The sequence below is a fragment of the Callithrix jacchus genome, chromosome 18 (genome assembly GCF_049354715.1).
Source record: "Callithrix jacchus isolate 240 chromosome 18, calJac240_pri, whole genome shotgun sequence".
In the NCBI taxonomy this organism is placed as follows: domain Eukaryota; kingdom Metazoa; phylum Chordata; class Mammalia; order Primates; family Cebidae; genus Callithrix; species Callithrix jacchus.
The window spans coordinates 11,245,513-11,372,327 of record NC_133519.1 but is presented as its reverse complement, the minus strand read 5'-3'; the positions used below and the strand labels follow the sequence as shown (position 1 = coordinate 11,372,327).

Sequence of the window (126,815 nt, the reverse complement as noted above, 5' to 3'; positions counted from 1 at the left end):
TTCACCATGTTGGTTAGGATGGTCTCGATCTCTTGACCTCATGATCCACCTGCCTCAGCCTCCCAAATTGCTGGGATTACAGGCGTGAGCCACTGCGCCCGACCGATACACAGCACTTATACACAGCTACATTTACGTGCACACTGAGAAATGAGAATTATTTTCTGGATGAATGAAAGCTAAATCATTTTCGTCCTACAACATGATTTAACTGGTGAATCGTGGCATTCTTACATTGTCAGATTTTATTACCTTTATGTTTCAGGTAACAGAAAAGGCACTAAAAATGCACCTTTGGCTGCCATGGGAGATGGTCCCCATTCTACCTCTAACTCCTATTGTACATATTCAATAATAAGAGAAGACCCAAAAGGATCTGACTTCATAAATCTTTAAAAAATTTAATTCTGAATGATACATCAGTCTTCTCATCTGTAAAACAATGATAGTAATTCTCATGTGCTTCAAAAAATGAATTGGAAAGCTATTTACTGTCCGCAACTGCAAACCGAAAATTATTCATGACTATAATAAAATGCAAACACTGGCCGAGCGCTGTGGCTCACGCCTGTAATCCCAGCACTTTGTGAGGCCGAGGCGGGAGGATCACAAGGTCAAGAGGTTGAGATCATCCTGGCCAACATGGAGAAACCCCGTCTCTACTAAAAATACAAAAATTAGCTGGATGTGGTGGCGTGTGCCTATAGTCTCAGCTACTTGGGAGGTGGAGGCAGGAGAATTGCTCGAACCTGGGAAGAGGTTGCAGTGAACAGAGATCACGCCACTGCTCTCCAGCCTGGTGATAGAGCTAGACTCCGTCTCAAAAAAGAAAAAAATAAAATAAATTACAATGCAAACACTACGAAATTTAAAAATAATGTATGTATGCGAGAGGAAAAGGAACTTTTTATTACATTTTACTCTGCAATCCATTATCATGAACAACTCATATATCAAGCTTGTCTATAAAATCATCCAATTTATTTTGCCGTGAAGCTCTATGGAGTCAATTTAATTACTTGATAATCATTCCTGGTCAACTCCATAGAAATAATCTACATTGGACAAGTATAGCTTTGCTTCTGGGGATCTCTTAAAAATATTAATTTAATTCAAAGTTAAACTAAATCATTACCTCCTATGAGACCATGCAGCAACTCACAGTGAGGTCTTGATAATGATGACGTTGCTGCTCATGCATTCCTTATGAAATATATTTTGAAGACAGAGACCTTAATTGCTTCTTAGTGAAAGCTAATGAGGAATTATTCTTCCTTTAAAAACCCAGTCTGAGAACTTCCTCAGACTTTTTCTCACCTCCTGTGTCTCTAGGAAAGTCCTCAGCTCTTCTAAACATAAGAAGGTAGCAAATAACATTCCTAAATAAAATCTGGCCACAGCTGTTAAATTGCCCACTTTTTTTTTTTTTTTTTTTTTTTGAGACGAAGTTTCGCTCTTGTTACCCAGGCCAGAGTGCAATGGCGCGATCTCGGCTCACTTCTAACCTCCGCCTCCTGGGTTCAAGCAATTCTCCTGCCTCAGCCTTTCAAGTAGCTGGGACTACAGGCACGCGCCACCATGCCCAGCTAATTTCTGTATTTTTAGTAGAGACGGGGTTTCACCTTGTTGACCAGGATGGTCTCGATCTCTTGACCTCATGATCCACCCGCCTCAGCCTCCCAAAGTGCTGGGATTACAGGCGTGAGCCACCGTGACCGGCCGACTTCCCGAATTTTTATTGAACATTGGTCAAATGCACATCTCCACTTGCCCTTTATTTCATGCCAATTTGCCTGTCAAGTTAAGCACTTCAGTGTTCTCCTTTCTGCCGCACATGCTGACTTACACACATGCTGAATCCCAGCATCAGTGCAATCAGCTGTCCATCTTTTCCATCTGGGAGCTGCTCAGATGGTAAAAATGTCTCCACTGTTTTTCTCTTAACATTTTTTGAAATGAGTAGCTCTCTTTGAGTTCCCAGCTTTGACAACCCTGAGTGTATGTTATAGAGAGTGGGATACCCATTTCTTCAACAAATCTGGCGTCATCCCCCACGAAGCTGATTTCTGCCTGTACTAACCTCCCCATCTGAGCCTCCCTACGCCCCACCCCAACACATACGAGTGAACCTCACACTGAACCTGAACAATAAGTGATTAGGTTTGCATATTAGCAAAATGATGCCACGGAGGGTTTTGACAAGCTGAAATCACTTGTCTCTCTTCTCTGACATTCTGCAAGTTACAGGTAGTTCCAGTTTTCTTTCTTTTCTTTTTTTTTTTTTTTTTTCTTTTTGGGTTGGAGTTTCACTCTTCTTGCCCAGGCTGGAGTGCAATGGTGCAATCCCAGCTCACTACAACCTCCACCTCCCGGGTTCAGGTGATTCTCCTGCCTCAGCCTCCCAAGTAGCTGGGGTTACAGGCGCTGGCCACCACGCCCAGCTAATTTTTGTAATTTTAGTAGAGATGGGGTTTTGCCATCTGTACTATAGATCTTTGGAGGCTGGTCTCAAACTCCTGGCTCAGGTGATCTGCCCGCTTTGGCCTCCCAAAGTGCTGAGATGACAGACATGAGCCACGGCACCCGGCCCCAATTTTCGACTCATAGCAGAAACCATAAGTCAAGGAAGCAAACAAGTATTTCCATCAACTGTAGAAAAGAAACACCCTCCAGCTACCAAACTGTGAAGAGCTCAGCTTGGGACATGCCTTAACCTTTGACTTTCTTTCTTAGAACAAGTTTCTAAGTTGGCTACTGAAAACTGGGATAGTTTTTAGGAGTCCCACCATTAGGATCCTAGGTCTTCAACATATCAGACTGGATTGGCTTTCAGACTCCTCCCCACTATGTTACAGAGGCACATATGCGTTGATTTCTAAGGATTTTATTCGGGTTATTTGTCCTACTGGTTGGGTTTCCCATCATTATCAAGATGGTTCAAACCATTATCCAGATGGTCCAAAAGAGAGACCAAAGCTATCAGTTCTGTTACTTCACTCTTGAAACCTGTGTTTTCGCTGAAGACAGCAAAATGTTCCAACACAGTCCAAACTAATATGGGCATTCCCTCTTTAGAAAATGGAATACGTTTCTAGAAGTGTTAACTGTGTAGTCTCTTTCGAAGTGCTGCACCAGTGTTGTAAGGTGGCAGTTTCCTTGAAATCCTCTGAAGTTATAAAATGTCTTTGCCCACCAGGCGCGGTGGCTCACCTGTGTAATCCTAGCACTTTGGGAGGCTGGAGTGGGCGGATCACCTGAGGGCAAAGACCAGCCTGACCAACATGGAGAAACCCCATCTCTACTAAAAATACAAAATTAGCCAAGCATGGTGACGCATGCCTGTAATCCCAGCTCAAAAAAAAAGGCTTTACCGATCATATCTTCCAGCTATCAGTTCATCAGTTTTCTCCTCTGTAGCACAGTTAAGATCCTCCCTTTTTTTTCTTTGAGACGGAGTCTTGCCCTGTTGCCCAGGCTGGAGTGCAGTGGTGCAATCTTGGCTCACTGCAACCTCTGCCTCCTGGGTTCAAGCGATTTTCTCCTGCCTCAGCATCCTGAGTAGCTGGGATTATAGGCGTCCACCACCTCGCAAGGCTAATGTTTTGTATTTTTAGTAGACACAGTGGTTTCACCATGTTGGCTAGGCTGGTCTCGAACTCCTGACCTTATGATCCTCCAGCCTTGGCTTCCCAAAGTGTTGGGATTACAGTTGTGAGCTACCAGGCCCGGCTAGGACACATTTTACAACATCAAAAGACACTCCATTCCCTAATTGCTTGTTGATCTTTACTCTCTGTCTCCTCACCCATGTCCTCAAAGATGCCTCCAGAACCTGCAAAACTCCCACTTTTACACTTAGCATGATCGTCGTTCTCTAGTTCTTGGTGGCAGGCACAGCACCATCACTCATTTTGTTAGCCGTTATGGGGCAAAACTCTCCCAGGGCACAAACTAAATGACAGAAAAATAGGTTACAGAGGAGTAAATAACACACCACAGAACTCACTCAGCGGAAGGAGCAGCTTCACCACCCCCATCCTGGTCCCAGCCACCATCATCTCTCGCCTGGATTACTGCAGTAGGCTCCTATCTGGTCTCCCTGCATCTGCCCTTGCCTCTGCTAGTTATTCTTCACAAGCAGCCACAGTGATGCTTTAAAAACGTCACGTCGCTGCCTGGTTTGAGATCCTCCAGCAGCTTCATTTTTCCTACAAGTAAACTAAACTTTGCTTCACTTTCCTCAAGTTTTTGCCCAATTGCCACCTTAATAATGAGTACTTCTCCAACCACCTCCTCTGCCCCCATCTCTGCATCACACTCCTCATTCCCCTATCCTGCCCTTTCCCCTCCATAGCGCCTGTCAGCATTTCATATATTACATGTTTATTTACATAATGTGTAGCAGATTGCATTTTCCAAGGTGGCTGCAACAAAAGTTCTCATTCCACACACTTTCTTACAATGTTAGCATTTCCACTATTCCAGCTGAGAGATGAGGATCTAGGTTCTCCCTCTGAAACTATAACAGGAATTGTAATGGAAGTGATACTCTATGACCTCTGAGACTAGGTCCCGATCTCTGCCTGGTCCTCTTGGGGCACTCAGTCTTCAAACTCAGCCACTATATGAGGAAGCCCAGGCTACACAGAGAGGCCACTTGTAAATGTTCTGCCAACAACCCCAGCTGTGGTCCAAGCCATGGTCAACCTCAATTTCCAGGCATGTAAGGAAGCTTTTGAGATTACTTCAGCCTGAGCCACTGCATACGAAATTCCAAGTGAGAACTGTTTAGCTCAGCCGAATTACCTCCCAGAACCATGAGAGAGAATGATATTGTTGTTTTAAGCCACTAAGTTTTGGGGTCATTTGTTACTTAACAATAGGTAATAGAACAATTTGTTTATGTGTATGTTTTTTGTTTTGTTTTTTTTTTGAGACGGAGTTTCGCTCTTGTTACCCAGGCTGGAGTGCAATGGCGCGATCTCGGCTCACCGCAATCTCCGCCTCCTGGGTTCAGGCAATTCTCCTGCCTCAGCCTCCCGAGCAGCTGGGATTACAGGCACGCACCACTGTGCCCAGCTAATTTCTTTGTAATTTTAGTAGAGACGGGGTTTCACCATGTTGACCAAGATGGTCTCGATCTGTTGACCTCGTGATCCACCCGCCTCGGCCTCCCAATATGTGTATGTTTTATGTGTCTTTCCCTCTAGAGTGTAAATCCCACAAATTCAGGGATTTTTGTTGTGTTGCTGCTGCTGCTGTATTCCCAGCACCTAAAACAGTGACTAGCACATGTACTCAATAATTTTTTCTGGGGGGGAGGGACAGGATCTTGCTCTGTTTCCCTCAGGCTAGAGTGCAGTGGTGTCATCATAGCTCACTGAAGTCTCAAACTCCTGGCCTCAAGTGATCCTCCCAAGTCTTCCAAGTAGCTAGGAACACCACAACCAACCAATTAAAAACAGTTTTTTGGTAGAGACGGGGTGTTGCTACATTGCCCAGGCTGGTCTCAGACTCCTGTGATCCTTCTGCCTTGGCCTTCCAAAGTGTTGGGACGACAGGTGTGAGCCACCATGCCCAGCCCCTGATATTTATTGAATGAATGAATGGATGCATGATGCACTTTCTCTTTTGGTTTTTGTCTGTTTGTTTTTGAAAGGGAGTCTCGCTGTCACCCAGGCTGGAGTACAGTGGCAAGATCTCGGCTTACTGCAGCCTCTGCCTCCCAGGTTCAAGCAGTTCTTCTGTCTCAACCTCCCTAGAATCTGGGATTACAGGCACATGCCACCACACCAGGCTAATTTTTTGTATTTTGAGTAGAGACAGGGTTTCACTATGTTGACCAGGCTGGTGTTGAACTCCTGACCTCAAGTGATCTGCTCGCCTCAGCCTCCCAAAGTGCTGGGATTACAGGTATGAGCTACTATGCCCAGCTGATCCATTTTCAATAAAGCATCCTAACGGTTATTGGTCAACAGTATATGGCATAGTCTGTGCTTGATCTTATTGGCTGACTAAATTGGCACACAGAGCATGGGAAAATATGTTGGAATATTTCAAAGATAAGTAACATATGTAATATACACAAATATAACATATGTAATGAATTATATTAATTACACAACAGCATAAAATAGGATTTGAGTTTTATGTAGTTTGTCTTTTGGTGATTGATCCCATAATCCTACCTTGAGCTTCTCCAGATCAGGTCTGGAAAGTCTTCAGAAGGATTTTCAGGATTAGTGATTCTTCTCAAATAATGAAGTCCTTCTTAAGCATCCCGCACTAGTGGAAATCACTCACATGGTTTTGGTATGAAATGGAATGAAGCTGGGTGATGGCAATGTGAGTGTGTGTGTGTGCGCGCGCGCGCAAACGTGCACGTGCACACACACACACACACACACGCAGATGCATACAATTTGGAATGCCTACTTCCACTGCCTATTTTCACAGTCCGTGGTTTGGAGTATGTATATAAAGAGAACGAACAAATATAGTTCTGTATCTCCCCTTTCTGCACCAAGTGCCTTGATTTTACATTTGGAGCACATATTTGTGTACTGCTTAAAGAGCAAACATTTTCAAATATTCAAGGAAAATATTAAATTTTTATCATCTCAGAAGGCAACGAAGGACAACATTTCTTAGCTATATGAGAAGCGGTTAGTTTATTCTGGGGAAGAATAAACAGTTGGATGACCACGAGTGGACTCGCCAATTTCTTTGAGCCAACCCATCTCAGCCTTGACTGGAGCAAAAAGCTTATGGATGTGGATTGTGCGTGGTTTCTTAGAACTGGGGATCTCTGCTGAATCCACTACAATGGGAGCAAAGCAGTTTCCCTCACAATAATTGCCTTGGTTAACAATTGTGTGCCACTTCTTTCCAAGATCCAGATGGCCTTGAGAGTCAAAATGGCTTTTAAAAGTTCTTCACTTAAACAAGGCCACAGCCACAAGGCTACTTGGCCGTGTCTCTTGAGGAAGAGTGAGTGCCATTTCATTCTTTGTTCCAATGACAGTTGTTGGTGCCACTGGGCCTCACCACCTGGCCTGTGTCATGAAGTCCCCTCTTGACTGGGTCTAAGCCTTGAGTGGCAATGGGGAGCCTCCCAACACTTCCTTGGGAAGTCTAGGCAAGTATATTGGAGATTATTTTCTTTGGGAGCCTCATTTTTCTCGCCAAAATTTAGATAGAGCTTCTGAAGTTAATTGTTCTTTTTTCATTATAAAAAATGTTTTTATTTATTTATTTGCAGGCCCAGCCAAACTTGACTAGAAAAGAAGCCCGGGCAGGGGTTTGGATGAGCCCATGACGTATTGCGCGCTCCGACCAATTGGGAGGCCGTGAAAGGGGGAGGGCGGAAGTGACGAGCCGTATCACTCCGCGGGGCGAGAGGGTCGGTGGGGGGAGTCGGCGTCTCTCTCCCCCGCGCCAGCTCCCGTACACGGAGCCGCATTCCTTGGCCCCCCCACCCCCCTCCCTCGGGGCCCCCCCGCCCCCCTCGGGAAAAAAATCCACCCCAAATCACTCGAACCCGAGGGAGGCTTCCTTTCACCCTTGGGGAGACGAGCTTTCAACGGTTCCCTCTTCGTCTCCCCCCAAGCCCCCGTCCCCTCCCCTGCTCCCACCCCCTTCTCCCGGCGCCGGGTGCAAGGTCCCTTTAAGGCGACGGCGCCTTCCTCGGGTCAGACTACCGGCGGCGACGACCACGGGAGGTGAGTGAGCAAGCGAGCCTTCTCTCTCCCCACCCCCTGCTCCCGGGGGTTCCGTTATCTTTTCGCTCGGCGAAGCGTTCGGAGGCCAGACAATGAGAGGGGGATGGGCCGGTACGCGCGGGGGTGGGGGCGGGGGGCCGGCGGCGCGCGCCCCCGCCCACCGCCAGCGGCGGCGCGGTCCGCGGCAGGGGCGGCCGTGGGGTGCGACGCGCGAGCGCGAGTGTGTGTGCGTGCGCCCCGGGCCGCGAGAGCCGCGCGAAGGGCCGGCGGCGGAGGCCCCTGCCTGCCGGCTGGCCAGCCGCCCCCGCCCCCCGGCGCCCGCCGTGGCGCGCGCGCGCGCACTCGCGCCCCACGGCCCCGCACACAGCCCGACGTCCACACGCACGCCAGGCGCGAGGCGTCTCGGAGGAGTGGGCGGCGCGGGCGCGGCTGGCGGCCCGCGGCCCGCTGGGGAAGGGGCGGGGGCGCGGGCGGCGGCGAGACGGCGGAGCGCGGCGGGAGGGGCGGGCGAGGGGGCGAGGCCGCGCGGCGGAGGGGGCGGGCGGCGGCGGAGCGGCCCCTGGGGATGGGGGTGCGCGCCCCTTCCCGCCCTGCCCCCGCTCCGAGAGGGAGTGGGACGCTCATTTTGAGCGGGAGGAGGAAAATGAGTGATTGCTGAGCCCATCCCTTGTGTTATGTAATCTCTGCTTGGTCTAATAGTACATCCTAAGCTTTAGTGCACTGTAGCTAGTTTACGAAGTCTCCTCCCTGGGCCCCCAAATTTCTTTCGGGATGGCGCCGTGATTTATAAAATGAGATGGGGCGGGGAATCTTTATTTTCTGGTGATTATGTCCTGCCGCGGTGGGCGCCATGTTTATCCCGGGGACTATTTTCTCTAGATTCTTGGCACCTTTTGCAGAGGAGTACTGTCATTGATCCACTTGCTTTACCTCTTTCTGCGTGTTGTTCTGATTTCCTTCCTCTGCAGTTGTGGGATTCCCTCAAACTACCAGTAGTACTGAACGTTTCTCGGCTTACTTGTGTTAGACATTCTTAGTTCAGAGAAAGGTAGTGAGTGCTGAAGAGTCCTCAGAGTCATTTGGTGGCCAGTCTCATTTTCCAAATGGAAATTAAGATACAGTTTTACCATCTCAGAGTAGCTGCTGTTTTGGTGCAGGGGGTAGCCGGTCCCTCCATGCTCGTAGACACATCTCACCACAGCTCAAAACTCCACACAAATGGGGTTTTGCTTTTTTTTTTTTTTAAACGGAGTTTCACTCTTGTCGCCCAGGCTGGAGTGCAGTTGCTCGATCTCTGCCCACTGCACTCTCCGCCTCCCGGGTTCAAGTGATTCTCCTGCCTGAGCCTCCCAAGTAGCTGGAATTACAGGCATGTGCCACCACGCCCGGCTAGTTTTTGTATTTTTAGTAGAGACAGGGTTTCACCACGTAGGCCGGGCTGGTCTCGAACTCCTGACCTCAGGTGATCCACCCGCCTTGGCCTCCCAAAGTTCTGGGATTACAAGCGTGACCCACTGCGCCTGGCTGGGATTTTACTTCTATAGTAGTTTACCCTACTAGATGAAAGGGAAACAGCGGGGGCAGGATGAATTTCGAGACCTCGTTGCTCAGGGTCTGAGAGCTTGAACTCTGAATTTGAACTGTTAGCACACTCGTTCTCAAGTTCGGGGTGCATAAAAAGTACCTTGAACATTGTTAAATGTACAGATTGGAGGGGCCTCATCCCCCAAGTTTATTTGAATGGGGCAGAGTGGGGAATGTCATCTCTACATTTTAAAATGAGTAGTCGTACAGTGGAGGCTGATTAACCGCTACTTTGAGAATTACTGGTCTAACATAAAAGTGTTCAAAATGTTGAAACAATTAAAAGACACCTGTGCCCTTGATTTCCTTCCCTTTTCCAGAGCTACGTTGGTGGAGTATGTCAAACTAAAGGAGGTAACAGAATAGACTCGGGACGAATGTGATTTTGTTAGAGTTTCCACTCCCATCTTGAACTAGTGGTATAATCTAGGAAAGCAGTTCTCAAAATGTGGACAGACGACCCGTGGTGATCTCCTCGTACGCTTTCAGGGGAGCCTCAAGGTCATAACTATTTTTAAAATGATAGTAAGATGATTTTTTTTCAGACACACTGATGGTTCAAAAGCAATGCTGGATAAAACTCTTGGTAGTACCTTAGCACAAAGCAAGTCAGTGGCACCAAACTACATAGTTGAGAATGCCCTTGAAGCAGTAAAGATTATTATTATTTTATTTTATTCAATCTCCACTCACTGCAACCTCTGCCTACCGGGTGGTATTTTTTGTTTTTTTGTTTTTTTGTTTTTTTAAGACGGCGTTTAGGCCGGGCGCGGTGGCTCACGCCTGTAATCCCAGCACTTTGGGAGGCCGAGGCAAGTGGATCACGAGGTCAAGAGATCGAGACCATCCTGGTCAACATGGTGAAACCCCGTCTCTACTAAAAATACAAAAAATTAGCTGGGCATAGTGGCGCGTGCCTGTAATCCCAGCTACTCAGGAGGCTGAGGCAGGAGAATTGCCTGAACCCAGGAGGCGGAGGTTGCGGTGAGCCGAGATCGCGCCATCGCACTCCAGCCTGGGTAACAAGAGCGAAACTCCATCTCAATTAAAAAAAAAAAAAAAGACGGCGTTTCACCATATTGGTCAGGCTGGTCTCTAACTCTTGGCTTCAGGTGATCTACCCACCTCGGCCTCCCAAAGTGCTGGGATTACAAGTATGAGCTACCGTGCCTGGCCTACTATTATTAAATCTTAGTTTGTGACTGCATGTCTTTTCAATTTTTAAGAATTTGTGATGAAATAAGAAACATGGATAAGGCATTTGTGCTGCCTATGGAGGTGTGATTGTTGTCACGAGAGAGGCATTTGTGAGATTGGGTTGTGAGTGGCTTATTTCATGGAGTAGCATTTTTAGTTGAAAGAATGGCAAACTGGTTTTTCACACTTCGTATTTGGCAGATATTTCTTGAAAATGAAGTGAGCTTGTCACTGTTAAGAAAGCAATTGACAGTATTTGTTACCAGTGATCAAATTTGGATGAAAATTAGAATGTTTAAAAAGTTCACAGCTGGAGTTTGACAGCTTCCTAGTACTTAAAAGACTTTTCTTATGCTTTCAGTGGTTAAGGACTGTAATTTTTTAAAATCTTGTATAATGAAATGTGTCATTTGGAAGATGGGCATAACTCTGTAACCCTGTATTTTGCAAATGACCAATGCATGATGTTTCAAAATTATGCGAAGGTAAAAGATCCTTTAAAATTACCAGATACAGCAATGGATTTTTAACAGTAAACAAGTAGATTGATATGGTTTCCGATTACGAAATTTTACCATCCTTTAAGAAACTACTATTTGACCCAGCGTGGGTGGCTCCCTACTGTAATCCCAGCACTCTGGAAGGCGGAGATAGAAGGATCATTTGAGCCCAGGAGTTTGAGCCCAGCTTGGTAAACATAGTGAGACCCTGTCTGTATTTATTTAAAAAAAAAAAGAAAGAGACTACCATTTATTGACTTTTAGTATTTACCACTATCCACAGTTATCTGAAAAGGTTATTAAAATGCCTCTCCCTTTTTTGACTAGATTTTCATTATATTCTTAAGCAAAACAACATACAGTAACAGACTGAATGTGGAAGTAGCAGTGAGGATCTAACCATCTTCTATTAAGTTAGACATAAAAGAGATCTGCAAAGATTCAGAACAACTTTACTTTTCTCACTTTTTGGAAGGGAGGTATTATTTTGTTGAAAATGTTTATATTAACTTGTAGTGGGGCTTGTATTAAAATACATTGATAAATAATAAAATTTAAAAATTTTGAATGTGGTGAATGTGGAAAGATAAAATTCATGTAAACAAAAGATCTTTGGTGTCTTCAGTAATTTTAAGAGTCCAAAAAATGAGAATCATTCGGTCAGTCCTGTGTTTCTTCTTTTTAGATCATTCAAATCTAACTCCCTTTGGGAATTTTGGGGAAATTTATAAGTAGTCAAAGTTGATGGAAGAAGCAGTGACTTGGGGAAGAGTTCTAGAGCAAAAAAAGCTTAATTTCAGGCCGGGCGCTGTGGCTCACGCCTGTAATCCTAGCACTTTGGGAGGCCAAGGTGGGTGGATCACCTGAGGTCAGGAGTTTAAGACCAGCCTGGCCATCATGGTGAAACTCCATCCTAAAACGAAACAATACAAAACAAAAAAGCTTAATTTCAATCCTAACTGGTATATTTACTAACTGTAGCCTTGAGGAAGTTCTCTCTAAACCGGTGTTTTGACCGTATCTGTAAATCACAAATTTTAGAGCTGGTTGTTTACAAACCCTAGAGCTGGTGGATGCCTTTGTCATAATATCAATATGGTAACATTTTGATAGATTCTTTGGTATTCTTTTTATAATATTAAGCTATATCCATAAATACATATATATATTTTTTGGGGGGGGCGGGGTGGAGTCTCACTCTGTCACTTAGGCTGGAGTATAGTGGTGTGATCTCGGCTCACTGCAACCTCTGCCTCCCAGGTTCAAGCAATTCTCCTGCCTCAGCCTCTCAGTTAGCTGGGATTACAGGCGTGTGCCACCATGCCTGGCTAATTTTTGTATTTTTAATAGAGACGGGGTTTTACCATGTTGGTCAGCCTCATCTTGAACTCCAGACCTCAGGTAATCCACGTGCCTTGGCCCCCCAAAGTGCTGGGATTACAGGTGTCAGCCACTGCTCCTGGCTGAAAACATATATATATTAATATATATATACACACACACACATATATATTTATACACATACACACACACATATATTTTGTGTGTGTGTGTGTGTGTGTGTGATAGAGTCTTGCTCTGTTGCCCAGGCTGGAGTGCAGTGGTGGCAATCTTGGCTCACTGCACCCTCCGCCTCCCAGGTTCAAGGGATTCTCCTGCGTCGGCCTCCTGAGTAGCTGAGATTATGCTACCACACCTGGATAATTTTTGTATTTTTTTAGAGACAGGGTTTCACCATGTTGGTCGGGTTGGTCTTGAACTCCTGACCTCTTGATCCACCCACCTCGGCTTCCCAAAGTGTTGGGATTGCAGGCGTGAGACACTGTGCCTGGCTGAAAAACATTTTTATATGTAACCAAGGGGAGGAGAGCAGAAGGGAGACACTAACCTATTGCTAGGTTTTAGCAGAGTTAAAAGAAATTGAGAGCATAGAATTGGAATTTAGACAACACACAACTGTCATTGAAGAAAAGTTTTCCATTACAGTAGGCACTTTTCTTGGGAAAGGGCCACCTGAATATTGAACCCTTTTAAAAGAGAGAACTTGTTGCTTGCTTTAGTTGTTTTAGTAAAGAGCACAGAACGAATATTTGGGTGCTTTCTGATAACAGGATTTGTTGCCAAACAAGAGGAAAATATTTTGAGTTTGGAAATGGTAGGTTATTAAGACTATTTAAAACCCATATGATTTTTTTTTTGTTTTGAGACAGAGTCTCGCTCCGTCGCCAGGCTGAAGTGCAGTGGTGCGACCTTGGCTCACTGCAACCTCTGCCTCCCGGGTTCAAGCAGTTCTCCTGCCTCAGCCTCCCTAGTAGCTGGGACTACAGGCTTGCATCGCCATGCCCAGCTAATTTTTGTATTTTTAGTAGAGACGGGGTTTCATCATGTTGACCAGGATGGTCTCGATCTCTTGACCTCATGATCCACCTGCCTCGGCCTCCCTTTCTTTTATTTAAAAAAGTTTTTTAGAGAGATTGGTTCTTACTGTTTCCCAGACTGTTCTCGAACTCCTGACTTTTTAAGGAATCCTACCATGTTGGTCTACCAGAGCTGGGATTACAGGTGTGAGCCACCAAGCCTGGCCAACAGTGACTTTTTTTTTTTTTGAGACGGAGTTTCGCTCTTATAACCCAGGCTGGAGTGCAATGGCGCGATCTCGGCTCACTGCAACCTCCACCTCCTGGGTTCCGGCAATTCTGCCTCAGCCTCCTGAGCAGCTGGGATTACAGGCACATGCCACCATGCCCAGCTAATTTTTTTTTTTTTGTATTTTTAGTAGAGACAGGGTTTCACCATGTTGACCAGGATGGTCTTGATCTCTTGACCTCGTGATCCACCCACCTCGGCCTCCCAAAGTGCTGGGATTACAGGTGTGAGCCACAGCGCCCGGCCCTAATTTTTATGTATTTTTTAGTAGAGACGGGGTTTCACCCTTTTAGCCAGACTGGTCTCAAATTTCTAACCTCAAGTGATGCACCCACCTCGGCCTCCCAAAGTGCTGAGGTTACAAGCATGAGCCGTTGCACCCAGCCTGGACTATTTTTTTTTTTATTTAAACATATTACGATCATAACTGGCTTTTGAGATATAGAGGTACTGCTGTAACTTTTAAGTTCAAGCATAAATAAGATTTTGAGGAAGAATATAGAAATAGGTTTGCATTTTGTCATTATGATTCACTGCCCTCTGCAAAAATGACTTTGAAGTTGAAGAAGGAAGAAGAGTTTATGTAGCAAAGGTAACCTGTAGGGGAATTGTAAAGGGGCCACCACTAGAAAAACTTAGAACTGGAGAGACTGGGCACAGTTGCCCATGCGTGTAAATCCCAGCACTTTGAGAGGCCAAGGCAAGCAGATCGCTTGAGTCTGGGAGTTCAAGACCAGCCCGGGCAGTATGGCAAACTTTATTATCTCTGTAGAAAATACAAAAATTAACCAGGTGTGGTCGCATATACCTGTAGTCCCAGCTACTTGGGAGACTGCGGCAGGAGGATTGCTTGAGCCCAGGAGGTCGAGGCTGCAGTGAGCTGAGATCATGCCACTGCACTCCAGCCCAGGTGACAGAAAGACCCTGTTGGGGAAAAAAAAAATTTTTTTTCTTTTTTAACTTAGAACTGGGGATTAGACAATTATTTTCACAAAAATTATTCACCAGCCAATACAGATACTGGCAAACAACCATAAAACCATAATTTTACAGAGTAAACATCATGATGCTCTTGTTTTATGTACTGGGGTAAGAACAAGAGTGGTCTAAAAGTTGTTGGATGAATAAGAAGATAAAATCAAGTTTCTGGCTGGGTGAGATGGCTCACACCTATAATCCTAGCACTTTGGGAGGCCGAGGGAGATGGATCACCTGAGGTCAGGAGTTCGAGATCAGCCTGACCAATGTGGTGAAACCCCTTCTTTACTAAAAATGCAAAAATTAGCTGAGTGTGGTGGCAGGTGCCTGTAATCCCAGGTACTCGGGAGCCTGAGGCAGGAGAATGGCTTGAACCCAGGAGGCTGAGATTTCGGTGAGCTGAGATCGTGCCATTGCACTGTAGCCTGGGTGACAGAGCGGACAGCAAGACTCTGTCTACAAAAAAAAAAAAAAAAAAGGCCAGGAGTAGTGGCTCATGCCTGTAATCCAAGCACTTTGGAGGCCAAGGTGGGTGGATCACCTGAGGTTGGGAGTTTGAGACCAGCCTGACCAACATGATGAAACCCTGTTTAAAAATAAATAAATACACACACACACAGAGAGAGAGAGAGGGAGAGAAAATTAGCTGGGTGTAGTGCGCATGTCTGTAATCCCAGCTATTTGGGAAGCTGAGGCAGGAGAATTGGTTGAACCAAAGAGACAGAGGTTTCAGTGAGCCGAGGTTGTGCCATTGCACTCCAGCCTGGGCAACAAGAGCAAAACTCCGTCTCAAAAAAAACCAATATAACCATTTGTATAATTCATAAGGGCCTTGTTCTGTTCTGTTGCAGAGAGGACAAATATTTTTAAAAAGAAATTATAGTTCTTTATAGAATGTAGGAAGATTTTTTTTTTTAAATTGTCCTCGTTTTCAGAACATGTATTCAGTTTGATTAGTGATTTTCAGTCTTGGCACTATTGACATAGGGTAGGATAGTCTCCAGGCTATTCTGTGCATTGTAAGATTTTTTTTTTTTTTTTTTTTTGAGACGGAGTTTCACTCTTGTTACCCAGGCTGGAGTGCAATGGCGCGATCTCAGCTCACCGCAACCTCCACCTCCTGGGTTCAGGCAATTCTCCTGTCTCAGCCTCCTGAGTAGCTGCGATTACAGGCACACGCCACCATGCCCAGCTAATCTTTTATATTTTTAGTAGAGACAGGGTTTCACCTTGTTGACCAGGATGGTCTCGATCTCTTGAACTCGTGATCCACCCACCTCGGCCTCCCAAATTGCTGGGATTACAGGCTTGAGCCACCGCGCCCAGCCGATTTTTTTTTTTTTTTTTTTGAGACAGAGTCTCACAGTGTTGCCCAGGCTGGAGTGCAGTGGCACCATCTCGGCTCACTGCAACCTCTGCCTCCCAGGTTCGAGCAATTCTCCTTGCCTCAGCCTCCCAAGTAGTTGGGATTACAGGTGCCCACCACTACTCGCAGCTAATTTTTGTATTTTTAGTAGAGACAGGGTTTCACCACGTTGGCCAGGCTGGTTTTGAACTCCTGATCTCATGATCCACCTGCCTCGGCCTTCCAGAGTCCTGGGATTACAGGGTGAGCCACTGCACCCAGCCTGTAGGATGTTTTGTAGCACTCCTGGCCACTACCCACTAGATACTCCAGTAGCACCCTTCCTCACTCCCACCCCAATTGTGACTACCAAAAATGTTTCTAGACATTGCCAAAGGCCCTCCGGGGAAGGGGGCAAGCTTGACCCTTGATGAAATTAATTATCATGTATGAAGACTCTTTTATTATTTATTTATGTCTTTTATTAACTGTATTTCCTTTTATGTAAGCTATGTACAGCAATTGAAGGAGTCTCTTCTGCAGGTGTAGTGCATAGCTTGGGCTGTGCCTGATACATGTTGGAGAACACTGGAAAGTGATGAAATATTTTAGCAGTACTGGGAATTTTATTGAAGGCTAGAAATGAGCTCATTTTAAAAGTAACAGTAAAGGTGTAGGCTTTCTGCTGTATCTAAATCTGTTTCCCCCCTCTGCTGCCCCCCATGTACATTTGCTTGAAAAAGATCCTTACTAGCTTAGGAATAGTTGAGAATTTTGTTTAATATATTTGACATGATCTGCCTGTATCCTGTGTTCAAGAAAAGATAGTTTTGTTTTTGAGACAGTGTCTTGCCCTAATGCCCAGGCTGGAGTGCAGTGGCACAATCACAGCTCACTTCAGCCTCCACCTCCCAGACTCAAGAGATTCTCCCACCTCAGCCTGTTGAGTGGCTGGATCTACAGATGTACATGCCACCAACACCCTGCTAATTTTTATATTTTTTGTAGAGGTGGGATGTTACCAAGTTGCCCAGGCTGGTCTTGAACCTCTCAGCTCAAGCAGTTTGGGCTCAAGCAGTTCTCCCACCTTAGCTTCCTGACGTGCTGGAATTATAGGCAAAGAAAAGATAGTCTTGAAAAGTTACTTGTTAAAAGGCTTGTTTGGATGTGTTCTCTTTGTTAACCTTAGATTATATTGTTCTTAAATTTTATCTTTTTACAGTAATTTTTTTAAAATTGTAATAGAAACAAGGTTTCTCTGTGTTGTACAAGCCGGTCTCGAACTCCTGAACTCAGGTGATCCTCTAGCCTCAGCCTCCCAAAGTACTAGGATTACAGGTATGAGCTACCACACCCAGTCAAAACTTCTTAACTGCATTTAAATTCTCTTGATGATCTAGGTGTTTTGTTGAGGGAATACATACAGTTGGGGTAGGATAAGAGTGGAAGTAATGAATTGTTTAATAAATATAAGACTGAAACATTTCAAATAAAAATTTCAGAAGAAAGAGTTTTTTTAACTTTCTAAGAAATATATTTGTGGATATGAAATTTTTCTGTCAGATGACATAAGAGCAAAGTTGAAGATAATTAATAGTTAGGGATTTGTATTGAGGTAATCTTTTCTTTAAAATGAGCAAGAAGGACCCTAGCCTTTTATTGTGGACTTGGAAATTCATTTCCCACCAATATCATCATTCCTTGAAAAATGGCTGATTCTAGGTCTGGAGCAGGAAATGTATGAGATGAGCTGGAACATCTTGATTATCAGCAAAGATTTTATCAAATGATACTAGGGTTGTGTCAGAAGGACTCAGAAGCCAACTGAAGAAGTTCCCCTGGCCAAAATAGGACGCTTTGAGTATCTATAAAGATAACTGCATGGATCAAAACATTTCAGAGGCTGGGCACAGTGGCTTATTCCTGTAATCCCAGCACTTTGGGAGTCTGAGGCAGGTGGGTTGCTTGAGTCCAGGAGTTTGAGACCAGCCTGGGCAACATGGTAAGACCCTGTTCTCTACAAAAATATATATATATATATATATATAAAAAATTAACCAGACATAGTGGCTCTAGCCTATCCCAAGAGTTAGTTAGCTCTCTGTCCCAAGAGCTGCTCAGGAGGTTGAGGTAGGAAGATTGCTTGAGCCTGGGAGGCGGAGGTTGCAGTGAGCTGAGATTATGCCACTGCACTCCAGCCTGACTCCAGCCTGGATGAGACTGCTTCTCAAAAAAGAGAGAGAGAGAGAAAGAAATTTGAATAGTGACTAGATATTTGATATTAAGGGATTATCAATTTTTTAGGCATGTAATGGTAATACAATTTTTTTGTAAGATGGAGTCTTTCTCTGTTGCCCAGGCTGGAGTGCTATCTCAGCTCACTGCAACCTTCCACTCCTTGGTTCAAGCGATTCTCCTGTGTCAGCCTCCCAAGTAGCTGGGATTACAGGTACAAGCCACCACTCCTGGCTCATTTTTGTATTTTTAGTATTGGTTTCACCATGTTGGCCAGGCTGGTCTCGAACTCCTGACCTCAGGTGATCTGCCCTCCTCTACCTCCCTAAGTGCTGGGATTACAGGTGTGAACCACTGGCCCAACCATATGATTTTTTAAAAACTATAATCTTTTAAAGTTCTTATCTTTTAGAGGTACATACCAAAATATTTATGACTATGATGTTTTATTAGAGATGTGGTTCAAAATAATATGGGGAAGTGGGAGCATAAATGAAAAAATCAGTTTTGAGTTGATAATTTTTGAAACTGAGTGATGGATTCATGTCTTAACTTTTGTATTTAATTAAAATTTGTATCTCATTAAAATTAGCAGAAAAGGAACCACTCCAGTTTTGATTCAGAGACTCATAGTTGTAGTATGAAAATTTGCCACTTCACTTGATGACAGTGTGGTTCCCAAATTTACTACCCATCCAAGTGTTCTTCTCTTTTGAGACAGAGCCTCCTCTGTCGCCCAGGCTATAGTGCAGTGGCGCAATCTCGGGTCACTGCAACCTCAGCCTCTCGGGTTCAAGCAGTTCTCCTACCTCAGCCTCCTGCGTAGTTGGGATTACAGGCATGTGCCACCATGCCCAGCTAATTTTTGTATTTTTGTTAGAGATGGGGTTTCACTATATTGGCCAGGCTAGTCTGGAACTCCCGACCTTAGGTGATCCGTCCGCTTTGACCTCCCAAAGTGTTGGGATTACAGGTGTGAGCCACCACGCCTGTCCATTTTCCTCTTGATGAGGCACTGTATTCACTATGGGCTGGCCTTTAATATCTGAAATTGGCATTTCTGTTTAGCAGTTTTGAAATAAAAAATGAGAAATTAAAATGCCCTTAATTAAGGATTACACTTCAACATAATTTTTTTTTTAGTGTGATAAGTATCCAGTTCTTCATGGAAGAAAATTGGGAAGAGGGGAAAAAATTTGGTTTTTTTCTTTCCATATGAGAAATTAAAGATTTGGTATGGAAGGAGGTTAAATATGTGGAATGGTAGTTTGGGAAGATCTATTTTTTTTTTCCAGGCAGATTTTCAGAATCTGGATGTACATGTTAACACTGCATATTTGGTAATTCCTGTCTTCTTTGTTCAAAAATAGTTGGAAGGGTGTCCTTGCCATGATCAGGGCTAAAAAAAAAAGTCGAAAGGATTTGTACGCCATGGATCTCTGGAAAGACCACAGAGAATGTTGGTGTTTCTTGAGAATCTTGGTAGAAATACTATATACTGCATTTTATTATGTTAGGAAAGGTTTCTTTTTGATAACTAGAAAACTACAAGAAGGATCTAAATTTTCATTTTCTATTTTTGGTTTTCCGAGTATTTATGTTAGGTTGATATCTCTATTGTATCATGTTTTTGACCCTGAGTTACAGAGGCTGAAAGTGAAAGGAATTGATCACACCCTGAGATAACAGAGTATAGGTCAGACTCAAGGACTAAGTGTTTTGAAAAACTTGGTTTCAGTGTCTTTCAGAGATGTTTTGTGTATAAGTCTGTGAAATATGTTCAGTGAGCAGAACTAATATTTTCTGAGTTGACAAACCTTCTTTATTAACTCCATCTTGTATGTTGTTAAAAAACATGAAAAATATTTCCCTGTAAGTTGGATTTTCTTTTTCGTTCTTTCCTTCTTTCTTTCTCTCTTTCTCTCTTTCTCTCTCTCTCTCTCTCTCTCTCTCTCTCTCTCTCTCTCTCCTTCTTTTCTTTCTTCTTTTTGAAACGGAGTGTGGCTTCTGTTGCCCAGGATGGAGTGCAGTGGTGCAATCTTGGCTCACTGTAACTTCTGTCTCCCAGGTTCAAGCGATTGATTCTCTTGCCTCAGCCCATTTGTTTTTTATTATTTTATCTTATAGAGATGGGGTTTTGCCCTCTAGCTCTCCAGCGTAGGCTAGAGTATGGTGGTATCATTGCATTTACCGTAACCTCAAGCTCACTGTAACCTCGATGAACTCCTGGGTTCGAGTGATCCTCCCAGCTTAGCCTCCCGAGTAGCTGGGACCACCAGCATGTGCAGCACTCCTGACTAATTTTTTTAAAAATGTGTAGATATGTAGTCTTGTTCTATTACCCAGGCTGGATTTCTTTCCATTTCTCTTAGAAGACCTTTTTCGTGTGAGGAATAACAACTAGATTTTGATGGTCAAATGGAAGAAATTTTCAGTATTCTTACTAAAATTCATTGCTTTATAAAAGATATAACTGAAACTCGTAAGATATAGTAAATACTTAAGATAAAAGAACACCCTTTTGGATATGCTATTAAAATAACCACAGGCATGACATTGAAACCACAATTTGTATTCTGATTGCTCTTCATATTCCAAAGGAAAGTGTTCTACAGATTGCTTAGCATGTGTGTGGAGAGTGTGCTTGTAACTGGTCGGGACAGAAGTAAAATCATCAGCAGAGGTTATTGTGCACAGTTTATATTCATTCTGCTGAGTCTTGGCTATTTACACATTAATTATCTGTTGACTGTAAGCTCTAGGAAAGTTTTACAGCAAAGAACAACGGAATAAAATTGTTTAAGGAAAAAGTTGTTTAAAATATATTTTGTAGTGGAATGAGACTGGAAAACAAAGGCATGTGTTGTTTTTGTCTCAAAGAATACCTGTGATACGGATTTGATTTATTTGTAATTCAGTTTCTGGCTAGTGTTGTCTTTATATAATTAAGCATGAAAAGAAGAATTTAAGTTGATCCCTTAAATCTTTTTTTTTCCTCACCCCCTCTGTGACTTTGGTTTAGAAAGACAGAAATAATTAAAATAGAAGATTAAAGACCGGTTAGAATCCAGTTAAGCACTTTACCCATTAAAACCCAAACTGCCCTTGGCTATAGCTAACTCACTGGGGCATTGCAAGATACTTTCAATTTTTAAGGGAAACAGTGTCATCTGTTGGGTGTCTTGTAAACTGCTGCTGTCAAGTTGTATGGCCCTAACCAGATGCTTAATAAACAGAAAGGTTAGTTTGGTTTTGGTTCTGGCTTATGGATATAGCAGCAGGAATTACTGAGACACTAAGGACACTGAGAGCCTTTGCAGTAGAGACTTTGTTTGAATATTGAGTGGTAATGGTACTCTGATTCCAAGACAAGGAAACTGACCTTAAGTAAACTTACTGGGGGCAGAATAGCAGTAACTCTTTGTTTGCAGTGCAGAGATCCAGACTTTAATTGTTAAAGGGGGCATCGAATTTAGGCAGTGTTTTCAAATTAAGGATCGACTCCAAAATCACAGTGGAGTAGCCTCCAGAATTTCCTAGACTAGAAGTACAAGGTAGTAGTAAGACTGGGACTAGTATGACAAGTGAGGTTCTCATCTTAGGTGCAAGATTTAAAGGAGTACAGAGAAGTTCAGTAATCACAATACATGCATCATTTTTAAAAGATGAATTTTAATGCAGACAACTCATAATAAACAAAATATCTTTTAAATAAAGACTGGATTGGATCCTGCACTTGTTTGGCTCACCTCACTGTCCTCATCCTAACCCTGGCCCTGGGTATTACACATTAAACTTTTATAATCCTTTTTTTCTTTCTGAAAGAGAGAGCCTCACTCTGTCCCCCAGGCTGGAGTGCAGTGGTATGATCTCAACTCCCTGCAACCTCTGCCTCCTGGGTTCAGGCGATTCTCATGCCTCAGCCTCCCAAGTAGCTGGAATTACAGGTGTGCACCAACACGCCTGGCTAATTTTTGTATTTTGAGTAGAGATGGGGTTTTGCCATGTTGGCCAGGCTGGTTCTCTAACTCCCAACTTCAGGTGATCCACCTGTGTTGGCCTCCCAAAGTGCTGGGATTACAGGCGGGAGCCACCATCCCGGCCTCTAATCATAATTATCAAAGAATTTGCTGTGGATTGGATTCTAATATTCAACCATAAAAGTTGTAACTCTGAACTCTGGGAAATGGAGGAAGGCTAGGGGATATGGTAAAGGAGCCCAAGGAGGTAGGTTACCAATGGAATTAAAGTTCTGATTTCATATTTGATATAAAGCAATGTCTCCTGTTCCTAGGCCCATATCTTATTTGAATGCTTTTCTTGTAGCATGGCGGACACCGATCTGTTCATGGAATGTGAGGAGGAGGAGTTGGAGCCATGGCAGAAAATCAGTGATGTCATTGAGGACTCTGTAGTTGAAGATTATAATTCAGTGGATAAAACTACCACAGGTAACGAAAGCTCTTCTCATCTTAGATGGTTGTTTGATTAAATTGAATGGCATTTTGGTTCAAAAAGTGTGAGATGGAAAAGAACTTTAAGAATCCAGGAAGACCTCATTGTGGCACTGGTGCTACCTTTTTTTCCAAGATCTAGTCTGTGAAAAACCTCAGTTTCCTCATCCATATAGCAGAAACTATATATTTAATTCATCAAAAACATTGGAAGGTTGGATTGACCAGTGTTTATCAAATATCTAGTAGCAGTCTTCTTACTAAAAGATGTATGACCAAGAATTCAAAGTGGTGGTGTGTGTATGTGTCAGTGCTTATTTATGTACCCAGTGAAAAATAGGTTCCCAGGGTCTTGATTTTTTTGTTTTGTTTTGTTTTTCTTGAACTTGGTTTTCTTTTTGAGCTGAGTGGAAATTGCTTTGTGTCTGCCTTCATGGACAGTTTACAAATTTAGGTTTGTTAGCTTTTCTTTCATAAAGGTAATACTGCTGGGTCAAATTCTAGATGGCCCTGAATTCAGAAAATGGGTGATAGTTCTTTTTTCCCCTAAATTGTACCCGTTGTTGTTTACTTTTATCTTCCCTGCCTTGAGAGCTGCAGATGGCGTTGGTTCAGGCTGACCTAGGCCGCAGGGCAGGGTCTTTGGATGGCTTAATACGCATGGTTATGAATACCACCAGTGGCAAGAATAATCCTGTGAGCCCTAGAGGTTTGCTAGCGCTGTGTAAGCAAAACATTAACATCCCAGCTCAGTGGGCTCCGCGATGTAACTTAATTAACCAGGAGATGTGAGACAAAGAAGGAATTGTGTCTAAATGGTGGACTGAGGGATAAGTAGGAGGAGGAATCACATGAACAATTAGATGTATGAAACCGGAAACTTTGGCAATAGCTCACAAGATGGAAAGGGAAGATTAGAGCAGTATCCTTTAGTGTCATCTGTCCCTGTCTCCAAGTGACTGTGCCTCCCCTTCCCCACAGTTTCTGTGAGCCAGCAGCCAGTCTCGGCTCCAGTGCCCATCGCTGCCCATGCTTCTGTTGCTGGGCACCTCTCTACATCCACCACCGTTAGTAGCAGCGGGGCACAGAACAGCGACAGTACAAAGAAGACTCTTGTCACACTAATTGCCAACAACAATGGTAAGTGGGATTATTGGGAAATAATAATCCTGGGCTAGAGGGATGAAAGAATAAAAAAGGTCTTAGGGACAGCCATACCTGTTTAGTTAGGTACAGATGTGGTTCTACTCGTTGGAAAGTGAATTTAGTAATGATACGGAAGTGATTCTGTAGATTGTACAGTCCTTCTGAGTTAGTGCTGACTTGATACTGGCGTCTCAAGTGACAGAGCAGTAGGTTCTTGCTACTGATGATTTCTAGGGCAGAAAATGTCAACTCAAAATTCTTAACTGTTAAAGAGATCTGGGGCTTTTTTGGTTTGGTTGGTTTGTTGCTTGTTTTGTTTCTGAATTAGAAGAATTCTGTTAGTTTGGTAGGAATTTTCCCAGGGCAGTTTTTCTCTGGCAGATTCATTTGTTTCTTGGTTCCTGAGTATGGAAGATAGGATAGGGTTGTGGTCTACGTGAAAGAAATGTTGAAAGACTAGTGTTTATAATGCTTTTTTTTCTAGAGAGGCTATACAGTAATTGGTTTCTGTTTAATTTCTGATGTCTATTTCTGTTCTCTCAAGATGAGTTACTGACCAGTTATGTCTCAAGATTTACAACTGAAATAGGGACTTTCATAGAATCATTGCATTGCTACAAAAGACTTTATTTTTAAATTATTTTATTTCCTTTAAAACTAAATAGCTTTATTACTACAAAAATAATATATTCAGCTGGGCACGGTGGCTTATGCCTGTAATCCCAGCAATTTGGGAGGCCCAGGCGGGCAGATCACTGGAGGGCAGGAGTTCGAGACCAGCCTGGCTAGTATGGTGAAATCCCTACTAAAAATACTAAAATCTCTACTAAAAATACAAAAATTAGGTGGGTGTGATGGTAGATGACTGTAATCCCATCTACCTGGGAGGCTGAAGCAGGAGAATTCCTTGAACCTGGGAGGCAGAGGCGGAGGTTGCAGTGAAGTGAGCTGAGATCATGCCACTGCACTCTAGCCTGGGCAACAAGAGCAAAACTCCATCACACACACACACACACACACACACGCGCACACACACACTGTATGTATATGTGTGTGTGTGTGTGTGTGTATGCATTGTAGAAAAACTATTAAAAAAATCAAAAAGAAGAAAAAACATTTTTTCACCATGATCCCACCACCTGGAGATAACTGATTGTTACTTTTATTCTGTATGTATATTTATTTTTATATATCTCTATGTTATATGTAGTGATTTTCCTTTTACCAAAAAAGATTATACAGATGGTACATTACTCTTTGCCCACTTTTTCCCCTTAATAGTGAATATCTTATTTTAATAGTCATCTATAACATTTTTGATGACTATGTTTTCCATTATTTGATTAACTTATTAACAGTAGGTTGTAAGAGGTACACTGCTATTTTAAAAAGCTTCAGTGAACATTTCTATCTCCATCTTTTCTCATATCATTAACTAGTTCTGCGGATATATTTCTAAAAGTGAAATTGTTGGCTCAGAGTTCATCACAGTTTATAAGAATTGGGATCAGTATTGTTCCTGGATTGGCCATCTGATAGTGTTATATCAGTTTATATTTCTGTTAGAAAAGTGTATGATTTTTAATTTGGGATGTATCCATTTATGTATGCATTCCCCTATTCTTGGACGTTTATCAGGGTCCCATCTTTTGTGATTACAAACTATACTGTGGTGAACATTCTCAGGCATGTGTCTTTGCCCACTGTGAAAGCGTATCTTCAGTATAAAGTCTTAGAGGTGAGATTTGCTGGCTCAAGTGTTTATAATTAAATAGATGTTGTCAAGTTGTCCTAATAGGTTGCTCTACATAGGTGTCCACCAGTAGCTCTTTTTCCATTTTGTTATCAACTTTAGATATTATCAGACTTTTAAAACTTTATAATTTCCAAAGATTTTCAGTATTTGGGTACTCAAAATATTATCAGGTTATGAGAAATCTCTTGACTTCCAAACAGTTTATAAATAGGGACCCTTGTATATATAAAGATGGGGAACCATTTATGTAGAGAATTCTCTTATTTTACAGATGTGGAAACTGAGGCCTGGAGAGTCTAAATAATTTGCTTTAGTTATAAATAATAATTTAATAGTTGCTAAGTGACTAAACTGGATTTGAATTCTCTGGACTTAAAAGCTTTCGGGATTTCCACTGCATTATATTGCTTTTCTGTGTGTGTGTGTGTGTGTGTGTATGTGCGCCTGCACGTGCGCGCTTTTTTTTTTAAAATTAAGCCAGTCAAATTTAGCAGTAGGGGGTTGTATACCAACTTCTGGTGACACTAATGTTTATAAGTTCTGATAAACCACTACCATTGAACTAGTCCGGTGTGTCTCTTAAACTGTTAAAATCCTGTTAGCAACCAGCGTACCTAACCTTTTCTTTGATCCCAGGGTTCCAAGGCCCACTCTGAGATGGCTATGCAACTGTTTTTTTTCCTGAGACAGGATCTCGCTTTGTCACCCAGGTTGGAGTACAGTGGCGTGAACACAGCTCACTGCAGCCTCAACCTCCCTAGCTCAGCAGTCCTCCCACCTCAGCCCTCCAAGTAGCGAGTACAGGCACATGCCACCGTGCGGGGTAATTTTTGTAATTTTTATGGAGACAGGGTTTTACCATGTTACCCAGGCTGGTCTCAGGCTCCTGAGCTCAAGTGATCCTCCTCAGCTTCCCAAAGTGAACATTCTATCACCACGCCTGGCCATAGGGATATGGCTTCAGAATGAAGTGAGTAAGAAATATTGCTTCTTACAATCCAGTTTCCCTTTAAGCTTTCAGTTTATTGGTATTGGTATATTATCCACTTACTACATTAGTAACATAGCAAATGAGAAGAACTTTTTTTTTTTTTGAGACAGAGTCTCAGTCCATCACCTAGGCTGGAGTGCAGTGGCACAGTCTCATTTTAGTAGAGGCAGGGTTTCACCATGTTGTCCAGGCTGGTCTCAATTTCCTGACCTCAAGTGATCCATCCGCCTTGGCTTCCCAAAGTACTGAGATTACAGATGTGGGCCTCTGTTCCCAGCCAGCAAATGAGAATAACTTTTTAACAGTTTGGTATTGTTTCATTTAGTGTACTCGATTTTTTAGAAGGTTTAGAAATTTAGGCCAGGCGCAGTGGCTCTTGCCTGTAATCCCAGCACTTTGGGAGGCCAAGGTGGGAGGATCACTTGAGGTTAGGAGTTCAAGACCAGCTTGGCCAACGTGGTGAAACCCCATCTCTGCTAAAATACAAAAATTAGCCAGGTGTGGTGGTGCCTGCCTGTAATCCCAACTACTTGCAGGACTGAGGCAGGAGAATCGCTTGAACCCGGGAGGTGGAGGTTACATTGAGCCGAGACCATGCCATTGCACTCCAGCCTGGGTGAATTAAAAAGAAAAAAAAAATCAGAAAGTTTAGAAATTTAAGTTTAAAAAAAATTTGTGGTCTCAGAGGAGGGAAAGATTTCTTAAACCAAATTTTTAAAAGCTAACTATAAAGGGTAAACTGATAAATAGAACCACACTAAAGATGTGATTTAAAAATAAAACCCGAGAAAAAAGTATCCAGAGCCGCTGAGTAGCGGCCGAGTTCTGGGTTGTTCTGCAACTTGCCCAGATCGGAACCTTCTCGCCCTCTTTGCGGAGAATCGAGACCATGATGTGGAACAGTGGATTCGAAAGCTTTGGCAGCTCCAGCTACGGGGGAGCTGGCGGCTACACGCAGTCCCCGGGGGGCTTTGGATCGCCCGGACCTTCTCAGGCCGAAAAGAAATCAAGAGCCCGAGCCCAGCACATTGTGCCCTGCACTATATCTCAGCTGCTTTCTGCCACTTTGGTTGATGAAGTGTTCAGAATTGGGAATGTTGAGATTTCACAGGTCACTATTGTGGGGATCATCAGACATACAGAGAAGGCCCCAACCAACATAGTTTACAAAATAGATGACATGACAGCTCCACCCATGGATGTTCGCCAGTGGGTTGACACAGATGACGCCAGCAGTGAAAACACTGTGGTTCCTCCAGAAACATATTGGAAAGTGGCAGGCCACCTGAGATCTTTTCAGAACAAAAAGAGCCTGGTAGCCTTTAAGATCATGCCCCTGGAGGATATGAATGAGTTCACTGCACATATTCTAGAAGTGATTAATGCACACATGATATTAAGCAAAGCCAGTGGTCAGCCCTCAGCAGGGAAAGCACCCATCAGCAATCCAGGAATGAGTGAAGCAGGGAACTTTGGTGGGAATAGCTTTATGCCAGCAAATGGCCTCACTGTGGCCCAAAATCAGGTGCTGAATTTGATTAAGGCTTGTCCAAGACCTGAAGGGTTGAACTTTCAAGAGCTCAGGAACCAGCTGAAACACATGTCTGTACCCTCAATCAAGCAAGCTGTGGATTTTCTGAGCAATGAGGGGCACATCTATTCTACTGTGGATGATGATCATTTTAAATCCACAGATGCAGAATAACTGGATCTAATTGGGTACCTGAGATATTTTACAACTGGACCTAGTTTCACAGTCTCTTGTCTCCAGCTCTGCATACGTTTGGCCAGATGGCTTCTAGGAAGTAGGTTTCACGTCTAAAAGGTCTCTACTGACATCCTTTTGAAACATACTGCTCTTCTGTTTTATTTTGTTTTGTTTGAAGCTGAAAGGGAGATGGACAATTGACAGGGATGCAATCCAGGGTGGCATTTCTTGAGGAAGTTACAAATAAGCTTGTTACAACATCAAGATAGGTGGAATTGGAAGGACGCTACCAGGAGAGTACTTACATAGTGCTTGGGAGTTTCTCTTTTTAAAATTTTTCCTGCTGAAAGAAGATAAGCAGGACCAGGGCCTTGTAGGCAGAGCCCTAACCGAGTAACCTGCTGGCCTCTGCCTGTTTCTGTCCCATTTGGTTGTGTGGCATTACTTTCAGAATTGCACTTTCCTGCTTGTCGTGACTGCTGCTTGTCATGACGGTATATTTCTGTGAACATGAAGTTCTGTGGTGGTGCCTCCAGGGGCAGAGGAAAGGAAGTGTTATTGCGTTTTGTACAAAGTAAGTACATTCATGTGTTTAATAAAACAGTTCGATTGTAGTAACTTGTAAAAAAAATAAATAAATAAAATAAATAAATAAAACCCACTGAGAAGAGAAACCACAAACTGGAAGGTGTTTGCAGCATCTGTTACTCTTTTTTTTTTTTTTTTTTTTTTTTTTTTGAGACAGTCTCATTTTGTTGTCCATCCAGGCTGGAGTGCAGTGGTGCAATCTTGGCTCACTGCATTGTCCAGCTCCCAAGTCCAAGTTCAAACAATTCTTGTGCCTCAGTCTCCCAAGTAGCTGTAACTACAGGCGCCGTCCACTGTGCCCAGCTAACTTTCGTATTTTTAGTAAAGGCAGTGTTTCACCATGTTGGCCAGGCTGGTCTTGAACCCCTGACCTCAAGTAATCTGCCTACCTTGGCCTCCCAAAGTACTGTGATTACAGACGTGAGCCACACCTGGCCCTCAAAAGGTTAAACATAGAATTACCATATGACCCAGCAGTTGTACTCCTAGCTGTATACTCAAGAGAATGGAAAACATATGTTCACATATAAAAACTTGTGCACAAATGTTCATAGCAGTATTGTTTGTTACAGCCAAAAGTAAAAACAACCTGTGTCCATCAATTAATGGATAAACAAAATGTATTATGTGTATACAATGGAATATTATTAGCCCATAAAAAGGAATGAAATACTGATCCATTCTGTGACATAGATGAACCTTGAAAACATAATGCTGAGGAGCAGACATACAAAATGAGCTGGGCGTGATGACACATGCCTCCAATCCCACCTACTAGGGAAGCTGAGGCAGGAGACTTGCTTGAACCGAGGAGGAGGAGGTTACAGTGAGTCAAGATCCTGTCCCTGCACTCCAGTCTGGGCAACAAGAGTGAAACTCTGTCTCAAAAAAAAAAGAAAAGCTAAACACAAAAGGTCACATATTATATGATTCCATCTATATGAAATGTCTTGAATAGGCAAGTCCAGAGAGACAGAAATTAGATTCTTGGTTGCCAGGTGCTGGGAGGAGAAAAGAATGGGGAATAACTCCTAGGGGAAATGAGGTTTCTGTTGAGGGTGATGAAAATATACTGGAACTAGGCTGGGCACAGTGGCTCGCGCTTGTAATCCCAGCTCTTCGGGAGGCCAAGACAGAGTCTTGCTCTGTCACCCAGGCTGGAATGCAGTGGATCACCAGAGGTCAGGTGTTGTAGACTCCTGAGGTTTAACATGGTGAAACCTCATTTCTACTAAAAATACAATTAGCTGGGCATGGTGGTGAGTGCCTGTGATCCCAGCACCTCCGGAGGCTGAGGGGAGAATTGCTTGAACCTGGGAGTGAACAAGGTTGCAGTGAGCCGAGATTGCACCATTGCACTCCAGCTTTGGCAACAAGAATGAAACTTTGTCTCAAAAAAAAAATGTTTTGGAAATGATGATGGTTGCACAACCTTGTGAATATACTAAAAATCACTCAATTGTTTACTTTAAATGGGTAATATGTAGATTATACTCAAAGCTGGGTTTGGTTTGTGTGTGTGTGTTTTGTTTTTAAGAAAATATTAGGTCCAGATGCGGTGGCTCATACCTTTAATCCTAGCACTTTGGAAGTCTGAGGTGGGCAGATCATTTGAGGTCAGGAGTTCAAGACCAGCCTGATCAACATGGTGAAACCTTGTCTCTACTAAAAATACAAAAAACTTAGCCCGGCATGGTGGCACTTGCCTGTTGTCCTAGCTACTTGGGAGGCTGAGGCAGGAGAATCGCTTGACCCTGGGAGGTGGAGGTTGCAGTGAGCTGAGATCATACCACTGCACTCCAGCCTGGGTGACAGAGCAAGACTCTGTCTCAAAAGAAGGAAAGTATCAGGAATAAAATTTTGGAATTTTTTTTTTTTTTTTGACAGAGTCTCAACTCTGTTGCCTGGGTTGGAGGGCAGTGGCATGCTCAGCTCACTGCATGGTGGAATATTTTTACTATTCTCTTTCCTGTTCTTTAGAATTAATTACTCAGTATCTCATTTCATGTTTCTTTCCTGTGCAAACATAAATTCTGACTGATCTTATGTTTGCACAGGAAGAAAACATTATGAAATGAAATAAACTATTGCTTAATTCTTTAGAGTTCTGAAGGATATGAATTTAATGTTACACATTTCTTGCAATGTAACTGATTACGGTTTTCAATTCCTATTTTATTTAGCCCTCTATTTCTGGGCTTTAAGGGTGTGTAAGTAAACATAAAGAACGAAGGAAGGTCGGGCTTAGTGGCTCCTGCCTAAAATCCCAGCACTTCGGGAAGCCGAAGTAGGTGGATCACCTGAAGTGAGAAGTTCGAGACCAGCCTGGCCAAATAGTGAAACCCCGTCTCTACTAAAAAAATTAGCCAGGCATGGTGGCAAGGTGCCTGTAATCCCAGCTACTTGGGAGGCTGAGGTAGGAGAATCACTTGAATCTGGGAGGTGGAGGTTGCAGTGGACCGAGATCATGCCATCGCACTCCAGCTTGGGTGACAGCGCAGAACTCCATCTGGAAATAAAAAAAAGAAGGAAAAAAAAATCAATCAAAATAACTTAGAGGGAGAAACTTAGTTGCATACTTCCTTGATTTGTTGTTCTTAAATTCATAATGTGCTCGGTGCTATATGATGTCTGAAGAGCAGAAGAAAACTCATGGAATTCATTTTCAATGAGGTGGGTTGTTTTGTTTCATTTGTTTGTTTGTTTGTTTGTTGGGTTTGCTTTGCTTTGTTTGAGATAGGGTCTCACTCTCTTACCCAGGCAGGAGTGTAGTAGTGGCACGAACATGGCTGGCTCACTGTATCCTCCACCTCCCAAGCTCAAACGATCCTCCCGCCTCAGGCCCCCAAGTAGCTGGAACTACAGGCACACATCACCACACCTGGCTGTTTTTTGTTTTTTATTTTGAGTCTTTCTCACACTGCTGCCCAGGCTGGAGTGCAGTAGCAGGATCTTGGCTCACTGCAGCCTCCGCTGCCTGGATTTGAATGATTGTTGTGCCTCAGTCACCCAAATAGCTGGGGTTACAGGCATGTGCCACCATGCCCAGCTAACTTTTGTATTTTTAGTGGAGGTGAGCTTTCACCATGTTGGCCAGGCTGGTTTCAACCTCAAGTGATCCGCCTGCCTCAGCCTCCCAAAGTGCTGATATTATAGACGTGAGCCTTGTTTTGTTTTTGTGTTGGGGTCTCACTGTGTTGCCCAGGTTGGACTCAAACTCCTGGGCCCAAGTGATCCTCCTGCTTCAGCCTCTTGAATAGCTGGGACTACTGGTGCCTACCACTGCTCCAGGCTGGATAATCCTTTTAAAGGCTTTTTTTTAAAGTACCAGAATTCTAATTGCCTTTTCATCCTCTGGAAAGAGAACCTTGTAAGACACTTGAATTGTCAGAATTCCTTTGAGCTAAGGTTTAAAAGATTGCAGAAATTATTTAAAATGCTTCTAAATAAGCAGGTATAATTTACCCAGTGTGACTTTCCATAGTCTGGCTTTTGCTTTCCATTGAATCGTGAATCTAATCTGGTCTTTGAAAACCACTATTTTCTTTGTCCCATATTTTTGGAAAAATTCTAACATTCCACCAGAATTTAGACTTGACCCTGATATAAGGGAAAATATTTGGAGAAAATGCTGTTAACATTTTTTATAATGGTATTTATGGGTTTCATGGAAACCTGGTCTGTCTGTAAGAGACTTGGGAATGCTGATTGATTTCACATAAATGCAAAAAACCTCCATCTTTCCCTTCTTGTATTTAATTGGGATGTTGAGCCAGGAATTATCTTTTTTTTTTTTATCTTCCCAAACTGGATATGATAGCCGGGAATTATCTAAATGTTTTTTAGGATTAGGATAAACGAGATAATTTATTTTCTTTTGTCCTAGCAGTTAAAACAATGACTAGAAAATCCAGACTTCTGCTTAGTCAATGTTTTTCAACTATAAATTTCAAAAGGATAGAAAGAGATGGTTGGGGAACCTGTGGATTAAAAGACTTGAGTGTTGTTCATCCATTGCACTTTGCCAACATTTTGTAACTGGATTCAGACAAACGCTTTAAAAAATGCAAATAAGTAAATTTGAATTTTGACTGGGTATTTGATATTAAATGTTCGGGAGTTATGTTGGTATGATTCTTTATCTTTTTTTGAAATCCTTATGTAGGAGGTACATTTTGAAATATTTGTAGATGATATGATCTAGAACTCGTTTTAAAGTAATATGGGAACTAGTACATGTATAGGAGGTATAGATGAACTAAGACTTGCCGTGCGTTAATAATTAACGAAGCAGGGTGGTGTATAGGGAGGGGTTCACCGTAGTGTTCTGTTTCTTTGTATGTTTTAACTTCTCCATAATAAAGCATTTAAAAGATTTTAAAAACCCACCATCAATACATTGCCAGTATAATTTAACATGGATAGAACTTGCTGGAATTCTCTGTTTTATTTGTCTAGCTGCCTCTACAATCACTAGTCTTCTGGCTCAGTAACTGAGGGTCTAGTCTACTGATGAGCTCTCAGTTTCTGAGAGAGTGTGAGATGAGCCACTGCTGGCCCATTAGTAGCCACCTACATACCTATTCCTTTGGTGGTGTAGCTTTGTAGTTAACTGTGGTGATGGACCTGCCAAGTGGAATGTACATTTCAGAGGGGCCTGTCCTATTCTGGTGATTTTGGGTAAAAAGTTGAGACAATATTTTGCTTAACTCTTTGGTTTTTTGTTTTTTGAGACAGAGTCTTGCTCTGTTTCCCGGGCTGGAGTGCAGTGGCACAATCTTGGCTCACTGCAACCTCCACCTCCCTGGTTCAAGCAATTCTGCCTCAACTTCCCAAGTAGCTGGAATTACAGGTATGCACCATCATGCTCAGCTAATTTTTGTATTTTTAGCAGAGACGGGGTTTTGTCATGTTGGCCAGGCTGGTCTTGAACTCCTGGCCCCAAGTGATTCACCTGCCTCACTCTCCCAAATGCTGGGATTACAGGTGTGAGCCACTGTGCCTAGCCTGCTTGACTCTTTCGCCTAGGTATATTGGCTCTCTGAAATTCTCTATCTGGTTTTGAGTATTCTTTGTATATCAGGAAACTTAGTGTTGATTTTTGTTTTCACCAAATGTCATGAAATAGGGGACTTAAAAATATTTATGAAATTATTTTCTCACAAATGAAGAGTTGAAGATATTTCAGTAATAGCCCTGTTTATTCATATTTTTATTCATGAATGAATGATTATCTTCTGAAATCATGTCATTTTTACTTGGTGTGGGTTAGTTTTTGTCTGGGTCTTCTGTTTATCAGCCCTGATGACATGCAGAGAAAGGTGGTAGGTAGCCTGTCAGTCTCTGGGTCCCCTTCTAAAAGACAGTGGTTGCTTAAAGAATCTTGCATTTCTCAGATTTAACTTACTAGGAAGAGAAACCATTCTTCAGATTCTGTGTACTTGCTGAATTAATGTTTGTTGATGAATATTGTTTTTAAAGAATTAAGGGGGATTAGCTAACAAATTATATTCTAATAAAATAGGTTTTACCTAGTTAAAATATGGAAAAAGACTTAACATATTTTGTTCTGTGCTGATTTGGTGGGGGAGATTATGTGTGGTCACCTTAAATCATGAGAGTCAAGGTGATAGTCACATAGAATTCTAATGTGTCTTTCATCCCCAGTTAAGACATATGGGTGAAATGTTAGTGAACCTCCCCTACCCATCTGTTTTTCTGTTAGTTGTAGATTTGGGTGAAGCTTAAATTTTTGGCGAGTTTGGTCACATTAAACATGGTGAGTGTCAGTCTTGGATATTTTGGCGTCTGGGACATCATTTCTGTTTCTTACAAAATGTGGATTTGTACTTGGGAGGCTGAGGTGGAAATATGGCTCAAGCCCAGGAAGTTGAGGCTGCAGGGACCCATGACTGTGCCACTGCACTCCAGCCTGGGTGACAGAGCGATATCCTGTCTCAAATAAATAAAATAAAATGTAGGTTTAACATTCATTGTTTTTAACGTTCCTTTTTTTTCCCCCCGCTTAACCTTTTAGCTGGCAACCCTCTGGTCCAGCAAGGTGGACAGCCGCTCATCCTGACCCAGAATCCAGCCCCAGGTCTGGGCACAATGGTTACTCAACCAGTATTGAGACCTGTTCAGGTCATGCAGAATGCCAATCATGTGACTAGTTCCCCTGTGGCTTCACAACCAATATTTATCACTACGCAGGTGAGTAGGACTCTGAATTTCAAGGTTTCTAGAGGAGAGAAAGAATATGAACCTCTGAAAGCTCTGACTTAGGGTCTTTAGCACCATTAGTAGTAGTTCTAAGTCTTGTCTTTTGACCTTACTTTCTCATTTACCGTTCTGTAATTTGATGCTGACTGTGGAATGCCTGGTATAGCATGGTTGGGTAATATCCTCTTTAAACCCCTTAGAAGTTTATTAAGAAATTTGATTAAAGTCTAGGCAGAAATTAGTGGGAAAGCTTGGATTAGGAAGCCTTAACCCTTGGCTCTCGAGACTTTTCACCCTTTGCATGGACTGCTCCACTTCACATGGGATGAATTAGTTAACTTTTGGAGATGTATATATGTCATTGGTGGAGTTCATGGAGACCTTTGGAAGACAGGGAAGATGACTTATTTGATATATAATGTATCGAATTGAAGTTCAAAGTCTAATTTTGAATATGGATTCTAAAGGCAAATGCATTTCTTTGCCTGTGTCTTCCTGAGTTATAAATGCTTTTGAATTTGCCAAAGGTTTATGGTCTTCGAAGCAGACTTTGGGAACAATATCTTAGGATTGTTTGTATGTTGACTCACTCCAGTGAACACTGTTCTTCTCCCCCCAACACCCCGCACCCCACCCTCCCCCTTGTATTCATTTAGCACTTTAGGGAGCCAGTCTGTTGATGAGGTTTTTTTTAAACCTGATGCTCTCTTAAGTCAGGAAATAGGTTTTCATTTTTGCTCATGTGTACCAAAGCTTGTTCTCTAGTTTTGATACTTTGTCACTCAAAAGTTTGCCAAAATTTCCTAAATTTTTTCATCTCAGTCATTTGAAAACTCTAATTCTAGAGAGAACCATTAAGAGTATGGGCATTTTTTTGGATGTAGGTCATACTGCAATCTGTTAGTGTTAGTTGGTCTCCATGTTAAAGATCATTTTGCTTTTTAATACAGGGATTTCCTGTAAGGAATGTCCGGCCTGTACAAAATGCAATGAATCAGGTTGGGATTGTGCTGAACGTACAGCAAGGCCAAACGGTTAGACCAATTACACTAGTCCCAGGTAAGGAAAAATGTCTATCCATTGGAATAAACCGGCATCCAGAAGATTTGTTTTTATTGTTCTAAGTACCCTAAGTCATTTTATAAGTATGTTTAAAGAAAATCTAAAAATATAAAAATCTTAATGAATTAAGCCCAATTTAAAAAAATCTATTTCTAACCTTTGGCCAGGGTGGTGGTTTTATTTATTTCTGTTTAGCTTTTCACCACCCTTCATGAGGTAGTAAAACGGCTTATAGTCATTTTTCTGTGACTGGTATTTAGTCAGCTATTAAGTTTGTTATCCTGGAGGAATGTTATTAATGCAGACTCCCAAATTCTATACTCCTTATACATCTACTCATTTGCACAGTGGGATTATAAACTTTGTTGTAATTTTATAGCATCGATTTTAGATATAACCAAATGACATTCCCTTTATGGATAAATACTAGATGGGGTTTTTTTCTAATGATTCTGAGAAGGATAATTTTTTAAACCTTAGAAATTTTCATTTTCATTTTTCATTTCTTGATTTAGTATGTATAAGTTTACTATAGTTCAGACCAAAAAAAAAATCTTAATTTAGCTATTTGTAAGGTTACCTCTGTAGCTTGTCTTCCTAAGGTTTTCTTTTTTGTTCTCATAGCCCACAGGAGTTTTTGGCCCTCAGTCTGATCAGCTTGCCCTGATATTTCTTTATTTTTCTCAGTTAATTTTCTACATTTGAGCCAGGAGACATTCTCCTTTGGGACATCCTAGTAGAATGGTGTAGTCTGTCTTCTGAGTTTATAGAAGAGAATGGAAGACTCCTTTAGTACTATGAGAAAAACTGATTTCTTTTTTCAGGACCTGGTCTGCCATTTGGCCTGTATACACCTGTATTGCCCCCTACTCTTTTTTTCCAGTACCGAGGTCAAGCTACTGATTATATTCTTAGAATTAAAAAGGCAGTGTGGTAAGGTGTTTTGGGAGGATTTGATGGGAGTCTAATTTAACAGAATGTTTTTAGGCTACCCAGGCTAATTTCTTTTGTCATCGTGGACACCTCCTGTTTTCTTAGTCTTTAGAATCTATACTGCTCTTAGTAACCTCTGATGATCACCCATCAGATTGGGGAAATAATCTTTCCAGTAAAGGCAGGGAGAATGTGTTATAGGTGAGCTCATTGACCAAGATCTGGTACTTTGTCTCTCTTTTAAAGCCCCAGGTACCCAGTTTGTTAAGCCGACAGTTGGAGTTCCACAAGTGTTCTCTCAGATGACCCCTGTGAGGCCAGGCTCCACATTACCTGTGAGGCCCACCACCAACACCTTCACCACCGTCATCCCGGCCACTCTCACCATTCGAAGCACCGTTCCACAGTCCCAGTCCCAGCAGACCAAGTCCACTCCCAGCACTTCCACCACTCCCACTGCCACACAGCCAACCTCACTGGGGCAACTAGCTGTTCAGTCTCCAGGCCAGTCAAACCAGACCACGAATCCCAAGCTAGGTAAGGCTTGGGAAGAGGAGATGGCAGAGCTAGGATGGGATGGTGGGTGGAGAACAGATGATTTTCACTTGGTCACCATAGCTCCCTCCTTCCCCTCTCCACCTGCAGTGAGCATTGCCAGCTTTGTCACTGTGAAGCGACCTGGTGTTACAGGTGAAAATAGCAATGAAGTGGCCAAATTGGTGAATACCCTTAACACCATCCCTTCCTTGGGCCAGAGTCCTGGGCCAGTGGTGGTATCCAACAACAGCTCTGCTCATGGCTCTCAAAGAACCAGCGGACCTGAATCTTCAATGAAAGGTACAGTAACCTGAAAGACCCTGAGCAGCCAGTCATTGAAAAACATTAATAAAGTGTTATATCAGAGCTCTATACTCAGAAATAGAGAAATAAAATAGAATATAGCTGCTGTAGTTTGTTCTTACAGAAACTTTAGTAAGGGGTAAGCCACTTGTAAAAAGTGTAACTGAATCAGCTCCAAGAAATTCTGTGTGTAATTGTGCTTTGGGGATTAGTGAAATTGATTGATCAGAGATGTATGAGATAATAAAAGAGAACTTAATGGAAGAGATGGATTTCTGAACAAGGTTTTAAAGCTGGGATTTGGTAGAGAGATCTTCAGGTTGAGAATGATACAAGCATGAGGGTTTTCAGGGGTCTAGAGCAGGGGTCGGCAAATGTTTTCCATAAAGGGCCCAGTAGTAAATTTGCAGGCTTTCTGCATAGTATAGCCTCTGTTGCAGCTATTCAGCTGTGCTGTTGTGGTGTGGAAGCAGCCACAGATACATAAATGAATGAGCGTGGCTGTGTTCCACTAAAAACATTTATGGACCCTGAAATTTAAGTTTCATAAAATTTTCAGGTATCAGGAAATATCATTCTTTTAATTTTAAACACTTAAAAATAAAAACTGCAAGATGCGGTGACTCACACCTATAATCCTAGCATTATGGGAGGCCAAGTTGGGAGGGTCACTTGAGCCTAGGAGTTTGAGACCAGCCTGGGCAACATGGTGAGATCTTGTCTCTACAAAAAAAAAAAAAAATTAGAGCAGGTATGATGCTGCATGTCTGCAGTCCTTAGCTACTCAGGAATCTGAAGTGAGAGGATGGCTTGAACCCTGAAGGTTGAGCCTGCAATGAGCCATGATCATGTCACTGCAACAGAAAGAGACCCTATCTCAAAAAAAAAAAAATAGAAACTTTTAAAAAATGGTATTGGGAAAACTAGATATCCATGTTCAAAAAAAATGAAGTTGGAGCTCACCTGACCTGCAACAGAAAGAGACCCTGTCTCAAAAAAAGTAGAAACCTTTAAAAAATAGTATTGGGAAAACTAGATATCCATGTCCAAAAAAATGAAGTTAGAACTCACCTTATACTAAATACAAAAATTTACTCAAAATGGATCAAAGACCTAAATGAACTAAAACTATAAGACTCTTGGAAAAATTGTAGGACAGAAAACTTCATGATACTGGATTTGACAATGATTATTATTTCTTTTATATGACACCAAAAGCATGGGCAAGAGGAGGAAAAAAGTGGGTGAATTGAATTACATCAAAATTTAAAACTTTTACGCATCAAAGGACACTATCAACATAGTGAAAAGGGAAGCCACAGAACAGGAGAAAATACTTGCAAATTATATCTCTAATAAGGGGTTAAAATCCAGAATATATAAAGAACTCCTACAGTTCAACATCAAAAAAACCCAAACAACCTTTTTTAAAAATAGGCAAAGGATTGGCTGGGCGAGGTGGCTCACGCCTGTAATCCCAGCACTTTGGGAGGCCAAGGCAGGTGGATCACCTGAGGTCAGAAGTTCAAGACCAGCCTGACCAATATGGTAAAACGCCTGTCTCTACTAAAAATACATAAATTAGCCAGGTGCCTGTAGTCTCAGCTACTAGGGAGGCTGAGACAGAATTGCTTGAACCTGGAAGGCACAGGTTGTGGTAAGCCAAGATCGCGCCACTGCATTCCAACCTGGTCAACAGAGTGAGAGACTGTTTAAAAAAAAAAAAAAAATGTAGGCAAAGGACTAAATAGATGTTTCTCCAAATAAAATTCTAAAATAGCCAATAAGCTCACGAAAAGATGCTCAGTGTTATTAATCATTATGGAAATGCACATCAAAACCACAATGAGGTACCGTCTCACACCCATTAGGACGGCCACTATGAAAGAACCAGAAAATAACAAATATTGCTGAGGATGTGGAGAAAGCAGAACCCTTACGCACTGTTGGTGGAAATGTAAAATGATGCAGCCGCTTTGGAAAACAGTATGGTAGTTCCTCAAAAAATTAGAAGTGATAGAATTACTGCTCCAGCAAGTCCACTTTTGGGGCTATACCCAAAAGAATTGAAAGCAGGGGGCAGGGCACGGTGGCTTATGCCTATAATCCCAGTACTTTGGGAGGCGGAGGTGGGTGGATCACCTGAGGTCGGGAGTTCAAGACCAGCCTGACCAACATGGAGAAACCCCTTTTCTACTCAAAACACAAAGTTAGCTGGGTGTGGTGGCAGGCACCTGTAATCCCAGCTACTTGGGAGGCTGAGGCAGGAGAATTGCTTGAATCCACGAGGTGGAGGTTGTGGTTGCAGTGAGCCGAGATTTCGCCATTGTACTCCAGCCTGGGCAACAAGAGTGAAACTCTGTCTCAAAAAAAAAAAAAGAAGAAGAAAACAGGGACTAGAACAAGTATTTGTATACCAATATTCATTGCAACATTATTCACAATAGTTCTGAAAGGTGAAAGGAACACAGAGGTCCATCAACGGATAAAGGGATAAATAAAACATATTTACATGCAAATGGTATATTATTCAGGCTTAAGGAAGGAAATTCTGCTACAACATGGTTTAACCTTGAAGACATTATGGTAAAGTGAAATAGGCTAGTCACAAAAGGACAAGTACTATGCGTTTCCACTTACTTGAAGTACCTAGAGTAGTCAAATTCATAGAGACAGAAAGTTGGATGGTGGTTGCCAAGGGCAGAGGCAAGGGTAAAATGGAGAGGAGTTTTTTATTGGATATAGTTTCCATTCTCCAAGACTAAAAAAAAACAAAAGCCTTACGTGACCAAAAAACTCACGTAAAAATGATTTTTAGCTTATGGGCCAAACAAACTGGCAGCTGGGCTGGATTTGATCTGTGAGCTGTGGTTTGCTGACCCCTGGCCTAGAGTTAGAACAGTAAAAGGATGTGCCTCAAACATAGTGTTCTTGAGCCCAGGGAGGTCAAGGCTGCAGTGAGCTGTGGTCGTGCCACTGCACTCCAGCCTGGGCAACAGACTGAGATACCCTCTCTCAAAAAAAAAAAAGAAAAAACCATAGTGATCTCATGCTTGCTTACCCTTTTATATACTTCTCAGGGAGTATTTGACCTTTTCCCAGAAGGTTAGTAATCTTTTTCCAGTGTCATTGTATTAATCTTATCAATTCTTCTCACTTCTTTCAGTGACCTCTTCCATACCAGTATTTGACCTCCAGGATGGTGGACGGAAAATATGTCCACGATGTAATGCTCAATTTCGTGTTACTGAAGCTTTGAGAGGTCACATGTGTGTAAGTGATATCACCTGTGATCCAGCTTAAGTGGCTTCTGCCATTTACCTTCATTAATATTGGAAGCTTGTGAAGCAGGGGCTCTAAAATGACTGAAGCTTTTTAAAGGATTACTGTTTCTCTTGGTCTGTTTTTTTTTAGAAGAGCTATGTACTTTGGAATGAGATGGGATACATTTAAAGACCCTCAGATAGATCAGAACATACGTGATCTTACTTTCTTAGCATGGTAGATTTTGAAATCACATGGGAAAACAGGTTTATAGATAATAAGAACTCAGATCTTGTTGGCCTCAGTTTGTTTTCTGTTAATTGTGTCATTGGATGAATTGGGAGCTCTTATTTTCTTTTTTTTAGCATTTTCGTGTTTTGGTATTCATCCAGATATAAAAGTTGGCACTTCTTTTTGCCAGGGAGCTCAGAGCCAAATTATACTAATGATTAAGGGACCTCAGACAGGCAGGAGGGAGAAGTACAGAGTATGGTGCTTGGGTGGCTATGGCTATACTCTAGAAAAAGAGTGACACTTGGAAACACTGTGGAAAACTGAAGGGTGAAAGCTGAGTAAGAACGCCTAAAACCAAACCGTTAACAAGGAATGGCAGGCCACGTGCAGTGGCTCACGCCTGTAATTCCAGCACTTTGGGAGGCCAAGGTGGGTGGATCACTAGGCCATGAGATCGAGACCATCCTGGCTAACACAGTGAAACCCTGTCTCCATAAAAAATAAACAAACAAGGAATGCTAGTGAAGTTAAGGAGGTAGCACATTCTAGCCCCCAGGATAACCAGAATGATCAGATGTCTTTCTTTATAGTACTGTTGCCCAGAAATGGTTGAATACCAGAAGAAAGGAAAGTCCCTGGATTCAGAACCCAGTGTCCCATCAGCAGCAAAGCCCCCATCCCCTGAGAAAACAGCTCCTGTTGCTTCCACACCCTCTTCTACACCTATTCCTGCTCTGTCACCACCTACCAAAGTACCAGAGCCAAATGAGAACGTGGGTGATGCCGTCCAGACCAAACTCATTATGCTTGTAGATGACTTCTACTATGGACGGGATGGTGGCAAAGTAGCCCAGCTCACAAATTTCCCTAAGGTCGCCACATCTTTCCGATGCCCACATTGTACCAAAAGACTAAAAAACAATATTCGGTAAGTGTTGAAGAGCCTTGGAGGTTACCTTGGACAAGAGAAGACTTACATTTTCTTATATATTTTAAGTCTTTCTCTTTGGAGAATGGACCTAACTACTATGCAGTCTTGCTGGGGTTATCATTAAATCTGTAACTAGGACTATAGCAGGAGATACTGTGGTAATAATCAAAAGGTGACTGGGTTAAGTAAGGGAAACCAGTACATCTCCTTTCACAGAATTCCCTTAGTTTTGAGAACTCAGCTGTCTGGGCTCAGAAAAGGATATCCCAAACAGGAAGTTTGGGGAATGGAGGGGAGCAGATAGTGTTGTTCTGTGATTTTACCTTTACATTTCTAAAAAGCTACTGATTTTTTATGTTTTCTGTACTTTCTCTTTGTGCTTTATTATAGATTCATGAACCATATGAAACACCACGTAGAACTCGATCAGCAGAACGGCGAGGTAGATGGTCACACTATCTGCCAGCACTGTTACCGCCAGTTTTCCACTCCCTTCCAGCTTCAGTGCCACTTGGAAAATGTTCATAGTCCCTATGAATCTACTAGTAAGTTTGGAAACTCTTAGTCTAGGGGAATACTGTTCACTAATTGAATGGCGCTGGGGGGGAGCCCATTATATTTATTTACATGTGGGTAACAGTGTAGAGGAAGTGCTTTTCATGTTTGTAGCCAGTTCTTTATTTCATTCACCTTGTTTTTTTTACAAGCTGACTTTTATTTTGTTTAAGTATAGACTGAGTTGAGTATTAGATCCTGAATTATTAGGGGCGTTGATTCAGGACCACTATGGAAAAACAAATTTAATGAATTTATTTCCTGGGTCTCTTAATAGAAGGAACACTCATCTGTATTTGCACCTCCTCTTAGTTAATACCCTGATAGGCTTTATGTAGGATAAAAGATAGTATTATGAAGTACTTTATCATTAAGGTACTGCTTTCAATGAAAGATGAGCAGGAGTGTTTTCTACACTGTACATTCTATAGATACAGGCTGAACATAAACTCAAAAGAAATTAAATAGGATAAAATATAATATGAAGTACTTTATCATTAGGACAGGCCGGGCGCGGTGGCTCACACCTATAATCTCAGCACTTTGGGAGGCCGATGCGGGTGGATCACGAGGTCAAGAGATCGAGACCATCCTGGTCAACAAGGCGAAACCCCGTCTCTACTAAAAATACAAAAATTAGCTGGGCATGGTGGTGCGCGTCTGTAGTCCCAGCTGCTTGGGAGGCTGAAGCAGGAGAATTGCTTGAACCCAGAAGGCGGAGGTTGCAGTGAGCCGAGATAGTGCCATTGCACTCCAGTCTGGGTAACAAGCAAAACTCCATCTCAAAAAAAAAAAAAAGACATTGTTTTCAATGAAATATAAGGTGTGCTGGAGTGTTTTCTATACTGGACATTTTAAGATGTAGGCTGAACAAAAGCTCAAAGAAATTAAGTCATTTGCTTGTAAGTCTATATACCTCTGCTAAGGAGACATAGGATTTAAGCCCAGTATTTAGAATACTTCTGATGTCCTTTACGGGGTTTCCAGTTTTGTTGTAAAGATAAAAATTATGTAAATACAGAAAAATGTGAGAACAAGGTAGTATATTAAACATACCCATTTTAAGATACCAGTGATAGGTGAAATAGTTCAAAGAAGGAAAAAAATCCTTGTGGCTAGGTTTCCAAGAAAGTCATGCTTAAACTTAAGAAAGGTTTCGATGGAGAGTAATAAGAAAAGCTTTCAGGTGATTGAAAACAGCATGATCAAAAGCATAAAAGACATGCATATTATCTGGATGCAGATAATATTTTGATTTAACTGAAAATCCTTAACTAAAAGTGAATTAAACAACAAGGACTGGGTGAAGTGGCTCATGCGTGTAATTCCAGCACTTTTGGAGGTTTAGGTGGGTAGATCAGTTGAGGGCAGGAGTTCAAGACCAGCCTGGCCAACATGGCAAAACCCCATCTCTACTAAAAATACAAAAATTCGCCTGGTGTGGTGGTACACGCCTGTAATCCAAGCTACTCGGGAGGCTGAGGCACAAGAATCATTTGATCCCAGGAGGTGGAGATTGTAGTAAGCTGAGATTGTACCACTGCACTCCAGCCTAGGTGACAGAGCAAGACTCTGTCTCAAAACAAAACAGTAAGAACATCTGTTATATCATTTAATTGAGAGATACAGAAATGGATGCTTCAGCCTAGAACTTGACTGCCTTGCTGTTTTTCAACACTTCTCTTGTCTCTGGCTCATAGCAGGGCGGCTATGTGTCAGGCACTATGTCCAGATAAAAGATTGTCTAGGCAAAGAAGAGACCTTATCTTCCCATCTTTCTTTCCTGAATCTGTGTTCTTATAAGTGAGAATTGCTTTCCTTTTACATCTCTTTGACTGAACATAATTGGGTCATAAGTGTATTACTAAACCATTTATTGGCAATGGAAATGGGATTGACATGAATGGTTTACACTAACACTAGGCAATAGAAATATGCAAGCTTCATGGGTAATTTTAATTTTTTCACTTTAAATACAGTAGTGCTCCCTTATCCTCAGTTTCAGTTAGTCTCAGTCAGTTACAGTCCAAAAATAGGTGAGTGCAGTACAATAACATTATTGAGAGAGATGCCACATTCACATAACTTTTATTACAGTATGTTGTTATAATTGTCCTTTTATATATAATAATTTTTATTGCTGTTAATCTCTTACTTGCCTACTTTATAAATTAAAGTTTATCATAGATATGTATATATAGGGGAAAAACATGGTATGTATAGGGTTCAGTGCCATCTGAGGTTTCATATATGTATTTGGGGTCTTGGAACATATATTTCTCATTGGCAAAGGAAGTCTACTGTAAAGTTTAAAAAACCAGGCAAAGTTAATTTTAAAGGCATATTTATTTAGTATATTTAAAATAATTTCAACATGAAATCAAAATTTAAAATTGAGATATTTGTCATTCTTTTTCCTCCATTAAAAAACCGATTTTTTGAAATACAAATCTAAATTGGATTTGAGCTTACCACATTTTAAGTGTTCACTAGATAGTGTTGCTGGTGCCACCAGCGTAGACAGTGGAACTTTGGACTAATCATTTGGGAGTGGAATGTGTATTAGAATCAACCAGGCCAAGTGCAGTGGCTCATGCCTGTAATCTCAGCACTTTGAGAGGCCAAGGTAGACAGATTGCTTGAACTTAGGCATTTGAGACCAGCCTGGGCAGCATGGAGAAACCCCGTCTCTACAACCAAAAAAATTAGCTGAGTGTGGTGGCACACACCTATGGTCCTAGCTACTCAGGAGGTAGAGATGGGAGGATTGCTTGAGCCCGGTAGGTCAAGGCTACAGTGAGCCATGATCAAACCACTGCACTCCAGCTTGAGTGACAGAGTGAGACTGTGTCTCAAAAAAGAAAGAAAAAGAATCAGTGGTGACTGCATGTAGTGCTAGGTAGGGTAGCCAGCTTGGTCTAGAATAGAATTCAAGATTCTTCAGTCCGTTATGTGAAGCCAGAGTAACTCATCCATATCTCTCAGTGAAAACACCAGTTTTTTGAGACAACAGGGTTTTTCTCTGCCACCCAAGCTGGAGTGCAGTGGTGCAATCATAGCTCACTGCAGCCTTGACCTCCTGGGCTCCACCAATCCTCCCACCTCAGCCTCCCAAGTGGCTGGGGACTATAGGCATATACCACCATACCAGCTAATTTATTCCTTTTTCAGGGGTATAGAGACAGGGTCTTGCTATGTTGTCCAGGCTGGACACCTAACTCATTTACATGCATAATATGATGGGTAGGTTTTGTGATTCCAAAATTCTACACATAACAAAATTCCACAGAGGGAAGATAAGGTTTTCCTTTTGGAAAAGAAACACGTAATGTGGACCCTCATTGATCTTTTTTTTCTTGGTTTTCCTTTTAATTTTTGAGTCTCTTAATGACAAAATTTTATACTTAACAAAATCACCTTTCCTTAATATATATCAATTTTATTCTTTTTTTTTTTTTGAGACGGAGTTTCGCTCTTGTTACCCAGGCTGGAGTGCAATAATGCGATCTCGGCTCACTCACCGCAACCTCCGCCTCCTGGGTTCAGGCAATTCTCCTGCCTCAGCCTCCCGAGTTTCTGGGATTACAGGCACGCGCCACCATGCCCAGCTAATTTTTTGTATCTTTAGTAGAGACGGGGTTTCACCATGTTGACCAGGATGGTCTCGATGTCTTGACCTCGTGATCCACCCGCCTCGGCCTCCCAAAGTGCTGGGATTACAGGCTTGAGCCACCGCGCCCGGCCACCAGTTTTATTCTTGCATGCTTTTGTAACTTCCTTTTTTGCACCTATGACAGGTTCTGCATGAAAATAGGGTTTTTTTGTTTTGTTTTGTTTTGTTTTTTGAGACAGAGTCTCACTCTGTTAGCCAAGCTGCAGTGTACTGGCACAGTCTTAACTCACTGCAGCCTCCACTTCCTAGGCTAACATGATCCTCCAACTCAGCCTCCTGAATAGCTGGGACTACAGGCATGTGCCACCATGCCCAGCTAATTTTTGGGTTTTTGGGAGGGAGTAGGTGGGAGTTGTAGAGATAGGGTTTTGCCATGCTGCCCAGGCTGGTCTCACATTACTGAGCTCAAGCAATCCACCCACCTCGGCCTCCCAAAGTGCTGGGATTACAGGCATGAGCCACCACACTGAGCCTTTTTTTTTGAGACAGTTGCTCTGTCACTCAGGCTGGAGTGCAGTGTCAAAATCTCAGCTCACTGCTACCTCCACCTCCTGGTTTCAAGCAATTGTTGTGTCTCAGTCTCCTGAGTTTCTGGGATTACAGGTATGTACCACCATTCCCAGTTAAATTTTTTTTTTTAACTTTTAGTAGAGACGGGGTTTCACCATGTTGGCCAGGCTGGTCTCAAACTCCTGGCCTTAAATCACACCTGCTTCGGCCTCTCAAAGTGCTGCGATTTATAGGCATGAGCCAGCATGCCCAGCCGAAAGTAACTTTTTTTTTTTTTTTTGAGTTGGAGTTTCACTCTTTTTGCCCAGGCTGGAGGGCGGTGGTATGATCTCAGCTCACTACAACCTCTGCCTTGCTGTTTCAAGCGATTCTTCTGCCCCAACCTCCTGAGCAGCTGAGATTACAGACACCCACCACCACGCCCTGCTAATTTTTTTGTTTTTTTTGGAAGGAAGGGAGGAAGGCAGGAAGGGAAAGAAGGAAGGAAAGGATGAAGGAAGGAAGGAACGGAGGAAGGGGGGAGGGAGGGAGGGAAGGGAAGGAAAGGGAAGGAAGGAAATCAAGCAGTGAGAGAGACATTGCGGACCTGGATCCTAGAGGTTTACAAGTTGATTTCTTTTTTTTTTTTTTTTTTTTTTTTGAGAGAAGAAAAAAAATGAGTAAAGGAGAGGGAGAAAGAGGGAGGGTGAACGGAAATATTGCTTTATTCTGAAAAATAATGGGTATTAATAATGGCCAATCAATGTTTCATTTAAACCTATGAGTAGGTATGATGTGGTATTGACAAGAATGTATACTTTGTGTATTTGAAGTGGAGAGCTCTATAAATATTTATTAAGTTTACTTGTTCCGGATCTGAGTTCGAGTCCTTGATATCCTTATTAATTTTCTGTCTCATTGAATCTAAGTCTCTATGTATCTGGGTGTTAGGATCGTTAGCTCTTGTTGCATTGATCCTTTTACCACTATATCTTTGTTGCTTTAAGATCTATTTTATCCGATACGAAAATTGCAACTCCTGCTTTTTATTTATTTATGCTCTCCATTTGGTTGGTAAATCTTTCTCCATCCCTTTGTTTTGAGTCTTTGTGTATCCTTGCATGTGAAACAGGTCTGGATGTAACATGCCGTTGAGTTTTGGCTGTGTCTTTTGATTGGGGGATTTGGTCGATTTAAATTTAGGATTACTGCCATTTGATGTTAACTGGCTGTTTTATCCATTCGTTGGTATAAATTCTTTATGTTGGTGCTCTTTACTTTTTGGTATATTTTTAGAAAGGCTAATACTGGCTGTTTCTTTCTGTGTGTAATGCTTCTTTCAGAAGCTCTTGTAAAGCAGGCCTGGTGGTAATAAAATCTCTGAGTACTTGCTTGTTCCTAAAAGATTTTATTTTTCCTTCAGTTGTGAAGCTTAGTTTGGCTGGATATGAAATTCTGGGCTGAAGGTTCTGTTCTTTGAGGATGTTGAATATTTGCCCCACTCTCTTCTGGCTTGTAGAGTTTCTGCTGAGAGATCTGCTGTAAGTCTGATAGGCTTCCCTTTGTGGGTAACCTGACCTTTCTCTCTGGCTGCCCTTAGTATTTTCTCCTTCGTTTCAACCTTGGTGAATCTAATGATTATGTGCCTTGGGGTTGCTCTTCTTGAGGAATATCTTTGTGGTGTTCTCTGTATTACCTGGGGTTGAATATAGACCTGCTTTGCTAGTTTAAGAAAATTTTCCTGAATAATATCCTGAAGGGTATTTTCCAGCTTGGATTCATTCCGTCGCATTCAGGTACACCTATCAAATGTAAATTTGGTCTTTTCACATAGTCCCACATTTCTTGGAGACTTTGCTCATTCCTTTTTATCCTTTTTTCTCTAATCTTGTCTTCTTGTTTTATTTCATTAAGTTGGACTTTGACCTCTGATATCCTTTCTTCTGCTTGAACAATTCGAGTGTTTAAACCTGTGCATACTTCTCGGAGTTCCTGTATTGTATTCTTCAGTTCCATTAATTCACTTATATTCCTCTCTAAGTTGTCTATTCTCAATAGGATTTCATCAAACCTTTTTTCAAAGTTCTTAGTTTCTTTACGTTGGGCTACAACATGTTCTTTTAACTCACAGAAGTTTCTTATTATTCATTCCCTGAAGCGTGATTCTGTTACTGGGATGCGCTCGTTCTCCATCAAGCCTTGTTCCATTGTTGATGTGGAATTGTGATCATCTTTAGAGGGAGAGGCATTCTGATTTTGAGTATTCTCAGCCTTTTTACGTTGGTTTCTTCCCATCATTGTAAATTTATCCTCCTGTGGTCTTTGAAATTACCAACTTTCAGATTAGGTCTCTTGAGTGGACTCCAAGTTGTTAGTTCCCAGGGCCAGAACAGCGGCGTTAAGACTGATGGTGCTTTTCTGCCCAGGATTCTCCTGTCTGGCTTCCTTCTTGTGTCTGTAATAGGCGACTCTGCCTTCCCAGGGCTCCAAACCTTGGTCAGAAGGGGAACCAGTCTCGTTTACTCTGCGCCGAGAGCTGCCACACCGAGGTACCGTCATAGCCGATGCACCGGCCTCAGGAGTCATGCTGGGGACCCGTGTGGGTCCTCCAAACCTCGGTCAGAAGGGGAGCCGGCCCTGTTTACTCTTCTCCGAGAGCTGCTGCGCCGAGGTGCCGGTGAAACAGCTGCGCCGGCCACAAGAGTTGCGCTGGCGACCCGTGTGATTCCTCCACTGGGGATCTTCTGCTCCGTGAGCGACCAGAATTTGTCTGAAAGTGTGGCGTCCTCTAGTTCTCTGCGCTTTCACTGAGAGCTGCAATCCTGAGATGTTAGCGATCGGCCATCTTGGATCGTTCCAATTTTTTTGTTTTTAGTAGAGAGGAGGTTTCACAATGTTGGCCAGGCTGGTCTCAAACTCCAGACCTCATGATCCGCCTGTCTTAGCCTCCCAAAGTGCTGGGATTACAGGTGTGAGCCACTGTGCCCAGCCCAAAAGTAGCTTTTTTAAAAAAAGAATGGATGCATAATAGCTGTGCATGGTTTAGGGATGCATGTGAAAATCTAATACATTCATATAATTTGTAAAAATCAAATCAATATACTTGGAATATCCATCACTCTTAAATGTGTTTTTTCTTCATGCTAGAAACATTCAAATTATTCTCTTGTAGCTATTTTGAAATGTACAACAGGTTATTGTAAACTGTAGTCACCCTACTGATCTATCTAGCACTAGGTCTTATTTCTTTTTTCAAACCACATATTTGTACCTGTTGATCAGCTTCTCTTCAACTCCCACCTCACCTACTGTTACCAGCCTCTGGTAACCACCATTACTCTGTCTTCCTGAGAGCCACTTTCTTTAGCTCCCACATATGAGTGGGAACCCGTGATGTTTGTCTTTTTGTGTTTAGCTTACTTCACTTAACCTAATGACCATGTTGCTGCATGACAGAATTTCATTCTTTTGATGGCTGTAATATTCCATTTGGTATATATACCACATCTTCTTTATCCATTTATCTGTTGGTGGCACTTAGATTGATTCCATATTTTGCCTGTTGTGAATAGTGCAGCAATAAACATGGGAGTGCAGATATCTTTTCAAAAAGTAGCTTATTTTTAAATACTAATATTTTGGGGGATTTTTTTTCTTTTATTTTCTGAATTGTTTATTAATTGTAGACATCATGATATTTTTCCCCTAAATGCTTTAATATGTATCTCTAAAAAATAAGGCCTCTTTTTTTTGTATATGGCCACAGTACCTTTGTTAAGATGTAACAGGCTAGGCATCATGGCTCACGCCTGCAATCCTAGCACTTTAGGGGAGGCCAAGGTGGGCAGATCACCTGAGATTAGGAGCTTGAGACCAGCCTGGCTAACATGGTGAAACTTTGTTTCTTCTAAAAACACAGAAAATTAGCCGGGCGTGGTGGTGCATGCCTGTAATCCCAGCTACTTGGGAGTCTGAGGCAGGAGAATCACTTGAACCCAGGAGGCAGAGGTTGCAGTGAGCCGAGGTAGCGCCGTTGCATTCTATCTTGAGTGCAACAAGAGTGAAACTTCATCTCAGAAAAAAAAAGATCTAACAGAATTAATCAGAAATCCTTAATATCATCCAATACCTAGTTTATTTAAAAATTTTCTGAATTGTACCCACAATATCAGTGGATCATTATATTTGTGATAACAGTATCATCTTAATAACATGACAGGCCAGGCATGGTGGCTCCTCTAATCCTAGCACTTTGGGAGGCCAGGGCGTAAGGATTGCTTGAGCCCAGGAGTTTGAGAACAGCCTGGGGAACATAGTGAGATCCACGTCTCTATCTCTTTTTTGTTGTTGTTTTTGTTTTAAATTAGCCAGGTGTGGGGACATGTGGCTAGGGCCCCAGCTACGAAGATACTGAGGTGGGAGGATTGTTTGAGCCCAGCAAGTCGAGCCTGCAGTGAGGTATGATCACACCACTGCTCTCTAGCCTGGGGGACAGATTAAGACCCTATCTCAAAAAATAGCATTACCTTTTTTTTTTTTTTTTCTTGAGACGGAGTTTCACTCTTCTTGTCCAGGCTGGAGTGCAATGGCGCCATCTTGGCTCACCGCAACCTCTGCCTCCTCCCAGGTTCAAGTGATTCTCCTGCCTCAGCCTCCCGAGTAGCTGGGATTACAGGCATACGCCACCTCACCTGGCTAATTTTGTGTTTTTGGTTTCTCCATGTTGGTCAGGCTGGTCTCAAACTCCGGACCTCAGGTGATCCACCCACCTTGGCCTCCCAAAGTACTGGGATTATAGGCATGAGCCACTGCACCTGGCCAGCATTACATTTTTATTCACACTTGTTTAAGAGCAGTGGGTGACTTAAAGGAGCTTCTATGACTCTAGGGTTCTTTTCATAAGTTTGCCTAATGCTGATTGGTAGTCTTTTATTTATTTATTTTTTTTAGATAGTCTCACTCTGTCACCCAGGCCGGAATGCAGTGGCAGGATCACGGCTCACTGCAGCTTCCACCTCCTGGGTTCAAACAATCCTCCTGCCTCAGCCTTCCAAGTAGCTGGGACTACAGGCATGTGACATCGCACCTGACTAATTTTTGTATTTTTAGTAGAGATGGGGTTGCTCCATGTTGGCCAGCTGGTCTCAAACTCCTGGCCTTGAAGTGATCCACCCACCTCAGCCTCCCAAAGTGCTGAGATTACAGGTGTGAGCTGCGGCACACACCTGTCTGATTCATAGTCTTTTTTCTTATCTTTTTTCTTTTTTTTGAGATGGAGTTTTGCTCTTGTTGCCCAGTCTGGAGTGCAGTGGCACAATCTCAGCTCACTGCATCCTCCACCTCCCGGGTTGAAGCAATTCTCCTGCCTCATCCTGCCTAGTAGCTGGGATTACAGGTGCACACCACCACACCTGGCTAATTTTTGTATTTTTAGTAGAGACAGAGTTTCACCATGTTGGCCAGGCTGGTCTCGAACTCCTGACTTGAGGTGATCCACCCACCTTAGCCTCCCAAAGTGCTGAGATTACAGGCATGAGCCACTGCTCCCGGCCCTGATAAATAGTATTTTAGTATTTATGTCTAATACAGAAATCCTAACCTGCCTGGTAGTTAGGTTTCCGGTGAGCCCCTTGAAATTATATAGAAACTTTGCCTGTGTGTGTGCATTTTTCAGGGGAGAGGTTGCATAGCTTTTACTAGAGAGATTTGGGACTAGAAAATGGATAAAACTATTAGTTCTTATTCCTGTTTTCCATGGTGTCTATCTGAAGCTTCATTTCTTCAAATATCCTAACATTTTTTCTCCTGGCATCATTACCCCCTTCCTGAGCATTCAATTAAAAGTAACAGATGTAGGTTATTCTAATATTTCAAAAAATCTTGTGTTAGTGGAGAAGAGAAAGAATACACTGAGGAAGAAATAGGATTGAGAGAAGGATGCTTTAGGGGGCCTAACCATGTTTAGAAGTTGGAGCCTGTCGGGGGTGGGGAAGATTCAAGAGAGGTAAAACGAATTGACAAAATCTTGGAATACATGGAATGATGAGGTTGGATGAGCCTTAGGAAGGTACAAGAGATCTATCCTTCCATAGTTCAGAAAACATCCAGCAGAAGCTGTAGTTGTTTGTGCCTATTTTCTCAACGTAGAAGATTGTGTTCGGTGTTAAGGAGGGAATTAGGGTGATGGTGCTCAGAGGGACAGTGTTAGGATAGCCACTATGGAGAATCAGTTCATTCTCCCTCTTGAGTCTTTTTCTGTGTTAGCTCCTTACCCCATAGAACTGACACTCTAGTGTCAGAGGTCACTAGAGATCTCTTAAATCTCCTTATATTTGAGTTCCTACCTCACTAGTTTTCTGGAAATAACACATGCAAATCTTAACATCATGCTTGTACATTAGAAATTGCTTAATGAGTATTTTTATTGATGTTGCATGACAGCTGTGAAAATAGAGCTAATAAATAGCCTTTAGGAGAAAAGCCTTTGAGATTGAATAAGATTGCCCAGGGAAAACGGACTAAGAAAGGCCTGGACAAAAGGTAGCTTAAAGGTGTTCTAAGACAGAAAAAAGAATTAAAAGAGAGAAACAAATCGGGGAGCGGGAGCGCGGTGGGTAGAAAGGAGATAATATTGTCATGTTGCTGGTTAACTGTTTCCTGAACATGTGGTTAACTTTCATACCTACTTGCCTTTCCTCCTGCTTTTCTCTTGGTCCTCTCTCTGGCTGGCTGAGCCCCATTCTTCTTTGACAGTTCAGCTTTTATATCTTATTGCAGCTTTTCCTCATTCCTTTTGGCAGAATTTCTTATTTGTCCGTGTCCTCATAGCACCTAATGTACATCTCGACAGTGTTTCTAAATGGAGTTGCAGACCCCTTTGAGAATAAACATGGAATGTGTGAATCTTCTTCCTAGAAAAATACACATTTTACTCCTTTACAAATAATTTCGGAGAACACCAGGGTTCCTTGAGGCCTGTTCCATAGACCCCCAGATTAAGAACCCCTGGCTTTTGTTTGTTTTGCTTTAAAGAATTACTTGGCCAGGTACGGTGGCTCACACCTATAATTCTGGCACTTTGGGAGCTGAGGTGGGAGGATCGCTTGAGCCTGCGAGGTCAAAGTTGCAGTGGGCCATGATTAAGCCACTGCACTCCAGCCTGGGAGACAGACGAGACCCCGTCTCAAAAATCCAGGGTTCTAGGTAGTTTAAAAAAAATTATTTCAGCCTTATTTATAGTTCTTTGGCTGGGGTGCAGGGGCCTAGGGGTGAGGGAAGGTTAGACATTGTCCAACAAATGCCCAAAGCTTTAAGCTTCCAGTTTTCCTATCTTTAATTCCATTAAAGTGAGAAAAATGTAAATAATATATCTCTTTTTGCCATACTGTGTAATTCAAAATAAAGTAGCAATTAAAATTCTTACCAAAACTTGGCCAGTGCGCTGGCTCACACCTCTAATTCTTTGAGAGGGCTGAAGTGGATTGACGAAAAGATTGCTTGAGGTCAGGAGTTTCAGACCAGCCAAGGCAACATGGCAAGACCCTGTCCCTACAAAAAAATTTAATTAGTTGGGCGGTGTGCCACTGTAGTCCTAGCTACTCAGGGGGCTGCTGTGAGCTGTGGTCATGCTCCAACCTGGGCAACAGAGCAAGATTCTGTCTCTTTAAAAAAAGGGGGAGGGGGGCTGGGCACAGTGGCTCACACCTGCAATCCCAGCACTTTGGGAGGCCAAGACAGGTAGATCACTTGCGGTCAGGAGTTCAAGACCAGACAGGCCAACATGAAATTACCAAAAATTGTCTCATAAGCTTGACAAAATTTTTGTTAATTTGTATCATAAAATTTTATCTCATAAGCTTGACAAAATGGACCATTTCAAAGAGAGTAGAAGGTATTAGAGGCCAGCTGATTAGCAGCAGGAAGTCATATGGGCTACTACCAAGTTTTTGCCTGTAAGAATAGAGAAGCGACAGTTCCTACATGCAGTTTGAAATAATGGTGGCAGAATACAGGGTTTGGAGTCCAAGATAGTGCCTAAATTTTGAGCTCAGGAAGAAATGGGGAAAGTAAAAAGGGAAACAGTGGTAAGCCAAGAGGATGCTGAATTACATTAGAATTGGTAACCAATTTAAAATGTCTTGTAGATAAGCTCTAGAAGGAACCTTTGGAAAGAAGTCTGAGCTACCTATATAAAGTTACCAACAACACAGATGTTAAGGTGGAGCCATTTAAAGAAAGAATAGAAGGGACCTATGATTTTACTGACTGTTAAAAATGAAAATAAAGGAGTCAGAGAAAGTAAAGATTGTGAGTCAGCAGGACTTTCGTCTTCTTTTCAAGTGGATTTATTGATTACTTTTCTTCTTACAGCCAAGTGCAAGATCTGTGAGTGGGCGTTTGAAAGTGAGCCACTGTTTCTCCAGCATATGAAGGATACTCATAAGCCTGGGGAGATGCCTTATGTTTGCCAGGTATTGCCTTTCTCCAGGGAGTTTTAGCCGTTTTGCTCTCAGGCAGAATACAAAGAATCCACTAATGAATATTGCTGAATACCTCCTACATACACTTAGTTTAGGAACTCTGAGTAGGTACTGAAGAAAGAGTAAACACGGTTTGCCTTCAGGGTTTCCATGCAGGAGGAGAACATAAAAGTAGCCTGAGAACATGTGCATATTCTAAGGGAGCGGCTGTCTTCTGAACGTGCTCTTTGGAAATCACAGAAAAGCCTTTATTTTTCTTAGTTACAGAACATGGATTGTTCTCAGACTTTGCTGTCCTTTCCTGTTTTTAAAGTAATAGCCAAATCTATCACAAACGTAGCCCAGCATTACAAAGTCAGAAAAATAATTTGATCTCTATGCAATTGGGAAAACTCTTTTTTTATTTAAAATTTTTGTTCCTACTTTTTTTTTTTTAAGGCTTCTCAGTTGTTCACTCATTCTTAGCCTTATTTTCCCTCTTATGTGACTCAGGTGTGTCAATACCGCTCCTCACTCTACTCTGAGGTAGATGTCCATTTTCGGATGATCCATGAGGATACCCGGCATCTGCTCTGCCCTTATTGCCTGAAGGTCTTCAAAAATGGCAATGCATTCCAACAGCATTACATGAGGCACCAGGTACTAGGCACCAAGCAATTCCCATATTCTCTTTATTTTTTTTCAAAACATGGATGCTGGGGCCAGGGCTGAGCTAGGCAAATAATTTGGGCAGAGATTATAATATGCATATGTTTGCAAAAATTTATTGAACTCATTTATGTGCCATGTAGTAGTCTAGTTGCCAGAGATTTAGTGGGAAACAAGGAAAACTACAATAAAGCATGAAGAGTACTATGTTGGGGGAAGTATAGGATATAGAAAATCACATAGGTGTTCTGGGCGCCTAGTAAGCAATGTTGTTCAATCCCTGAGGGATGAAGAAGAATGAGCCAGATGAAATAAGATGGAGGAGAGCAGTGTGCCCAAGGCACAAAGCAAGATTATGGAGGTTCAGGAAATTGAGAGATGGACAGGGTATGGTATAAGTGACAGAGGGATTGGAAGTTAGGCAGGGACCGATCATAAAGGATCTTTTAGCCATGAAAAGAAGTCATTGGGAAGCCATTAAAGGGGTTTTAAGCCCTGGAATGATGTGTTTAGATTTACTTTTAGTTAAGATTTTATACTGCCTGCACTGTGGAGAATGGATTAAAGGAGATGAAGACTCCAGTCAGGGAAACTAGCTAGAAGACTTTTTTCAGTAGTTTAGGTGAGAGATGGTAGTGGCTCTTGGTTTTGAAATGAAGAAAGGGTAAAGTTTAGAGATATTCAGAATATTTGTGATATTTATGATATAGAGATGGATTAGGTGAAGGTAGCAGTGGAATAATTAAGAACAGTGCCTGGCCGGGCGCGGTGGCTCAAGCCTGTAATCCCAGCACTTTGGGAGGCCGAGGCGGGTGGATCACGAGGTCAACAGATTGAGACCATCCTGGTCAACATGGTGAAACCCCGTCTCTACTAAAAATACAAAAAATTAGCTGGGCATGGTGGCACATGCCTGTAATCCCAGCTACTCAGGAGGCTGAGGCAGGAGAGTTGCCTGAACCCAGGAGGCGGAGGTTGCAGTGAGCTGAGATCGCACCATTGCGCTCCAGCCTGGGTAACAAGAACAAAACTCTGTCTCAAAAATAAAAAAAAAAAAAGAACAGTGCCTAAGATTTGGTCTTGGGCAGTTGGGTGAATGAGGGAACTGTTTGCTGAGATAGAAACAATAGAGAAAGTATATTTGTGAGTGGGGAGATCATGAGTTTGGGTATTGTGAGTTAGCAGTAGGATGTGAAGTGTAGCTGTTAGATGATGGATCTGAAGTCCAGGAGAGAACCCTGGGTTGTAGAAAACATATTTAGGAATCAGCATTATATAAACCCCGTAGATTTTGAACTTAAGTGCCATGGGCCCCCAACCCTGTTGAGAATAAGAGAAGGCTTAGGATATTTGAAGCCTCTTTTCTATAAAGCAAGCACCATAGTACTAGGAGGAAAACCAGAAGACACTGAACATTAAGGAAACTGGGGAGAAGAAGGTATTTTAAAGAAAAGGATGTGATGAAAATGTCGTATGTTACAGGAAGGTGTCAAGCAAGATGGAGATTCAGAAACAGGCCTTTAAGTTAGCAGCATTGATGAGAGCCATTTCATTGACTCATAGGGTGGAAGTCAGATTTCAGCAGAACAAATCAGTGAGAGGTAAAGAAATGAAGATGATATATTTAAAGAAGTTTACTTATAAAAAGGGAGTGTAAGACTGGGCGTTATGGCCTACGCCCGTAATCCCAGCACTTTAGGATGCTGAGGCGGGCGGGTCACATGAGGACAGGAGTTTGAGACCAGCCTGACTAACATGGTAAAACCCTGTCTCTACAAAAAACACAAGATTAGCTAGACATGGTATGCATGCTTGTAATCTCAGCTACTCAGGAGGCTGAGGCAGGAGAATCACTTGAACCCAGGAGGCAGAGGTTGCAGTGAGCCGAGATCCTGCCATTGCACTCCAGCCTGGGCAACAAGAGTGAAACTCGACCTCAAAAAAACGGGGTTGGGGAGTGTAATCCCAGCACTTCAGGGAGCTGAGGCAGGTCGATCACGAGGTCAGGAGTTTAAGACCAGTCTGCCCAACATGGTGAAACCCCGTCTCTACTAAAAATAACAAAAATTAGCTGGGTGTGGTGGCAGGCACCTATAATCCCACCTACTCAGGAGGTTGAGGCAGGAGAATTGTTTGAAACCAGAAGGCGGAGGTTGCAGTGAGCCGAGATTGCACCACAGCACTCCAGCCTGGGCAAAAGAGTGAAACTGTCTCAACAACAACAACAGAAAAGGAGGACCCAGGGTGGAAAATCCAGAGGAAGAAGTGGCAGAGAATTATTTGAGGCTGGGCGTGGTGGCTCACGCCTGTAATCCCAGCACTGTGGGAGGCCGAGGTGGGCAAATCATGAGGTCAGGAGTTTGAGACCAGCCTGGCCAACATGGTAAAACCCTGTCTCTACTAAAAATATAAAAAATAAGCTGGGCGTAGTGGCGGGCACCTGTAATCCCAGCTACTCAGAAGGCTGAGGCAGGAGAATCGCTTGAACCTGGGAGGTGGAGGTTGCAGTGAGCCAAGATTGCGCTGCACTACTGTACTTCAGCCTGGGTGACAGAGTGAGAATCAGTCTCAAAAAAAAATTTTTGTTGTTGCTTTTATTTTTTTTATGAGATGAAAAGGTATGACTTTGTTTTAGACAAGAAGAGAGCCACTAGAGGAGAATGAGAAGTATATAATAGGATTCAAAATGGAGAACAAGATGGGTGCATGTGTGCTTAATCCTCACACATACGCACGCACCCCATTATGCTCATAGTCTCCTTTGCACAGCAGTGCCTACTGATTGTCTACCACAAATGTGTTTCCAAACAGGGGCATGGAAATTGCCTCTCTGCCAAAGCTTGCAGAGCTGTGTTACCCTACTAAAGAAAATCCTAGACATGGGTCTTACTTTCAAAGGACTTCAATACTAGGCAGACCGAATCCTCAAAATGTTCTCACCAGGAGACGTATCTGTATATACTGATGTGTAAGTGGGAAAACAGCAAAGTATTGACAAGTGCTGTCGTTTGTGTTAAAAGGAGAAAAAGAAGAGGGCCTGAGGTAGGAGGATCAGTTGAGCCCAGGAGGTACGGAGTCCAGGCTGGGCAACATGGTGAGACAACATCTCTTTAAAAAAGGAAAGGGAAAAAAGTGGGGGCCAGGCACAGTGGCTCACGCCTGTAATCCCAGCACTTTGGGAGGCCGAGACAGGTAGATCACTTGAGCCCAGGAGTTGAAGACCAGCCTGGGCAACATGGTGACATCTCATCTCTACAAAAAAATACAAAAAGTAGCTGGGCGTAATGGCACATGCTGTAGTCCCAGCTACTTGGGAGGCTGTGAGGTTGAGGCTGCAGTGAGCTATGAGCATGCCACTGCACTCCAGCCTGGGCAACAAAGAGAGACCCTGTCTTCAAAAAAAAAAAAAGGAAGGGGGATAGCGAGGCAGGTCATGATTGGATATGAATGTATTTGTGATATATGTATAGACTGCCCATGAAAGCATGCTCAGGAACTGGTAATAAGTTGTTTCTGTGGAAAGGGACTGAGTGTCAGAGTTGAAGGCAAACTTGGAAGAGTACAGAAAAAAACGTTTGACTTTTATTTACTGTGTACGTTATCTTTCTTTAAAAAAAGAAGAATGTCCAGGAGAATGTCTAATTGTCAGCAGTGTAAAGATATTATACAAATAGAGGTTACATCACTCATTCAGATTGCTAAAATAAGTCAGGAAAGGATGGTTTGAGAACTTGGTCATCCGGGCCTGGAATCCATCTTTCTTTGGGATCATGGGAGGTGATGATTCTCAGTGGTAGGTTTTGTGGTCATGTTGTGTATTTCTTTCTTACTCTCTTATTATTAACAGAAAGCGGGGAAGAATGATGTGGTTGGCATTTATCTGCTTACTTCTCAAAGAAGATTTATTAGGAACCTTTAAGGGATTTTTGTCTCTTTTTACCTCCCCTCCCCCACTTCAGAAGAGAAACGTTTATCACTGCAACAAATGCCGGCTGCAGTTTCTCTTTGCCAAGGACAAAATTGAACACAAGCTTCAACACCATAAAACCTTCCGTAAACCCAAGCAGCTGGAGGGCTTGAAACCAGGCACCAAGGTAAAGGGTTTGCCAGTGTCTTTTATAGGCTTAGGGAGGGAGGAATAGAGATTTTCAGTATTCTGAAATTTAGTGTGGGTGATATCTCATTGTTCCTTCCCTTGACTCTCAGGTGACAATCCGGGCTTCCCGAGGGCAGCCACGAACTGTTCCTGTATCCTCTAATGATACACCTCCCAGCGCCTTGCAGGAGGCAGCACCACTGGCCTCCTCAACGGACCCTCTGCCTGTCTTCCTTTATCCCCCTGTCCAGCGCAGCATCCAGAAGAGAGCTGTTAGGAAAATGTCAGCGCCTTCTTCTAAGTGCTGGGCGGTGGGGGGCTGGGTGGGCAGAATTATTCCTGATACACAATGCGATCTGGTAGCTTTTTAGCAGAATTTCTTGTCTGAAAATCCTACATTTTGGGGAACCCTGAGGCAGTAATGAGAATTCTCCTTTTCTTCCCTACAGGAGTGTCATGGGCCGGCAGACATGCCTGGAGTGCAGCTTCGAGATTCCAGACTTCCCTAATCATTTCCCTACTTATGTGCACTGCTCTCTGTGTCGCTATAGCACCTGCTGCTCTCGAGCTTATGCCAACCACATGATCAAGTAAGTTGTTTCAACCAATGTTTCAGCTTGAGAGTTCAGATTCTTCTCACGCCTATAATCCCAGCACTTTGAGAGGCCGACGCGGGTGGATCACGAGGTCAAGAGATCGAGACCATCCTGGTCAACAACGTGAAACACCGTCTCTACTAAAAATACAAAAAAATTAGCTGGGCATGGTGGCGCGTGCCTGTAATCTGGCTACTCGGGAGGCTGAGGCAGGAGAATTGCTTGAACCCAGGAGGCAGAGGTTGCAGTGAGCCAAGATCATGCCATTGCACTCCAGGCTGGGTAACAAGAGTAAAACTCTGTCTCAAAAAAAAAAAAAAAGTTCAGATTCTTTTTTTTTTTTTTTTTTTTTTTTTTGGTTAGAGACAGGGTCTTGTTCTCTTCCCAGGCTGGAGTGCAGTGGCACAATCTCGGCTCACTGCAACCTCTGCCTCCTGGGTTCAACTGATTCTCCTGTCTCAGCCTCCCTAGTAGCTGGGATTACAGGTGTGCACCACCACACCTGGCTTAATTTTTTTTTGCATTTTTAGTAGAGACGGGATTTCACCAAGTTGGCCAGGCTTGTCTCAAACCCCTGAGCTGAGGTGATCCACCCGCCGTGGCCTCCCAAAGTGCTCGAGGAGCCACCGTGCCTGGCCCTGGCCAGATTCTTGAGCACTCATTTCATTTTCTTCCCTGTTCCTAATGTTTCCTCCTTCAACTCTTAGAGCTATTTGTTCTTCTCTCCTAGCAGAGTGAGTGGCTTTATTTTTTGGTTTTGATGGTCTGTGCTCTAATTTCACAGGACCTTGCTACTCAAGGACCAGCAGTATTAGGTGGGAGCTTGTTAGAAATGCTGACTCGGGCCAGGCACGGTGGCTCAAGCCTGTAATCCCAGAACTTTGGGAGGCCGAGGCGGGTGGATCACAAGGTCAAGAGATCGAGACCATCCTGGTCAACATGGTGAAACCCCGTCTCTACTAAAAATACAAAAAATTAGCTGGGCATGGTGGTGCGTGCCTGTAATCCCAGCTACTCAGGAGGCTGAGGCAGGAGAATTACCTGAACCCAGGAGGCGGAGGCTGCGGTGAGCCGAGATCGCGCCATTGCACTCCAGCCTGGGTAACAAGAGCGAAACTCCGTCTCAAAAAAAAAAAAAGAAATTCTGACTCTCAGCCCCACCCTAAGTCTACTGAATCAGGATGTGAATTATAATAGATCCTCAGGTGATTTGTATGCACATTGAAGTTTAAGAAGCACAGTGACAGGAAAACTGGCTTAGGTTGAGAATAGGATGCACTGAAGAAGGGTCTCTTGTTGGGGGCGTTGTCACTGGCTGGTGATCTCTAGCTTAGCCAGCAGCGCTCTATAACTCAAACCACTTCTTTGTCTTTCTCAGCAATCATGTTCCACGGAAAAGCCCCAAGTATTTGGCTTTGTTTAAAAATTCTGTGAGGTAAGAAAAAACTTACTGGAAACATCTTAATTTTTCAGGGTTTTTTGTTGTTGTTTTGTTTTGTTTTCCCTTTTTTTTTTAAATTTTTCAGGTTTTTACATGAAATTCTTTTCATTATTTGGGGAGGTGGTTATGTGAATTAATTTTAGAAAAAAGAGAAATTTGGGAGGGCATTCCTTTTCTTAAGCCTCAAAGCTTAATGGTCTCAAGTGTCACTGCTGTATTTATCTTATATATTCTTGATTCTCTCTTTTAGTGGAACCAAGCTGGCCTGCACTTCGTGTGCCTTTGTTACCTCTGTGGGCGATGCTATGGCCAAGCATTTGGTATTCAACCCCTCTCACAGATCCAGCAGCATCCTGCCACGGGGTATGTAGGAGGGATGGGAATTAGCTGAGCAAGAGGAGGAAAAAAGATACAGGACGTACTGTATGCGTCAGGAGCATGCCTACCTGGCCCCACCCGTTCACTCTTGAGATATACTGTACCAAATTAGAAACCTTCCAGCCTGAAGTTTATATAAGACTGGGAAAGTTGGGCACTGTGAATGGCATACTTGTATGTAGTAGGTTGAAATCCCAGGGCACTGTCTTTGGAAAGCTTATTTCTTCACTGAGCTAACTTTTTTTATTGTTTGATTTTCCATAGGACTCACTTGGATAGCTCACTCAAGGTAACGAAAACTCTCACCTCACAAGTTAATTTCTGGTTTGCAGTGTGTGTTATTATTATTATTACATTATTATTTCAGTTCCCTAGTTGAACTGAGATTTATCCTCTTCTCTTTGCTCCTCACCCATTTAGGCACGGCCAGACTCGTGACCGAGTGCATGACCGGAACGTGAAGAATATGCACCCTCCTCCTTCCTTCCCCACTAACAAAGCTGCTGCTGTGAAGTCTGCGGGGGCCACCCCAGCCGAGCCTGAAGAGCCACCAACTCCACTGGCCCCAGCACTCCCATCACCAGCCTCAACTGCAACCCCACCACCAACCCCGACTCACCCACAGCCTTCAGCCCTTCCACCCTTGGCTACAGAGGGAGCCGAATGTCTGAATGTTGATGATCAGGATGAAGGGAGCCTAGTCACCCAGGAACCTGAGCCAGCATCAGGCGGCGGTGGTAGTGGTGGAGTTGGCAAAAAGGAGCAGCTGTCTGTGAAGAAGCTTCGAGTAGTACTGTTTGCTCTATGCTGCAATACAGAACAGGCAGCTGAACACTTCCGAAATCCCCAGCGACGGATTCGGCGTTGGCTTCGACGTTTCCAGGCCTCCCAGGCGGAGAATCTAGAGGGCAAATATCTGAGCTTTGAGGCAGAAGAGAAACTGGCTGAGTGGGTGCTAACTCAGCGAGAGCAACAGCTACCTGTAAACGAGGAGACCTTGTTCCAGAAGGCCACCAAGATAGGACGTTCTTTGGAAGGGGGGTTTAAGATCTCCTATGAGTGGGCTGTGCGTTTCATGCTGCGGCACCACCTGACTCCCCATGCCCGGCGAGCTGTGGCCCACAGCCTACCTAAGGATGTGGCAGAGAATGCAGGACTCTTCATTGAATTTGTGCAACGGCAGATTCACAACCAGGACTTACCCTTGTCTATGATTGTGGCTATTGATGAGATTTCCTTGTTCCTGGATACAGAGGTGCTGAGCAGTGATGACCGAAAGGAGAATGCCCTGCAGACAGTGGGCACAGGGGAACCTTGGTGTGATGTAGTCCTGGCCATTCTGGCAGACGGCACTGTCCTGCCCACCCTGGTTTTCTACAGAGGGCAGATGGATCAGCCTGCTAATGTGCCAGACTCCATTTTGCTAGAGGCAAAGGAGAGTGGTTACAGTGATGATGAGATCATGGAGCTGTGGTCAACTCGAGTGTGGCAGAAGCACACGGCTTGCCAGCGCAGCAAAGGCATGCTTGTGATGGACTGTCATCGTGCTCACTTGTCAGAAGAGGTGCTGGCTATCCTTAGTGCCTCTAGCACTTTGCCTGCAGTGGTCCCAGCAGGCTGTAGCTCTAAAATCCAGCCATTAGATGTATGCATCAAAAGAACTGTCAAGAACTTCCTGCATAAAAAGTGGAAGGAGCAGGCTCGGGAAATGGCAGATACTGCATGTGATTCTGATGTCCTGCTTCAGCTGGTGCTTGTCTGGCTGGGTGAAGTGCTAGGTGTCATTGGGGACTGTCCAGAGCTAGTTCAGCGCTCCTTCCTGGTGGCTAGTGTTCTTCCTGGCCCTGATGGCAACATTAACTCACCTACAAGAAATGCTGACATGCAGGAGGAGTTAATTGCCTCCCTAGAGGAGCAGCTGAAGCTGAGTGGGGAACATTCTGAGTCTTCCACTCCACGACCCAGATCATCTCCTGAAGAGACAATTGAGCCTGAAAGCCTTCACCAGCTCTTTGAGGGTGAAAGTGAGACCGAGTCTTTCTATGGCTTTGAAGAAGCTGACCTAGATCTGATGGAGATTTGAGTGTTGGGTCATGACGGGGTGTGAAGTAGGGGTGGGAACGTGTGAGGGAGGGTAAAGGGGTTTTGGGAAAAGGGGGCATACCAGGTGGGGTATTTGGTTTATATTTTATAATTTTACACCACCACTCGCCCCTGACATTGACTTACACTTCCCTGTGGATTTGTTAATTAGGAAAACCAATAGTGATCACGTCTGAGCCAAGGAGCTGGCCCATTGGTCATTTACTTCTGCTAAAAACAGGTTTTTGTGACTTTTTTTTTTAAATTTAAATCACTGTGTTTGGTATTTTTCTGACAAAATTAAGAAAAAGAAAAAAAAAATTATTTGTGGGCGAATGTTCAATTTTTTTGTTTCCCCTTTTACCTCAATTGTATCATAGTACTTCTGGGTTTTTTTGTTTGTTTTACTGTGTGGCCGATGTCTTTGGGCATGATGCTATCTAATCATTGTCAATGTGAGAACATTTCTGAAGATGGGAAAGACAAATTATGTAGCTCACAAACTGGTTTATTATATATATGGATAAAAAACTTTTTTCATTGTGGTCTTAACACTTTTATATAAAAATGAAAATGGAAAAAAAAAAATCCCACTGAACTCTCTTCTCCTTTTCTTTCCTTCCCTCTCCAGAGATGTTGGTTTCTACAGCAACCCTAGATAGAAAATTGTGGCTTTAAAAATGCATGAAACCACATTTAATTATCCAGAATGACTAGATTTGTCTTTTCCTCACCACCCTCCCTCCAAAACATGACATAAACAATATTTTTTGCACTTGTGATCCTTAGCCCCTTCCCCCATTCTCACACCATCCATCACTCTGGACAGAGGATCATACAGGTGTTATTAACAAGAGGTACTGAGGGTGATCCAACAGATTTAGGGTGGCAGCCATTCCCAGTTCGAGTGTTCATCCTGCCAGCCCCCAGGGGCAGTCCCTGCTTTATTGTACTTCATCCTGTCAAATGGAGAGCATGCTTATCGAAGGGATCACTGGGCCTACAGCCACGAGCTAATTGTTCAAGAAGTTAAGTGTTGAGCTTTAGAAAGACAAGACCCTTTGTTGAAATCCAGTGTACTCTGTGGCTTTTCCCCTACTTCTCTTCATGCTTAGAGAAGGATCTAACAGGAAGAAGCTGCACACAGGGATGCGCACAAATGACATGAATCTTTACTTTTCACTGCCAGCATCAAGGAAAGAAAATTTTCTACAGTTTGCATGAGGGATTTTTTTTATTGTATGTACTCATGGTTATAAACCAAAATGTACTGTACCATACAGAGAAAAGGAGCAAAAAACCAAGTCTTCTGTTTATCCTGAGGCTTTCAGCATTGTTCCCCTCCTGTGAGCCAAGGAGGCAACCTGCACAAGCTTGTAAATGGTTCGTCTTTAAAATGTACATAAGTGGAACATTTAATAAAATGAGGGGAAATGGATTTATAAACTTGTTTTTTTTCTAGGTGACCCTGTTTAATAGGCTTTCACAGACGGGGATGCTCAAGATGTGATGGGCCTGGTGGTGCAGGTGTGACATTTGTTACCACCCATTTCTCCCACCCCACCCTGCTTTTTTTGTTTTTCGCTCCCCTCCACCGCCGCGCCCCCCCCCCCCCAGCACACTATAATATAGTGAACTGGAAATGTCCCTTCCAGAAGCAACTTGGCCAGCTTTGTGAATCCCTGACATCTGAAAACCACCGAGGATCCATCTGGGCTTCTCTTCCCCAGCTTTTTGCCTGATGCCATTTTATCGACAGACTGTGGACTTTGAAGTCAGCCTTTGCCTTTGAGAAAGTTCAAGAACTATGATTTGGTCAATTCTATCTACAACAACCTAATCCTACCCTTTGGTAGTCTCCGCAGCAGCCACAGCCTTAGCAGAGCTGGGGTTCCTGTCCTCTGCACACGATTGACTTTCTTGATGGGTAATTTTTTTTAAGATCTTAACAGTGGATCAGCTGGGTTTTGGCCAGGAAGTTGTCTTTGTGGACTCTGCCTGCATGGCTTAGTAGTAGAAGGAAACTTTTTTTTTTTGTTTTTTATAATTCAGTTTAATCAATAAACATGTATTTATTGACTATTTTCTGTGTTGAGACTGAATGTGTTGAGGTGTCAGATTGAAAGCTCATGGTTTTCATTTGCTTTATGAGTTTGTTGTTATGGACAATGTAAATGGAGGGATGGTTTGGTTTTCCCTTCAGCTCTCACTGAATTTCTATAATACTTTTAATTTGCTGAAGTTTGGAGAGGATACATGTCAGACTCACCTACAGTGTTCATTTTAAAAATTTGGGCTGAAATTAACAAAAAAAATTCAGGCTGAGCATGATGGCTCATGCCAGTAATCCCAGCACTTGGGAGGCTGAGGCGGGAAGTTGCTTGAGCCCAGGAATTCAAGGCTGCAGTGAGCTATGATCATGCCCCTGCACTCCAGCCTGGGCAACAGAATGAGACCTTGTCTCTAAAATATTCAGGTTTAGAACCATTCCAGGGATGGCAACCTGATGCAGAGCAGCTCTACTAGACGGTCTCTAAGATGGCATTTCAATGAAAACCACAGCCAACATTAAGAAATCTGTATTCTTTGATAATACATTGCAGTAGGGGAAGATTTGGGAGAAAAATTTGAACACAAAAGCCAGTTAGCACATAAAAATTAAATCTGGCTTCTATAGGAAGCTGCTTCTAATATAGCCCCAAAGGAAGATGCTAGTGGGTCTTTCTGTACTGTGCAGAGAATTCTGTATTTGCTACAAGAGCCTCAGGGTTCTCCGACCAGGGAGGGAGATGCCACACGGCACTACTCAGCAGTTCTGCACTTGTGACACAGTCAGACAAAAACTACTCAGCAAGTATTTTGAAGAATTTATTTAGTTTACAAAAGAAGAGTCTGAACCAGCCAAGTTTAAAGTTAAAAGTAGGGTACAACTTCCGTTCTGGATAATGCATCTGTATTTCATTCAAAGCCACTAAAAAAGAAAGAATAATAAAATTGTGAAGCCTAAAGGGATCAATTCCCAAAAATAGCTGCACTGTCCAACCAAAACCCTCTCCCATCCAGACAGTTTTCCTGGGTGAGCCTCCCAGAAAAGTCCAGTTCAGTGCAAGCCAAAGAGCTCCCAAAATCTGCTACCAGTTTTTTTCCTAAGACTCACCTGATCATGTGGGCAATATCCCAGTTGGTCTCTGCAGACAGTGGTCCCTCTATTTCAACACCTTTTTCAGTTACAGTGGCAATTTGAAACTGGAAGAAAGCAGAGCATTCAGTAATGCCCACCCCTTATGTCCTTAAAGGTCAGGTGGAGGTCTTCCCCAATCTGAAAATAGTCGCACAAGTGAGGCAATCTGTTCTTCAAAGCATAGAGACCCAGGGATTGCAAGTATCCAAGAGTCTGCCAATTAGGTTCCCAGCACATTCCTCACCCGGTTGTAAGAACGGGCATCTCGGTAGTACAGCACTCGCATGCAGCGTTCTACTAGCTCTCGGGCCTCGGTCTGGCTCAGCACTGGCTGCTTCTCCAGAACTTCTCGCAGCAGAGGCTAGAGAGATTGGGAGGGGAACCATGGGAGATACTGGGCTGAATAACAAGCTAGTTGTCTCAAGTCAATGGTATAAAAAGCATTAAAGAGTGAAAAGATGACATTCTACCTCTTGCAGAATGAACTCTGCTTACTAATAATAAGCTAAAAGCCACTTGAAGGGGAAGTTCTAGGGTGTCCTCTCTTTGCATGTCTACCGAGTCCCAGACATGCCATCTCGTCACTGGAATCTTAAGTGTCAACACCTACAGCCCCCAGACTACAAAGAAAACCATCTGCCCAGCAGCAGGGATCCCAGCCTGTCATTTCAGAACTTCAGGAGAAAAATAAGCAACCACTAATACATTTTCCCTTTTGTCTCCCCTTGCTCCCGCCTCTCAACTCACTGCTTACCTGAGCCAAGTATGCACCATAACCAGTGGCCAGTGAAGGGGCTTCGTAGGCTACACCAAGCATGTCCACATAACCGAGGAAGCTAACAGGACACAATGGGTCAAAACTCATTTCACCTTAGGTTCATCTTAGCTGAAGAAGGGGACCATGGGGCCTAAGTTAAAGTGGGATTCACTTGGGGAAAAGAGACAAGAGATACTACACAGGCACTAGTTTGGGTGGTAAAGGAAATAGGTTATTTGTATTCGTATGAACCTCTCTCCATCAGCATAGCCTCCGATGACCATGGTGTTCCACAGAGGGTTCATCTTCGACCGCCGGCTGTACATGGCCCGGGTCAGCCATGAATGAATAGCTCTAGGACTATAGCTGTGTCCATCTCCCAGCAGCTCCTCATCAATCCTTAAAAGGAATTGGTTGTGAGAAAAGGGAGAGACTTAAATCCGGATCTCCACCCATCCCCAAAAGAAGTTACCACACCTTCCCCCATTTTACACCTCCTAATGCCAAAAACTTTATTGCAAACACTCTTGGATCAGCCACCCCCAACAATTCTCCCAGTGCCCCGTTGCAACATCAAGTACCCCCATGCCGTCGAAGGGAATGAAAAACAGGGACTATCCTCCCTACTTGGGAACCACTCTCCCGTTCTCTGGATGACTTACACCATCTGGCCGAGAACTTGCTTCAAATACTGGAAATCAGCGTAGTCCCCAGAGGCACCCAGCATGGTACTGTTGTTGACTCGCATAATGCGAGAGATGTTGCGGAAACGAGCCAAGGAGCCGTAGGATCCCAGCATGTCCGCGGCAATCACCACTCCGCCCTCGAACTTAACGCCGAGGACTGAGGTCCCGGTCACCATGGGGTTTCTGGAGAGAGAATGGTGGGAGCTGAGCGGGGAGATGGCCTGCGCCGCCTTTCCGCGCACTGGGCTCCGCTTCTGATTTTCTGTAATTACTTTCAATGATTCTGTATTCTCCAGGACTCCGCGCCCGTAACTCCCGTATGTTCGCGCGCCTCCGGGGTCCCCGCCTCACCTTCCCGGGCTCTCAAAACCCGCCGGGCAGCACCAGGACCAACGATCCCTCCCCCTTCGCAAGTGAAAGCGCCGAGAACTTACTGGGTCCGCGTGATCGGACCTCTGTGGAGCGCGGACGCCGGATCCATCAAGGAATCAGGAGTGGACGGAATGCGGTAAAACTGTCCTGGGGCCGGACCCCCAGCCCAAAGTCCGGACCGCGACCCCAAAAACGCTTCCATCTTAGTCACGGTAGCAGAAAAAAATGAAAGCGCTTGCGCCAACGGAAGCGGAAGTGATCCTTCAGTGTCACTTCTTTTTCCTGTAGGCGACTTCCAACAGCCATGTTGATGAGGTCGTAACTGAAAGTGCAGTAATCCTAGGTGGCGACCCAGACGAAGAGTTGGAATTGCCCCACGTCGTTTCGCAACACATCTCCGTGGAGTTTGGACCAGATCGCAGTGCTCTAACACACAGTTCAAGGAGGAGGGAGGCATGGGGGTGGGGTGGGGAGGTGGCCACTTAAAGACGCTGATTCTGAGCGAGACGTCACAATTTTTTTTTTCCCTGAGACAGAGTCTCACTCTGTCGCCCAGGCTGGAGTGCAGTGGCGCGATCTCGGTTCACTGCAACCTCCGAGGCCTCCCGGGTTCAAGCGATTCTTGTGCCTCAGCCTCCCGAGTGGCTGGGATTACAGGCGCCTGCCATCACGCCCGGCTAACTTTTTGTGTTTTTAGTAGAGACCGGGATATCACCATGTTGGCCAAGCTGGTCTCGAACTCCTGATCTCAGGTGATCGGCCCGCGTCGGCCTCCCAAAGTTCTGGGATTACAGGCGTGAGCCACCGCGCGGGGCCGAGAATTCATAATCCTCATGTTTCTTTCGGATCATTATCAAAAAGCCCACGCGAATATATCAGTGAACACAGGGTTTCTTGCATCTATAGTCCTCAGAGCAGCCCCATGTGACTGCTCAGGCATTATTCGACCCGTTCCGTAAAGAGGAAAGCGGGACTTGTGAAGTCGTGATATACCCATTCACACAGCCAGAACCGGTGAACTGAATCTTAAGCCCAGAATAAAAAAAGGAATCTGGGCCGGGCATGGTGGCTCATGCCTGTAATCCCAGAACAGAGGCCAAAACAAGAGGATCACTTGAGCCCAGGAATTCAAGATCCGCCTGGGCAACAGGATGAGACCTCGTCTCTACAAAATAAAACCAAAAATTAGCCGGGCATGGTGGCACACTCCTGTAACTCCAGCTACTTGGGAGGGTGAGGTGGGAGAATCGCTTGAACCAGGTAGGGAGGTGCACTGAGCTGAGGTCGCACCACTGCACTTCAGCCTGGGCAACAGAGCAAGACCCTGTCTCAAAAAAAAAAAAAAAAAAGAATACACTGTGTATACCCCGTGGGCTGTGATAGCTCGGGTGGATCAAGCACTCTCTGTGGGACCTTAGACACGTCTGAAAATTTCCTTATTGTCAACGGCCCTTGCCCACCTCTTAAGCAGCAGAAAAAATCCACTGAAAGTTTAGGGATGAAACTAAATTCCAGGGCTTTTCTTCTCAATGTAACTCCATAGCAGGGGCTGGAAACAATGTCTTGAATCAAAATGATGAACTTTGTCAAAGGTAAACAAAGCGGGTCACTAAAGTGGAAAGGACAGATTTCAATCAATAACTACTGCAATAGGGAATCAAACTCCAGCAGGAACCGAACTCAACTGCAATTTGTATGCAAGTAATGGATATTTTACAGGGAAAACGAGGTTCGGGGGCGGTGAGACAGAGGGTCGGTAGAGTCAGGGAAGTGAACGTTTACAGAATGAGTCAATGTAAATGCACTTAGGTCAGCGATGTCTGCTAGCTGATGATTATGCAAGTTAGGATCCCATCCTCGCGCACACAGAGACTGGTGAGGATACAATCCTCAACACTATCCTTAGGTGTCTTTTGTTTGTTTTCTGAGACAAGGTCTGGCTCTGTCACCCAGGCTGGAGTGCAGTGGCGTGATCTCCGCTCACTGCAGCCTTTGCCTCCCCAGCTCCAGTCATCCTTCAGCCACAGCCTCTCTCGAGTAGCTGGGGAGTAGCTGGGACTACACCTGCGCACCACCACACCCAGCTAATTTTTGTTTTTGTTTTTGTTTTCTTTTTTTCGTATTTTGAGAGGGAGTCTCGCTCTGTTGCCCAGGCTGGAGTGCAGTGGCACGATCTTGACTCACGGTAACTCCACCTCCCTGGTTCAAGCGATTCTCCAGCCTCAGCCTCCCAGGTAGCTGGGATTACAGGTGTACATCACCATGCCTGGCTAATTTTTGTCTTTTTGGTAGAGATGGTGTTTCACCACGTTGGCCAAGCTGGTCTCGAACTCCTGACTTCAGGTGATCTGTCCGCCTCAACCTCCCAAAATGCTGGGATTACAGGCGTGACCAACGCACCCAACCCGTTACTCTACTCTTTAAGAGAATGGGATTTGAACCTTCAACTCCAATACAGTTAAGGATTCTTTCTTGACCTTCTCAAGATCTGTCACAAGGGACTGGAACCAAGATGAGAAAGAAAACATATCCAGTGTATCCATGGCTGCACTAGTGTGTGGGTCCCCTTGAGGATCCTTTGAGGAGTTCTAAAGTTTTTCATCCTCTGTAATTCAATTCTATAACACCTTTCAAATCATTCATCATAACTTGGAGGACTGTCTGCCTTACTAAGCTAAAAGTTCCATAAAGGCAGGAACTGAGTCTATCTTGCAAAGTGTGCTTTGATGCCCAAGATATTTTAATTTTGATGTAGTCCTATTTATTTTATTTTATTGTCCTGTCTGGTGTCATTTCCAGAAATAATTGCCAAATGCAATGTCGTGAAGCTTTTCCCCTGTTCTAAAAGTTCAGTTTTAGCTCTTAAAATCTGATTCAGTTTGAATTAATTTTTGTATTTCTATAATTTCATTCTTTTGCATGTGGATATCCAGTTTTCCCACTACTGTTTGTTGAAAAGACTGTCCTTTCCCTATTGAATGGTCTTATCACCCTTGTGAAAACTCATTTGAGGCTGAGTGTGTTGGCTTACATCTATAATTCCAGCACTTTGGGACGCCAAGGGAGGAGGATTGCTTGGGCTCAAGAGTTCAAGACCAGCCTGGAGAACATAACGAGACCCTATATCTACGAAAACATTAAAAATTAGCCAGGTGTGGTGGCATGTGCCTGTGGTCCCAGCTACTTGGGAAGCTGAGGCAGGAGTATTGCTTGAGCCCAGGAGTTCAAGGCTGCAATGAGCTATGATTGCACCATTGCACTCAAGCCTGGGCAACACAGTGAGACCCTGTCTCAAAAAAAAAAGCCCAAAACTCATTTGATCATGTATTCGAATGTGTATTTCTGGGCTCTCTATTCTATTCCATTGATGTATTTGTCTGTCTTTATGACAGTGTCACATCGTTTTGATTACCGTAGCTTTGTTATCAGTCTCAAAATCAGGAAATGTGAGACCTACTTTGTTCCTCTTGAAGATTATTTTGGTAAAAGTGTCTTTCTTAAACATTTATTTTCGTAGCATTTTTCCTTTGGTACAGGTTGATAGTTATTTTCTTTTGGAACTTTAAATGTGTTATTTCATTGTCTCCTGTCTTCCATTATTTTTTGTTGTTGTTAGACAGAATCTCACTGTGTTGCCCAGGCTGGAGTGCAGTGGCACAATCTCAGCTCATTGCAACCTCTGGGTTCAAGTGATTCTCCTGCCTCAGCCTCCTAAGTAGCTGGAATTACAGGTATGCACCGCCACACCCAGCTAATTTTTGTATTTTTAGTAGAGATAGGTTTTCACCATTTTGGTCAAGCTAATCTTGAACTCCTGACCTCAGGCAATCCACCTGCCTCGGCCTCCCAAAGTACTAGGATTGGCATGAGCCACTGTGCCCAGCCAACCTCCATTGTTTTTGTTGAAAAGTTACCTGTTAGTCATATTTTTGTTTCTTTTATGGTAATGTAGCTTTTTTTTTCCCTCTGACTTTTTTTAAGGTATTTATAGCACTTCTGTTTGTTTGTTTGTTTGTTTATTTGTTTGTTTGTTTTGGAGGAGTCTTGCTCTGTTGCCCAGGCTGAATTGCAATAGCATAATCTCAGCTCACTGCAACCTCTGTCCCCTGAGTTCAAGCAATTCTCCTGCCTCAGCCTCCTGAGTAACTGGGATTACAGGCACACATCACCATGCCTGGCTAATTTTTTTATTTTTAGCAGAGAGGGGGTTTCGCCATGTTGGGCAGGCTGGTCTTGAACTCCTGACCTCAGGTAATCCACCCGCCTCAGCCTCCCACAGTGCTGGGATTACAAGTGTGAGCCACTGCGCCTGGCTGGTGTTTAACAGTATTACTAGTATAATCTTAGGAATGGTTTTGTTTGTATCTGCCCTGCTTGGGTTTGCTGAGCTTCTTGACTCTGTGAGTAGATATCGTTCATCAGTTTGGAAAACAGTCTGGCCTCAGGGGCTATAGAAGGAAGATAAGAAAGAAAACATATCCAGCTTGTCCATGGCTGCCCTCCTGTTTTGACCTCTTCCAATATTGCTTTTGCCCAATATCCTCTCTTCTCTCTTTCTGAGACTCCAACTGTATATATGCTAGATATTTTAACTTACCTCTAGTCTTTCTCCTTTCTTTTTCTTTGTTATTCTTTTTTAAATCTCTGTCCTTCCGTTTGGGTATTTTCTTTTTTTGAGACACAGTCTCACTCTGTCACCAGCCTGGAATGCAGTGGCACAATCTCAGCTCACTGCAACCCCAGCTCACAGCAACCTCCAACTCCTGGTTGAATCAATTCTCCTGCCTCAGCCTCCTGGGCAGCTGGAATTACAGGCACGCATCACCACACCAGTTAGTTTTTGTATTTTTAGTAGAGATTGGGATTCACCATGTTGGCCAGGATGGTCTCGATTTCCTAACCTCATAATTCGCCTGACTCGGCCTCCCAAAGTGCTGGGATTACAAGGGTGAGCCACAGCTTCTGGCCCAGTTTGGGTACTTTCTACTGACCCGAGTTTAAGTTCACTAATCCTATGTTCTGCTGTACCCAATCTGCTGTCACACCTGTACACTGAGTTCTTAATTTCAGATGTTTTTTCAGTTTGAATATGTCCATTTGACTTTTTTTTTTTGAGACAGAGTCTCGCACTGTCACCCAGGCTGGAATGCAGTGGCACAATCTTGGCTCACTGCAACCTCTGCCTCCCAAGTAGTTGGGATTACAGACACCGGCCACCATGCCCAGCTAATATTTTTTGTATTTTAGTAGAGACGGGGTTTCACCTTCTTGGCCATACTGGTCTCAAACTCCTGACCTCAGGTGATCTACCTGCCTTGGCTTCCTAAAGTGCTGGGATTACAAGTGTGAGCCACTACACCCGGCCCATTTGACTTCCTTTTTTTTTTTATACATTCCGTTTCTCTGTTTAAATTATCCATATTTTCATCTATTTAGTCATCATTTTATCTATTTTCCTTTACATGTTAATCATGATTATTTTTACATTCTTGAATGCCACTCTTATAACTGATCATCTGTGGGTCTGCTTCTACTATCTTTTTTGTTTCATTTTGGTCATGTTTACTTTTCTCTTTGCAAGTCTTACAGTTTTGTATTGTTTTCCAGAAATTATGAGTAAATGTAGAGGAGCCATATCATATTATCTTCTATCAGAGAGAGTTTTCCCTTTTTTCTATAGGCAGATAGAATAAGGGTCTGATCAACTCAGTCTGGGATTAGACTGTGTCAGAACTGGGTTGCCGGTTCAGACTGGTTCATCTCTCTTCTCACAACCTGTTGTTACTATTGTTTTGAGATAGTCTCACTCTGTTGCCCAGGCTGGAATAGAGTGGTACAATCATGGCTCACTGCAACCTCTGCCTCCTGGGCTCAGGTGATCCTCCCACCTTAGCCTCCTGAGCAGCTGGGACCACAAGTGTATGCCACCATGCCTAGCTAATTTTTCTTTCTTTATTTTTTTTCCTCTTTTTATTTTATTTTTTTACAGATGGGGTGTTACTGTGTTGCTCAGGCTGGTTTTGAACTCCTGGAGTCAAACAATCCATCCACCTCAGCCTCCCAAAGTGCTGGGATTACAGGTGTGAGCCTCTCATAACCTTTGATTAAAATTTAGACAGATATTTATCCTCTCTGCCCTGAAATACTGAATGATATTGAGCTAGCTCTCCAGGCTTCTATTTCATGCAGACTCAAAATCTGACAAATATCTTGAGGAGGAGGAGACAAGTTGGGTAATTGAGATTCTTTCCCTGCCCTGCCTCAGCAAATCTTCATTTTTTAATCAATAATTCCAGACCACAGGAGATTCAGTCTGCCTTTTAGGAGCTTTTAGTATGACTCTCCAGCGTCCTGCACATTCCCAGTGTTCAGCAAATGTCCCATAGGTAAAACTGGCCATAGTTAGAGGCCCCTTAAGCTTCCCACTTGTGGCCGGGCGCAGTGGCTCACGCCTGTAATCCAAGCACTTCGGGAGGCCAAGGTGGGTGGATCACAAGATCAGGAGATCAAGATCATCCTGGCTAACACGGTGAAACCCTGTCTGTACTAAAAATACAAAAAATTAGCCGGGCGTGGTGGTGCATGCCTATAGTCCCAGCTACTTGTGAGGCTGAGGCAGGAGAGTCACTGAACCTGGGAGGTGGAGATTGCAGTGAGCCAAGATGAGCCACTGCACGTCAGCCTGGGCAACACAGCGAGACTCTGTCTCAAAAAAAAAGAAAAGAAAAACAACTTGATAGCACCTAATAAAACTGAAAGATAGACATGCTAAATTACCCAATTAACCTATAACCTAGAGACACATGTGCACGTTAGGAAACAGATTCAAGAATGTTCATCAGAGCATTGTTTGTAATAGCAAAAATATAGAAACAATCTAAATGCTCATCAAGGGAGGAAGAGAAAAATGCAGTATATTATTACAAAAGAATACTACAAGGTAGCTAAAAGGAAAGAGCCTAACATATCAAACATATTCTTGAGTGAACCAGACAAACCACAGAATGACATATATGATATGGTACCATTTGTGCTAATTTAAACACAAAAAACAACACTAAGGATGTGTCTGTGTGTACACACATGTGTAAAATTGGCTGATAGTGGCAGTTAAAAGTGAGTTTTATATCATCTTACTTACAATGATACTCTGGGAAAAAACTCTAAGGAAATTCTGAAACATTTTCCAGCAATTAAAAATCAATAAAATCTGCCAATTAGAACGGAATAAAAGCAGGAAGTAGACTTTCCTAGGGAAAGCAGAGGGTGGGAGTGACTCGGTCCCTGGAGAGGGAAATGATGGGTTGGGAGAGGTTATCATAGGATTTTAGATTTTAGCTTTGCTATAAAATTTTTTTTGACAAATGAGTTCTCACTATGTTGCCCAAGCTGGAGAGCGGTGGCTATTCACAGGCAAGATCATTATTCCTCTACATGTGGCTTTGAGACTTTGAGAGAGGCTTTGTTTGTTTCGAAGCAAGTACAAGAAGGGAATGAGAATTTCCACCTGGTAATCTGGAGAATTCTTTTGGCTCTTATTCAAGACAACCAAGGTGGTACTTTATGAGGCTGCAGGAATTACAGCACTACTGGGCTTGGGTGCCCCCAAATGCAGAGACAGCTTAGATGACAACACCGAAGTCCCTTCAAATACCTGGAAAGCCTTCCCAAGAAGGACAGGTATGGCCAGGCGCAGTGGCTCACACCTGTAATTCCAGCTACTCGGGAGACTGAGGCAGGAGAATCACGTGAACCCAGGAGGCGGAGGTTGCAGTGAGCGGAGATCATGCCATTGCACTCCAGCCTGGGCAAAAAGAGCAAAACTCCATCTAAAAAAAAAAACGACAGGTACAAACAAGCCCAAACTGCAAAGACTAAAATAAATACCTAACTCTTCAATGCCTAGACACGGACAAACATTGGCAAGCATCAAGATTATCCAGGAAAACATGCCTTCACCAAACGAACGAAATAAGGCACCAGGGCCCAATCTTCTTGAAACAGAGGCCTTTCAGACAGAGAACTCAAAATAGCTATTTTGAGGAAACTGAAAGAAATTCAAGATAACATGGAGAAGGAATTCACAATTATATCAGATCAACTTAACAAAGAGATTGAAATAAAAAGAATCAAGCAGAAATTCTGGAATTGATAAATGCAATTGATATACTTAAGAATGCATCAGAGTCTCTTAATAGCAGAATTGATCAAGCTGAAGAAAGAATTAGTGAGCTTGAAGACAGGCTACTTGAAAATACATAGAGAGGACAAAATTAAAAAGAATAAAAAAGAATTATGCCTACAGGGTATAGAGAATAGCCACAAAAGGGCAAATCTAATAGTTATTGGCTTTAAGGAGGAGGTAAAGAGATAGGGATAGAAAGTTTATCCAAAGGGTGCCGGGCATGGTGGCTCATGCCTGTAATCCCAGCACTTTGGGAAGCCAAGGCAGGTAGATCCCTTGAGGTCAGGAGTTCAAGACCAGCCTGGCCAACATGGTGAAACCCCATCTGTACTAAAAATACAAAAATTAGCTAGGCATGGTAGCATGTGCCTCTAATCCCAGCTACTTGGGAGGCTGAAGCAGGAGAATTGCTTGAACCCAGGAGGTGGAGGTTGCAGTGAGCCGAGGTCATGCCACTGCACTCCAGTCTGAGCAACTAAGCAAGACTCCATCTGAAAGAAAAAAAGAGAAAGTTTATTCAAACGGATGAAAACAGAGAGCTTTTCAAACTTAGGGAAAGGTATCAGTATTCAAGTACAAGAAGGTTACAGAACACCAAGTAGATTTAACCCAAATAAGACTACCTCAAGACATCTAATTATCAAACTCCCAAGCGTCAAGAATAAAGAAAGGGGGCCAGGAGTGGTGGCTCACGCCTGTAATCCAAGCACTTTGGAGGCCAAGGCGGGTGGATCACCTGAGGTCAGGAGTTCAAGACCAGCCTGACTGACATGGTGAAACCCCCTCTTAAAAAGAAAAAAAAGAAAGAAGAATAAAGAAAGGATCCTAAAAGCGTCAAAAGAAAAGCAACGACATGCAATGGCGCTCCAATACACTGGGCAGAGGATTTTTCACTGGAAACCTAGAGGCTAGGAGAGAGTGGCATGATATATTTAAATTGCTGAAGGGAAAAAAATTTTTTTTATCTCAAAAGGTATCGATGAAGGAAAAATGTTTTATTCTATTACATAGTTTGAATATATGTCTGTGCCAAATCTCATGATGAATTGTAATCTCCAATGTTAGAGGTGAGGCCAGGTGGGAGGTATTTGGGTCACAGGGGCACATTCCTCAAGGCATGACTGTCCTTGTGATACTAAGTGAGGTCTCGTGCGATCTGGTCATATAAAAGTGTGTGGCACCTCCCCCACCCCTCTTGCTCCTGCTCCCACCATATGAGGATGCCTTCTCCCCTTTGACCTTTTGCCATGATTGTAAGCTTTCTGAGGCCACCCTAGAAGAAGATAGTGGCACTGTGCCTTCCATACAGCCTGCAGAACTGTGAGCCAGCTAAACCTCTTTTCTTATAAATTACTCAGTGTCCTGTATTTCCTTACAGCAATGCAAGAGCAGCCTAATATAGAAAATTGGTACCAAGGAGTAGGGTATTGCTGTGAAGATACCTGAAAATGTGGAAGCAGCTTTGGAACTAGGTAGTGTGCAGAGGTTGGAAGAGTTTGGAGGGCTCAAAAGAAGACAGGGAAATGCAGGAAAGTTTGGAACTTCTTAGAGATTGGTTAAATGGCTGTCACCGAAATGCTGATAGTGATATGGACAGTGAAGTCCAGGCTGATGAGGTCTCAGATGGAAATGAAGAACTTACTGGGAATTGGAGCAAAGGTCATCCTTGTTATGATTCCCTAGCAAAGAACTTGGTTGCACTGTGTTTATGCCCTAGGGATCTGTGGAAGTTCGAACTTCAGAGTGACAACCTAGGGTATCTGATAGAGGAAAAAAAATTTTTTTTTTTTTGAGACAGAGTTTCACTCTTGTTACCCAGGCTGGAGTGCAATGGCGCGATCTCAGCTCACCGCAACCGCCGCCTCCTGGGTTCAGGCAATTCTCCTGCCTCAGCTTCCTGAGTAGCTGGGATTACAGGTACGCGCCACCATGCCCAGCTAATTTTTTATATTTTTAGTAGAGACGGGATTTCACCATGTTGACCAGGATGGTCTCAATCTCTTGACCTCATGATCCACCCGCCTCGGCCTCCCAAAGTGCTGGGATTACAGGCGTGAGCCACTGCGCCCGGCCCAGCCCTCTTCTTTTCATGGGTGGAACAAACTCAACAAACTCTTTACAAGTCCTACTTCAGAGAACTTGTCTCTGCAGCCACCTTAGTTTTTTCTTTTTCTTTCTTTTCTTTCTTTCTTTTTTTTTTTTTTTTTGGAGACAGTCTCACTCTGTCACCCTGGCTGGAGTGCAGTGGCACGATCTCACTGTAACCTCCACCTCCCAGGTTGAAGTGACTCTCTTGCCTCAGCCTCCCAAGTAGCTGGAATTAAAGGCTTCCGCCATTATGCCCTGCTAATTTTTGTATTTTTAGTAGAAACGGGGTTTTGCCATGTTGGCCAGGCTGGTCTTGAACTCCTGACCTCAAATGATTCACCCACCTTGGCCTCCCAAAGTGCTGGGATTACAGGCATGAGCCACCATGCCTGCCTCACATTAGTCTTTTTCTAATGCCTTATTCTTTCTATCCTAAGATAATTTATGATCTAACTGCCAGACTTTTGAATTTTCATTTTTATTAATTTAATTTTTTTGAGACAGGCTCTCACGTGGTCACTGAGGATGGATTCAGCAGTGGGATCATAGCTCGGGGCAGCCTCAAGCTACTGGGCTCAAGTGATCCTCCCGCCTGGGCTTTCCAAAGTACTGGGGTTACAGACCTGAGACACTGTGCCAGGCAGACTTTTTAAAAATGACTGTCCTTCCCTTCTAAGTCACCCATTTACCAGGGTCACTGACCTTGAGACAGTGCTCTCTTCGTGCACTTTATGAAATATTCCCTGTTCATGCCTGCTTGGTTCCAAAAATTCGTTTTAGAAAGTGTGTAAACAACACCTACTGGGTGTGTTTTTGTTTTTGAGACAGAGTCTCACACTGTTACCCTGGCTGGAGTGCAGTGACGTGATCTCGGCTCACTGCAAACTGCGCCTCCCAGGTTCAAGTGATTCTCCTGCCTCGGCCTCCTGAGTAGCTGGGATTACAGGTGCCCACCACCATGTGCCGCTAATTTTTTGTATTTTTAGTAGAGATGAACGCCTGACCTCATGATCCACCCGCCTTGGCTGCCCAAAGTCCTGGGATTACAGGCGTGAACCAGCGTGCCCAGCCAAAAATACTTATCGTTTTAAAAAATACATAAATATATGGCCAGGCATGGTGGCTCATGCCTGTAATCCCAGCACTTTGGGAGGCCAAGGCAAGTGGATCACCTGAGCTCAGGAGTTTGAGACCAGCCTGGCCAACATTCTGAAACACTGTCTCTACTGAAACTACAAAATTAGCTGGGTGTGGTGGCAGGAACCTGTTATCCCAACTATGCAGAGACTGAGGCAGGGAATTGCTTGAACCCGGAGTCAGAGGTTGCAGGGAGCCGAGATCATGCCACTGCACTCCAGCCTGGGCGACAGAGTAAGACTCTGTCTCAAGAAAAAAAAAAAGAAATTATTGTTCTCATTTTTTTAAGTTAAACTTTGTATTCTGAGCTTATAGGTTCCCACACAGTTGTAAAGAATAATAGAAAGATCCAGAGTGCCCTTCACACAGATTCTCTGCATTGATAATTTCTTGCAAAACTACGGTACATTATCACAACCAAGATATTCACATTGGCACAGCAGAGATATAGAGCATTTCCAGCCGGGCGCTGTGGCTCAAGCCTGTAATCCCAGCACTTTGGGAGGCCGAGGCGGGTGGATCACGAGGTCAAGAGATCGAGACCATCCTGGTCAACATGGTGAAACCCCGTCTCTACTAAAAATACAAAAAATTTGCTGGGCGTGGTGGTGCATGCCTGTAATCCCAGCGACTCAGGAGACTGAGGCAAGAGAATTGCCTGAACCCAGGAGGTGGAGGTTGCGGTGAGCCGAGATCGAGCCATTGCACTAGCCTGGGTAACAAGAGCGAAACTCCATCTCAAAAGAACATTTCCATCAGCACAAGGATCCCTTTTACAGCCACATGCACTTCCTGCCCAACCCCACACTCCCTTCACTCCTGGCAACCACGGTCTGTTCTCCATCTCTATAATGTTTTCCAGAATGTTCTATAGCAATGGTCTCCAATCTTTTTGGCACCAGGGATGGGTTTTATGGAAGAGCATTTTTCATGGATGTGGGGGATGGGGGTGGCTTTCGGATGAAACTGTTCACCTCAGATCATCAGGCGTTAGACTCTCATGATGAGTGTGCAATGAAGATCCCTCTCACGCACACGTTACCACGGGGTTTGCGCTCCTAGGAGAATCTCATGTGGCTGCTGATCTGACAGGAGGCGGCGCTCAGGCTGTAAAGCTCGCCTGCAGCTCACCTCCTGCTGTGCACTCCAAATGGGCCACAGCCAGTAGCAGTTTGCAGCCTGGGGGATTAGGAACCCCTGTTCTATAGGCTGGGTGCCTGTGGTTCATGTCTGTAATCCCAGCACTTTGGGAGCCCGAAGTGGGAGGATCACTTGAGCCCAGCAGTTTGAGATCAGCTTAGGCAACATGGCGAAACCCTAACTCTACAAAAAAAACACTTTTTTTTTTTTGAGACACAGTTTCACTCTGTCACCCAGGCTGGAGGGCAGTGGTGTGACCTCCATTCACTGCAACCTCCACCTCCCAGGTTCAAGCAGTTCTCCTGCCTCAGCCTACTGAGTAGCTGGGATTATAGGCACGTGCCACCACACCTGGCTTATTTTTGTATTTTTAGTAGAGACAGGGTTTCACCATGTTGGCCAGGCTGGTCTTGAACCCCTGACCTCAAGTGATCTGCCCGCCTCAGCCTCCCAAAGTGCTGAGATTACAGGCATGAGCCACCATACCCAGCCACCGTCTCTACAAAAAAAAAAAAAACGTTTAAACATTAGCTGGGCATGGTGGCACTCACATGTGGTCCCAGCTACTTGGAAGGCTGAGGCAGGAAGATCCCTTGAGCCCTGGAGGTTGAAGCTGCAGTGAGCCATGATCATGCCAGTGCGCGGAAGATCCCTTGAGCCCTGGAGGTTGAAGCTGCAGTGAGCCATGATCATGCCAGTGCGCTCCAGCCTGGACAGCAGAGGAAGACTGTCTCAAAAAAAAAAAAAAGAATGTTCTTTAGATGGAATCGTACAATGTGAAACCTGTTGATTAGCTTACTTCACTTGGCTTGATTCTCTGAAGATTCAGCCAGGTCACTACATGAATCAATCATTCATTCAAATATATATATATATATATATATATATATATATATATATATATATATATATTTTTTTTTTTTTTTTGAGACGGAGTTTCGCTCTTGTTACCCAGGCTGGAGTACAATGGCTCAATCTCAGCTCACTGCAACCTCCGCCTCCTGGGTTCAGGCAATTCTCCTGCCTCAGCCTCCTGAGTAGCTGGGATTACAGGCACGCGCCACCGCGCCCAGCTAATTTTTTGTATTTTTAGTAGAGACGGGGTTTCACCATGTTGACCAGGATGGTCTCGATCTCTTGACCTTGTGATCCACCCCCCTCGGCCTCCCAAAGTGCTGGGATTACAGGTGTGAGCCACTGCGCCCGGCCCATTCATTCATTTTTATTGGTGAGTAATATACTATGGCCTAAACTTGCCGGTTCATTTAGTCATTCACACATTGAAGAGTGTCTGGGGATTTCCTTTACAGTTTTTGGCTATTACAAGTAAAGCTGGCACACACATTTCTGTACCGGGTTTCGTGTGTCCCAGTCTCATTTTCCCAGCTGATCCTGCGGTTGTAGCTTGTGTTTATGAGTTTTCTTTTTTACTTCTCATTCCTTTGACTTAATAATAGGTAACATTTACAGAGTGTTTATTACATGTCAGACCTTGTTCTAAGTGCTTTATGAGTATCACTCATTTAATTCTCAAAATTACCGTTTGAGATATTATTATTGACTCAATTTTATAGATGAGCAAAGTAACATAAGAAAAGGCACACAGCCAGCAGTGTTAGCACAGATTCAAGCCCAGCCAGCCTGGTACCCGAGTGCAGCCGCTTAACCGCTATGCTAATGCAGCCAGAACTGAAGATGGTTGGGGTTCTTCCCTCATGGCGTGACCTAAACCTTCACTCCCAAAGGACCTGAAGTCGTGGTTTTCCCATGCTTTCATCTGCTGCTCACCTTAACCATCGGGCATGGCGGTAAAGAATATTCCCAGGGGCTGCTCAGGGTTGCACCCATCCTCCTCCCTGGCCCTGCTGTGTGACAGCGACTCTATTTCCTGTAAACCATCAAGATGTCAGGATCGGTCACCACAGCTCGCATCTCCTCCTGCTTTTCTGCCTGTTGACTCAATGGCATAAGGAGCCCAGAATAGCGAGGCGGCTATCTCAGGTTCCAGTTCAATGCTTATTTTTGTGGAAGCAAATCTCCATAGGGCATCAAACCTCCAACCTAGCAGAGCTGGGAGTCACGGGGCTGCAAGGGAAAATGCTGTGAATGGGTCACCAGGTGTAATGGCGAGAACCCCAGTCCCACTGCTACCTCTCTGATCCTGGGCCCATTATGTATTCTGGCTGAGAGAGAAACGGTGCTGCGGAATGGTTGCAGGTTCAGGGCATAAACTGCATTCTGTGGCCAGCATTCCAACCTCAGAAGGTTTTGCCATAACTGAGTCTTCCCTAAGGCCAGCTGCCGCTGAGGGACAGGTACATGGTAAGATCCGTGACTCCCATGGGTTCACAGCACGGACTTGGAGCCGTAGTGTCCCAGGTTCAAATACAGGCCTCTCTACTCAATTACAACTGACTTCAGGCAATTTATGAAACTTCTCTGTGACTTCGTTTCCTTATCTGTAAAACGGAGCTGATTATAGTGCCTGGCTCTGTATGGCTGCTGTGAAGATGGGTTCACACCTGCAGGACTCTTCACACACTGGACATCGTTACCAGTCTTTCACTGTACAGTGAGACCCTTTGTCAGAAGCAGTAACTCAGTGTGGGGCACCATGGTAGTGTATGAGACACCCAGGATGCCCAGAGGTGATCGTGGTGGCAGTATCGGGTCAGAGAAAGCAAATCCAAACCTAGAAATATGAAACTGTCTTCTATGAGGTGAGCAGATTATGAGGTCAAGAGATCGAGACCATTCTGGCCAACATGGTAAAAACCCGTCTCTCCTAAAAATACAAAAAATTAGCTGGGCACGGTGGTGCGCACCTGTAGTCCCAGCTACTCAGGAGGCTGAGGCAGAAGAATTGCCTGAACCCAGGAGGCAGAGGTTGTGGTGAGCCGAGATCGCACCATTACACTCCAGCCTGGGTAACAAGAGGGAAACTCCGTCTCAAAAATGAATAAATGAATAAATAAATAAATAAATAAATAAATAAATAAATAAATAAATAAGAAGATGCATTTCTGCTCCCTCCATGTTGGCAGAGAGTAGTGGAAACGACCCTTCCCCAGATGGTGCACTGGTGTAGTGGTTTCTGTGCCTTCAGCAGTGGCTCCAGCTGGGTCTGACTCAGAAAGAGGAAGTCCTTTGCTCTGGTCACCACAACTTCTTTGTTCATGGAATATCTAGTGAGAAAACAATGACATCCACAAAACAGGTTTGCGTCACCCTCCATCATCACGAGCATCCTCCGGGGAGAGGGCCTGATGGTGAATGGCCACACTAGACACAAACATTCTTCCATTCTCAAGACTTCTTCCCAAAGCCCGTTTCACCAGCCCTTTGATTTTATTTTATTCAAGTCTGTACACCCAGCAAAGCATCGGCCTGCTGATGAGTCAGGGCACACCCTGGGGCTGTGTCTCCTCCAAGGCATGTGGCCAATGCAATGCCAGATTCCACCTGAGATGCTGCCCACTAGAGCATTTACCTTCTCCACTAACATTTTTTTTTTTTTTTTTTTTGAGACAGAGTCTCGCTCTGTCGCGGTGCCAGGCTGGAGTGCAGTGGCGCAATCTCGGCTCACTGCAACCTCCGCCTCCTGGGTTCAAGCAATTCTCCTGCCTCAGCCTCCTGGGTAGCTGAGACCACAGGCCCACACCACCACACCCAGCTAATTTTTTTGTATTTTTAATAGAGACGGGGTTTCACCATGTTGGCCAGTACGGTCTCGATCTCTTGACCTTGTGATTCGCCTGCCTTGGCCTCCCAAAGTGCTGGGATTACAGGCGTGAGCCACCGTGCCCGGCCCTTCTCCACTAACTTCTAAGGCCATCTCTCAGATAGCCTTTATTATTTTTTAAATAAAGTGGCATTTCTAATTATCTGCAATTTAATAAAAAGACCACTCATTTTCTTTCCTTTTCTTTTCCAGAGACAGGGTCTTGCTCTGTCACCCAGGCTGATGTGCAGTGGCACCATAGGCTCACTGTAACCTCAAACTCCTGAGTTCAAGGAATCCCCTGCCTCAGCCTCCCAAGTAGCTGGGACTACAGGTGTGCCCACCATCCCTGGCTAATTTTTTTTTTTTTTAATTGAGACGGAGTTTCACTCTTGTTACCCAGGCTGGAGTGCAATGGTGTGATCTCGGCTCACCACAACCTCCGCCTCCTGGGTTCAGGCAATTCTCCTTTCTCAGCCTCCCGAGTAGCTGGAATTACAGGTGCACACCACCATGCCCAGCTAATTGTTTGTATTTTTAGTAGAGACGGGGTTTCACCATGTTGCCCAGGATGGTCTCGATCTCTTGGCCTCGTGATCCACCTGACTCAGCCTCCCAAAGTGCTGGGATTACAGGCATGAGCCACCGTGCCCGGCCTGTTAATCTCTTAATAATAGACCACTTCTGGCTGGTGATGGCGTTTAGTGGAGAGCCAGTCACCTGTAAACCTGCCTAGAATGTTTTTCTTCTTCTCCATACTCTGCATGTGTAACTTCTGAAGGCCTTGGGGTGGATGGAGGTGGGAGAGGGTATTGGCGATACTGGGCGAGCCAGGTGACTCCACAGCTTCACTCTCAGGGTTATTTTCAGGCTCAGCCCAGTTCTACTTGAGGAGGAGGAGCTCCTGGGCTTGGTTCCTGGGTTGGCTAGGTGGATCGATAGCCTGCAGTTCATAAGGAGGCTTGAGTCGCAGGCCATCTGGTGTTCCGTGCTCCCATGTTTGGTTTCTCTTGGGACCCAGAAGCTCAGAAGAGGCTGTTTTTCAACAGAACTGTTACTTGCTGAAGTGGGCTGGGCTCAATCCTTTGGGGTTACCCTAGGGACTCTCCTTCTGGGTCTTGCCTACCTCAGCCCATGAATCACCCCAACTCACAAGGCCCCATTGGCAGAAGTGGTTGCAGCCAGAGAGCCCTTCCTTGTCCTAGATCCCGCTCAAAGGACACTGCCTCCACCCCTCAATTCCTTGTGGTGCCATGGCCCCACCAGCAGCGCTGGACCCTGGGAGCTCCTGCAGCATCGTGACCCACCCACACACCAGCCTTGCCTGCAGCAACCAGAACCCGCTCCCTACTTCTTTATGTCGGAGTCTGGCACACCTGGCTGTGTCCAAGATCAAGTCACATGCTTGCTCGTCTGCAGCAAGGAGGCCTGAGGGCTGGGAAGGTGAGTATCTGGCCTTTTGCCTCCCACCCAATATAGAAAGGGCCAAATGTGCTGGCCAGCCACCCAAGCAACAGAACACAAAAGTGTTCTGTCTGAAGGGGCTGTGAAGTCATGTGCATAGAGGTTCCAGGCCCGAGCCTGAAGCTACTGACTGGCTTCAGATCCCGGGCTCTGCTACTCACTAGCTGTGTAACTTTGAGTGGGTTACTTCCCCTTTCTATGCTGTAACTTCCTTATCTGTGAATTGGACATAATGAAAACATCCACTTCAGAGGAATGTTGTAAACCCTGCATAAATAGGGCAGAGCATGCAAAGAGCTCAGAGAAGTGCCTGGCACATGGAAAGGTTTGACACGAGGGGGATGTGGTTCTCTTTCTTTATCCCTAAGTGCTTCAAATAGTACCACGTACCTAATAAATCATAGCTGTTGTTATGTTTATTACTACAGTTTGGGCATCCCTTATGCAAAATGCTTGGGACCGGAAGTGTTTGAGAGTTCAGATTTTTTTTCAGGTTTTGGAACATTTTATATACTTATACATATATCATGAGGTACCTTGGGGTGGGACCCAAGTCTAAATGCAAATTTATCTATGTTCCATAAACACCGTATACACATAGCCTGGAGGTAACTTTATACAATATTTTAAATAATTTGTACATGAAACAAAGTCTTGACTCTGACCCAACTTGTGAGGCCAGGCATGCAATTTTCCACCTGTGGCATCACACTGGCGCGCAAAACATCTCAGGTTTCGGAGTATTTTAGATTTCAGATTTTCGGATTAAGGATGCTCAACCTGTACCTATTTCTTTTTATTTATTTATTGAGACAGAGTCTCGCTCCTACATCCAGGCTGGAGTGCAGTGGCACAATTTCGGCTCGCTGCAACTTCCACCTCCCGGGTTCAAGTGATTCTCCTGCCTCAGCCTCCTGAGTAGCTGGGATTACAGGTGCGCACCACCATGTCCAGGGATTATTTTAATACTTTTGGTAGAGACAGGGTTTTGGCATGTTGGCTAGGCTGGTCTTGAACTCCTGATGTCAGGTGATCCATCTGCCTTCCAAAGAGCTGGGATTACAGGCATGAGCCACCACCTCAACCTGTACCTATTTCTTGCCTACTTGTGCAGGTATTTCTATGGGACTGCGTCCTAGAAACGGAATTCTTAGGTAAAACAGTATGCACAGTTTCATTTTGGTGAGATATTGACAAATTGTTTTTGTTAGTAAGGCATCAATTGACACTCACATTAGCCCTAAATGAGCGGGCCCGTTTCCTCCTATTCTCACCAATACTAGATTTTAACCTTTAAATTTTTTGCCCATCTTATAGGCAACAATGTTATTGTATTCTTTCACTATTTCAATTGTTTATATATGTATTTTAAACTTAATATAAGCCGGGCGCGGTGGCTCACGCCTATAATCCCAGCACTTTGGGAGGCCGAGGAGGGTGGATCACGAGGTCAAGAGATCAAGAACATCTTGGTCAACAAGGTGAAACCCCGTCTCTACTAAAAACACAAAAATTAGCTGGGCATGGTGGTGTGCACCTGTAGTCCCAGCTACTCAGGAGGCGGAGGCAGGAGAATTGCTTGAACCCAGGAGGCGAAGGTTGCGGTGAGCCGAGATTGTGCCATTGCACTCCAGTCTGGGTAACAATAGCGAAACTCTGTCTCAAAAAAAAAAAAACTTAATATAAAAATTTAAAACTGACTGGGCGTGGTGGCTCACACCTGTAATCCAAGCACTTTGGAGGCCAAGGCAGGCGGATAACCTGAGGTCAGGAGTTCAAGACCAGCCTGACCAACATGGTGAAACCCTGTCTAAAAAAAAAAATTTTTTTAACTAAATGATTGATATATAATGTGAAAAATAAAAATTGCTCCCTGCGATCCAATTCTTCAGGTAACCACTGTTAGCTATATTTGGCGTGGTAAGGGAAGCTTTGTCTCTACAAATCCTTTTATTTACTCTTTTTTTTTTTTTTTTAAATAGGATCTTGCTCTGCCACACAGGCTAGAGTGCAGTGGTGCAATCATGGCTCACTGCAGCCTCGGGGCTTAAACAATCTTCCCCCTCAGCATCCCCTCCCCGCCCCCAAAGTAGCTAGGACTATAGGAGCCTACAACGTCTAAATTGTTTTAATTTTTTTGTAGAGAGGGGGTCTCATTATGTTGCCCAGGCTGATAACGTAACTCCTGGGCTCAATCAATCTGCCTGCCTCAGCCTCCCACAGTACTGGCATCACAGGCCAAATTCTTTTCAATGAACATATGGATGAATAAATAAATAAATATAAATGTAACTAGTTAAAACTATGTAGCTTAATTTTTATATAGTTTTAATTAAAATGAGTCTGGGCACAGTGGTTTATGCCTATAATCCCAGTACTTTGGGAGGCTGAGGCAGGCAGATCACCTGGGGTCAGGAGTTCACAACCAGCCTGGCCAACATGGTAAAACCCCCTCTCTACTAAAAATACAAAAAAATTACCCAGATGTGGTGGCACGTGCCTGTAATCCCAGCTACTTGGGAGGCTGAGGCAGCAGAATTACTTGAACCCAGGAGGTAGAGGTTGCAGTGAGCCAAGATGGCACCACTGCACTCCAGCCTGGGTGACAGAGCAAGACTCTTTTCTCAAAAAATTAAAAAAAAAAAAAAGAAATAAAATGAGATTATTCTTTCTGGCTCCCCCCACCACCACAGCATTTCTTGGATAGCCTTCTGTGTTGGTATATAGAAAAGTATACATTGCCGGGTGCGGTGGCTCAAGCCTGTAATCCCAGCACTTTGGGAGGCCAAGGCGGGTGGATCACGAGGTCCAGAGCTTGAGACCATCCTGGTCAACATGGTGAAACGCTGTCTATATTAAAAATACAAAAAATTAGCTGGGCATGGTGGTGCGTGCCTGTAATCCCAGCTACTCAGGAGGCTGAGGCAGGAGAATTGCCTGAACCCAGGAGGCAGAGGTTGCGGTGAGCTGAGATCGCGCCATTGCACTCCAGCCTGGGTAACAAGAGCGAAACTCTGTCTCAAAAAAGAAAAGAAAACTATACATTAAGGTGCTTGGGGTTTCATACGATGGATGTTCCATAATATATTTCACCATTCCCCTATTGGTTGTTTGCAACCTTTCAATATTATGAACATTGTTGCAATGAACATCCTATTAATGTATTTATATACTTGTCAGTTTCCACAAGGAAGATAGCTAGAAGTGGATTTCCATTTCACGTGTTGCTAGATGCTGCTAAATTTGCTTCTAAAAATGTTCCGCCATTTCATAGTCTTGCCAATAGAATTCAGGAGTGGTCCTTTCCCCACACTCCTGATGCTGCGTATTATCAATCTTTTTATTTTTGAAAATCCTATCTTTTCGTTGCTTTAACAAGCATTTCTCTAAGGGCTAATGAGACAGGTATGTTTTCTTATGCTTATTAGCCATTTATATCGTATTTTTTCATATTCTTGTACTGTTTTTCTTTGTGTAATTTGTCTTTTTCCAATTGATTTGTTAAAGATTCCTGCGTATTGCGAACAGTTGTTATTTTCAGTTTACGCCTTTTTAAACTTTGGTTTCTGAGCAGCCTTTTGAAACGTTGAGAAAGGAAACCTGGGGTTCCCATATCCCGCATAGCTCTTGCAGCATTCCTACATGTGGATGTGACCCTGAGGAAATCGTAGAGGAAACCAGCCGGGTGGATATGATGCAGCAAAGACAGCAGATCCAGGACGGGCAGGGAGGCCCTTGCCCCGGCCTCCTCGCGATTCCATGTAGACCTGAGGACGTGTCTCCCAAAGTCTTTGGCCTCCTGTCCTTCTGGGACCCTGGGAGAAGAATACTCCACCTTCTTCTCAGGCAGCATCCAGGTGCTGAGGTGAGAAAGCGGGGACCTGGGCTCCCCAAAGAAGGGGATTTGTTTCTGCCCGTCCTGAGCCTTAGTAGAGAAACTGTGACTCAGGGATATGACCCCAGGGATCATATCCTTCCCACCCCTAAATGGAAGGGCTTTTATTTTCCTTTGGAAATTTTATTTCAAGTATTGTAACATGTTCAAAATGGAAGCTTTATTAGGGGTTTTGATGGCTTAATTTGGACCATTACCCAAGACTGATGTAATTCTTTCTTCTAGGGACTCTTAAATGAATGGGTGCTAGCCAAGTGGGCCTCTGTAAAGGTAGAGATTATTGCATGAAAGCCATTTTATGGCTCTTGTCTCAGCTCTTCTGGAGCCAGGCTTGGCACAGGAGGAAGGCTGGAGAGGGCGTTGGTGATGGCAAGCGTCACCTATGTCCTTGTAATCAAAGTTGCTGCTACCTCTTCTAGTCTGCATAATTGGTTTTCAAACCCACCTCATTTTTTCTTCTTATACATTACATGTATAACAAGATACATACTTTCTGTTCTAGTCAGACCCTTCTTTTTCCTTTCCTTTCCTTTCCTTTTTTTTTTTTAAGAGACAAGGGTCTTGCTATGTTGTCCATCCTGGACTCAAACTCCTGGGGCTGAGTGATCTTCCCACCTCAGCCTCCTGAATAGCTGGGACCATAGGTAATTTTTTTTTTCATAGAGACAGGGTCTCCCTATGTTGCTCAGGCTGGTCCTGAACTCCCTGGCTCAAGCAATCCTCCTGCCTTAGCCTCTCAAAGTGCTGGGATTACAGGCATAAGCCACCACATCCAATCTGGAATTCCAGTCTTAAAGAGATATATTCTGAAACCTTAAAGTGATCTTCCAAAAAATTAGGGTGGAGGGAGGCTAGGAGGCAGTGCAGTGGCGTGATCACAGCTACCTGCAGCCTCTGCCTCCCAGGTTCAAGCAATCTGCCTCAGCGTCCCAAGTAGCTGAGACTACAGGTACATGCCACCATACCCGGCTAATTTTTGTATTTTTTGTAGAGAAGTGGTTTCACTCTGTTTCCCAGGCTGGTCTCAAACTCCTGAGCTCAAGGGATCCGCCCACTTTACCCACCTGAAATGCTAGGACTACAGGTGTGAGCCACCTCACTGGTTTATTCTTCCTTTTCTTTAAAGGATAGAGAAGGAAGATAGCCAAGACGATAACATTTGCTTTTTATTCTCGTTTTTTTTTTCTTTGTTAACATTTGCTTTTTAAACTCCTTCTGTCCCTCACCTTAGCCTCTTCCTGGGTATCATTGGGTCCCCGGCCGCTCTGCAGTGCTGCCCACTGGGAGGCATGCTTCTGATTAGACTAAGTGGCGCTACAGTGCTAGGAGCTGAAAGTGTTACCACTCCAGAGGCGATGACTGCAGCTGGGAGCCGAGAGGAGGCCACCTTGTAGTTACACAGAGACATCAACTGCTATTGGTGAAGTTTCAGGCATCAATGGCGGGCCATAGGAGGATATTTCTGAGTGGACTGGTGCAGGGACGGGCAGATCAAATAGGGGAGGGAGCCCTTAAGCTCCTGGGAAGCAAAATTAGAGTGCTTAGGAGCTAATGGCGATGATTGGGGTGCAGCTGTCCACCACCTACCCAAGTTCTGTCGGTCTGGAAGAAGCAACGACGCCCTGGGGGCTTCTCTCTTCCCAGCTCGACCCCTCTACCTTTACTGCCTCCATCTGCAGCCCAGATTAGGACAACTTCCCCAACCACCTTTCTGGGTAGAGCAAAAGTTCAGGGAGAAAGCCACAGGCAGAGGTGAGGGGTGCCACGGAGGAGCCGCAGAGACAGCGGGGTCAGAGCTCAGGAGCATGAAAGAGGGAGTCAGTGGCAGACCAGAACAAACAAAGTAACAGCTTTTTTTTTAAGTTAATGACTCAGTAATTTTTTTTTTAAGATTTTATTTTATTCATTTATCTTATTGTGCTTTAGGTTCTGGGGTACATGTGCAGATCATGCAGGACTGTTGCATAGGGACACACATGGCAAGGTGGTTTGCTGCCTCCATCCCCCTGCCACCTATATCTGGTATTTCTCCCCTCATTATCCCTCCCCACCCTGACTCAGTAATTTCTGATGAGAAGGTGGGGATAATATTTCTTTCTCTTTCAGATCTTGGGTGGTGGACTACCCCAAGCCAAGAAGCTGGAGAATAGAGAGGAGGCAGATGAAGACCTCAGGAGGAGGAGGAGTGCCAGAGGGAAGGATGAAGGCAGGCTGAGTGGAGGTAGCCAGGACAGGAGGAAGCTGGCAAAGACAAGGAAACAGCCTTTGGGGCCTCCCCCGTGGGGCAGCTGCACACACAAGTATCTTTGATGCCTGGCGGGCTGATGGCACAATGGTGAGGATGACAGACGCAAGATGGAGCCAAGAGGGGTGGAGTGGCACTGAGAATAAAAGAAGACCCCTGCTCTGGGCAGCCACAGAGAGTCTTCTCTGATGGGCATATGATCCCTCGCTGATGGGAGCCAGAAGGGCCGACATCCACTGCACCAAGGCCCAGTTTCGCTCCCTTTCCTCCACTCTGGTTTGGAAACCCCGTCTTCTACTTGCAGTCTCAAGCCCAGACCTTATTCTTTTATCTACCCAACTAAAACTTCACCCCAGAGCTTTTTTTTTTGAGATGGAGTCTTGCTCTGTCAACAGGCTGGAGTGCAGTGGCACAATCTCGGCCACTGCAACCTCCACCTCCTGGGTTCAAGCAATTCTTCCGCCTCAGCCTCCGAAGTAGCTGGGACTGCAGGCGCGCCACACCACGCCTGGCTAATTTTGGTATTTTTAGTAGAGATGGGGTTTCACCATGTTAGCCAGGATGGTCTCGATCTCTTGACCTCATGATCCTCCCACCTCGGCCTCCCAAAGTGCTGGGATTACAGGCGTGAGCCACCGCGCCCGGCCACCCCAGAGCTTTTATCCAAAGAGTATGACTATCTGGAATCAGAGAGCAATCTTAGGGGAGAGGTGAGTCTGGCCGTAGAGGTAGCAGCAGATGGGCCCACAGTCCTGGGTGCCCCTAAATGCCAAGAGACAGGTCCAAATACAAAGATGAGCATCTGGAGACACAGGAACATGTGCATGCCCAGGCAGCTGCACAGGCACACGCTGCACATACACAGGCACTGTGCACATGTCCACGCAGGCGTAGATACTCTGGCAGGCACGTGCTCACAGAGGTGCGCACACACACGCAAACACAAATACACACAAGTACACTCACAGCCACATTCGTACAGGTGGAAACTCACACACAGGCACAGATACACACTTATGCAGGCACATGCACAAGGAACACACAGGAGCACACACACGCCCAGACACACACATTCACACACAGCGAGGCACCCACTGAAGAGCACAGCTGGCCAGGCGCGGTGACTTACGCCTGTCATCCCGGCACTTTGGAGTCTGAAGTGGGTGGATCACATGAGGTCATGAGTTTGAGACCAGCTTGGCCAACATGGTGAAATCCTTTCTCTACTAAAAATATAAAATTAGCTGGGCATGGTGGCGGGCACCTGTAATCCCAGCTGCTCGGGAGGATGAGGCAGGAGAATCGCTTGAACCTGGGAGGAAGAGGTTGCAGTGAGCCGAGATCGCACCACTGCACTCCAGCCTGGGCAAGAGTGAGACCGTGTCTCAAAAAAAAAAAAAAAAAAAGCACAGCTCCCACACCTGCACACTTAAACACATAGATACACACCCCATAACTCAAACAGCAGTCGCCCTAGGCAACTTGAGTGTCCTGGCCAGCTGCCCTGAGCAGCTCAGTCTGGGCTGCAAACCAGGCCCTCCTCCTGCCCTGCCCCGCCCCCAGCTGGCTGTATAAATCCCTTCCCTTCGCTCCTTCCCTGGAACAGTGGCCTCTGACACCAGCACGGCAAACCTGCCACCATCAAAGTGTACCAGTCGGCAGCATGGGTAAGGAGAGGGGCTTCCAATCGCACACTGCCTGCTCTGTCTGCCCCTAATTTGGAGGGCTCTCCTTCAGAAAATGCTAGAAAACCTGAGGGGGGAGCCGGGGAGGGAGCGCTGGACTCTGCTTCTTTCCTCCCTGTCTGCACCTCCCCCACCACCCTGCTGCATTTCCCAGCTTAGCCAAACTTTCTCTGAGGAAGGCAGGCAGAGGCGCTGCTGGGAGGTGGGACCCCGGGCCCCCACTTGGCTCCATCCACCTGGGGCCAGAGTGCCTTTCTGCAGCTGGGAAAATCAGATGGGGGGGGGCTCTCAGAAGACACCACTAGGTCCCTGGCCCTCACATAGGAGAGCGACAATCCTGATTTCAGCCCGGTGCCAACTTTGTACTCCAGGGAGGTAGGGAGCCCACGCCTTCCATGTCCAGGTCACTCTCTAACTACTCCACACAGCAAAGCTTTTGGGGGGGAAATTGGAGACCCCCACGCTGTCTCACTGGGGACCTGTTTTCCCCACCCCCGAAGTCCCCGTTGGCCCTCCCAGTCCTCTATCCGTGGGCTCCCGGGTGTCAGGCAGAGAGGAGTTGGGGTTTGCTTGGGAGGTCGTTCCCCACTCAGGCTTGGCTCTTCCTGAGCTGGCAGAATACCCAGCAGCCATCCTGGAGTGGAATACCCGCTTGAGCTTTCCCTGGGTCCATCCCACACCCAAAGCTGCTGCGAGACCTTGCTTGAGATGCTTCAGAGGCAGGTATTCCCCAGAAAGAGAAACGATGCTCCCTGAGGCCTCTGTGCATGCTGAGCCTGGCCCTAAGAAATGCGGGGGCTGGGGATGCTGGGGTGTGGGTGGGCAGAGATCGGGCAGTTCATCCTCCCCACCTTTACTTCCCTCTCAGCCCCTCCCTGGCTTTGTAGTTTTTGTATGTCTGTTTTGATGTGTTAGAGTTTTTTAATCTTTTCCAGAAACCTAGCAGAAGCAGTCTTCTTAACCCCTGTGAACCAGACCTCTCCCTCTGCCTCCCCACCTCCAGCCCTCTCTCTGAGTATCAAGTGCTGCCTGGCATTCTCCTCTCCTCTGGCACAGCCCTACCCACATTTACACAGAATTCACTTTTTTTTTTTTTTTGAGACAGAATTTTACGCTTGTAGCCCAGGCTGGAGTGCAGTGGCACGATCTCGGTTCACTGCAGCCTCCGCCTCCCAGATTCAAGTGATTCTCCTGCCTCAGCCTCCCAAGTAGCTGGGATTACAGGTGTGCGCCACCATGCCTGGCAAATTTTTGTATTTTTAGTAGAGACAGGGTTTTGCCATGTTGGCCAGGCTGGTCTCGAACTCCTGACCTTAGGTGATCTGTCCGCCTCAGCCTCCCAAAGTGCTGGGATTACAGGGTGAGCACACAGTGCTGGCAGGTGCCTTTGCCATTGCCCTTGACGTCTCCCAGGGAGCTGATCATCACCTCCCCACTGGCCAGGCAGTGGGTGGTGTGAAGAAAGGCCAGTCTGCACCTGGCATGGACATCCTTGGGTTCACGGACACTTTTATGAAAGGACTTTTGAATATATTGTCTTATTTGTCCTCCATATGTGCCCAGAGAAGTATGTGGAATATCATTATTGCCCCCTCTTAGTAAATGAAGAGGATAAAATGGAGAAATAGGGCATCAAACGTGGGATTTGTAACCAGGTTTCCAGACGCTGAATCACTTGAACCCGGGTGGCAGAGGCTGCAGTGAACCGAGATCATGCCACTGTGCTCCAGCCTGGGCTACAAGGGTGAAATTCTGTCTCAAAAATAAAAACGCCGTTGCTGCCTCTCAGCTTTCTAAGCCCCATGGCTGAGGTGAGTGGGAGTCCTGGGCCCCGTGGAGGCCCCACTCTGCCTACTCCTGGCTCCCCACTTGCAGCCCAGCTGTGAGGGCAGAAGCTGGAGTGGCCACAGGACAAGGCAGGAGACAGTGCCCAGGCTTGTGGACTCCACTCCAGGGTTTCTTTCAGCCTGCAGCCCTCTCTGGGTTATTCTTTAGCACCCCCCCCCGCCTCCCCCGCTCCCCAGCAGGCCCCAAACTCTGATGCTGCGGTGCTGGCTGCTGACTTTCTCCTGGAGGTTCGCGTGGCCCCTCTTGCCAGACTTCAGAGATAGGGAGGGTTGCTCCCCACCTCTCTGGTGGGCAGGCCTCTGGGCTCTCCAGAATTGGGCCAAACACTTATTTTCCAGATAAAGGAAGTGGGGCCCACACAGAGGTAGAAGCTGGCCTGAGGACTTCCAGCTGGAAGCCCCAGACTCTCGGTTATGTAATCCAGGATCAGGACCCAAGAGAGAGAAAAGCAGGAAGTGGCCTCCCCCTGATGTCGAAGCGTCTTGGTGAAGGGAGCTGAGCAGGCGCCACCCCCTCTCCCTGAGAGCGGCTCCTCCAGAGCCGTGCCCTGGACAGGGCCCAGGCGAGCACAGAGCTGAGCGCTTACCGCATGCTCACAAAGGCCCGCTGTGGAATTCTTATCATCTCTATTTTATACAGGATGCAGAAACTGAGGCTGAGGAGCTTCAGTACATTGCCCAAGCTCCCCTGGCTAGTCAGGGGCCGGCTGGGGTTGGGCCCCACGTCCGTGTCCACTCACCACACCACACGGCCCCGCTGCATCAGCCCTCCTCCCGCCCGCCGCGGTCCTGCTGGACTGTCTATCCACCTTTAGGTCATGTGTCTCCAGCTCTTCCAACCAAAACCTCACTCTCATCAGGGCTCTGGGGGTGGTGGAAAGGACAGGTCAGAGCAATGAGGCTGGCATGAGGACCTAGGACAGCTGCCCCTGCCCTGGCCCGCTGGGATGTGTGTCGCAGGACATGGGGAAGGAGCCTTCACCCTCCTGAGCATGGCAGTCAATGCGCCCCATTGCTTCCACAGCTACGAAATGTGGGAATTGTGGACCCGGCTACTCCACCCCTCTGGAGGCCATGAAAGGTAATTGCCCATGGTCTGAGAGTCAGCACCCTGCTGCTGATTCCACAGCTGGGGGTGGAGGGACTTTACCTTCTGGCACACCCAGCACTGCCCCTACCTCTCCTTCCCACCCTGCCATCCCTGCTGCCTGCTCTCCACCCTGCAGGACCCCGGGAGGAGATCGTCTACCTGCCCTGCATTTACCGAAACACCGACACTGAGGCCCCGGATTATCTGGCCACTGTGGATGTTGACCCCAAGTCTCCCCAGTATTGCCAGGTAAGGTGGGGCTTGGTCACCAGCTACCTTGAGACCGTAGCTGCCCTCATCCCTGGCCCTGGGGCTGCCTTTCCCAGCTGCACCCTTCTTGGCCCTCCCTGGGTACGGTTGTGCAGGCTGTTCACTGCACGGGGAGAAGGGAAGTGCTGAAATCCAGCCCGTGCTGCGCTGCCAAACCAAATGGGTCCACAGGGACACCCCTTCCAAATGCGGACCGAAGCGAGGCCTGGGCGAGCACCACTTCTCCCCGCATCCTAGGTCATCCACCGGCTGCCCATGCCCAACCTGAAGGATGAGCTGCACCACTTAGGATGGAACACCTGCAGCAGCTGCTTTGGTGACAGGACCAAGTCCCGCACCAAGCTGGTGCTGCCCAGTCTCATCTCCTCTCGCATCTATGTGGTGGACGTGGGCTCCGAGCCCCGGGCCCCAAAGCTGCACAAGGCATGTCTTCCGCCCTTGCCAGCTCAGTGGACCTAAGATACCTGCCACCCCAGGCAGTCTACGCGCGGGAAGCCAGCCCTAAACCAGCAACCTCCAGCTCTTACTTAGGATCTGGCTCGGCAGAGGGAGGGAGGTTGACCTCAGAGCAAAGTCTACGCAGACATTCTGGGTCGTCATCACCCTCCAGCACCGTGGCCAGAGCACCTGAGAAGAGAGAGGAGGTTTCCTGTTTTACTCTGAGAGAGGGAGGGAGCCATTTATTCCCCCATGCAGTTATGAGCTCAGGGCTTCTCTTAAAAACCCCAGTCCCCGCTGGCTCACGCCTGTAATCCCAGCACTTTGGGAGGCCGAGGCGGGCGGATCATGAGGTCAAGAGATCGAGACCATCCTGGCCAACATGGTGAAACGCCGCCTCCACTAAAAATACAAAAATTAGCTGGGCATGGTGGCGTGTGCCTGTAATCCCAGCTACTCGGGAGGCTGAGGCAGGAGAATTGCCTGAACCCAGGAGGCGGACGTTGCGGTGAGCCGAGATCGCGCCATTGCACTCCAGCCTGGGTAACAAGAGCGAAACTCCATCTCAAAAAATAAATACATAAAAAATATTAATTAAAAAATACAAAAATTAGCTGGGCGTGGTGGTGTGCGCCTGTAGTCCCAGCTACTTGGGAGGCTGAGGCAGGAGAATTGCTTGAACCCGGGAGGCGGAGGTTGCAGTGAGCCAAGATTGTGCCACTGCACTCCAGCCTAGCACCTGGCGACAGAGTGAGACTCTGTCAAAAAAAAAAAAAGAAAAAACTCCAATCCCTCCCAACACTTTGTTCAGCACCCTCGTGGTGCCAGACGCTCACTGTGTTGTCTGCTGGGAATACAGAGTTGACACTGGTGTGTGCAGCGCAGGAGGAGCCTGTGGTTTCACAGGCCTGTGTGTGCCTTCAGGACACACGGGGAAAGGTCAGCACTTTCTGCCTGGGGAGTTATTAGCAATCTCTCTGACTTTCCCTTGCTGCTCTGTAGAAGTTACCAGACTGGATCTTTGTCACATACTCACAGGGAGAGCTGTGTCCCCGTTTTTTGTTTGTTTGTTTGTTTTGGTGTTTTTTTTGACAGAGTCTCTCTCTGTCACCCAGGCTGGAGTGCAGTGGCACGATCTTGGCTCACTGCAACCTCCGCCTCCCGGGTTCAAGCTATTCTCCTGCCTCAGCCTCCTGAGCAGCTGGGACTACAAGCGCACGCCACCATGCCCAGCTACTTTTTTGTACTTTTAGTAGAGACAGGGTTTCACCATGTTAGCCAGGATGGTCTTGATCTTCTGACTTCGTGATCCACCCGCGTTGGCCTCCCAAAGTGCTGGGATTACAGGCGTAATCACCCTCCAGCACGGTGGCCAGAGCACCTGAGCACCGAGACCAGCCTTTGTGTCCATGTTTTGAAGGAAGAGATGACATCAGCAGACAGAAGTAGGGAAGCAGGGAAGTGTGGAGGTTAAGAGCAGGGACTCCCAGCCCTGTAAGATTTTGAAACAATTCCTTCCAGGTCATTGAACCCAAGGACATCCATGCCAAGTGCGGACTGGCCTTTCTCCACACCACCCACTGCCTGGCCAGTGGGGAGGTGATGATCAGCTCCTTGGGAGACGTCAAGGGCAACGGCAAAGGTACCTGCCAGCACTGTGTGCTCATGAAAACTTCCGCAGCTGTGAAATGTGGGAAGCATTTTTCTGTGGGAGGAGCAGATCCCAAGCGAAGGGAGGGAAGGAATGACTTCCCTGGTGGTCCCAGCCAGTACTTTAAATGGTAGCAAGTAACTTCAGTTTTGAGTATTTCTATTAGGATGAGCCTTTCCTGATGAATTCAGTTCAAAGTTATAGTCAAAACAGGCCGGGTGCGGTGCCTCATGTTTGTAATCACAGCACTTCAAGAGGCCAAGGCCTGCGGATCGCTTGAGCTCAGGAGGTTCCAAACCAGCCTGGCCAACGTGGCAAAACCCCATCGCCGCGTTGTCTGCTGATAAAACAGAGTCGGTACTGGCAACCCTGCACTAAAAGTACACAAATTAGCCGGGTGTGGTGGTGCAGGCCTGCAACACCAGCTTCTCAAGAGGCTGAGGTGGGAGGATCACCTGAGCCCACGGAGATGGAGGCTGCAGTGAGCTGTGATTGACCCACAGCACTTCAGCTTGGGTAACAGAGTGAGACCCTGTCTCAAAAAACTGTAGTGAGCAGAATGGAGCTTAGACTCTGGGAGAAACCCACTCCAAAAGTGGGAGGCTGGACGAGAGAAATACTAAGTGCTGAGTCCCAGAAGATCCTGTGGGAGAAAGATTTTCGCTGTGGTCTGTGAGAGGGATGAGGCTGACAGGAGACAGGGGCACTAGAGCAGAGCCCTCCCTGCCATCTGGGTGGAACCCTTTGGATGCCTGAACTTTTTATTTACTTTTTTTTTTTTTGAGATGGACTCTTGCTCTTGTCACCCAGGCTAGAGTGCAGTGGCATGATCTCAGCTCACTGCAACCTCCACCTCCTGGGTACAAGTGATTCTCCTGCCTCAGCCTCCCAAGTAGCAGGGATTATAGGTGTGTGCCACCACGCCTGGCTAATTTTTTGTATTTTTAGAAAAGACACGGTTTCACCATTTTGGCCAGGCTGGTCTTGAACTTCTGACCTCAAGTGATCCACCTGTCTCGGCCTCCCAAAGTGCTGGGATTACAGGCGTGAGTCACTGCCCCCCCAGCCCTGGATGCCTGAATTTAAGGCGCTGGCAAATCCGGCAGTGGGCTTAAAGCCTCTTGGACATGCCTGGGGTGATGGCTGGAGGGCGGGGTTCATGTCTCTACTGCCACTCCACTTCCTTCCCTGTTCAGGGGGTTTTGTGCTGCTGGATGGGGAGACGTTCGAGGTGAAGGGGACATGGGAGCGACCTGGAGGTGCTGCGCCATTGGGCTATGACTTCTGGTACCAGCCTAGACACAATGTCATGATCAGCACGGAGTGGGCAGCTCCCAATGTCTTACGAGATGGCTTCAAGCCCGCAGATGTGGAGGCTGGTGAGAATCCCCCCATGGCCCAGCAGGAGCCTTGGGCCCGCATCCCCTTGCTTTCTGCTCCAAATCTCCCATCCTTGCACTTCCCTCCTGTGGCCCCAGAATCTTAAGAGGATGGCATGGGATGTGCTGCACACTCAGATTGCCCAAGCGTCCTCCTGATCCCTCCAATCCATTTCCTAACCTTCCGCCCTGATTGATGGCCCAGCCTTTGCCCATGCCTTCCAACCCTTGATGCTGAGCCTACCCTCCGGCCCCACTCCTACCCCAGGGCTGTATGGGAGCCATTTATATGTGTGGGACTGGCAGCGCCATGAGATCGTGCAGACCCTGTCTATGGAAGATGGGCTCATTCCCTTGGAGATCCGCTTCCTGCACAACCCAGACGCTGCCCAAGGCTTTGTGGGCTGTGCTCTCAGCGCCACCATCCAGCGCTTCTACAAGAACGAGGTGACGTATGCCCTCTGGCCCTCCCCTCCCAGTAGTCTCGTCAGCAGCTCTACCTAAGCAGGCTTCTGTAACAGTGCTCCCAGGCTCCACCAGCCCAGGCATCTCCAGGAATGAAAAAAACGAGGCTGGGCCGGGCGCGGTGGCTCACGCCTGTAATCCCAGCACTCTGGGAGGCCGAGGCGGGCAGATCACGAGGTCAAGAGATCGAGACCATCCTGATCAACATGGTGAAACCCCGTCTCTACTAAAATACAAAAATTAGCTGGGTGTGGTGGCGTGTGCCTGTAGTCCCAGCTACTCGGGAGACTGAGGCAGGAGAATTGTTTGAACCCGGGAGGCAGAGGTTGCAGTGAGCCGAGATTGCACCACTGCACTCCAGCCTGGCGCCTGGCAACAGAGCAAGACTCTGTCTCAAAAAAAAGGAAAAAGAAAAAATCGAGGCTGCATGCCCTGTCTCTCTTTTCTCGGGGCTAGACCAACTTCTGCCTGAACCCTAATTGGCCATATTTATTCATTCATTCAAAAACTATTCAGTGAATTTCTATGCTGGGCACTGTGCTTTGTTCTGGGAATGCGGTGGTGAAACGACACAACTCCTGCCTCAGGGGGTTTGCATGGAGTTACATCCTAGTGGCAAGAAGCCCAGGCATCTGACCTCTCCCTCCCAGGTCTGGGCGACCCAGATCTAACCCCCAGTCCCCAGTTCTGATAGGCTCACCTCTCCGCCAGCTAACCTCCCCCTCCACTCCTCAACGTAGGGCGGTACTTGGTCAGTGGAGAAGGTTATCCAGGTGCCCCCCAAGAAAGTGAAGGGCTGGCTGCTGCCCGAAATGCCAGGTGAGTGCCTAGGGCATGGGGAAGCTAACTCTTGGCCTGGGAAGCAAGAGTCCTGAAAGCCTCTACTCGCCCCTGCCCCCAGGACTGATCACCGACATCCTGCTGTCCCTGGACGATCGCTTCCTCTACTTCAGCAACTGGCTGCACGGGGACCTGAGGCAGTATGACATCTCCGACCCGCAGAGGCCCCGCCTCACAGGACAGGTGGGGATGCTGGCAGGAGAAACAGAAGGGGAGGAAGGAAGGAGAAGAGAATCTGGAGTTGGGGTGGATGGTCCAACGCAGCTGGAGGCGAGGGAGGGGCAGGAAAAGCAGACACGTGGGCTGCAGGACATTATCCTGGCTTGCTGCAACCTCCGCCTCCCGGGATCAAGCAATTCTCTTGCCTCAGCTTCCCGAGTACTTGGGACTACAGGTGTACAACGCCACACCAAGCTAATTTTTTATATTTTTTAAGTAGAGACAGGGTTTCATCGTGTTGCCAGGTTAGTTTCGAACCCCTGAGCTCAGGCAATCTACCCACCTGCCCGCCTCCACCTTGCAGAGTGCTGGGATTACAGGTATAGGCCCAGTGCAGGCCCAGGACTGTCCAGGCCAGGGAAGTGCATGCAGAGCATGTCTGAAGGAGAGAGGGACCCCAGCCAGGCAAGCTGCCCTTCCTGCAGTGTTTGACCTCCCACTGTGGTCCTCATCCTCTGCACCTCCCCATCCAGCTCTTCCTCGGGGGCAGCATTGTTAAGGGGGGGCCCGTGCAAGTGCTGGAGGACCAAGAACTAAAGTCTCAGCCAGAGCCCCTGGTGGTCAAGGTAAGGGCCTCTCCCCCTACTTGCCAGACAAATGCTTGAGGAATATGAGGGGGAGCGGCTCCTGGGCATACCCTTGGGGCTGGGGTGGTGCCTGCCATCTGTGTGTTACCCAGGCTCTGATCCCTGGTTTTCCCAAGGGAAAACGGGTGCCTGGAGGCCCTCAGATGATCCAGCTCAGCCTGGACGGGAAGCGCCTCTACGTCACCACGTCGCTGTACAGTGCCTGGGACAAGCAGTTTTACCCTGATCTCATCAGGTGGGAAGCAGACACATGGGCTCACCTCCCCGCCCTCCTCTTCCAGAGGAGTCATTCAGCTTTCTGAAGACTCCTCAGGGATCCCCCCGTCCCCCACCACACAGATGGCCCACTGAGACCCTGCTCATTCCTCCTTCCTCAGGAGCCTTCCCCTAAAATGTTAGGGGAAGGGGCAGTCACCTCTGACCTCTCCGTTCCCCTGCTCCCCTTTTCCACCAGGGAAGGCTCTGTGATGCTGCAGGTTGATGTAGACACAGTGAAAGGAGGGCTGAAGTTGAACCCCAACTTCCTGGTGGACTTCGGGAAGGAGCCCCTCGGCCCAGCCCTCGCCCATGAGCTCCGCTACCCTGGGGGCGACTGTAGTTCTGACATCTGGATCTGAACTCTACCCCTCAACACCCATACTCCACATTTTGAGCCTTCACTTTCTCAGGCGCCTGCCTTCACTCTGCTCTCTTTCGGCACCCATCCCTTGGCAGCCAGTGGGTCCCACACAGCCAAGCTGGGACTGTGGAGACCAGTGTTGCTTGTGCTCACTGTGCTGCTTTTCCATGAGCTCTTGGAAGCACCAAGAAATAAACTGCTGAGCCTGTTCCTCAGATGGCCTTGTCTTTAGGGGCCTGGGGCCCGTGGCTCCTCCTCTGCCTATCCTTTGTATCTTGCACAAGAAAGGGCTGAAGAGGCCTCCAGGAGAGGTTATGGTAGCTAGTTCACACTGATAATGCCAAAATCTCACTTTTATAGCCAGACAGAACCTGAAAATCTTGGGGGTGATTGTTGCAAGGAGACCTGGGGGTAGGAAATATAAACCAGTGTTACTAACGTTTTGTTTTGTTTTTTTAACTTATGCTTTTTTTAATGAACGTAAAATCTCACCCATCACTCCCAAGAGAATGTAATACGTTCCATCACACACAGGAGGCCCCAGGACCTTTGATGTGTATAGTGTAATGTATTTCCACTGATGGCAGACTACTAGGAGAACACAGTTATTGGGAGGTGTATAGCCTGCTCTTGCATTGCTATAAAGAAATACCTGCCGGGTGCGGTGACTCACACCTGCAATCCCAGCACTTTGGGAGGCTGAGGTGGGTGGATCATGAGGTCAGGAGTTCGAGACCAGCCTGACCAACATGGTGAAACCTCATCTCTACTAAAAATACAAAAATTATCCAGGTGCACACCTGTAATCTTACCTACTCAGGAGGTTGAGGCAGGAGAATCACTTGAACCTGGGAGGTGAAGATTGCAGTGAGTGGAGACCAAGCCTGGGTGACAGAGCAAGACTCCATATCAAAAAAAAAAAAGTATCTGAGACTGGGTAATTCATAAAGAAAAGAGGTTTCATAGGTTCATGGTTCTGCAGACTCTACAGGAAGCATGATGCTGGCACCTGCCTGGCTTCTGGGGAGGCCTCAGGAAACTTACAATTGTGGCGGAAGGCAAAGGAGAAGCACAAACATCACATGGCCAGAGTAGGAGCAAGAGAGAGTCTGAGGGGGGAGGTGCCACACACTTTTAAACAGCCTAGTCTCAGGAGAACTCACAATCTCAAGGGCAGTACCGAGGGGGGTGGTGCCAAACCATTCATGAGAAACCCACCCCCCTGACCCAGTCACCTCCCACCGGACCCCTCTTCCAACATTGGGAATTACAATTTGACATGTGACTTGTTGGGGACACAGGTCCAAATCATATCATTCTGCCCCAGCCCCTCCCAAATCTCATGTCCTTCTCACATTTCAAAATACAATCATGCCTTCCCAATAATCCCCAAAGCCTTAATTCATTCCAGCGTTAACTTAAAAGTCCGAAGTCCAAAGTCTTATCTGAGAAAAAGCAAGTCCCTTCCACCTATGAGCCTGTAAAATAAAAAATAAGTTAGTTACTCCCAAGACACAATGGGGTTACAGGCATTGGGTAAATACTCCCATGCCAAAAGGGAGAAATGAGCCAAATGAAAGGGGCTTCAGGCCCCATGCAAGTCCAAACGTGATTCCAACATGATGCTAATAATGCCAAAATCTCACTTTTATGGCCAGAGTGAACCTGAACATTTTGGGGTGACTGTCACAAGGAGACCTGGGGGTAGGGAATGTAAATCATTTAATGACTGCCAGCAGGTGCTAAGGGTGGGTGCTAGGGGTGGGCTCCCAAGACCTTGGGCTCCATCCCTGTGGCTTTGCAGGGTTCAGCCCCCATGACTACTCTCACAGGCTGGTGTTGAGTGCTTGTGGCTTTTTCAGATGCAGGGGGCCAGCTGGCAGTGAATCTATCATTCTGGGGTCTGTAAAACAATGGCCCTCTTCTCACAGCTCCATTAGGCAGTGCCCCAGTGGGGACTCCACGTGGTGGCTCCAATCCCACATTTCCCCTCCACCCTACCCTAGTAGAGGTTCTCCATAAGTGCTCTGCCTCTGCAACAGGCTTCTGCCTGGATGCCCAGGATCCTCCATACATCCTCTGAAATCTAGGCGAAGTCTCCCAAACCTCAACTCTTGCACTCTGCACACCCTCAGGCTTAATACTACGTGGAACTAACAAGGTAGATTTACACCCTCTGAAGCAGTGGCCCAAGCTATACCTGGGACCCTTTGAGCCATGCCTGGAGCTGGAGAAGCTGGAATGCAGGAAGCAGCATAGAGCAGGGGAGCCCTGGACATGGCCCACAAAACCATTCAGTCCTCCTAGGCCTCTGGGCCCGTGATGGGAGGGGCTGCTGCAAAGGTCTCTGAAATACCTTTGAGGCCTCCCACCAAGCCCCACCTCCAACACTAGGAATTACCACTGAATATGAGATATGGTAGAGACACAGGTCCAAACCATATCAGGAAATATTAAGTGTGTCACCTCTACCTGGAATACAGGAACATTACCACACAGGAGGGCTGGGAATGTTAACCAATCCAACAGGCCAGGTCACGGCACTCTTGTCTCCTCACCTAGGTCATATTTGAGAACCTTGCTTAGAGATGTCTCCTTTTCATGTGCTAGGCCTTCTTCTCTTCTTCCTCTTCTTCATTTCTTTTTTTTGGGGGACAGAGTCTCACTCTCACCCAGGCTGGAGTGCAATGGCACAATCTCAGCTCACTGTAACCTCCGCCTCCCAGGTTCAAGCGATTCTCCTGCCTCAGCCTCCTGAGTAGCTGGGATTACAGGTGAACTCCTCCACACCTGGCTAATTTTTATATTTTTACTAGAGATGAGGTTTCACCATGTTGGTTAGACTGGTCTCAAACTCCTGACCTCAGGTGATCTGCCTGCCTCAGCCTCCCAAAGTGCTGGGATTACAGGCCTGAGCCACCACAACTGGCTCATTTCTTCCTTTTCTCCCTCCTTCTTTTCCTCCTCCTCCTCTTTTCCTTCTGCTCCTCTTCCTCTTTTCCCCCCTCCTCCTCCTTCTTCTTTCCTCTTTCTTAGTCTTCAAGATGAGGTGTCTCTGTGTTGCCCCAGCTGGTCTCAAACTCCTGGGCTCAAGTGATCCTCTTGCCTCAGTCTTGCAAAGTGCTGGGATTATACAACAAACCAGCCTTCAATTTTTTTTTTTTTTTTTTTTTTGAGACAGGGTCTCACTCTGGTGCCCAGGCTGGAGACTGTGGTGGTGCAATCACGGCTCACTGCAGCCTCGACATTACAGGCATAAGCATCACACCTGGCTCAATTATTATTATTATTATTTTTTTTTTTTTTTGAGATGGACTTTTGCTCTTGTTACCCAGGCTGGAGTGCAATGGCACAATCTCAGCTCACCGCCACCTCCGCCTCCTGGGTTCAGGCAGTTCTCCTGCCTCAGCCTCCCGAGTAGCTGGGATTACAGGCACGCGCCACCGTGTCCAGCTAATTTTTTGTATTTTTAGTAGAGACGGGGTTTCACCATGTTGGCTTGGATGGTCTGGATCTCCTGATCTCGTGATCTGCCCACCCTGGCTTCCCAAAGTGCTGGGATTTACAGGCGTGAGCCACTGCGCCCAGCCAATTTACAGGATTTTACCAGAAATTTCTCTCCTTGGTCTCTGCCCTGTTCCCTCAATAACCAAACTTCTTCAGAATGAGAAAGGATAATATCGTTCTGTGTCATTTCTAATTCTTCCTAAAAACTTGAAATTCCACCCAACAATATTCCATTCCATTCATCTTGTTCATTCTGGTATGAGCATTTGCCATACCTGAAGGCAGGAAAACTATTGAAGACAACTGGGGCAGCTAGACATGGTGGCTCACACCTATAATCCAAGCACTTTTGGGGGACGAGGTGGGTGGATCACTTGAGGCCAGTAGTTCAAGACCAGCCTCATCAACCCGGCGAAACCCCATCTCTACCAAAAATACAAACATTAGCCAGGTATGGTGGTGTGTACTTGTAGTCCCAGCTACCCGGGAGGCTGAGGCAGGAGAATTACTTGAACACAGGAGGCAGAGGTTGTGGTGAGCCGAGATTATGCCAGTGCACTCCAGCCTAGGCAACAGAGTAAGACTGTCTCAAAAAAAAAAAAAAAGAAAGAAAAACAGGCCGGGTACAGTGGCTCACACCCATAATCCCAGCACTTTGGGAGACCAACACAGGCGGATCACGTGAGTCAGGAGTTCAAGACTAGCCTGGCCAACATGGTGAAACCCCATCTCTGCTAAAAATACAAAAAATTAGCCAGTCATGGTGGCACATGCTTGTAATCCCAGCTACTTGGGAGGCTAAGGCAGGAGAATCTCTTGAATCCAGGAGGTGGAGATTGCAGTGGGCCAAGACGGTGCCACTACAATCACTCCAGCCTGGGCAACAAGAGCAAAACTCTGTCTCAAAAAAAAAAAAAAAGAGTCGAGAGATCGATCCAAGATGGCCGACCACTAACAGCTCAGGATTGTAGCTCCCAGTGAAAGCCCAGAGAACGAGACGACGCCACACTTTTGGACGAATTTTCGTCACTCACCGATCAGCGATTCCCAGTGGAGGAGCCCCACTGGTCGCCAGCACGACTCTTGTGGCCGCCGCAGCGGTTTGGCCGGCGTCTCGGCGCAGCAGCTCTTCATGCAGAGCCAACGGGACTGCTTCCCCTACTGACCGGAGTTTGGAGCTCCGGGAAGTCAGAGCCGCTTGTTGCGGACTCAAGAGGGAAGCCAGACCAGAGATTCCCGGGCAGAAGAGCACCATCAGTCTTACCGCTGCTATTTAGGCCGCCACAGTGGGTTGCTCGGATCCCAACACTGGGAATCAATAAGTCGGACGTCGACTCAGAAAACTAGTTAGAAAGGCGGTTCACCTACAATGAAGGGAAAAAAACAGCCTAAGAAGGCCGAGTATACTCAAAACCAGAACCCATCAGCAACGGAACAAGCCCTGATGGAAAAGGACTCATCAGCAACCGAACAAGCCCTGATGGAAAAGGACTCATCAGTAACGGAACAAGCCCTGATGGAAAAGGACTGTGTTCCATTATCTGAAGTAGGCTTTAAAAGGTGGATGATAAGAAACTTCTGGGAGTTAAAGGAACTTGTTCTAACCCAATGTAAAGAAACTAAGAACTTGGAAAAAAGGTTAGATGAAATGTTGAAAAGAATAGACAATATAGAGAGGAATACAAATGAACTTATGGAGTTGAAAAATACAACACGAGAACTTAGTGAAATATGTACAAGCTTAAACAGCCGAATGGATCAAGCAGAAGAAAGGGTATCAGAGGTCGAAGATCAACTTAATGAAACAAAACAACAAGACAAGAATAGAGAAAAAAGGATAAAAAGGAATGAGCAAAGTCTCCAAGCAATATGGGATTATGTGAAAAGAACTAATATACGCTTGATTGGTGTACCTGAATGTGACGGAGAGAATGAATTCAAGCTGGAAAATACTCTCCAGGACATTATCCAGGAAAATTTTCCTAATTGAGCAAAGCAGGACACTATTCAACCCCAGGCAATACAGAGAACACCACAAAGATATTCCTCAAGAAGACCAACCCCAAGGCACATAATCGTTAGATTCACCAAGATCGAAACGAAGGAGAAAATATTAAGGGCAGCCAGAGAGAAAGATCAAGTTACCCATAAAGGTAAGCCTGTTAGGCTTACAGCAGATCTCTCAACGGAAACCCTACAAGCTAGAAGAGAGTGGGGGCCAATATTCAATATACTTAATCAACAGAACTTTCAGCCCAGAATTTCATATCCTACCAATTTAAGTTTTACATTTGAAGGAAAAATAAATTTTTTAGGAACAAGCAAGTACTCAGAGATTTTATTACCACCAGGCCTGCTTTACAAGAACTTCTAAAAGAAGCACTATACACAGAAAGGAACAACCAGTATGACCCTTTCTAAAAATACACCAAAAAGTAAAGAGCATTAACATAAAGAAGAATTTTTATCAACAAAAGGACAAAATAGCCAGTTAATATCAAACGGCAGCAACCCTAAATTTAAATCGACCAAATCTCCCAATCAAAAGATACAGACAAAATCTAACGGTATATCCAAAGATATACATAGACTCAAAATAAAGGGTTGGAAAAAAAAACGTACCAACCAAATGGAGAGCAAAAATAAATAAATAAAAAGCAGGAGTTGTAATTTTCACATTTGACAAAATAGATTTCAAAGCTACAAGGATACAAGGATAAAAGGATTAATGTAATAATAAGAGATCTTAACACCCAGATACATAAGACCCATAATGAGATTTAGATTCAACGAGACAGAAAATTGTTAACGATATCCAGGACTGGAACTAAGATCCAGAACAAATAAACTCAATAGAGGTCTCCATTTTAAACACACAAAATATACATTATCCACAAAATCTAACGATATATCTAAAGATAAGCAAAGACTCAAAACAAGGGGATGGAAAAAAACTCACTAACCAAATGGAGAGCAAAAATAAATAAATAAAAAGCAGGAGTTGCAATTCTCACACTTAATAAAATAGATTTCAAAGCTACAAGGATGCAAGGGTAAAAGGATTAATGCAACAATAAGAGATCTTAACACCCAGATACATAAGACACATAATGAGATTTAGATTCAACGAGACAACAAATTGATAATGATATCCGGGACTTGAACTCAGAGCCAGAACAAATAAACACAATAGAGGTCTCCATTTTAAACACATAAAATATGCATTAACCACTTTAAACACTCAAAATATTGATCGGCCATTATTGAAACCCATTTTAGGAATGAAGTAATATTCCTTTTTCCCTCTTTTTCTTTTTTTCCCCTTCTTCTTCTCTTTTTCCCTCAAAAAAAAAAAAGATTAGAGATAGATCATAAAGATAACAATAGGGTTAGGGTTAGGATTAGGGTCTGGGTCAGAGTCAGGGCTGGAAGTATGGTTAGGGTTAGGGTCAGGGTCTGGGTCAGAAAAAAAAAAAAAAAAAAGAGTCTGATCAAGCCTCTAGATTTCACATAAATTTATGGGAAATATTGGCCGGGCGCAGTGGCTCACACCTGTCATCCCAGCACTTTGGGAGGCTGAGGCAGGCGGATCACCTGAGGTCAGGAGTTCAAGACCAGCCTGGCCAACATGGTCTCTACTAAAAATACAAAAATTAGCCAGGTGTAGTGGTGTGTGCCTGTAATCCCAGCTACCTGGGAGGCTAAAGCAGGAGAATCGCTGGAACCCGCGAGGTGAGAAGGTTGCAGTGAGCTGAAATGGCACACTGCACTCTAGCCTGGGTGCCAACAGTGAAACTCCATCTCAAAAAAACAAGATGGCTCAGGCGCGGTGGCTCAAGCCTGTAATCCAGCACTTGGGGAGGCCAAGGTGGGTGGATCACGAGGTCAAGAGATGGAGACCATCCTGGTCAACATGGTGAAACCCCGTCTCTACTAAAAATACAAAAAATCAGCTGGGCATGGTGGTGTGTGCTGTAGTCCCAGCTACTCAGGAGGCTGAGGCAGAAGAATTGCCTGAAACCAGGAGGCGGAGGTTGTGGTGAGCCAAGATCGCGCTATTGCACTCCAGCCTGGGTAACAAGAGTGAAACTCCGTCTCAAAAAAAAAAAAAAAAAAAAAAGATGATCAGACATGGACAATTGTTCAAGCAGGATGAGGTATGTGTATGTGGGTGTTTATTACATTCTTCCTTCTCCTCTTGTATGTTTGAAATTTTGTATAGTTTTTAGCTGCTCTTGCCAAAAAAAAAAAAAAAAAGAGTAACTATGTGAGATGATGTATATATATACTAATTTGCTTCATTATAATAACATTATATATTTTTTTTTAGACGGAGTTTTGCTCGTTACCCAGGCTGGAGTGCAATGGCGTGAAACAAGAGGCCCTCCTGTCACAGACAACGCAGGTAACAGCAACGTGCAAAATTTGTGCTGTACCTGCCCAGACACCCCTCTCTGTTGCACTCACAAAGAGTCTACCCCACACCCGAGAACCAGGCTAGATGAGCAACAGTAGCAAAGCTGAGAAGTGTTCTGTGGGAAAAGTCTACCACATCACCTAGGCTCTCCTGCCAGTACCACGGCTTATGAGGCCATGTAGAAGGTTCTAGAAAGTTTGTTGAGCTCAGGGACACCCTCAGAAAAGCTGGAGTGCCCGTGCACCAGGACAAAGGACATAAGAAAGCATTGGGAGAGGGCCGGGCAAGGTGGCTCACGCCTGTAATCCCAGCACTTTGGGAGGCCGAAGCGGGTGGATCACAAGGTCAAGAGATCGAGACCATCCTGGTCAACATGGTGAAACCCCATCTCTACAAAAAATACAAAAAATTAGCCGGACACAGTGGCGCGTACCTGTAATCCCAGCTACTCAGGAGGCTGAGGCGGGAGAACTGCTTGAACCCAGGAAGCAGAGGTTGCGGTGAGCCGAGATCGTGCCATTGCACTCCAGCCTGGGTAACAAGAGCGAAACTCCGTCTCAAAAAAAAAAGAAAGCATCGGGAGATGTCTATCCCATCATCGGTCCTTATGTCCTTTGATCTCACACGTTGCACTCCAGTAAGTCTCTGAAGATAGCATCAGGCAATCGCACGCATCTCAGGGATTAGTGAGGTCCTTCTTCCCACATTCCTGCATCCAGTCCTCCCACGTTCATCTTCCAAGTGTTTGATCAGCCAGCTCCACGCTCTGGATATCTGCTCCATGCTATCCTCTGGCATGCTCTTACGAGTCCCTTCCCTGACTTCCTGATTTTGATGTGCAGCAGACTCTCTACCCATAATACTATCTGACCTAGAAGAACACAGTGTTCATGGAAAAAAGTAATATTAGAGTTATGTGAATAACTCTATAACTAGAATATCACCCCTAGTTTTACTATTTATTTTTATTTTTCTTAAAGATGGGGTTTCACCGTATTAGCCAGGATGGTCTCGATCTCCTGACCTTGTGATCTGCCCCCCTCAGCCTCCCAAAGTGCTGGGATTACAGGTGTGAGCCACCACGCCCAGCTTCATCCCCAGTTTTAAAAACAAATTCAACCACAATAGTAACAAAAACCTCAGTTTAAGGCCAGGTGCAGTGGCTCACACCTGTAATCCCGGCACTTTGGGAGGCTGAGGCAGGTGGATCACTTGAGGCCCCGAGTTTGAGACCAACCTGGCCAACATGGTGAAACCCCATCTCTACTAAAAATACAAAAATTAGCTGGGCATGGTGGCATGCACCTACAGTTCCAGCTACTCAAGAGGCTGAGGCAGGAGAACTGTTTGAACCTGGGAGGCAGAGGTTGCAGTGAGCTGAGATTGCACCACTGCACTTCAGCCTGAGCAACAGAGCACGACTCTATCTCAAAAATCAAAACCTCTATTTAAGCGGCCCTGTGTTTGCAATGACATGGATATGAATACGGGAGGATACTTGTCAGAACACGTTACCTCATAGGGGTGAGGATTTTTTGTGAAACTTGACAAGCTGTTTCTAAAACTAATTTGAAAAAGCAAATGTGTAGCGTTCCAGTTACATAGTGCTGTGTAACAAATTACCCCAAAACTTAGTGGCTTAAAGCAATGACAGCATTACTTTTGCTCACAAATCTGTCATCTGGACAGGGCTAGCTCAGCAGGAACAGCTTGTCTCTGCTCAGTGTCAGCTGGGGCAGCTCAAAGGCTGGAGGCTAGAATCATCTGATGGCTCACTCACTCACATGTCTGGAGACTCATGATGCTGTCTCTTGGACCTTCAACTGGGGCTGGGGCCAGACCACCTACACATGACCTTTCCATACGGCTCCCTGGCTCCCTCACAACATGGTAGCTGGGTTCCAAGAGCGAGTGTTCCATGAGAAAAGCAGCAAAGGTGAAGGTGTGTCACCTGCTCCAGCCAACACTTGGCAGTCACACAGCATCACTTCCACCACATTCCAATTACTGAGGCAGTCACAAAGGCCTTCACAGGCCGATGGAAACAGGGACTAGACTCCACCTCCTTTCTTTCTTCCTTCCTTCCTTCCTTCCTTCCTTCCTTCCTTCCTTCCTTCCGTTTTCTTCTTCTCCCTCCTTCCTTCCTTCCTTCCTTCCTTCCTTCCTTCCTTCCTTCCTTCCTTCCTTCCTTCCTTCCTTCCTTCCTTCCTTCCCTCTCTCTCTCTCTTTCTTTCTCTTTATTTTTGAGACAGAGTCTCACTCTCACCCAGGCTAGAGTGCAATGGCATGATCTTAGCTTACTGCAACCTCTGCCTCCTGGGTTCAAGTGATTCTCCTGCCTCAGCCTCCCGAGTAGCTGGGATTACTGGCATCCGCAACCACACCCAGATAATTTTTTGCATTTTTAGTAGAGACAGAGTTTCACCAGGTTGGCCAGGCTGGTCTCAAACTTGTGACCTCAGGTGATACACCCACCTTGGCCTCCCAAAGTGTTGGAATTACAGGCGTGAGCCACTGCACTCAGCCTAATTTTTGTATTTTTAGTAGAGACAGGGTTTTACAATGCTGGCCAGACTGGTCTCGAACTACTGACCTCAAGTGATCTGCCCACCTTGGCCTTCCAAAGTGCTGGATTACAGGAGTGAGCCACTGCGCTCCACCAGCTCCACCTCTTGACTGAGAAATTGCAAGGTTCTGAAATAGTGTGTGGAACCAGAAACGTTGTGGCCATGTTTGGAAAATACAATCTTCCACATATAGAAATAATTTTTTTTTAATTTATAAAACCAATAACAGAAGACCTTCAGCATTAGATTTCAAAATATATTATATAATTACATGAACTAAAACAGTGTGTTATGTGGGGAGAAATAGACAAACAGAATCAACAAAAGAGAATAAGCTGGGCCAGGCGCGCTGGCTCATGCCTGTAATCCCAGCACTTTGGGAGGCCGAGGCGGGTGGATCACGAGGTCAAGAGATCGAGACCATCCTAGTCAACATGGTGAAACCCCGACTCTACTAAAAAATACAAAAAATTAGCTGGGCATGGTGGCACGTGCCTGTAATCCCAGCTACTCAGGATGCTGAGGCAGGAGAACTGCCTGAACCCAGGAGGCAGAGGTTATGGTGAGCCGAGATCGTGCCATTGCACTCCAGCCTGGGTAACAAGAGCGAAACTCCGTCTCAAAAAAAAAAAAAAGAGAGAGAGAATAAGCTGGGCATGGTGACATGTGCTTATAATCTCAGCTACTCGGGTCACTGAGGTGGGAAGATTGCTTGAGCCCAGGAGTTTAAGGCGGCAGTGAGCTAGGATCCTGCCACTGCACTCCAGCCTGGGTGAGACTCTGTCTTAAAAAAACAAATTAAAATAAAAAAAATTTTTTTTGAGACAGAGTCTTGCTCTGTTACCAGGCGCCAGGCTGGAGTGCAGTGTCTCGATCTTGGCTCACTGCAACTCCGCCTCCCAGGTTCAAGCAATTCTCCTGCCTCAGCCTCCCAAGTAGCTGGGACTACAGGCACGCACCACCATGCCCAGCTAATTTTTATATTTTTTAGTAGAGATGGAGTTTCACCTTGTTGGCCACGATAGTCTCAATCTCCTGACCCCATAATCCGCCCGCCTTGGCCTCCCAAAATGCTGGGATTACAGGCGTGAGCCACCGCACCTGGCCTAAAATTTTTTTAAAAAGAGAGGATAAAGTCCAAAAACACACCCAACTATACAAGGAAACTTAGTATACAATAAAAGCATATGATAAAGCTGTAAAAGGAAATAGTTATAAGAAGAAGAAAATGATAGTATATATTGAAATGGGTGGCCATTCATTGGAAAATAAGCATATTAAATTAGATGGGAAGCAGATCACTTGAGGTCAGGAGTTCAAAACCAGCCTGGCCAGCATAGTGAAACCCCGTCTCTACTAAAAATACAAAAATGAGGCTGGCCATGGTGGCTCACGCCTGGAATCCCAGCAGTTTGAAAGGCCGAGGTGGGTGTATCACCTGAGGTCAGGAGTTTGAGACCAGCCTGGCTAACCTGATGAAACTCTGTCTCTACTAAAAATACAAAAAATTATCTGGGCATAATATTGGGTGGTGGACACCTGTAATCCCAGCTACACGGGAGGCTAAGGTGGGAGAATCGCTTGAACCTATGTAAGGTGTTACTAACTGCTGAACAAGCATTCCCAAACCTCTTTTCCCTTGCTCACTATACGTCACTTCTGCCCGTGATTTTATGGTCATGATTCTATTGCTTTGTATTAATTATTTTTACCACATGTGTATTTATCCGTAAATGATATATTATACAGTTTGCCTGACATTAAATATTTATAAATTGCATTGCACTATATGTTTTCCTCTGTGTTTTAGTTTTTTCGCTTTCTGAAGTTCATGCATGTGGATGTGTGTAGCCACAGCTCATTTCCACTGCTCTATGACATCCCATCCAATGAATATATCCCAACTGATCCTTCTAGCGTTGACAGATACTGGGTCATTTTCAGTTTTTGCTCATGCAAGCAGTGAGACTTTAAATTTTACTGTCGGGCTGGGCGCGGTGGCTCATACCTATAATCCCAGCACTTTGGGAGGCCGAGACGGGTAGATCACGCGGTCAAGAGATCGAGACCATCCTGGTCAACATGGTGAAACCCCGTCTCTACTAAAAAGACAAAAAATTAGCTGGGCATGGTGGCGCGTGCCTGTAATCCCAGCTACTCAGGAGGCTGAGGCAGGAGAACTGCCTGAACCCAGGAGGCAGAGGTTGCGGTGAGCCGAGATCACGCCATTGCACTCCAGCCTGGGTAACAAGAGCGAAAACTCCATCTCAAAACAAAAAAATTACTGTCTGTGTCTTTAGGGTGTATGTCTAAGAGCAGGATTACTGAGATATTAAATGTAAATTGAGATACTCACATATTCAACTTCACCAAGTAATATCCAACTATTTTCCAAAACAGTTAGTACCAAATCACACTCCCACAACAGTGAATGAAAGCTCCTGTGGATCTGTAACTATATCAGCCCTTGATATTGGTTCGATATTGCAAACATATTTGCTATAGCTCACACCTGTAATCCCAACACTTCGGGAGGCCAAGGTGGGAAGATTGCTGGAGCTCAGGAGTTTGAGACCAGTCTGAGCAATAAGGTGATACTCTGTCTGTACAAAAAATACAAAAAAAATTAGCTGGGTGTGGTGGCACACCTGTGATCCCAGCTACTTGGGAGGCTGAGATGGAAGGATTGCTTGAGCCCAGGACGTCAAGGCTGCAGTGAGCCATGATCATGTCACTGCACTCCAGCCTGGGAGACAGAGCAAGACCCTATCTCAAAAAAAAAGCCAATTTAGTGGGTGTGAAATAGTATCTTTTTTAATTTGCATTTTCCTGATTACATTATTCTTTTTGTTTGTTTGTTTGTTTGTTTGTTTTGAGACATAGTCTCGTTCTGTGACCCAGACGAGTACAGTGGTGTGATGCTGGCTCACTGCAACCTCCACCTCCTGAATTCAAGTGATTCTCCTGCCTCAGCCTCCCAAGCAGCTGGGATTACAGGTGCCTGTCACCACACACAGCTAATTTTTTGTGTTTTTACTAGAGACAGGGTTTCGCCATCTTGACCAGGCTGGTCTTAAACACCTGACCTCATGATCCACCTGCCTCAGCCTCCCAAAGTGCTGGGATTACAGGCATGAGCTACCACACCCGGAACATTTTCGTAATTATTATATATTAAATAATTTTTCATATGTTTATGGGCCATTTCTGCTTTTTTTGTGAAATTCCCCATTCATTTTCTCTGATCACTTTTATAGTTGGTTATCTTTTTCTTTCTTCTTCTTTTTTATTTAGACGGGGTTTCACCATGTTGGTCAAACTAGTCTTGAACTCCCGACCTCAGGTGATCCACTCGCCTTGGCCTCCAAAGTGCTTGGATTACAGACATGAGCCACCACACCCCCTCCCCTCCCTTCCCCTCCTCTCCCTCCCCTCCCTCCCCTCCCCTCCTCTCCCCCCCCTCCCCTTTCTTTCCTTCCTTCTTTCTTTCTTTCTTCTTTTTTTTTTTTTTGAGGCAGAGTCTCACTCTGTTGCCCAGGCTGGAGTGCAGTGGTGCAATCTCGGCTCACTGCAACCTCTGCCTCCTGGATTCAAGCGATTCCCCTGTCTACGCCTCCCAGGTGGCTGGGACTACAGGCATGCACCACCACGCCCAGCTAATGCTAATTTTTGTATGATTAGTAAAGACGGGGTTTCACCATGTTGACCAGGCTAGTCTCAAAGTCCTGGCCTCAAGTGATTTGCTCCCCTCAGCCAATCAAACTGCTGGGATTACAGGCGTGAGCCACCATGCCTGGCTGGTTATCTTTTTCTTCGTAGGAAGTCTTCATAAATTCCAGATAATAATCCTTTGTCAGTTATATGTCTTGAAAATGTATTCTCCCAATTTGTAGTTTGTCTTTGTATTCTTTCTCATTCTTGCATTTATTTATTTATTTATTTATTTTAATTATTTTTGAGACAGGGTCTTCCTCTGTCACCCAGGCTGGAGTGCAGTGGCTTGATTTTGGCTCACTGGAACCTCTGCCTCCCGGGTTCAAGCTATTTTCCTGCCTCAGCCTCCCGAGTAGCCAGGACTACAGGCATGTGCCACCACAGCCCAGCTAATTTTTGCATTTTTAGTAAGAAACAGGGTTTCACCATATTGGCCAGGCTAGTCTTGAACTCCCGACCTCAGGTGATCCATCCACCTCAGCCTCCCAAAGTGCTGGGATTACAGGTTGAGCCACCATGCCCAGCTGTTTTGTTTGTTTTTGAGACAGAGTCTCACTGTGTCACGCAGGCTGGAGTGCAGTGGTGAAATAAAAAAAAAAAAAAGAAGAAGGCTGGGCATGGTGGCTCACCCCTGTAGATCCCAGCACTTTGGGGGACCAAGACGGGAGAACGACTTGAGGTCAGGAGTTCAAGACCAGCCTGACCAACATGGTGAAATCCCATCTCTACCAAAACTATAAAAAATTAGGCTGGTGCAGTGGCTCACATCTGTAATCCCAGCACTTTGGGAGGCCGAGGTGGATGGATCACGAGGTCAGGAGATTGAGACTATCCTGGCTAACATGGTGAAACCCAGTATCTACTGAAAATACAAAGAATTGGCCGGGGCCGGGCGCGGTGGCTCACACCTGTAATCCCAGCACTTTGGGAGGCCGAGGCGGGTGGATCACGAGGTCAAGGGATCGAGACCATCCTGGTGAAACCCCGTCTCTACTAAAAATACAAAAAATTAGCTGGGCATGGTGGCGCGTGACCGTAATCCCAACTACTCAGGAAGCTGAGGCAGGAGAATTGCCTGAACCCAGGAGGCGGAAGTTGTGGTGATCCGAGATCGCGCCATTGCACTCCAGCCTGGGTAACAAGAGCGAAACTCCGTCTCAAAAAAAAAAAAAAAAAAGAATTGGCCAGGCGTGGTGGCATGTACCTATAGTCCCAGCTATTCGGGAGGCTGAGACAGGAGAATCGCATGAACCCAGGAAGTGGAGTTGCAGTGTGCTGAGATCACACCACTGGACTTCAGCCTGGACGACAAGTGAGACTTCATCTCAAAAAAAAAAAAAAAAAAAAATTAGCTGGGCGTGGTGACACACGCCTGTGATGCCAGCTACTTGGGAGGCTGAGGCAGGAGAATTGCTTGAACCTGAGGGGTGGAGGTTACAGTGAGCCAAGATTGCACCACTGCACTCTGGCCTGGGCAACAGAGCAAGACTCCGTCTTAAAAAAAAAAAATCACTCCCAATATTAGTAGGCAATGTATAATAGTGTTGAAGAGCAAATTCTGAATCCAATGAGAGGGGAGAAAGGAAGAAACAAGTCATGCAGGCAGTTAGGGTGGGGCTTTGGTAAAACTCCTTCAAAGAAAGAACAGCCTGAAAATCAAACTGTAGGTCCCAGATAAGAGAGAGCCTGCATCAGTGAATGGAAACGCCTTCCCTAGGAACCCAGATGAACAAATACTACTCCCTTTTTGGACACATTTCTCTCTCTTTGGTGCACCTTAGTCTTTTACTTTTCTCCTATTGGTCTCTCAGTTTTCACCTATTTTACATATGCTTACCTTTCTGTGATTGGTCACAGGCGGAGTCCTCATTTACATAGGGTGAATCATCACTCTAGTCCCTAATTGGTCCCAAGCCAACATCCTAGGACAAGCTTGCACTTCAGCCCCTGATTGGTTCCAGGCCAAGGTGTTGAGCCAAGCCTTCTCTTTTGCCTTCAGTTGGTTCTCTACACTATCATACCTCTTTCTGAGTGGTGCCTTCTCCAAGACAGGCCTGGTCAGCACACTCCTCTCTTTGCCAGTCCATAAATTACCCTCCTCACCCTCCCGCTCAGTCTCATAGCTGGCAATCCTCTTTCAGGAACCCTCTACTGAGAACTTTTATGTCGCTTAGTAAATCTGACTGTGGCCGGGTGTGGTGGCTCATGCCTATAATCCCAGCACTTTGGGAGGCTGAGGCAGGCGAATCAAGAGATAAGGAGTTTGAGACCAGCATAGCCAACATGATGAAACCCAGTCTCTCCTTAAAATACAAAAAAATTAGCCAGGTGTGGTGGCGGGCACCTGTAGTTCCAGCTACTTGGGAATCTGAGGCAGGAGAATCGCTTGAACCCAGGAGATGGAGGTTGCACTGAGCCAAGATTGTGCCACTGCACTCCAGCCCAGGCAACAGAGTGAGACCCCATTTCATAAATAAATAAATAAATCATCTGACTCTGCCTTACTCATTCTCCAGTGGCTGCATGCCTTATTCTTCTTGGTCATGGGACAAGAATTCAGACTCCACTAGTGGGTGAAGTGACAGAGCTGGAACACTCCCTCCCACTCACCAAACAACAGGAGTAAAACAGCTATAACATGCCAGGCACGGTGGCTCACGCACATACTCCCAGCACTTTGGGAGGCCAAGGTGGGTGGGTCATTTGAGGTTGGAGATCAAAACCAGCTTGGCCAATCTGGTGAGACCCAATCTCTACTAAAAATATAAAAATTAGCTGAGTGTGGTACACGCTGAGGTGGTACACGCCTGTAATCCCAGCTACTCAGGAGTCTGAGGTAGGAGAATCATTTGAACCCAGGAGGCGGAGGCTCCTGACAGAGTAAGATGCTGTCTCAAAAAGAAAAAAAAAAAAAAAAAACAAAGAAAAAAAACTGCAACACAAAGAGCCTAGATGCAGATCCTGGCTCCACAGCTTACTAAATTGTGATGTCATTTTGGGCAAATTATTAACCTTTCAATACCTGTCTCCTCATCTGTAAAATGGGGATAATCATAGAATCTATCTGATAAAGTTGCTATGAGATAAAATAATGTATGTGAGACCCTTAGAACAGGCCCCAGTGCATATTAGGCTCTGTAAAATTTTTTTTTTTTTTTTTTTTGAGACGGAGTTTCACTCTTGTTACCCAGGCTGGAGTGCAATGGCACGATCTCGGCTCACTGCAACCTCCACCTCCTGGGTTCAGGCAATTCTCCTGCCTCAGCCTCCCAAGCAGCTGGGACTACAGGCACACACCACCACGCCCAGCTAATTTTTTGTATTTTCAGTAGAGACAGGGTTTCACCATGTTGACCAGGATGGTCTCGATCTCCTGACCTCGTGATCCACCCGCCTCTGCCTCCCAAAGTGCTGGGATTACAGGTGTAAGCCACGGCGCCCAGCCAGGCTCTGTAAATATTTGCTGTTATATGATGTTATCCAGACAATGTTAATTGTTACTGCCCAAGCCAAAGACCGTAGCTTATTCAGCTTTGTATCCCGAGCTCTTAACACAATGCCTGGCGTAAATTAATAGTTCCCTCTATCCCATCTCTACCCTTTTCCTTCACTCAACCCCACCTTCTATAGTGCTGTCAAAATCATCTCTCTTACACAGTTATGATACTTCCTCTCCCTTACTAAAGCTTCCAATTTTTCCGTTATCTGCAAATTTTTAAGCTGGCATAATTTACCCAAAACTCCATAATCAAACTACTCAAGGTTCTCCTTCATACCAAACAGTGGTGTTAGGGCTATTTTTTTTCTTTTTCTTTTTCTTTTAAAGATGGGGTTTCAGCCAGGCGCAGTGGCTCACGCCTATAATCCCAGCACTTTGGGAGGCCGAGGCGGGTGGATCACGAGGTCAAGAGATCGAGACCATCCTGGTCAATAAGGTGAAACCCCGTCTCTACTAAAAATACAAAAATTAGCTGGGCATGGTGGTTTGTGCCTGTAATCCCAGATACTCGGGAGGCTGAGGCAGGAGAATTGCCTGAACCCAGGAGGCGGAGGTTGCGGTGAGCAGAGATCGTGCCATTGCACTCCAGCCTGGGTAACAAGAAATAAATAAATAAATATAAATAAATAAATAAATAAATAAATATAAAAATAAAATAAAATAAAGATGGGGTTTCACCATGTTGGCCAGGCTGGTCTTGAACTCCTGACCTCAGGTGATCCACCCACCTCAGCCTCCCAAAGTGCTAGGATTACAGGCGTGAGCCACCATGCCTGGCCAGGGCTATTTTAAAAAATATTTTACTTATTTATTTTTGTTTTTGTTTTTATTTATTTATTTATTTTCTGAGACGAAGTCTCACTCTTGCCGCCCAGGCTGGAGTCCAATGGCGCAATCTCGGCTCACCACAACCTCTGCCTCCCGGGTTCAAGTGATTCTCCTGCCTCAGCCTCCTGAGTAGCTGGGTATGTGCCACCATGCCCGTCTGATTTTTGTATTTTTAGTAGAGATGGGTTTTCTCCCTGTTGACCAGGCTGGTCTCAAACTCCCAACCTCAAGTTATCTGCCCACCTCAGCCTCCCAAAGTGCTGGGATTGCAGGTATGAGCCACCATGCTCAGCCATTTATTTATTTACTTTTAAGACGGAGTCTGGCTACGTCACCAGGCTGGAGTGCAGTGGTGCAATCTCCGCTCACTGCAACCTCCAACTCCTGATTCAAGTGATTCTCCTGCCTCAGCCTCCTGAGTAGCTGGGATTACAGACATGTGCCACCACACCCAGCTACTTTTCGTATTTTTAGTAGAGATAGGTTTCGCCATGTTGGCCAGGATGATCTTGATCTCCTGACCTCGTGATCCACCCGCCTTGGCCTCCCAAAATGCTGGAATTACAGGTGTGAGCCACTGCGCCCAGCCAGAGCTATCTTTCCATCAATTTATATCTATATTTGTTTTTTTTGTTTTTTGTTTTGAGACAGGGTCTCACTCTGTCACCCAGGCTGCATGACAGAGTGGTGCAATCACTGCAACCTCAAACTCATGGGTAATAGTGATCCTCCTGCCTCAGCCTCCCAAGTAGCCAGAACCACAGGCATACACCACCACGTGTGTGTGTGTGTGTGTGTGTGTGTGTGTGTATGTGTGTGTAGAGAGACAGGGTCTCACTTTGTTGCTCAGGCTGGTCTCAAACTCTTGGACTCAAGCAATCTTCTTGCCTTGGCCTCCCAAAGTATTGGGATTATAGGAATATGCCATCACATCCAGCCCACTGTACCCATATTTGTTCATAAGTATCTGCAAATATATATATATCTGCAGTGTAAGGCAGTGCTCAAAACAATCAGCTTTCAGGCAGACTGCCTGCCTTTGGATCCTGATTCTAGCACTTACTACATATGTAACTACCGACAAGCCCCTTCACCTCTCTACATTAGTTTCCTCAACCGTAAAATGGAGACAGTTGTATGGTTTCTGTGAGCATTACATGAGTTGTTTAGCATTTGGTATGGTATCTGATACATAACAAACACCAAATAAAGTTTAGCTGTTATTACAAAACCTGGCAGGGCATGGTGGCTCACACCTGTAATCCCAGCACTTTGGGAGGCCAAAGGAGGTAGATCACCTGGGGTCAGGGGTTCAAGACCAGCCTGACCAACATGGTGAAAGCCCATCTCTATTAAAATACAAAATTAGCTGGGTGTGGTGGCGGGCTCCTGTAATCCTAGCTACAGGCTGAGGCAGGAGAACTGCTTGAATCCAGGAGGCGGAGGTTGCAGTGAGCAGAGATCAAGCCATTGTAATCCAGCATGAGCAACACAGTAAGACTCTGTCAAAAGAAAGAAAGAAAAGAAAGAAAGAAAGAAAGAAAGAAAGAAAGAAAGAAAGAAAGAAAGAAAGAAGGAAGGAAGGAAGGAAGGAGAGAAGGAAGGAAATAAAGAAGAAAGAAAGACAGAAAGAAAGAGAGAGAAAAGAAAGAAATGAAGGAATGAAGGAAAGAAAGAAGGAAGAAAGAAAGAAAGAAAAACCTTGTCAATATATGCGCATTCTCCCAACTCCACAATCTCCTGGGTTCCCCCAGTACCCATGGAAGCTGGCAATAGGGAAATGGAGGCTGTAAATGGCAATGGTGATGAGCTCAGGCAGCACAGCTGTCTTCGTTACAAAAGCACATTAATGATGAGCCTGGAGAACGTATTAGATGTCAGGATGGCAAATACAGTTTTGGTTGTAATATGTCTGCTGCGCTAAACAAAATACATCCATTTAAGAGGCTATCAACCTGGAGTCCATGACCTCTCTAAAATTAGATGCAAAACTTGGTCTCTGTGTGCATTTCATGGTAAAGGGTCCATTGCTTTCCTCTGACTCATAACCTTAAAACGTCTTAAGAGAGTTAAGAACCCATGACCTATTCAGTACAATGTTCCCTGAGGGTAAAAAGTTCTCAGGGCATGCAGCACCCCCTGTGGGAGTCCGTCAGAATTCCAGGGTTCACCGGCTGCAGAACTATGGGGATGCAAAAGCATTAGCAACTCCTTGGAAGGAAAGTACACATGGGAAACCAAGAAACACTAAGAGGAAAAAAGCATTTTAGCCTAATGTGGTACAACTGCTGAGGTTTTCAGGCCTCCATCAAGGAGGAAAGAGAGCCCAGACTGCAGGTCTGTTCCAAGAGAGTGTGTCTGCAGGTTGTATTATGCGTGTGATGGTGGTGATGGGGGGGGGTTACAGAAGCTTAGTGCGAACTTCCATCACTCCTACCCATCATTTTCTAGTTATTTTATCATCCATTGATTCTTCTCCTCCCTCAGCTCTGAGGACCGTAGATTAAAGTGAAACACAAAAGGGGAGGGAGAAAGAAAAGACAGCTCCAAAGGGAGCCGCGCGCCCGTTCTTTCATCCTGCGGTCCCTTTAAGAGAAGAACCTCTTGGGACCTGCAGTCCCAACCGACCCCAGTTTTAACCGAAACCCAACCCGGACTTCCCCCTCTTGACTCAAATAAGACCAACTTTGGATTTTCCCTCCCCTATTGACCAATCAGATTCTGTTACCAGGCAGACTTCAGCAGCCGCCGGTACGAGCCCGGCGCCTTCTGTCTCCGGGTGGCAGCAGCGACCAATGACAGAGCAGGCCGCCCGTGTATCTAGGCAGATCGCGGCTGTTACAACCATTCAGAAAAAGGAAAATAAAGCAACGCACGAGCCGGCTGGGCCAGGACCTTGGGGCTGGGCTGGAGTGAAGGTGGCTACGAGGTAGTTTCTCTTTCTCCCTTACCTTTATTGTTGCTTGTGCTGGAAGGCGACTGTTCAGAGGTAGGGAGGGGGCAAGATGAGTTGGGAGGTGAGCAGAAAAAGACTGTGGCTGTATTTTCCACAGCTTCTTCACCCGTGTGCACGTGCCCGGAATCTGGGACCCCATTCCCCTGCCGGGTTTCTGACGCCCAGCCCCTAGAGTTCCGCTACCCCGCCCCGCACCCCCCACTTTGCAGAAACGGGGGACTGAATGGAGGGGGAAGGGAAGGAGGTGGGGGCGCGCCTTAGAATGGGCTGTTGTGGGAGATGACGTAGGGGCCGGCGACGTGGGGAGGGGGAGCAGCGGGGGAAGTCGTGGCGAGATTAAGTAATGAGAACTTGGGCCCAGTTTTTTTCCAAGCCTTGAAGGGCAGAATATGTTCGTATCCTTTCTGACCTCCCAGGCATATGCAATGGTGAGGAGTATTTTTGAGAATTAGACAACTTTGTTTTGTGGTTGTTATTGTTTTTGAGAGGGAGGAGGGCAGTATGGGGTCAGAGGCAGAAATGAAAATTTCTTGCTAACGTGGATTCCCAATCCCCCTCTCTCTTCCTTTACAGTTTCCCAGACTTGGGAGACT

At 45.3% G+C, this 126,815-nt stretch overlaps 5 protein-coding genes across 24 annotated transcripts in view; 4 read left to right on the top strand and 1 right to left on the bottom strand.

Moving 5' to 3' along the window:
* Window positions 1-7,693: 7,693 nt before the first annotated feature.
* POGZ (pogo transposable element derived with ZNF domain) lies at window positions 7,694-66,855 on the top strand. Of its 13 annotated transcripts, none has more exons than XM_035279728.3 (19): window positions 7,694-7,721; window positions 22,533-22,657; window positions 23,642-23,800; window positions 34,887-35,062; window positions 36,022-36,130; window positions 37,313-37,603; window positions 37,712-37,903; window positions 41,073-41,179; window positions 41,995-42,332; window positions 42,726-42,880; window positions 55,423-55,523; window positions 56,025-56,171; window positions 60,140-60,274; window positions 60,387-60,559; window positions 60,726-60,866; window positions 62,251-62,307; window positions 62,564-62,676; window positions 62,956-62,980; window positions 63,112-66,855. In XM_035279728.3, the coding sequence occupies exons 2-19, from the start codon at window positions 22,534-22,536 to the stop codon at window positions 64,772-64,774; spliced, it is 4,206 nt and encodes a 1,401-aa protein (XP_035135619.2). In that variant the 5' UTR covers window positions 7,694-7,721; window position 22,533; the 3' UTR covers window positions 64,775-66,855. The 13 variants fall into 13 exon arrangements, with proteins under 13 accessions (XP_035135619.2, XP_035135614.2, XP_035135618.2 ...); XM_035279723.3 differs by having other exon boundaries at window positions 37,685-37,903; XM_035279727.3 differs by having other exon boundaries at window positions 7,694-7,832.
* Window positions 27,339-28,879, top strand: LOC103788971 (replication protein A 32 kDa subunit). Its single transcript, XM_008984364.5, has one exon. The coding sequence runs from the start codon at window positions 27,443-27,445 to the stop codon at window positions 28,256-28,258; it is 816 nt and encodes a 271-aa protein (XP_008982612.1). The 5' UTR covers window positions 27,339-27,442; the 3' UTR covers window positions 28,259-28,879.
* Window positions 66,856-67,630: 775 nt separating the features above from the next.
* Window positions 67,631-69,997, bottom strand: PSMB4 (proteasome 20S subunit beta 4). Its single transcript, XM_002759918.7, has 7 exons — window positions 69,832-69,997; window positions 69,374-69,580; window positions 68,964-69,110; window positions 68,709-68,790; window positions 68,199-68,315; window positions 67,931-68,019; window positions 67,631-67,744 (listed from the first exon to the last, which is right to left on the bottom strand). Exons 1-7 carry the CDS (start codon window positions 69,969-69,971, stop codon window positions 67,732-67,734), a joined length of 795 nt encoding a protein of 264 aa, XP_002759964.1. The 5' UTR covers window positions 69,972-69,997; the 3' UTR covers window positions 67,631-67,731.
* Window positions 69,998-95,243: 25,246 nt separating this feature from the next.
* On the top strand, window positions 95,244-104,949 carry SELENBP1 (selenium binding protein 1). Of its 4 annotated transcripts, XM_078355636.1 has the most exons (13): window positions 95,244-95,311; window positions 95,654-95,704; window positions 98,201-98,257; window positions 98,403-98,515; window positions 98,774-98,959; window positions 100,496-100,616; window positions 101,822-102,004; window positions 102,273-102,451; window positions 103,210-103,288; window positions 103,371-103,492; window positions 104,002-104,094; window positions 104,232-104,350; window positions 104,570-104,949. In XM_078355636.1, exons 3-13 carry the CDS (start codon window positions 98,251-98,253, stop codon window positions 104,730-104,732), a joined length of 1,365 nt encoding a protein of 454 aa, XP_078211762.1. In that variant the 5' UTR covers window positions 95,244-95,311; window positions 95,654-95,704; window positions 98,201-98,250; the 3' UTR covers window positions 104,733-104,949. The 4 variants fall into 4 exon arrangements, with proteins under 4 accessions (XP_078211762.1, XP_002759958.1, XP_078211763.1 ...); XM_002759912.6 differs by lacking the exon at window positions 95,654-95,704; XM_078355638.1 differs by lacking the exons at window positions 95,244-95,311; window positions 95,654-95,704 and adding an exon at window positions 97,699-97,991.
* A 21,207-nt stretch (window positions 104,950-126,156) lies between these two features.
* Window positions 126,157-126,815, top strand: part of RFX5 (regulatory factor X5) — a 6,852-nt gene continuing 6,193 nt past the window's right edge. Inside the window, exons 1-2 of one of the 5 annotated variants that reach the window (XM_008984355.5) lie at window positions 126,157-126,195; window positions 126,796-126,815. The exon at window positions 126,796-126,815 is cut by the window's right edge and continues 105 nt beyond it. The gene's annotated coding sequence lies outside the window, so the exon portion shown is untranslated. Of the gene's footprint in view, window positions 126,256-126,518; window positions 126,651-126,793 lie in introns of those variants that run through there. The other 4 variants (XM_008984356.4, XM_008984357.5, XM_035279305.3 and 1 more) reach the window with 4 other exon arrangements.

What these genes read in the sequence shown, in the direction of transcription:
- POGZ (XM_035279722.3), top strand. An exon ending in CTTTGAGAGGTCACATGTGT is followed by an intron (nt 41,180 to 41,994) that starts GTAAGTGATATC and finishes CTTTCTTTATAG; the next exon opens with TACTGTTGCCCAGAAATGGT. An exon ending in GCTTGAAACCAGGCACCAAG is followed by an intron (nt 60,275 to 60,386) that starts GTAAAGGGTTTG and finishes CTTGACTCTCAG; the next exon opens with GTGACAATCCGGGCTTCCCG.
- LOC103788971 (XM_008984364.5), top strand. Translation starts at nt 27,443, where the DNA reads ATGATGTGGAACAGTGGATTCGAAAGCTTTGGCAGCTCCAGCTACGGG.
- PSMB4 (XM_002759918.7), bottom strand. Translation starts at nt 69,971, where the DNA reads ATGGAAGCGTTTTTGGGGTCGCGGTCCGGACTTTGGGCTGGGGGTCCG. An exon ending in CAAGTTCTCGGCCAGATGGT is followed by an intron (nt 69,111 to 69,373) that starts GTAAGTCATCCA and finishes ATTCCTTTTAAG; the next exon opens with GATTGATGAGGAGCTGCTGG. An exon ending in ATGCCCGTTCTTACAACCGG is followed by an intron (nt 68,020 to 68,198) that starts GTGAGGAATGTG and finishes GCTTTCTTCCAG; the next exon opens with TTTCAAATTGCCACTGTAAC.
- SELENBP1 (XM_002759912.6), top strand. An exon ending in GCCCGCAGATGTGGAGGCTG is followed by an intron (nt 102,005 to 102,272) that starts GTGAGAATCCCC and finishes CTCCTACCCCAG; the next exon opens with GGCTGTATGGGAGCCATTTA. An exon ending in GGCCCCGCCTCACAGGACAG is followed by an intron (nt 103,493 to 104,001) that starts GTGGGGATGCTG and finishes CTCCCCATCCAG; the next exon opens with CTCTTCCTCGGGGGCAGCAT.